This window comes from Phoenix dactylifera, chromosome 11 (assembly GCF_009389715.1).
Source record: "Phoenix dactylifera cultivar Barhee BC4 chromosome 11, palm_55x_up_171113_PBpolish2nd_filt_p, whole genome shotgun sequence".
Lineage (NCBI taxonomy): Eukaryota > Viridiplantae > Streptophyta > Magnoliopsida > Arecales > Arecaceae > Phoenix > Phoenix dactylifera.
In genome coordinates, this window is record NC_052402.1 from 19033855 (window position 1) to 19146023 (window position 112169).

At 39.4% G+C, this 112169-nt stretch overlaps 3 protein-coding genes across 12 annotated transcripts in view; 1 reads left to right on the plus strand and 2 right to left on the minus strand.

Annotated features, from left to right (window-relative positions):
* Positions 1–2468, minus strand: part of LOC103721945 (protein TPX2-like) — a 6561-nt gene extending 4093 nt beyond the window's left edge. For 3 of the 6 annotated variants that reach the window (XM_039131837.1, XM_017846376.3, XM_039131833.1), the window contains exons 1-10: positions 2055–2468; positions 1620–1702; positions 1441–1508; positions 1221–1308; positions 1075–1127; positions 936–977; positions 718–836; positions 363–609; positions 176–278; positions 1–81 (exon numbers count right to left, since the gene is read on the minus strand). The exon at positions 1–81 is cut by the window's left edge and continues 36 nt beyond it. In XM_039131837.1, coding sequence (XP_038987765.1) covers positions 1–81; positions 176–278; positions 363–609; positions 718–836; positions 936–977; positions 1075–1127; positions 1221–1308; positions 1441–1508; positions 1620–1702; positions 2055–2226 — 1056 coding nt within the window. In that variant the 5' untranslated portion in view covers positions 2227–2468. The remainder of the gene's footprint in view (positions 82–175; positions 279–362; positions 610–717; positions 837–935; positions 978–1074; positions 1128–1220; positions 1309–1440; positions 1509–1619; positions 1703–2054) is intronic. The other 3 variants (XM_039131834.1, XM_039131836.1, XM_039131835.1) reach the window with 3 other exon arrangements.
* A 24981-nt stretch (positions 2469–27449) lies between these two features.
* LOC103721936 (ribosomal protein L11 methyltransferase) lies at positions 27450–55206 on the plus strand. 2 transcript variants are annotated; one of them, XM_039131838.1, is made up of 7 exons: positions 27450–27810; positions 28852–28935; positions 29882–30022; positions 36007–36072; positions 48229–48396; positions 53892–54296; positions 54748–55206. In XM_039131838.1, the coding sequence occupies exons 1-7, from the start codon at positions 27502–27504 to the stop codon at positions 54847–54849; spliced, it is 1275 nt and encodes a 424-aa protein (XP_038987766.1). In that variant the 5' UTR covers positions 27450–27501; the 3' UTR covers positions 54850–55206. The 2 variants fall into 2 exon arrangements, with proteins under 2 accessions (XP_038987766.1, XP_038987767.1); XM_039131839.1 differs by having other exon boundaries at positions 27453–27810; positions 53892–54221.
* Positions 55207–68013: 12807 nt separating this feature from the next.
* On the minus strand, positions 68014–109633 carry LOC103721937 (serine/threonine-protein kinase 3/4). 4 transcript variants are annotated; one of them, XM_008812326.4, is made up of 20 exons: positions 109107–109633; positions 101333–101389; positions 85530–85557; positions 85321–85443; positions 82975–83086; positions 82771–82808; positions 82603–82656; positions 78868–78936; positions 78660–78776; positions 78450–78518; positions 74745–74824; positions 74384–74593; positions 74052–74280; positions 73859–73951; positions 73589–73756; positions 73353–73480; positions 73103–73241; positions 68672–68796; positions 68411–68572; positions 68014–68313 (listed from the first exon to the last, which is right to left on the minus strand). In XM_008812326.4, exons 1-20 carry the CDS (start codon positions 109202–109204, stop codon positions 68274–68276), a joined length of 2139 nt encoding a protein of 712 aa, XP_008810548.2. In that variant the 5' UTR covers positions 109205–109633; the 3' UTR covers positions 68014–68273. The 4 variants fall into 4 exon arrangements, with proteins under 4 accessions (XP_008810548.2, XP_008810547.2, XP_026666161.2 ...); XM_008812325.4 differs by having other exon boundaries at positions 73103–73232; positions 74034–74280; XM_026810360.2 differs by having other exon boundaries at positions 68411–68551; positions 74034–74280.
* Between the last annotated feature and the right edge of the window lie 2536 nt (positions 109634–112169).

The window sequence follows — 112169 nt, forward strand, 5'->3', positions numbered from 1 at the left end:
ACCAGATGAAAATATGTCAGTGCCACCTGTTAAACCTGGTCTTGATTTGTGGGGCAACACTCTGGTTTTGACATTGAGTATCTGAGGATAATAGTGTCGGAGCAAATTTTTCATCAACAGTAAAATTAAAAACCAAAAGTTCCAAAGTTGAATAGAAAAGGTGGTCTCAAATAACCTGTCTACATCTTTCATCATCCAGCTTTTGCCTCTTTATGGCTTGATTTTCTTGAGCAATATCAGTAGCCATGGCATTCTTCATGTTAACACTACCAGGACACCTACTCAAAAAAAAAAAGGAAGCCAAGTTATAGAGCCTCAACCAAAATTCTTTTGTATGATATGTGTACTAACTAAACACTCACTTTGTTACACTCCTTGGTTTGGTGCATTTTGAAGACTTGGTTTTAGGCTTTCCAGCAGATGGCTTTTTAACCAGACTTGCTATATTTTCAGTTGTCAAATTCTTTGTGCTGGTGGGTGCTCCTCCCTTCACAGAAACCCTCTGTACTTTGGGAGTGCAAGCTTCTATAGTTACTTGGTTCTTTACCCTAGCCGGTGCTATTATTTTCATGGGAACCTTCTGTGATTTTGGTGCAGAATCTTCAATAGCTGCATCCAAAATTAAGGACAAAAGAATAATTAGTATGACAATAACACAAGCATATGTGGAGAAAGAGGGGGAAACAAAAGATTGATTAAAAGTATAGTTATTTCAACCTCCAACTCTGGCCCCATTTGATGAAGGAGGAACATGGAGCTCAAAAGAAGGGATGTCTTCCTTGCTCAAATTTTCCACAGGAGCTAAGGAGTCACTACGATTATCACCAACAGGTAAACTGTAACCAATAAATAAAATAATCAAATTACGTGAGACTGGTTTGGGATTTGGAGTTGGAACCTACTAATTAGATTGGAAAACCCAAAGAAATAAAAACCTTTTCTCTTGTTGAGGGAGACTGCTATCTTCAGAAGGTAAACTGTAACCAATAAATAAAATAGTCAAATTACGTCAGACTGGTTTGGGATTTGGAGTTGAAACCTAGTAATTAGATTGGAAAACCTAGTAATAAGAACCTTTTCTCTTGTTGAGGGAGACTGCTATCTTCAGAAGGCTTAACCTCAGAAAACTGAAAACCATGATAGTCATTAGAATTCGAAACAAGAGAGTAAATAATCCTAGTTACAAAATTAACCGCTTTAAAAACAAACTTCCAACTTACAAACTCAAAGGAGTTCTTCTTCCCATTCTTTTCTTCTTGTTGTTGCCTTGATTTAACTTCTGGAGCAATATCTCGCTCCTGCTCATGTCTGGACGGTTGAAAAGAAGAGCAATTGCAGTTTAAGATAGAAACATATCAATAGAAACAGAGAGAGAAAGAGAGAGCTTGTCTATTAACATGGAATAACGACACCCTAAAGACTAAGGATAAACTAGCCCACCTGATTGTGTTATCTGCTGGTAACATTGGATCTTCTCTTTGATTACTAACTTCGGCTGGTTCTTGTTCCTACCATCAAGTAAAACAAGGAACATGATTCTGAGTAGCATCTTAAATAAAAAATTCGACTTAATTCACTTAATTAAGAAGAGGGAAAATGATGGACTAGATCAAAATCACCTTCTGGACTTCATCAACATTTCCAAAGTTGCAGAGCGTCGCGATTTTAATGGATCTTCCCTCTTTGATTTTTGGCATGAAGGCTAAACCAATACAAAGAAACATAACTAAAACATAGATTCCAATTCAAAGCAGAAACTAGAAAAACAAGACGACAAGAATCTGAAGAATGGCTTCCCTCTTCCTGAATCTAAAATAAACATAACCTGTTAAACAAAAGAAATCTGAATGCCCCCTCAAGATATCATACCATAAAGAAGACACCTTCCTCACTGATCAAAACCACAAAGCCCTAAAACCACCATGTCCCCGATCAAGAATTGGGGATTCTTCCCGAAGGAATGGGGGGTGTTGGGAATAATAAAGATCCTCTTTTTCTCACCATTAGAGACACAAACCAAAGAAAAAAGAGGAGAAATTAGCCAAGAAACGTACGAGATGGGGCGTAGCTGATGGAGGTCTCAAACCATCGCTCGGCCCTTCGGATCTCCTCCTCCGTCTCCTCGTTTATAAAATCAAAGAACCGTGGGGCACAGAACTCATAGGCCTCGTCTATCTGGATGACATCTGCGCCGTCTCCTGCTCCTCCGTTCGGATAGCTTGCCATGGGATATTTCCTTCTTTCTCCTATATCCCAGTGGAACAAGAAGGGGCTTGTAGGGTGGTTAACGTGAGAAGATTTAGTTAGGGTTTTGGTCCAGAGTGCGGAAGAGGAATCGAAGCGCTTTCTCGGTTTTCTTTCGTGGGTGCTGGTATTTCGAAGGTGGACCGCAGATAGATAACGTTATAATTCCCAACGGTCGGGAAATTTTGAAATTGTGGGAGGAGGCCATGGTATGAAGAGGGCTGCAGGGGAGATCGAAGGGTGGAAGGAGCGGTTAACGGCTATATTCGTGTGGGGCCCGTTTCCATTTTCTCTCGCGCACGTGCCAGCGGCATCCAACTCCCATCCGTTTTGCTCTTCGGCTAGAACCAATCAGATGACGCTTGATGCTGGGAACGGATTTAGCTTTGGATCTCGTAGCACCTATCAACATTGATATGATCACATTTTAGATGTGTGTTAAATCATAATAGATATAAACGAACCACTTAAATGGTTGAATCATATTAGTAGAAGGTTTGTTGAATTAAGTGGAGCTTTCTAATCTGACTTAATATCGGAGTGTGGGGGTTATGTTTGAGCACCTTACTCTAAAACGTCGAGGCATTGTCTTTGCAATCAATCAAATATGTTAGTTCATAAATATGTTCACTTTCACACACTCGCTAGGGGTGCAAATAGGTTGGGTCGGTCGGGTTATGAGTAACTCTGACCCAATTTGGTTTCTTGTTCGGATCCTAATTTTGGACCCAGACCCGATCCGAACCGTGGGGTCCGTCGGGTCCATCACTACAATTTTTGACCCAATGGGTCATTTAGGTCGGGTCGAGTCCATGTATAACCCGGACCCAACCAAAAAAATTCGGATCCGGATCAGATTCGGTTCAGGTCAACCTCTCAATGGCTTCAGAACTTATGTTTGTACCTCCACAGGCTGTAGCTCGCAGATCCAAAGAATTTTACAAATTTGGGTCGAATCGGGTCGGGTCAAGTCGTATGATTGAAAACCTAAAATTATCTAAATTTCAAATGGGTCAGGTTAGGTCGGACTTCAGTGAATCCAGACCCGACCCAAAAAAATAAAATGGATCAAATTTTAAGACCCGATCCCACATATCCTCCAAAATGGGTCGAGTCGAGTCTAAGCGGATCGGATTGGGTCGAGTCAGGTCACGCATCAACCCAACCCATTTGCAGCCCTAGCACTAGCTTGCAGTTAAGCATCAGAAGCCTGTGCATCTTGCTGTGTAAGTGCAAATACTCTTCCTTGAGTCTTTGGCCCCTGGCTTCCTTCCAGTGCCTGAGTAGATCTATTCTCGTTTCTTTGTGGGCAGTCTGCAATTTTATGACCTATCTTACCACATCTAAAACAGGCACCGGTGTTCCAATGGCAATCCTTGTCAGCATGAGCCTTACCACATCTAGAACATTCATTGATATGCACCTGCTTAGTGTTGTCACTCGTTGATTTCTTGTTTGAACTTTCGGCATTTTCATTGCTCTGCCCCTGAAATTCATTTGATCTGTTCCTCTTCTTTTGATTTTTTTTTCCTTTCCAACCGTTCATCATTAACTTCCCTTTCAATTATTAAAGCTTTATTTACCACAGCTGCATAGGTAGTCAATTCATAAGGTACCACTTGTTTTCTAATTTCAGTCTTTAGTCCCATCTCAAATTTATGCGTTCGATCTAGTTCATCTTCGACTAACTTTGGAACAAATTTGGCTAGCTCGGTAAATTTAGCTTCATATTCTGCAACAGTCATATTTCTTTGCTTTAGATGAATAAACTCCTGCTCTTTCTGTGTCCTTACACTCCGAGGAAAATACTTATCATAAAATGCTCCTCGAAATTTTGCCCAAGTGAGTGGCTCCCTATCCTGCTCATATTTATGTTCCAACATCCGCCACCAGTTGAATGCCTCACCTTGCATCATGTATGATGCAAACAAAATTTTTTCATCATCCTGGCATCTCAAGACAGCAAATGCTTTTTCCATCTCTGTAAGCCAATTGTCTGCTTCCAACGGTTCTGTAGTCCCCTTGAAAGCTGGAGGAGCCAGCCTCTTAAATTCAGCTATATTGCTACGTTGTTCACACTGTTCCCCTCGTCCTTGCTGTGGCTGTGTCTGGGGCAACTGCACTTGTTGTTGGAGCAACTGCTGTTGTACCTGCTGTTGCATCTGCATAAGGCCCACTATGGTCTGCATAACCTGGCCTAGGCCCGGCTCTTGTTGTCCTGTCTGAGTATCACTGGCAGGATTGACGACTCTCTCCTGCTGAGGGGTGTTACCAACTTGTTGGGGTGTGCTGTCATTTTGCGGGTTGGGTACCTTATTAGTAGCTCTGCGAGTAGTCTTTCTCGTCCGATGTGGAGGCATCCTGATCTATGTCTATCAGATAGCAGCATACAAATAATAAGCTTACCAGTTCATTACAAGTACATAGAATGGTTGTTACAATCATCATAAACTAACGTCCCAATGTCCCTAGTGTCTACCCACCTACACTCATGTCATGTCAGATTTTCTTATCTTAGAATTTATCCAATTATGCTCTGATACCATAAAAGTTGTGATCTCGGGCCGGGGGTCCGCGCCAACCGCCGCACACCCGTAGGAAACTCTCCCCACGAGCATGCAAGACATCTTAACCAAACATCTCAGTTATATAGATAAAATAATTCAGCTGAAATAAATGCAATCTTAATCCATTGACTAACACAAATTATATAGTCTCACAGTTCTAAATACGCAGCGGAACAATAAATATAAAACATCAATTTAGATAAAGCCTAATCTAGGATAACTTGTGCTTCAGTTCTTCTAGTCGCTCTCCCATTTTAAATCCCTGATAGGTTAGTTCTCGGAATCTGTAAAACAACAAGAAATTGTATAATGAGCTAGACAGCCCAGTAAGTAATAAACACCTTAACTAGTCAATTCATATAATAATATAAAATATAAATACAAATTATGATGAATCAACATAATAACATAATCAATTTTTTTTCAAGCACAAATTCATTAAAATTCATATTTTTTTAAATATCTATATACATAATCATAAATCTGATTCGAAACAAATCATATTCATCTCATCAGCCTTTAGCTATGACCACACTTATACCCTGTGGCTAGGCCAGAAACAGAACCGCACTTATACCCTGCGGAGTGGGCCAGAATACCGCACTTATACCCTGCGGAGTGGGCCAGAATACCGCACTTATACCCTGTGGTGGGGCCAGAATTGCCAATGCATAACCCCTTATTGGCAAGGTCCAGAATATAGCCAGGCTGAGAGTTCTAAATCTGATGCACATCAAGATTCTTTTGTAACATAATAGATATATCATAATCCGATCTAAATATGCATATACGATGCAAAAACAGTAATGTAACAATAGTCCGAAAAAAATAATATTCTATTTCACATATCCATTTTTCATTCAAAGCATCATCTCGTAAAATTCATAAATCCCATATAAATTCATTAACAATTTATTCGATGCAAAAATAATATTATATAAATGAAGAGTCTAGAGAAGGCAGTTCATTACTTATATCGAACGCGATCCACAACAAATCCAATTAATCTCACAAATCCCTCGCAGAACCTAATATACAAAAATCATATTTTTCTTTTTAAAATTCTTCACAATATATATAAAACTTAAATTTTAACATTCTCCCAGGGCCGACCCTGCAGAAGTGTCTAGCCCCCCCCGGGTTCGGGTTCGGATTCGGGTTCATACCCGTAAACCATCCTCTCCCTTTATTTATTTATTTATTTATTTTTTCTTTTTCTTGCTTTTCTTTTCTTTTCTTTTCTTTTCTTTTCCTTCCCTTCCCTTTTTTTTTTCTTTTTTTTTTCTTTTCTTCTCTTCTCCAGAACCTTCTCCCGACTTCTTTCTTCCTTCCCCTCTTTCTTTCTTCTTTCTTTTTTTTTCTTCCTCCTCCTCCTCTTCTCCCGACTTCTTCTCCTCCCCCCCTTTCTTTCTTCTTCTTTCTTCTCCCGCAAAGGGAGGTCGGCGAGCTCGAGAGACGTCAAGACGAGGCCGGCGGCGCCCGCGGCGGCCGGCTCTCTCCTTCCCACGGAGGAGGTATGCGCACGGGAGAAGAGGAAAAGCCCGCAGCAGTCGGCCTTCTCCTTCTTCCCTCTCTTCTCCTTTCTTTCTTTCTTTCTTTCTCTCTTTCTCCTTCCACTATTCCTTCTTTGTTTTCACTGAACAGAGAAGAGGAACAAGGGAAGGTGGTGCTCTCCGGTCCTCAAGGTGGCCGCCACTGAGGGCCGGCGACGCCTGTGGCCGAAGGCATGCCGACTGCCACAGGTGCCTCCCCCTCCTTTTTCTTCTCTCTTCTTCTTCTTCTTCTTCTTCTTCTTTTATCAAATGGTATAACAAAGCGGTGAAGCTAGAATACTTACCTCAGCCCCGGCGAAGATCCGACGGCTCCCTTCCGGCGGCAAATAGAGGAAGAAGATCACCCGAAAAAGAAATCCGGCTCCGACGGCTCCCTCCCTCTCTCTCTCCCTCTCTCTCCCTCTTGGGCGGCTGCACGAGGAAGAAGAGAGGACTCGGGTGGCCTCAAAGAGAAGGAGAAGAAGCCCTAAAAACAGGGCTTCCTCCTTCTTCGGGATGGATCCTTCCCTCCCGGTGCCTCACGTGCAACGCACGTGAGGCCGAAACCTGGGACTGGGCCGGTCAAATGGACCGGGCCCAGTTTCGGGGTCTCACATCCTTCCTCCCTTAAAAGAAATTTCGTCCACGAAATTTTCGTATATGCAATTCAAGAGTAGAAAATACTTCTTTCAAATCAAGTCATAACACTCTTCAAATCAAAGTCGTCTTGTCTGACCAATGTCAAATAATTCCATCCACCACACTTCCTCTACAAGTTTAAACCTCAACATACCCATGTCAAGTCTAGATTTTTTTTTCTAGAATTACTTGCTTATTGGTACATTCATTATTATGTCTTAATCCATGTGAACACTTTCGAAATTTAAAAGTTTATATTCTTCTTTTGACAACTAATCGAAAATGTTTTGTAACTATTTAATCTTTTCTAGCAGTATAATGAGTTATCTAACAAAGAGCAGTGGGTATGGTTAGACAATAAATAGAACTAAATATTGGGACTAGATTAATACCTGTCGTCAACACATCAGAAGCCTGTGCATCTTGCTGTGTAAGTGCAAATACTCTTCCTTGAGTCTTTGGCCCCTGGATTCCTTCCATTGCCTGAGTAGATCTATTCTCGTTTCTTTGTGGGCAGTCTGCAATTTTATGACCTATCTTACCACATCTAAAACAGGCACCGGTGTTCCAATGGCAATCCTTGTCAGCATGAGCCTTACCACATCTAGAACATTCATTGATATGCACCTGCTTAGTGTTGTCACTCGTTGATTTCTTGTTTGAACTTTCGGCGTTTTCATTGCTCTACCCCTGAAATTCATTTGATCTGTTCCTCTTCTTTTGATTTTTTTCTCTTTCCAACCGTTCATCATTAACTTCCCTTTCAATTATTAAAGCTTTATTTACCACAGCTGCATAGGTAGTCAATTCATAAGGCCCACTGTGGTCTGCATAACCTGGCCTAGGCCCGGCTCTTGTTGTCCTGTCTGAGTATCACTGGCAGGATTGACGACTCTCTCCTGCTGAGGGGTGTTACCAACTTGTTGGGGTGTGCTGTCATTTTGCGGGTTGGGTACCTTATTAGTAGCTCTGCGAGTAGTCTTTCTCGTCCGACGTGGAGGCATCCTGATCTATGTCTATCAGATAGCAGCATACAAATAATAAGCTTACCAGTTCATTACAAGTATATAGAATGGTTGTTACAATCATCATAAACTAACGTCCCAATGTTCCTAGTGTCTACCCACCTACACTCATGTCATGTCAGATTTTCTTATCTTAGAATTTATCCAATTATGCTCTGATACCATAAAAGTTGTCACGCCCCCGGCCCGAGATCGCGGGCCAGAGGTCCGCGCCAACCGCCGCACACCCGTAGGAAACTCTCCCCACGAGCATGCAAGGCATCTTAACCAAACATCTCAGTTATATAGATAAAATAATTCAGCTGAAATAAATGCAATCTTATTCCATTGACTGACACAAATTATATAGTCTCACAGTTCTAAATACGCAGCGGAACAATGAATATAAAACATCAATTTAGATAAAGCCTAATCTTGGATAACTTGTGCTTCAGTTCATCTAGTCGCTCTCCCATTTTAAATCCTCGATAGGTTAGTTCTCGAAATATGTAAAACAACAAGAAATTGTATAATGAGCTAGACAGCCCAGTAAGTAATAAACACCTTAACTAGTCAATTCATATAATAACATAAAATATAAATACAAATTACGATGAATCAACATAATAACATAATCAATTTCTTTTCAAGCACAAATTCATTAAAGTTCAAATTTTTTCAAATATCTATATACATAATCATAAATCTGATTCGAAACAAATCATATTCATCTCATCAGCCTTTAGCTACGACCACACTTATACCCTGTGGCTAGGCCAGAAACAAAACCGCACTTATACCCTGCGGAGTGGGCCAGAATACCGCACTTATACCCTGCGGAGTGGGCCAGAATACCACACTTATACCCTGTGGTGGGGCCAGAATTGCCAATGCATAACCCCTTATTGGCAGGGTCCAGAACATAGCCAGGCTGAGAGTTCTAAATCTGATACACATCAAGATTCTTTTGTAACATAATAGATATATCATAATCCGATCTAAATATGCATATACGATGCAAAAACAGTAATGTAACAATAGTCCGAAAAAAATAATATTCTAATTCACATATCCATTTTTCATTCAAAGTATCATCTCGTAAAATTCATAAATCCCATATAAATTCATTAACAATTTATTCGATGCAAAAATAATATTATATAAATGAAGAGTCTAGAGAAGGCAGTTCATTACTTACATCAAACGCGATCCACAACAAATCCAATTAATCTCACAAATCCCTCGCAGAACCTAATATCCAAAAATCATATTTTTCTTTTTAAAATTCATCACAATATATATAAAACTTAAATTTTAACATTCTCCCAGGGCCGACCCTGCAGAAGTGTCTAGCCCCCCCGGGTTTGGGTTCGGATTCGGGTTCATACCCGTAAACCATCCTCTCCCTTTATTTATTTATTTATTTTTTTCTTTTCTTTTTCTTGCTTTTCTTTTCTTTTCTTTTCTTTTCTTTTCTTTTCTTTTCTTTCCCTTTTTTTTTCTTTTCTTCTCTTCTCCAGAACCTTCTCCCGACTTCTTTCTTCCTTCCCCTCTTTCTTTCTTCTTTCTTTTTTTTTTCTTCCTCCTCCTCCTCCTCTTCTCCCGACTTCTTCTCCTCCCCCCTTTCTTTCTTCTTCTTTCTTCTCCCGCAAAGGGAGGTCGGCGAGCTCGAGAGACGTCAAGACGAGGCCGGCGGCGCCCGCGGCGGCCGGCTCTCTCCTTCCCACGGAGGAGGTATGCGCACGGGAGAAGAGGAAAAGCCCGCAGCAGTTGGCCTTCTCCTTCTTCCCTCTCTTCTCCTTTCTTTCTTTCTTTCTTTCTCTCTTTCTCCTTCCACTATTCCTTCTCTGTTTTCACTGAACAGAGAAGAGGAACAAGGGAAGGTGGTGCTCTCCGGTCCTCAAGGTGGCTGCCACAGAGGGCCGGCGACGCCTGTGGCCGAAGGCATGCCGACTGCCACAGGTGCCTCCCCCTCCTTTTTCTTCTTTCTTCTTCTTCTTCTTCTTCTTTTATCAAATGGTATAACAAAGCGGTGAAGCTAGAATCCTTACCTCAGCCCCGGCGAAGATCCGACGGCTCCCTTCCGGCGGCAAACAGAGGAAGAAGATCGCCCGAAAAAGAAATCCGGCTCCGACGGCTCCCTCCCTCTCTCTCTCCCTCTCTCTCCCTCTTGGGCGGCTGCACGAGGAAGAAGAGAGGACTCGGGTGGCCTCAAAGAGAAGGAGAAGAAGCCCTAAAAACAGGGCTTCCTCCTTCTTCGGGATGGATCCTTCCATCCCGGTGCCTCACGTGCAACGCACGTGAGGCCGAAACCTGGGACTGGGCCAGTCAAATGGATCGGGCCCAGTTCCGGGGTCTCACATCCTTCCTCCCTTAAAAGAAATTTCGTCCACGAAGTTTTCGTATATGCAATTCAAGGGTAGAAAATACTTCTTTCAAATCAAGTCATAACACTCTTCAATCAAAGTCGTCTTGTCTGACCAATGTCAAATAATTCCATCCACCACACTTCCTCTGCAAGTTTAAACCTCAACATACCCATGTCAAGTCTAGATTTTTTTTTCCCTAGAATTACTTGCTTATTGGTACATTCATTATTATGTCTTAATCCATGTGAACACTTTCGAAATTTAAAAGTTTATATTCTTCTTTTGACAACGAATCAAAAATGTTTTGTAACTATTTAATCTTTTCTAGCAGTATAATGAGTTATCTAACAAAGAGCAGTGGGTATGGTTAGACAATAAATAGAAATAAATATTGGGACTAGATTAATACCTGTCGTCAACACATCAGAAGCCTGTGCATCTTGCTGTGTAAGTGCAAATACTCTTCCTTGAGTCTTTGGCCCCTGGCTTCCTTCCATTGCCTGAGTAGATCTATTCTCGTTTCTTTGTGGGCAGTCTGCAATTTTATGACCTATCTTACCACATCTAAAACAGGCACCGGTGTTCCAATGGCAATCCTTGTCAGCATGAGCCTTACCACATCTAGAACATTCATTGATATGCACCTGCTTAGTGTTGTCACTCGTTGATTTCTTGTTTGAACTTTCGGCGTTTTCATTGCTCTGCCCCTGAAATTCATTTGATCTGTTCCTCTTCTTTTGATTTTTTCCCTTTCCAACCGTTCATCATTAACTTCCCTTTCAATTATTAAAGCTTTATTTACCACAGCTGCATAGGTAGTCAATTCATAAGGTACCACTTGTTTTCTAATTTCAGTCTTTAGTCCCATTTCAAATTTATGCGTTCGATCTAGTTCATCTTCGACTAACTTTGGAACAAATTTGGCTAGCTCGATAAATTTAGCTTCATATTCTGCAATAGTCATATTTCTTTGCTTTAGATGAATAAACTCCTGCTCTTTCTGTGTCCTTACACTCCGAGGAAAATACTTATCATAAAATGCTCCTCGAAATTTTGCCCAAGTGAGTGGCTCCCTATCCTGCTCATATTTATTTTCCAACATCCGCCACCAGTTGAATGCCTCACCTTGCATCATGTATGATGCAAACAAAATTTTTTCATCATCCTGGCATCTCAAGACAGCAAATGCTTTTTCCATCTCTGTAAGCCAATTGTCTGCTTCCAACGGTTCTGTAGTCCCCTTGAAAGCTGGAGGAGCCAGCCTCTTAAATTCAGCTATATTGCTACGTTGTTCACACTGTTCCCCTCGTCCTTGCTGTGGCTGTGTCTGGGGCAACTGCGCTTGTTGTTGGAGCAACTGCTGTTGTACCTGCTGTTGCATCTGCATAAGGCCCACTATGGTCTGCATAACCTGGCCTAGGCCTGGCTCTTGTTGTCCTGTCTGAGTATCACTGGCAGGATTGATGACTCTCTCCTGCTGAGGGGTGTTACCAACTTGTTGGGGTGTGCTGTCATTTTGCGGGTTGGGTACCTTATTAGTAGCTCTGCGAGTAGTCTTTCTCGTTCGACGTGGAGGCATCCTGATCTATGTCTATCAGATAGCAGCATACAAATAATAACCTTACTAGTTTATTACAAGTACATAGAATGGTTGTTACAATCATCATAAACTAACGTCCCAATGTCCCTAGTGTCTACCCACCTACACTCATGTCATGTCAGATTTTCTTATCTTAGAATTTATCCAATTATGCTCTGATACCATAAAAGTTGTCACGCCCCCGGCCCGAGATCGCGGGCCGGGGGTCCGCGCCAACCGCCGCACACCCGTAGGAAACTCTCCCCACGAGCATGCAAGGCATCTTAACCAAACATCTCAGTTATATAGATAAAATAATTCAGCTGAAATAAATGCAATCTTATTCCATTGACTGATACAAATTATATAGTCTCACAGTTCTAAATACGCAGCGGAACAATAAATATAAAACATCAATTTAGATAAAGCCTAATCTAGGATAACTTGTGCTTCAGTTCTTCTAGTCGCTCTCCCATTTTAAATCCCCGATAGGTTAGTTCTCGAAATCTGTAAAACAACAAGAAATTGTATAATGAGCTAGACAGCCCAGTAAGTAATAAACACCTTAACTAGTCAATTCATATAATAACATAAAATATAAATATAAATTATGATGAATCAACATAATAACATAATCAATTTCTTTTCAAGCACAAATTCATTAAAGTTCATATTTTTTCAAATATCTATATACATAATCATAAATCTAATTCGAAACAAATCATATTCATCTCATCAGCCTTTAGCTACGACTACACTTATACCCTGTGGCTAGGCCAGAAACAGAACCGCACTTATACCCTGCGGAGTGGGCCAGAATACCACACTTATACCCTGTGGTGGGGCCAGAATTGCCAATCCATAACCCCTTATTGGCAGGGTCCAGAACATAGCCAGGCTGAGAGTTCTAAATCTAATACACATCAAGATTCTTTTGTAACATAATAGATATATCATAATCCGATCTAAATATGCATATACGATGCAAAAACAGTAATGTAACAATAGTCTGAAAAAAATAATATTCTAATTCACATATCCATTTTTCATTCAAAGCATCATCTCGTAAAATTCATAAATCCCATATAAATTCATTAACAATTTATTCGATGCAAAAATAATATTATATAAATGAAGAGTCTAGAGAAGGCAGTTCATTACTTATATCGAACGCGATCCACAACAAATCCAATTAATCTCACAAATCCCTCGCAGAACCTAATATACAAAAATCATATTTTTCTTTTTAAAATTCTTCACAATATATATAAAACTTAAATTTTAACATTCTCCCAGGGCCGACCCTGCAGAAGTGTCTAGCCCCCCCGGGTTCGGGTTCGGATTCGGGTTCATACCCGTAAACCATCCTCTCCCTTTATTTATTTATTTATTTTTTTTTCTTTTTCTTGCTTTTCTTTTCTTTTCTTTTCTTTTCTTTTCCTTCCCTTCCCTTTTTTTTTTCTTTTTTTTTTCTTTTCTTCTCTTCTCCAGAACCTTCTCCCGACTTCTTTCTTCCTTCCCCTCTTTCTTTCTTCTTTCTTTTTTTTTTCTTCCTCCTCCTCCTCTTCTCCCGACTTCTTCTCCTCCCCCCCTTTCTTTCTTCTTCTTTCTTCTCCCGCAAAGGGAGGTCGGCGAGCTCGAGAGACGTCAAGACGAGGCCGGCGGCGCCCGCGGCGGCCGGCTCTCTCCTTCCCACGGAGGAGGTATGCGCACGGGAGAAGAGGAAAAGCCCGCAGCAGTCGGCCTTCTCCTTCTTCCCTCTCTTCTCCTTTCTTTCTTTCTTTCTTTCTCTCTTTCTCCTTCCACTATTCCTTCTTTGTTTTCACTGAACAGAGAAGAGGAACAAGGGAAGGTGGTGCTCTCCGGTCCTCAAGGTGGCCGCCACTGAGGGCCGGCGACGCCTGTGGCCGAAGGCATGCCGACTGCCACAGGTGCCTCCCCCTCCTTTTTCTTCTCTCTTCTTCTTCTTCTTCTTCTTCTTTTATCAAATGGTATAACAAAGCGGTGAAGCTAGAATACTTACCTCAGCCCCGGCGAAGATCCGACGGCTCCCTTCCGGCGGCAAATAGAGGAAGAAGATCACCCGAAAAAGAAATCCGGCTCCGACGGCTCCCTCCCTCTCTCTCTCCCTCTCTCTCCCTCTTGGGCGGCTGCACGAGGAAGAAGAGAGGACTCGGGTGGCCTCAAAGAGAAGGAGAAGAAGCCCTAAAAACAGGGCTTCCTCCTTCTTCGGGATGGATCCTTCCCTCCCGGTGCCTCACGTGCAACGCACGTGAGGCCGAAACCTGGGACTGGGCCGGTCAAATGGACCGGGCCCAGTTTCGGGGTCTCACATCCTTCCTCCCTTAAAAGAAATTTCGTCCACGAAATTTTCGTATATGCAATTCAAGAGTAGAAAATACTTCTTTCAAATCAAGTCATAACACTCTTCAAATCAAAGTCGTCTTGTCTGACCAATGTCAAATAATTCCATCCACCACACTTCCTCTGCAAGTTTAAACCTCAACTTACCCATGTCAAGTCTAGATTTTTTTTTTCTAGAATTACTTGCTTATTGGTACATTCATTATTATGTCTTAATCCATGTGAACACTTTCGAAATTTAAAAGTTTATATTCTTCTTTTGACAACTAATCAAAAATGTTTTGTAACTATTTAATCTTTTCTAGCAGTATAATGAGTTATCTAACAAAGAGCAGTGGGTATGGTTAGACAATAAATAGAAATAAATATTGGGACTAGATTAATACCTGTCGTCAACACATCAGAAGCCTGTGCATCTTGCTGTGTAAGTGCAAATACTCTTCCTTGAGTCTTTAGCCCCTGGCTTCCTTCCATTGCCTGAGTAGATCTATTCTCGTTTCTTTGTGGGCAGTCTGCAATTTTATGACCTATCTTACCACATCTAAAACAGGCATCGGTGTTCCAATGGCAATCCTTGTCAGCATGAGCCTTACCACATCTAGAACATTCATTGATATGCACCTGCTTAGTGTTGTCACTCGTTGATTTCTTGTTTGAACTTTCGGCGTTTTCATTGCTCTACCCCTGAAATTCATTTGATCCGTTCCTCTTCTTTTGATTTTTTTCTCTTTCCAACCGTTCATCATTAACTTCCCTTTCAATTATTAAAGCTTTATTTACCACAGCTGCATAGGTAGTCAATTCATAAGGTACCACTTGTTTTCTAATTTTAGTCTTTAGTCCCATCTCAAATTTATGCGTTCGATCTAGTTCATCTTCGACTAACTTTGGAACAAATTTGGCTAGCTCGGTAAATTTAGCTTCATATTCTGCAACAGTCATATTTCTTTGCTAGATGAATAAACTCCTGCTCTTTCTGTGTCCTTACACTCCGAGGAAAATACTTATCATAAAATGCTTCTCGAAATTTTGCCCAAGTGAGTGGCTCCCTATCCTGCTCATATTTATGTTCCAACATCCGCCACCAGTTGAATGCCTCACCTTGCATCATGTATGATGCAAACAAAATTTTTTCATCATCCTGGCATCTCAAGACAGCAAATGCTTTTTCCATCTCTGTAAGCCAATTGTCTGCTTCCAACGGTTCTGTAGTCCCCTTGAAAGCTGGAGGAGCCAGCCTCTTAAATTCAGCTATATTGCTACGTTGTTCACACTGTTCCCCTCGTCCTTGCTGTGGCTGTGTCTGGGGCAACTGCGCTTGTTGTTGGAGCAACTGCTGTTGTACCTGCTGTTGCATCTGCATAAGGCCCACTATGGTCTGCATAACCTGACCTAGGCCCGGCTCTTGTTGTCCTATCTGAGTATCACTGGCAGGATTGACGACTCTCTCCTGCTGAGGGGTGTTACCAACTTGTTGGGGTGTGCTGTCATTTTGCGGGTTGGGTACCTTATTAGTAGCTCTGCGAGTAGTCTTTCTCGTCCGACATGGAGGCATCCTGATCTATGTCTATCAGATAGCAGCATACAAATAATAAGCTTACCAGTTCATTACAAGTACATAGAATGGTTGTTACAATCATCATAAACTAACGTCCCAATGTCCCTAGTGTCTACCCACCTACACTCATGTCATGTCAGATTTTCTTATCTTAGAATTTATCCAATTATGCTCTGATACCATAAAAGTTGTCACGCCCCCGGCCCGAGATCGCGGGCCGGGGGTCCGCGCCAACTGCCGCACACCCGTAGGAAACTCTCCCCACGAGCATGCAAGGCATCTTAACCAAACATCTCAGTTATATAGATAAAATAATTCAGTTGAAATAAATGCAATCTTATTCCATTGACTGACACAAATTATATAGTCTCACAGTTCTAAATACGCAGCGGAACAATAAATATAAAACATCAATTTAGATAAAGCCTAATCTAGGATAACTTGTGCTTCAGTTCTTCTAGTCGCTCTCCCATTTTAAATCCCCGATAGGTTAGTTCTCGAAATCTATAAAACAACAAGAAATTGTATAATGAGCTAGACAGCCCAGTAAGTAATAAACACCTTAACTAGTCAATTCATATAATAACATAAAATATAAATACAAATTACGATGAATCAACATAATAACATAATCAATTTCTTTTCAAGCACAAATTCATTAAAGTTCATATTTTTTCAAATATCTATATACATAATCATAAATCTGATTCGAAACAAATCATATTCATCTCATCAGCCTTTAGCTACGACCACACTTATACCCTGTGGCTAGGCCAGAAACAGAACCGCACTTATACCCTGCGGAGTGGGCCAGAATACCGCACTTATACCCTGCGGAGTGGGCCAGAATACCACACTTATACCCTGTGGTGGGGCCAGAATTGCCAATGCATAACCCCTTATTGGCAGGGTCCAGAACATAGCCAGGCTGAGAGTTCTAAATCTGATACACATCAAGATTCTTTTGTAACATAATAGATATATCATAATCCGATCTAAATATGCATATACGATGCAAAAACAGTAATGTAACAATAGTCCGAAAAAAATAATATTCTAATTCACATATCCATTTTTCATTCAAAGCATCATCTCGTAAAATTCATAAATCCCATATAAATTCATTAACAATTTATTCGATGCACAAATAATATTATATAAATGAAGAGTCTAGAGAAGGCAGTTCATTACTTACATCGAATGCGATCCACAACAAATCCAATTAATCTCACAAATCCCTCGCAGAACCTAATATCCAAAAATCATATTTTTTTTTTAAAATTCATCACAATATATATAAAACTTAAATTTTAACATTCTCCCAGGGCCGACCCTGCAGAAGTGTATAGCCCCCCCGGGTTCGGGTTCGGATTCGGGTTCATACCCGTAAACCATCCTCTCCCTTTATTTATTTATTTATTTTTTTCTTTTCTTTTTCTTGCTTTTCTTTTCTTTTCTTTTCTTTTCTTTTCTTTTCCTTCCCTTCCCTTTTTTTTTCTTTTTTTTTTCTTTTCTTCTCTTCTCCAGAACCTTCTCCCGACTTCTTTCTTCCTTCCCCTCTTTCTTTTTTTTTCTTCCTCCTCCTCCTCCTCTTCTCCCGACTTCTTCTCCTCCCCCCTTTCTTTCTTCTTCTTTCTTCTCCCGCAAAGGGAGGTCGGCGAGCTCGAGAGACGTCAAGACGAGGCCGGCGGCGCCCGCGGCGGCCGGCTCTCTCCTTCCCATGGAGGAGGTATGCGCACGGGAGAAGAGGAAAAGCCCACAGCAGTCGGCCTTCTCCTTCTTCCCTCTCTTGTCCTTTCTTTCTTTCTTTCTTTCTCTCTTTCTCCTTCCACTATTCCTTCTCTGTTTTCACTGAACACAGAAGAGGAACAAGGGAAGGTGGTGCTCTCCGGTCCTCAAGGTGGCCGCCACTGAGGGCCGGCGACGCCTATGGACGAAGGCATGCCGACTGCCACAGGTGCCTCCCCCTCCTTTTCCTTCTCTCTTCTTCTTCTTCTTCTTCTTCTTCTTCTTCTTCTTCTTCTTCTTCTTTTATCAAATGGTATAACAAAGCGGTGAAGCTAGAATCCTTACCTCAGCCCCGGCGAAGATCCGGCGGCTCCCTTCCGGCGGCAAACAGAGGAAGTAGGTCACCCGAAAAAGAAATCCGGCTCCGACGGTTCCCTCCCTCTCTCTCTCCCTCTCTCTCCCTCTTGGGCGGCTGCATGAGGAAGAAGAGAGGACTCGGGTGGCCTCAAAGAGAAGGAGAAGAAGCCCTAAAAACAGGGCTTCCTCCTTCTTCGGGATGGATCCTTCCATCTCGGTGCGCACGTGAGGCCGAAACCTGGGACTGGGCCGGTCAAATGGACCGGGCCCAGTTCCGGGGTCTCATACTATCGATTATGATATTTATTTAAGCAAAGGCTCATCCTCTTCTCTTTATGCCTATTTCGATGCTAATTGGGCCGGTGATCCTGATAATCGATATTCTGTAAGTGGCTTCAATATTTTTTTTGGCCCTAATCTCATATCCTAGAGTACTAAAAAGCAATGCATTGTGTTATGTTTAAGTATCAAATCTGAATACAAAGGGCTTGCCAAATACTACTGCTGAATATATTTGGATTCAATCTTTATTATAGGAATTGAGTATCTCACTTTCTCGAGCTCCTATACTTTAGTGTAATAATTTATCTACTATTTATCTCACTGCTAATCCCATGTTTCATGCTTGGGTCAAGCATATTGAAATTGATTTTTATTTTGTTCGAGAGTGAGTGGCTTGTCATTAAATTCATGTCCAACTCATCTCCTCCAATAACCAACTCGTTGATATATTTACCAAAGGACTTGCCCCCCAATACTTTTAATAATTACGTTCCAAGCTTTCGATGGTACCCACCTTAGCTTACAGGGAGATATTAGTAGTATTTTCGTCTCAGCCCCATATTAGGCTGCATATCAAGGATTCATGATTTTAGAAATTTTGAATTTTAAATTTTGAATAACATAAATTTAGGATTAATCTTAGAGATCCAGTTGTTATTTCTTTCGATCTTTGTAGCATCCTAGTTATAATTTCTTATACATTCGCAAGTATAAATATATATAATGACTACCTCATCAGAGTAGGTAGAAAACTTTTCTACAATATTTTTATTTCCCACGTGTTCTTCCTTCCCAGAGTCTTAAATGGTGTAGTCTTTGCAAACGACTACTGTCCAAGACAACTATGGATGATCAAAAAGTCTTCTTCTTTGCTCATGTAACGAAAATCACTACAATAGAAAAAAAGGTAGCTAGTTCTTGTGACCCTTAATCCTTCATTCCTTACATTTATAGATGGGGGCTTAGGATATCAAGTTAATTATGAAAATAAACTCATGTCAAAAAAGCTCCATGATGAGGTAGAGACATTTGGAGCAGGGAAGATTATTAAATTTGTTGGATCAAAGATTACCAATGGCATCATTAGTTGTGGGCTTTCATTGGCCCCAACAACGGAATGAGCCCCATAACGGTTTTGTCTCATGCTTACGCTCCTCTTGCTATTGAAGTTTTCATCGAAAGAAAAGGATATATGGACATTAACATGAAAATAAAACTTGCTAATAAGTATATAAATTTCTTTACTATATTTTTTCCTGTTAATCACTAACATCAACAAAAAATTCAATATTTTCTTTGGCAAAAAAAAAACATTGGATAATATTAGGTATCATCTACCAATTGGATATGAGTTAGGTCATGATGTCAACATAGGTATGTTAGCATAATAACCATAACTACAATATATGTACTCCAATAAATATTTTTTTTTGATTTCACATAATTGTTATATCGATCTAAAATAATGTGTCCAAAGGCAAGCAACCTTTCATCATCTTTAGGGAGAGTCTGGTATGTGGTGATCATCCTAAGATTAAGAATGATGTGGATGGAGGTGATGAAATTATTGTATTTGGTTACACTATAGTGATGCTATGTGGCAATAATCGTAAATCACCTCCACATCTCAAATCACCGCCCAACGAAGCGATAGGATATCTATCCTTGAGGTTAAAAATCCAAGATCCCCCCAAGGTAGTAAACTTGGACTGAAATTTGAGAATAAAAATACTCCTCAGTTCATTAAAAAAATAGTCTATCAATATACTATTAATATATTATATCAATATTATATATAATAATATTATAATAATATTATATATTATATTTATGATTTATATTATAGTATAGTATATTATTAACCATGTTATTGTCATATTATTATTGAATGATAATTTTAAATTATAGTAGAAATATATTATTGTACTTTATATTTATAAAATGAAATTATTTAATATATTGCTTCTGTTTGCCTTATTTCCCTAATCAAAATAAATATTAGCATTAAAAAGTAGTATATTATAATTATATATAAAAATATTAATTCTATAATAACAACTAGTATATTTTTTTATAGATTAATAATTTGTAGAACTAATAAATATATTTTATGGAATATATAGTGGCAATTTTTAGTATTGTATAGTCAATGATCTTGGATTTCTATTAAATACCAAATAGGTTACTCGTGGACACCTGAAAATCTTTAATCACTAGAGCATAGCATAACAGTAGTCTTAGATTATCATAGATCATATTACCTTGGGAAAAGTTCACCAGTGATCTAAGAACATCTTGGTGATCCTATTTAGGTCACCAAATACCACCCTATAGTAGACAAGCTTGTCATGCAAAACAGATAGAGATGGTCTAAAGTTTCCTTCTAGGTCAGGCAAAGTTAACCTTTGTGTAACAATATCATAGGTCCAATCAAGCCGAGTTAGATATTCCAACATTAAAAGGGGAAAACATTCCTTTGAATGAGAGAAAATAACACGTGTTTATTTGGCTCTTTTTTCCCTATATTTTGTCTTTTTCTTCATCAAAGAGGTCCAATGAAAACAGTCAATGCCATCTACCAAAAATTAAGAAGAAGAAGAAGAAGAAGAAATTGTCGCTGCCACAAGTAACAAGAAATCTATGGTTTAGTGAGAGGCTTGTACATAATTTTCACAACATATTTCATATAAAGTCATCAACAAAATCTGCTGACTCTACCTATGTAAATACAATTTCAGATCCATTTTGTGGTCAATATATACAAATTTGAAGTTTGAATTTCAATAATTATATAAATAGTATGAGACAATCCCTAAATTTTGTTTCACATATTCTATATGGTAACCACAGAACTATTCTAGGTTGGCTTAAATATGATTAATAATTAGTAAGACACGAATTCTCAATTTTATTTCACTTGGTTTATATTGAACGTAGAAAGGTTTAAGGTGTATTTGGTTGAGAAAATTTTTTTAAAGGAATAAGCGAACAAATTTGGGTATCGGTAGAAGGATGAGATTGATTCCATGAGATAGAGGTTTATGCACGTTTAGTTGGAGGGATTAGTGCAAAGAAAAGCTTTTTTGATGATAATCATCATGATGAAATTGCCATTCCATGTTTTTGTATAGTTAGAGAGGGAATAGGGGCAAAAAATAATTGGACCAAAAGATTTTTTTTTTTATTTTGTGGAATAAATCTATTAAACCAAAATAACATAATGGAATTATATTGTTTGACGCCCACTTATACCTCCATATGTATAAACGTATTCTCGCCCCTCTTTTTTAGGTATGATAAGATGTCCCCAAGTCTAGAGATATCCCCTCCTATTCCACAACTAAATACATCCTAAAACTATGTTTGATTTGCACAAAAAGGAAAACTCTAAATAAGTTATTTTTCTCTCTAGGTTTATACTATTTCTATATAAATAAATCCATATGGAAACTTCAAATAAACCAGAATAAATAAATAACATAATTGCAAATACTCTTTAGTTGGATAACATAAAATAAATAAATAATTGTTAGAGCTATTTCTGATCTAATCGAGGAGAAGAAAGAATTCTTTCAACATGTTTAACTCAAAGATCTCAAAAAATTTTTAAAAAAAGATAAAAAGATTGGTAAAGTAAGGTTTAGGTCCTTTTTTTCTTTCATTGATTCTCCAAAAAAAAGAAGAGATACATAGTCTTTATTTATGATAATGAGGTCCGCCCTTGCACGATTCGGGTATCATTCCTCTCCTACTTCGAATAGAATTAGTTTTCCAAAAATAAACATGATAAGTAAAAATAAACACAAGAAAGCTAAAATCCTACAAGAGATAGATCTAGCTTCCTACATCAACTTTGTCTTCTACTGCTCTATCTAATTATTTTTTGATTGGAAGGTAGGTCCAGTCAAAGTCTTTTTCAAAATAGAAATTTTTGGTTTGATCAACCCATCTTGAGGTTCAAATGGTAAAATTTCAACGCATTTTAAATCTCTCAGAGGTTGGCGCTATATCATAGATTTCAAAAAATTATCTGATTTGATAAAAAATAGTTCTTTCCAATCGAGGTCATATAACCAAATTATGGCCTCTAGAAGTTTAGCATATAATTCAGTTTTTTGATACGGTGGATCTTCCTCCTGGATCCTATCAAGCCCTACTCGTAGTAGACAAGGTGATCCACATCGGGTATGATGAACCTTCTAGATTAAGGCTCTTTCTATTTAGGGGATTGAGCTCTTGTTAAATAGAACTGAAGATGGAAAAATGCTTTCTTCCTTACCTTATGATTGAACCACTTAGCTTTGCTTGAAGATGGTTTCCAGCATTACTCTTCTTTTCATCGACAATGATGATGCTGACTCCTCGATCTCAATCTCAATCAATCAGTCAATAGAACGAAGAAGCGAAGGCTTGACTTCTCATGAGTGGTATTGACTTATCATATCAATACGAACTTATTGCGGGCATTAACAAGTTGCTTCATCTGGGCTATGGTTGCAAGGTCCACCTTTTCTTGTGTTTTGGAAGCGTTGGTCATGAACTCCTTCCCATCCTTTACGAGTGGATACTTTGTTTGCTGCCTATAAAAGACAGCATCTCGATCTCATAGGTACAGGCTCCCAAAGATGATATGGCATACATCTAAAGGAACTACTTTGCGTGTCATTATCGTTGATGTACCTCTCTGTTATCATGAACTTAAACGTGCACCGTTCGGTGATTTTCAGCTTGACATCTTTCTAAATCCACCCAAGAGGGGAGGGACGCAGATGAGGCTTTGTCTGCGACCCTAGCTTCTAAATCAGATTTTAGATATGAAGTTTTTCTGGATTCTAGGATCTATAGTAGCCCTAATAATGCTCTTTTTCATCTAAATTTCAAGCAGAAAAGTTTCTTTCACATGTATGGGTTAGCCTTAGTTTCCATCTCAGGTTTTCTCCCTATCAGACTCAATTTTGGATCAACTTCTCAACCTCTATTATATTGAGGATCGTCTTTCCTTTCTCCTTAGGATCCTCATCCTTCAACTTTTTTCTTGGATGTAACTCAGTATGAAGTTTTCAACATTTTTTTTTGATGTGCCCCCTAATGTTATAATGGTCGCAATAATTTTTTTTGAGTTGTTTTGGTTTGCTTCTTGCTTCGCTCTCCCTTCTTGCATAGTTTTCCATTGCCTTTCTTGAATTTATCACCCTTCTTGACTTTTCTAGCCGATTCTTCTCCTTGATCTCCACGGCCTTTATGCTGACTTTACTAATATCTTCAACTTTGAAGAGTTCTAGCTCCTTCCGGATGTTTTTATGGAGACCTCCAATATACTTTATGAAGACTGCATGATCGTTGATGGAGATCTCGAGTGAGATAGCTTGCTTGTGGAGCTCGGTAATGTAGTCCTGGACTGATTGATCATACTTTTGCCGCATGTGCTGGTACTTGATCCACTGATCTTTTTTATGGCCAATTGAGTAGAATCATTTCTTAATTAGGCCCTTAAATTTGCTCAACGTCAGGCTAGAGGCATTTTTATCCCTCATATATGAATTCTACTAAGTAAGAGTATGCTGAAAAGCTTGAGGTAGGTGAAAACTACCTTCTAAACAACATAGTACAATAGATAGTGAAATAGATCTCAAACTAGTTTAGTTAGTTATCAAACTTCTCCGTATTGATAGCTCTATCGATCATATATAAGGATCTCCATTTAAGCTTCAACTTTGAAAGATTGAAGAGGAGAATTTTGAGTACGCATAGGTTGCTCATCCTACTCACGAGATGGTAGATCTTTATCTCTAGACGTGAGAGATAGTTTTGTTATAGGAGTTGCTGGTGCTTGTGCTAAAGGCATTAGCAATCAAGATATGACCTCAGTGGGTTAAATGATCTTCTTTTCTAGTTGTGTGAGAGATTCCTTCATCTCATTGTCCATCGACGTAAAACTAACAACCATACTCACCTTTGTTCTTTGATATACTTGGAGCACCGATAGACCTTCACTCGAATCAAGGAGAAGAAAAAATTTCTTAGCTCAGTCAACTCGAATCTCTCAAAAAAAATATATAAAAAAAAACTTAGTGAAAGTAGCGTTTAGATCATCTTTTCTTTCATTGACTCCTAAAAGAAAATGAGATATATAGCTTCTATTTATAATAGTAAGGTCTGTTGTTGTACAATTTGGATCCGATTTCTCTCCTAATTCGACTATGATTAGCTTTCCAAAAATAGCCATGACTAATAAAATAAAAACAAAAAGCTAAAATCTTAAAAAGGATAGGTCTTAACTTTTATATCAACTTTGTCTTTTATTGTTCTGCATAATTTTTTTTCAGATTGAAAGATATGCCACATCAAAATCTTTTTCGAAAAAAAATTAGTTTGACCGACCTATTTTGGAGCCCAAATGACGACATTTTGATCCATTTTAACGCCCTAGAAGATTGATACAATATCATAGATCTTAAAAAGTTATTTGATCTAAAAAAAAGTTCATCTCAATTAGGTGTTGTATGACTAAGTTATAGACTTCAAAAATTTAGCACACTATACAACTTTCCGATGTGGTGGATTTTGCTTTTAGACCCTGTACGGCCCTACTTATAGTGGCCAAAACAATCCATATTGAGTCTGGTGATCCTCTTAGATCAATCTAAAAAGTTAAATAAAAGTATTGGATCATCCTTGGAGAAATAGATTTATACGAGTTAACATTGTTATGGTATCCCTTAAACAAAATAATGTTATGCTGGTTAGAGTTGAATAAAATTTTGATGTTTGGCTGAGTAAAACACTTATTTAGTCTATGTTTGGTAAATGGAATAAGTTTTGGCGGGATATCCCTTACATTATAGAATGCATAAGCTATTCTACGGGATAAATTTCCTTTTAGCATTGGACAGATTGGTGTGGAGAATAAATGAGTGCAATTGGCTTTCGCAATGATTTGGATATTATCATGATAACTAAATTACCTCTTACTTTTTGGTGTATTTAAAAGTAGATAAGGGCAAAACAATAATAAAAGGGAATAAGCATCTCTTATTCCGTAGGATAATTCTATCCTACCGAGAAGGCGGAATAGAATTATCTTTTACCTCTGTTCTTTTCAATATTTTTTGGGGGTGCTTGGCAAGATACCCCTCCACCTGAGAGAATATTCTCTCTGCTAAATGCAATCATGGGTTTTTTTACGTGAATCAAGCGCACAGCTTAAAAGAGGCAGAATTATTGGTTGGACTAAGTCCGACACGTCATCTATAGACCACGCCAACCAGATCCCACTCGTGCTCCGTTTGTTCCATTCACTCGGTTCATTCCGTTCACTCCGAGGGATGCGCTCCTGTTAAGCAGCTAAAGAGAAAGGAACGGAGTTCGCCTCTCCTGTCGTATTGAGAGATAAAAAACCCCTTAGCGTTGCTGGTCTCCGCTCGAGCTTTCCCTAGTGCCACCGGTCTCTAGCTCCTCGTGTCCATCCGGAGCGCTCGGGCGGGGAGACCCGGAGAGGAGCACGATGGCGCACAAATAATACGAATAATGTCACAGCACACAGAGCCCGAGGATGGAGAATTTTTGGCGCACAAACTTCTACTTCTAATAGTTAGTAGGACAGCAAAGCTCGGAACGAGAATCTTTCAGTCCATGGTTCAAAAAAATTCTTCTCCTTAGGAAACGCTGTGTCATTTACAACCCCGGCATACTTCGGATGCTGGAAGGCCTGCTGACCCGAAGTGATTTAAAAAATTCTTCTTTCTCCATTTATGGTTCGCGGGAAGTATTTTTCCTCCTAGGAATATGATTCCTGGAAATCAGATTCTAGGAAGAGGATACCTAGGAAAGTACTTTTGGCATGTTTGGTTAATCATGAGAAAGTGACAAATTTCCAAAGTGCTTATGTTTGGTTGACCATCCACTTTCCTAGGAAAGTTATGTATAATTCCTACTATGCCCTTAATAAAAATTAGGTCTTTAATGCTTCTTTAATGCTAAAGGGTCTTTTTGGAAAAAAAATAAAAAAGGAGTGATTCCCACCTCATGGGAAAGTAACTTTCCCATGTTTCTCATGGGAAAGACTTTTCCATGAAATGTGGGAATCATATTCCCATGGGAATACAACTTTCCCATCTCTCTCCTTTGAAAATTCCAACCAAACAAGAGGCATTTCATTACTTTCCCATTGACCACACTTTCTCCCCTCCTTTTCTTGCGAACCAAACGAGCCCTTAGATTGCGTCAAATTCCGTGTTTATGCAAAAGTATAATTTTAGGCAAAACATATCAAAGATAATTGCTACTACGTTCGGACTCTATTATTTTTTGACAAATAAGTCAGGAGCTATTGACGTTTTTTCAGAATTATTCGTTGACCTCGTTCATAAAGCTATTCATTCGACCGCAGATATTTCTATAATAGTTCTAACAGAAAAATAAATAATCAATTTTAAAAAAAACTTATTGTCTGCCTCCTTCTCTCCTATGTCCTTGGGGCTGTCGTTTAGGGCTCATTTGGTTCGCGGAAAGCATTTTCCTTTCTAGGAATATGATTCGTGGGAAATAAATTCCTACGAAGATGATGCTTAGGAAAGTACTTTTGGCATGTTTGGTTGACCAAGAAAAAGTGACAAATTTTCAAAGTGCTTATATTTGGTTGGCAATCCACTTTCCTGAAAAAGTTATGTATAATTCCTATTATGCCCTTAATAAAAATTAGGTCTTGAATGCTTCTTTAATGCTGAAGGATTTTTTTGGGAAAAAATAAAAATGGAGTGATTTCCGTCTCATGGGAAAGTAACTTTTCCATGTTTCTCATGGAAAAGATTTTTCCATGAAATGTGGGAATTATATTTCTATGGGAATATAACTTTTTCATTTATCTTCTTTGAAAACTCTAACTAAATGCGAGGCATTTCATTACTTTTCACTTTTCTCCCTTTTTTTTGCAGGAACCAAACGAGCCCTTAGGGATAAAGGAGAAATGCAAGCCGGAGAAGGGCTCCTATTTGCCGACAGCACGGGCTCGGGTGGTCCTCCCGCCCCCCTCGGTGCAAAGGTTTCTCGCTAGAGACAAAAGGAGAAAGGAAAAGTCAAAGTCTATATATCTGTTGGGATCTGGTTGGCATGGTCTACGGATGACGTGTTGGATCTGGTCTAATTAATAACTTTTTTTCTAAAAGAACGATAAATGAAAAGAAATGCAAATATTGATCCCCAGTCCGCGACCGACCATTTTTCTCGTATATGTAACCAGGAATAACCTGCCGTCCAACGTTCTAACCAAGCCGCACAGGATGCTGCTGTGCCGCCTCCGTCTCCTCAAACGCTCCCTCTCCCTCCAAATCCCTCGCCCTGCTATGCCTCTCGCCATGACTACCAGTTTTACCTCTGTCAAAAATCTTTCGTCTCTCTTCCCTCCACCCCCACCAAGAAGCTTTTCCAAAGGAAGCAGGCTCTCTCCCCTCCACCGCCACCCGAAGAGGCGGAGGGAGGAGCGCTTCTTCTGCGCTCGGACCATGGAAACGGACGACCCCACCAGTTCCGATGCCTCCCTCTTCTCCCCCTACCTATCCGCCCGCATCCGCTGCAACAAACGCGACGCTGTGAGCAGAATCTTCTTCCCTTCTTGCTCTAATAGCTCTCATGTTGGGTGGATCCAGTCCAGCCCTTTTGTAGTCGCATTAGTTGGTTGCTAAAGTTTTAACGATTTGTTTCCAGTAGGAGGATTTAATAAACTTAAAGCCAAGAAATTACTTTCTATCACTATCTTGAGGCGGAATACGAACCAATGTCATCCATTGCGGAAGTGACAAGGTTCCAGTCATGGTTTATTGTCTTTTCAGCTTTATTAGCTGTTTCCTAGAATAGATTCTAGTGAAGATCTTCGGCCCGAAGAATCTATCTTAGTTTTTACTCTGTTGAGTTGCCCTAATACTAAATCTTGGATAAGAAAAGAAGCAAAATACCTTTGATGATAGGATTCGTTAGCCTCCAATGGTCAGGTAGTAGCTTTCTTTAGTGATGTTAGTGAAAGGGGCCGCTTTGTTAGGGTTCATGATTCTTAATGCACAGCAGGTTTGGCGCCATGTGACTCACATTGTACATATGATCTTTAATATTTTGGCACTGAATGTTCTTGTAAAATCCATGAAGACATTGGCATCAGCACATGTTTTGACTATACTACATATGAGATGCTCGTAAAATATGATTCTAAATAACCCATAGTGAACACATGTGGAAAACTGCATTCCCACCTAGGTGAAATTGTCAAAATGAATTAGTGATTGTTTACCTTAACGTCCTTAAATGATATAATATTTTGGTTCCTTTTTTTTAGCATGTGACTTTTCAAAACATTATGAGTTCATCAGCGTGCATCTTGCACTATTTTCACCAATATTAGGTAGCTGCATACATTCCATTTACATACTCTATTTATGGAGTTTCACTTGTCTATTCGGTTTGTTAATTTTTCAGTGATGCCAAATAGTTATATTTCTTCCTTTATCAGAAAAATCATTGTCATTTATTTATGACTTGCACATTTTTATATGAAATTTAAAGAACAATATGAATATATAATGATTCATTTTCTCTTCAATATCATATCATGTATTGACTGATACTATCTCATGGTGTAGGATACACTTTCTGAAGCTCTTCTGTGCTTTGGTGCTAGTTCTGCTAGTATCGATGAATTAAGCAATTGTGAAGATTTTGATGAAGTGAGCTTTTGAAACTCCCCCCTCCACCCCCCCCCCCCCTCTCTCTCTCTCTCTCTCTCTCTCTCTCTCTCTCTCTGATTTGATATTATAATATCACTACTTGCATTGTTTTGACTTTTCAGCATTTTCATATTTAGCATGCAATGAGCTGATGTATTTTTCATTCTTTAATGACTATATCTGTGAAGTTAGTTGGCCTTGAACCTCCAATTTACTTAGGGAATGAACATTAGAGTTAATAATGGAGGTCAACAATTTGGGTGGAGGGTCAAGAGCACCGGCCCAAGTTTTAACTTTACTGGTACCGTAGTGAAACAGGGCCAATGGAAGCAATGTTATCATATGTAATGACAAAGATAGTGTCCAACTCCATGTTTGGGGGGTTATGCTATTGAACTAATTAAAAAAAGAAATGAAGGTCGACCATGTTGACGAAAGATGAACTAAGCTGGGCTGGTTATATACCAAAGCAAGGCCCTCTTACAGGTTATTGTGGAGTCTACACACCTTGATGCAGCATGATATGGGCCTGGTTTGCTCAATACCTGTGCACACTAGCCCCTATCGTACTGGCTTATGGCCAGTACAGCACATTCTCTGGTATGTGGCCAGTATGCACGAAATTTCAATTTTTCATCTAATTCAAGTAAGAGAATTTGTTTTTATTGTGCATTATGGATAACTAATCCACTTTCAGATCTAGTTAAAAAAAAGCCATACACTTGTTTCTTTATCTGATTTTAAATCAGATATGTGAGCCATACCTGAACACAGTTTGTGAACACAGGTGAAATCAATGTTATATTGAATCAGATTGGATATCCCCAGATTCATTTACATCCCCAGTTGTTTGTACACTTCTATATTTTCACAATGCTATCTTGTGAAGTTTCTGAGTTGGTATTCATTTTCTTAGATTTATTTTATATGTATAATTTGTCTGCAGATCTGGATTACATCCATATTTCCAGTTGGCCAGGATGTGGATGCATGTGTCTCGGGTGCTGCAGGTTCCATTGGTTTAAACTATGAACCAAATTATGAGATCTCAGCAGGTGAGCAACGAGACTGGGTTACGAATGTCCAGGTTAATATCTCCATCTTGGAATTTAATTTCCTTTTCACTCAATTATTATTTATTCCTGTCTTTCTTTTTCACAATAGACAATTCTATTTTATCTGGTGATAGTGACTTTGAACATTAGATTATTATATGAGTAACTAGTGAGTAATAAGTACATGTTTTATCTGTTGGCAGTCATATGCTTTTATTCTTATCTAGATTCTTATATCTCAAGAAGGGTGTTGTTCTTGTGTATTGGGTGTATTGGTTCAATATATTCTATTTTCTGGTTTAACATATCAGATTTTGTTTTACGATCAACGTAATAATTTATTTAATATATTGCTATTAGAAAATATTATGAATTTGATTATATATAAAATTATTGTTTCTTTGCCTTAGTGAATCTGAAATAATGATTTTGATGTTATATTGCTGCTGCATGAAACAGAAGTTATGACTTAGTGCAATCTGATTTAGCTATGCCTCTCTTTTAGGTTGATATTGTGCAAAGCAGGTTTTCTCTTTTCCATATTGTATTTGACTCATGTAGCCCATTACTTGGGGAGGTCTCCCCATGCCCCTCAATTGTGTAGTCCACACTAAACTATATGCTGACCTTCTGACAGAAATAAGGGGAATGCCCATCCACAACTTATACTATATGGGCTCTACACATATTTTCTTCTCGCCAGGTTATCTGTTTGTTCTCTTTTCCTTAAAACAAACAACTGGCATGATGGATTGAAAGACTTCATATCCCCTCCATAAGAGACTGAATCAAATCTCAATGCCCAAATCAAAGCTTCATGCTTCTACATGTGATAGGATTTCAGACTTTGACATTTTTTTTTCCAAGTAGTATAGAGAAATTTAATGCTTTCAACATCTTTGAAGACCTTCATCTTGTCAGTTTCATATATATTTTGCTTTGTTTTTCAGCTGACATCAATCTCAGATGTATTATTTAAACACCAAAAATATCTCGTGTAATAAGATTACGTTTCTTTGAAGTTCACTAAGATTAGGTCTATTCGTTTGTCACATACCTGTTTGATTTTATGCCTGATCATAATTTGAGAGCTATACTATTTAAGTTTCGGCAACCTATGCAATCTATCATTTTAATAAACGTGTTTCTTTTCGCAGAAATAATTATTACAAGGCCTATATGATTGGTACGTACTGGCTGGTTGAGGAGGGATTTCCTTTACCTATTTTGAAGGATTGTAAAGAAAACCCCAAAAGATGAAAACAAGATAAAATACTCTGATTACTTCGAGGGAACCAGAACCTCCAATGAAAACACCAAAGTGCTGGAAAAAGATAAGCGTCCTTGTTGTTATTCTCTTCCCTTTCAAATAGGCCACAATACAACTGAAGTTCCCAACAAAATAGGAATAATCTTAACAGCTAGTTGACTAATTCAACTCAACTACAAATCAGAAAATAGTTAACATGAATATCTAGAAATCAGAAAGATTTAAACAGGAAATAACAGAAATTATTTAGAGTCCTAATGACTAGGAATTCTTGAATGTAACAGCTCCTCCCTCCTTAAATTTCGCCCTTGTCCTCAAGGGTAATGTTTGGAAATTGTTTTTTGATGAAATCCCGATCTTCCCAGGTTGCATCAGCAGGAGATAAACCTTTCCAATGAATCAGAACTTCATGCTTCTTGTTTGAGACTCGTCGATCAAGAACTGCTTGCGGTTTTGGAATAATCTTTTCTTCCTCCATGTTTACCAAAGGTAATTGAGATTGCATAGAAACTTTTTCTCCAATTTTCTTCTTGAGAAGAGAGACATGGAATACTGGGTGGATATGTGAACCTGCTGGCAAATCCAGTTTATAAGCCACTGCTCCTATTCTTTGTAAAATCTTAAATGGCCCATAATACTTAGCAGACAACTTGAAGTTCCTTCTCATGGATACAGAGAGCTGCCTATATGGTTGTAATTTCAAATACACCATATCTCCAACTGAAAATTCTTTTTCTCTATGTTTAGAGTCATAGATTTGCTTCATTCTAGATTGTGCCTTTTTTATTTTCTCTCTAAGTTCCTTGATGACGACATCTCTGTCTTTCAACTCTTTATCTACAGCTGAAACCTTGGCTGTTCTTGGAACATAACTTAAAAGAGAGGGAGAGGGTCGTCCATAAACCACTTCAAAAGGTGTTCTGCCAATTGTTGAGTGCCAACTTGTATTATAACAGAACTCTGCCCAGGTTAACCACTTGGTCCAATTCTTAGGCTGAGAACTCGTAAAACATCTCAAGTACATCTCCAATGTGCGATTAACCACCTCACTTTGGCCATCTGTTTGGGGGTGGTAGGAAGAGCTGAAGTTGAAAGATGTACCATTTAGTTGGAATAACTCTTTCCAAAATGCACTTGTGAAAGCTGGATCCCTGTCACACACAATTGAACAAGGCATTCCATGTAAACGGAAAATGTGATCAAAGAAAATTCGAGCTATCCCAACAGCAGTGTATGGATGAACAATAGGGATGAAGTGAGCATATTTTGATAATCTGTCAACAACAACCAATATGGTAGATTTACCATTAGAGAGAGGCAAACCATCAATAAAATCCATAGCTATATCTTCCCATACTTGGTTTGGTACTGGAAGGGGCTGTAGGAGGCCGGCTGGTGCGAGATGCTCCACCTTGTGTTGCTGACACACATCACAACTTTTAATGAACTCCCTGATGCTCTTCCTCATTCCTTTCCAATAGAAGTTGGACCGAATTCGATGAAGAGTTTTAATGAACCCCTCATGTGTACTTCCATGGAATTGCCCAACTATGTCTGCAATAAGATAAGAGTCCTCTGCAAGATAAATTTTTCCTTTGAAAAATAAGATTCCATCTTGGAACCTCCAAGTTCCCATAGCTTCACCTTCCTTAACAAGTTGCACGAGCTTCTTGAGAGCAGGATTTGATTGGGTTTCTTCTTTGATTGCCTCAATCCAATTGGGTAATGGCTGAGAAATTGCATGCAAGTCCCCACAATTACTTTCTTTTTCTTCTCTCCTTGATAAAGCATCAGCAGCAATATTTTCCTTTCCTCTCTTGTACTCAATAATAAAATCATAACCCATTAACTTGTAGAGCCACCTTTGTTGAGCCTCTGTTGTAATCCTTTGCCCCCATAAATGCTTTAGACTTTGGTGATCAGTCCGCACAATAAATTGTCTACCCAGTAAATATGGTCTCCACTTTTGTACTGCCAAAATAAGGGCCAAGATTTCCTTCTCATATGTTGACAAAAAGAGATGCCTCCCTTGAAGTGCGTGGCTATAAAAAGCTATAGGCCGATCTTGCATCAAAATTGCACCAACTCCAGATCCAGAAGCGTCGCACTCTACAATAAATTTTTTTGAAAAATCTGGTAGAGCTAAAACCGGTGCTCGGACCATTGCTGCCTTGAGTTTTTCAAATGCCTCCTCTGCTTGTGGACTCCACTTGAAAGAATCCTTCTTCAACATCTTCGTCAGGGGACTGGCAATCTTTCCATAATTTTGAATGAATTTACGGTAATAGCCAGTTAACCCAAGGAACCCACGTAGAGCTTTAGGAGATTGGGGTTTTGGCCAAGTCAACATTACTTCAATTTTGTATGGATCCACACCCACCCCTGCACTTGAAATTACATGGCCTAGGTACTTCACTTCCCTTTGGCCAAACTGACATTTTTCTAGCTTCACATACAACTGATTAGACTTTAAAATGGAAAATACAATCTCTAAATGCCTCAAATGTTCATCCCATGATTTGCTATAAATTAAAATATCATCAAAGAAAACTAAAATAAAATTTCTCAAATAATCTTTGAATACCTCATTCATGAGAGCCTGAAAGGAGGAAGGTGCATTGGTGAGGCCAAAAGGCATCACCAAAAATTCATAATGGCCTTGATGAGTCCGGAAAGCAGTTTTCTCTATATCATCTGGATGTACTCGTATTTGATGATAACCAGAACGTAGATCCAATTTGAAGAAGTACTGTGCACCATATAATTCATCTAAAAGCTCATCAATCACCGGAATTGGATATTCATCTCTAATTGTTATTCGATTCAAGGCTCTGTAGTCTACACACATTCGCCACGAACCGTCTTGTTTTTTCACTAAGATGATTGGAGAAGAATAAGGACTGTTCCTTGGCCGAATAAATCCAGTAGAAAGCATGTCAGCTACCAACTTCTCTATCTCAGCTTTCTGATAATGAGGATATCGATATGGTTTGACTGAAACAGGCCCTTGACCAACTTGTAGAGGGATCCTATGATCTTGTGCTCTCCTGGGAGGAAGACCCTTTGGTTTTGATAGTACTTCCTTATATTTATCCAAGAGTTGCTGCACGTTAGTGGGAAGTAGAAGTTGAAAGTATTGTGCCTGTGGGCCCCTCATGGCATATAGTTGCAACAGGACTCCTTCTTTTCTTTTTCTAGCTACACGTTCCAATTGGAAGTTGTTGACCACCTTATTTTCTGGGATTGACAAGCCATGTAAGACCACTTCTTTCCCTCCCATATCAAATTTCATCTGCAACTTAGAGAAATCCCACACAATGGGTCCCAGTGTGCTCAACCACTGAGCCCCTAAAACAACATCATAGCCTTCAAGTGGTAATAAATAGAAATCAATGAATATTGTAACTCCTTGTAATTTTATCGGGACATGAGCACATTTACCTGGACTAGCTATCCTTTCTCCAGAAGCTACCATTACTGCAAGTTGGCCGCTGGAATTAGGCTGCAAACCCACTGCCTTTGCAACCCTTTCACTCACAAAATTATGAGTGCTTCCTGAATCCACAAGCATAATAACTGCCCTATGTCTGAGGCTGCCTTTAACTCGCATTGTCTCATGTGCCCGTGTTCCAGCAATGGCATGCAAGGAAATTTCTGGTGTTTCAACTGGGTGCTCATCACAGCTATCAGTTTCCATTTCTACATCTTCATCACTATCTTCCAAACATGCTTGAATCAGGAACAACTTCTTGCAGCGATGCCCGGGGCCAAACTTTTCATTGCATCTGAAACAAAGCCCTTTTCTCCTTCGCTCATTTAACTCTTCAGTAGTCATCTTCTTCATGGGAATTGAGGATGAAGGTGCCGCAACTATATTGCGACAAAGAGAACCACCCTTCGAAACAAGTGAAGTGGCCTTTCGGCGGGAGAGATCTCTTGCTTCATATAAACGAGCCAACCCAATGGCTGGAGACAAGGTGGTGGGTCTGTTAGCCTGCACATCAGTGCGAATCGCATCACATAGGCCACTAACAAAGCAGCTCACCTGTCTATTTTGTGGCATAGGCCCAGCTTTAGCAAGCAACTTCTCAAAGCTAGTTTGATATTCTGCTATCGTACCAATTTGCCTTAATTTAGTGAGCTCTCCAAAGAAATCAAAGAACTGATTAGGACCATACCTAGAATGAAGTCCCTCTTTGAACTGTTCCCAAGTGATAACCCCTCATCTCTTTGATATTCTGATACCACTTTGGTACGTACTGGCTGGTTGAGGAGGGATTTCCTTTACCTATTTTGAAGGATTGTAAAGAAAACCCCAAAAGATGAAAACAAGATAAAATACTCTGATTACTTCGAGGGAACCAGAACCTCCAATGAAAACACCAAAGTGCTGGGAAAAGATAAGCGTCCTTGTTGTTATTCTCTTCCCTTTCAAATAGGCCACAATACAACTGAAGTTCCCAACAAAATAGGAATAATCTTAACAGCTAGTTGACTAATTCAACTCAACTACAAATCAGAAAATAGTTAACATGAATATCTAGAAATCAGAAAGATTTAAACAGGAAATAACAGAAATTATTTAGAGTCCTAATGACTTGGAATTCTTGAATGTAACAATGATCTTATTGAATTCTAATCCTACTTAATGAGGCGATTCTTGTTGGTTATAGTTTTTGCTTTCTTGATTGATTTTAGTCTTAAAGCTTTGAATTAACTTATCATCTACTGTTATATGTCTCACAGGAAGTTTTTCATCCTACTGAAATTACTGATGGTCTTTGGATTGTCCCAAGATGGAGAAATCCCCTGGTATGACTTGATGCAAACCATTCTCTTGGTGTTATTTAATGCTAGAATTGTTCCCTATTGTGTGGATTGGGAGTAATCCTGGAATTCGTATAATTTGCATGTCGCATCCAACTGAACTATGGCTTAGTCTGAAAACCAGCAGTAGACCATTATGCAAACATACTGAAAAGAAAAGATAATGTTGATTCTATCTGTTATAATAAAGATTGGTCCACTTTTCATGGCCTCACCCTCCAATAATATTTGCTTTACAGTTATGAATTCTACAATCAAAATTTATTAATCAGTTTTCAATAGGTTGTGTGCTTTGTTATGTTGATAATTTATAATCTATATTTCTAGCCGTTTAACACTTCTTGTTTAAGTTAGTGATCATGAAATAATTGTTGGTGTATGCTTCCCCATACTCGCACCTGAGTCAACTCCTACATTCTCTCTTGCTTCCAGCAACTAACATGTCCAACCTTGACTAGTACCTGACCTGACATCAGATCAGGACTATTGTACTTGTCCGTGTATTGATTCCCATTACCTAGCAAGGCCCAACGTTATTGATCCATAACATACCATAATCTGCACAATGGTCCAATGCTTACCCAACCTACTTGACCTAGACCAAGGTGATCCATTCCTACCCAATCTACGGTAAATTACTATATGACAAAGGAGGAAAAATCTTTCTGGAATAGGGGGAAAATGATATCTCTATTATGATTAAAAGAGGCTACTCATTTCTAAGAACTTTATCCAATGTTATAACCAACCTATGACCAAGGACCGGTAGGCGTACCAATCGGCCATCGGACCGGTTCGGTACCGGTTCGAATTGGTACCCAACCGGTACCATTGGTTCGGCCTCTAAAAGCCAAAAAAATTTTACCTCGCCGGTACGAGAGCCGGTACGGACCGGTTTGAACCGGTACGGGCCGGTTTCTACCGGCCGGTACAGCATACTATGCCTATGACTTTGATAAAACTCTTACTATCATGACTTGATTTAGACCAAAGCTTTGACATGCGTCTAACCCATTTCTAGAACAAAATATCTGACATAAACAATGAACTTGACTAGGACCGAAATCCCCTCCCAAATCCAACCTAATTTAAGGTCAAGCTTGGTTTGGGTTTTGGATTGGGTCAATTTTTGCCACCCTAGAACTAGGGTTTTACTCGACCTATTTAGAGTCGGTGATGGGGACGGGTCTTCATTTTAAAGCCCGCAGCAGATCTGGGGCGGGTGCGGTTAATGGCGATACCCATCTTGAACCCGACCTATATATATATACCTTCACCAATTGGACCTTCTCCACCATTCGCTTCAAATCCAGATTATATTCTATACATTATTGACTCATAGAGTTTATTTTTCTTTGTATTTTTTTAGGTTCACCTACACCACCATAAGGTAGCAAAATTCAAACTATCCTTAATGATTATGATAATAATGTGGAAAAAAAATTGTGATTGATTGTGAGAAAGATTAGTCATGTGAAAGGCTACATGATACATGCTTAGTTGTTCATTTTTTTCAGTTGGTTGCTTTTCTTACTTTAAAAGATATTGGACTTCTTAAAGAACAATATAATAGTTTTTTGTTTTCATTATTGTTAAAAATTTGGTTTAGTATATTCTATGTCTTCAACTCTTATTTTATATTTATTTAATTTGTCTACAAAAATAAATAAAATTTTGTAGCTTTACCCTCATCGATCCGTTCCAACTAGCTCCGTCTAACTCGACCCATCCTACCCTGCTCCGAGGCGACTATGGGGATAGTATGGGTAAGTGGTTCTCAATAGCAGGGCAGGTATGGGTAATGGCCTTCCTGATGCCCGTGGCCATTCCTACCTAGAAATAATAGCATGTTATAGAAACAATAGTATTTTCGTATAAAAAATATTATCTACCATAAGCATGGTCTGCCGTACCGGCCCTTACCGGCATCGGTATGGGCCGGTACGTACCGATCCGGCCTGAAACCGATACCAGATCAGCATGGAATCCGATACCGATAGCTTATCATTGGAGAATTAGTATGGAACCGGTATGGAATCGGTACGGGACCGGTATGGGATCGGTACGTACCGGTCCAAGCTGCTACCGGTATGCCGACTGGTACCGGTACGGCGGACCTTGACCATAAGTTTGTTAGGCTATCATTAAGCTATCATTATTATCTTGTTTGAATATAATTTTTGATTTGTAGGAGTTGCGTCTCTAAGAACTCTAGGTTGCTAACTTAATTAGGAAATATTGGATGAATTTTGTTCTTAGTATTACACAATTTGTCCATTTTCTAGACCAATGAAGCAGCAAACTAATTTTTTCCCATGTATAGGTCTTGTGGGTTAAAGCAATATGATCCACTAAAGTTTGCAAGCATTTTATAAATGGCCCTTAACCTAATGGCAACATGCCATATTCTTGGTTTTCCACTAATTGAACATGAAATAAATGTCTTATTTTCATGATTATCCTTATGTGAAAAATGATACCTTATCATTAGTTAAATGAAATATCCTTTAGACATATTTTTAATGCTATATGGTTGAAACGTGAATAGGAAACAACAACTTCTTCCTAAACCAATTTTGCATTTAAATCAATGTCAACGATCATGAGAATGTTTTATTCATGGGTCATGTGAGATCCAACAATGTTAAAAATTTCTCATCTCTTAGCTTGATTTCATCCTCTAAAGCCAAATTGATACCAGCTATTATTATGGTTTTGGAATTTAGTGATCGACTTGAACACTACCGACATAATGGTCCTATAGACACTCTCTTTGAATAAAATTATCTATGCTATATTCCTTACGATAAATAATAAAAGTTTAATATAATTATAAACAAACATTATAATTGAGATTTTAAATACTGGAACCGGATAATGTACTTTTTTTCTATTAGAATGGTATGGTATCGATATGGTTTTGTTGCTGATGTACATATCGAAACAAAACAAAAAATATTGGTACGAACCTATACGGTCGATATGGTATGTCCAAAGTTCATTGAATCGATACCATGACTTGTACCGATCGGCTTCTAGTACTGTATGGTACTAGTTCGGCATCATAACGACGCATGGAATTGGTTGGCATACCAATCATTTAACCAATATGTTGTTTTCTTTATTTTTTTTCCAATTTTTTTATTTTCTCATCTTTTTGTTTCCACCTATGATTTTGATGATTTTAGTTATTGAATTTGTAATTTGGATGTTGTTTTGATGTTTCTTGATCATGAAATGGAATTGAAGAAGAACAATTAAAGTATTTATAAGTGAATATACATATAATAGAACAAATGAAGTCGATTTTATGTATTTAAAGTACAAAATATATACCAACATCTAAAATTTTGTGGAGTGTCGATGTCCCTCATAGACGTCAGGATTGCAATCGTGATATAGGCCTAGGATAGTGCTCCAAGATTCCAAAAGGACTACTGCATATTCCTGCATCCTATAATGCACGCCGGCTGGATAGCTTCCTTGACATTGATCCTCTGATTGATATTGGACTAGATATTCAAAGATTGCTGCAGTAAAATCGAAGTCATAAGCTGTTTGAGGTTGTAGATGATAGTATCCACTCGAATATAATACTTTAGAGCAAGGTTCGCCGTCTCGATATTGGACCCCGTATGCCACACTAGCACAGTGTCGGTAAGGTATGATATGGGATTTTTTTGACGTATCGAATATCGGTACACCACCTATACCGGGTTCCGGCATCGAACTGGTATGGTACAGGGTGGTACGCCATCCGTACTGGGTACAGATACCAAATCGGTACGGTACGTTCTGTACTGTTTGGTTCAGGCCGGTACGGTATATCATGCTTTAGAGGAAGGATATCCATGTATCCATATTGTAGCCTAGTTATGTGGAACAGGATCTAGTGTATGGCTCAAATCCAGATACGTCTAAGGATCCTACTCCATATGTGAGATCATTTGCAATAGCAGTATCATTTCCCGAAAGACCTTGAGAGGTTCGTTTCCTATATGCAATGGTATCCTCATGGTCGTGCACCGTGGTCCCTATCATGTATGGCATAAGTGAACTAGGACTCACTGGTGAACTGAAGACCACTTTGGGGCCATGGGTCAAACTATGGCGTCATATCAACCACTACCTCTCTAGTTACCAGTTGCATCATTACTCGAACTGTCATCATCATTGGTATCGTGAGATGATCTGAGCAATCGGTTATCTGAATGCTCATTGTTCTCCGAATATGACTGAACAAACTCCTCGACTCTCTCAAATGGATCTACAACTGCCTTTTCTTTTCTTTTCTTTTTTTATTGGCCTGAGTAGTTGCTTATTTTACCTCTCTGCTTGGATCTGTTGGGATTGATTGTACCCTCTACCCCTAGTAGACCGGATTCTGTGGTGGTCTTTTCTCAACATCTCTCAATTAAATCTGCGGGAGGATATCTTGGATAGGGAGTCCTCCTACGATTGGCTTTCCCTTGACCTCTGTAGCTACTCGGTTGGGTGTGAGCATGATATGTCTCGTTCTGCCCATTGTTCTACATCCATCCCAGCCTCCTTGACTACAAACTCGAGCAATCGAGGAGGCGATCCCGGCTCATCTTGCTCTGGGTGCAGCCGGTGGCTCTCAAGCCAACCTGTTATCGAATCCTCTTCATCATACACAAAGTCCTTATTAAGTGGATTATTGGACTTCAGCTCCACTTCCTCTTCAATGCACTTCAATCTCAGACTTAGACTATAATGGACGTATACAAGATCATTCAAGCACTTCTGCATGAGATTGTTCCTCCATTTGCTGTGGATGAGGGCAAAAGGTAAACTAGCTATGCTCGTAGCTATTGGAGGAGAGACTGTCTGCAGGAGGATCCAGATCACTAGCCACTTAAGGTTCATGAATGACTGGCTGAAGTGGAACCACTATTCAGCTGCAAATGTATTCAAAAAAATTACATATAAGACACTTGTAATTATAAAACATCCAAGAACTAGTTATAGTTGTTGTCTCAAAATACCTGGATTCATGCTTCAATTGCTTACCATAGCTAGCCTGGTGCCAAATCTATGGGAGCCCTCTCTAAACATTTTTGTCTGTGGAAAAATACATGGAATATGATATCAATTTGACATTGTCAATGATTTACCATAGCTATCCTAAAGATTGTAAAGTTGACAGAAGGATCTACACCCCAATCGGCTCTCTACATGGAGGCGATGGCAGATCGATAGTATATGTTGTCTACCGTATTTACAAGAATATGGCTGAAGTAGAGCCAAGATGCAATAGCTCACCGCATGTCCTTTTTCCTATCCTTGACCAACATGGTGTTAATCCTCTGCTGCTTGAAATTTTTGCTAGGAAAGACATATGGATCTATATCATGAATGATGGCCCTTGTTGGTATCTCTCTAGACTTCTTCCCTTTCTTGCTACCAAAAGCTCCTAACATAGAGAGTAAGGTTCACCAAACTAGCACTGGAGGGGGTACCAGCGAGCAATCGATTCAACACAATATGGATCGTACTATGCCGTTCTAGGGCGCACCAACATAGGGAGAGCCAAAGAGGGAGAGAGAGGAAAAGAGAGAGGGAGAGGGAGGGAGGGATCCTCGAGGTCTCTCTCCCTCTTCTCCCTTTTTTGGGGGATCCTCGAGGTCTTTCGACCTCTCTTTCTCCCTCTTTTTCCCCCCCTCCCTCTCTTTTTTCCTCTCTCCTCTCTTTCCCCTTCCCTCTCTTGTAGGGCTTCCATTTCGAACCAAGGGAATGAATTGTGCTGGTCCGTTTTGGTACGCCCCAAACGGGTCTGTTTGGTATGGCTCAACAAATCTTGTAGAGATTATGTGATCGAGAATCTTTCTGACTGAGGAGGTCCTCTTGTATCCTAGTATGCTTGGTAGACCTAGAACCAGAGCCTATTTGTAAGGGCCCAAACTGAACCTTGTGCATGATAGTCTTCTCCCTCTATCATTAGTCATTCAGGCTCTCCCAGATTGTAGCCTGAGTATATACCTCGTTGTAATCCAGAACATACACTTCATAGCCATCCAATACCCTGGAGTGGTATGACAATGGCTATGCTGCCCATCTTTTTGACCTTTGCCCTGTTCGTAATAGTTGTTTGCTTGGTTGTTTTAAAATCAACAAGGTGCTTTTCAGCAGGGAGACACGTTGGGTAACCACGGGCCGGATGTTGCTTCAATCTTATCACTCCTCTCTTGAATTGTCGCCCAACTTGCACGTCTAGTGGTGTTGGCCCGAGAGCATGACCCGATGATCCCAACCTATATCTTGCTCTGGCTCCTTCCAATCCAGTCCTACAAGCTTATCGAACACATTTCAAATATTTTTACATCAATTGATAATTACCTAACTAATTATTTAAAAAATAGTAAATTATATTGTAATTTAAAAAGTCACCAAATTAGCCCAATAAATACTTCTACATTAGCTATATATTACAAATTTTTAATAATTTTTAGACTTCATTAAATATTTTAAATTAATTTTTATATAATAAATTGATGTTTAATTAAAATATCTAGAAAATTTATTTTAATTCATAATAATGTAGAACTCTACATAAAATTCTACATATATTTTTATGTCAATTAATTGTTATTTAATTAATTATTTAAAAATAGTGAATTTTTACTGTAATGCAAAATTCAGTTTTCTACTTCAAAAAATACTTCATCATAAATTTTTAAATTATTTATTAAAAAAATAATATTTTTATATAAAATATTTAGAAAATTAATTTCATACAGATGTGTGTAGTTAGGGATGCTACATATATTTTTCCAACTAATCAATATGTATGAAAGACCACTTATTTTTCAAATTTATTTAAATTTGGGTCTAGGTCTCTACACATATCATTATGCTCAAAATTAAATAAATTGGTACCAAATTTTGATACAAAATGTTTTTTGATCATTATTTTACTCTTTTATTATTTTTTAATCTGAAAATATATTTTTTAATTAAAAAATTATAGACTTAATGGAATATTATAATTTTGGCTATATTAGCTCCTGGGATTTTGGGTCGTTTTACTCTCTCTCAAACAGTAGACTTTTCAACCATTTTTGCTCGTGCTAGTGCCCCCAGAAATTCATGAATTTTTTGCAATATGAGATTGAATGCCATAACTCTGATTTGTATTTTACTTTTTATTGGTGCTACAACCTATTGGGAGATCCTCTTACATTCTCCATTTTATGCTGATTTTTGGATTCAAAAAGAAAAATAAATCTTGAGAAGATGGAAGGGGAGAAGGCCATTACCTGTTGTCGACGTAGATTTTGGCTGAAATTTGTACAATGTGGCCCCTTTTTTCGATTTTCTTGTAGTTCGAAAAAATAGAGGAAGAAAGATTGAGAAGGCGCGGGAGGCTTTCTCAGCCTCCTCAATTGTTAAAAGTGGAATAGGGCTGAACAATCCTAAACCGAAATAAACCAGTTGGTTCACCTTGGTTTAGGGTTAAACTACTTGATTTGTTCTGAGCCAAGGCCATACGTCGTCTCGGTTTAGGGATGGTATAGTTCGGTACATCCCAAACCAAGTGGTTCAAAGCAGTACACTAGACTTTGGAACCATCAGTAATGGGCAAGTATGTAGCAATAGAGAATATTTCAATGTCCCAACACTTGTACCCGTGCCAATTTCACGTCAGAATGGTACTATACTGACCAGGGTATGCCGTACCAGTCGGTACGGACCGGTACGAACCGGTTCAAGCAGGGACCGGTACCGGATCAGCGTGGGATCCGGTACCAGAAGCTTTTTATTGAAAAACCGGCCGATACAACTGCCGTAGTGGTATGGGACCAGTACGGACCGATACGGAACCGGTATGTACTGGTCCGGGCCGCCACTGGTATACCGACCGGTACCGGTACGACGGACCTTGATACTGACAATCCCATTCTGCCTTTTTTTTGAATCCATGAATGTAATACAATTATAAATTATTGTAAAGTTATACAATATATAACGAAAAGTTAAGAAAAAAAAAGGACAAATTTGATCGGTAATTCAATTTGGAGAATGGTTTAAAACAGATATCCTCTATAAGAACATATATTATTCTACTTTATTTTGTACAAAAGGTGTATTCCGTCAGCCTAATTTAAGTACTGGCATTTTGCTCTTTTATTTGTAACCTTTCCCCTGCATGCCATTTTGAGGAAGGGATATATTATCACCTTAAAGTGACCATACCTACATTCATACAAATGTGCCATTTTGATGATGGGATATATGATCACCTTAAAATGACCATACATACATACATACATATATAAACACATTCATGCGTACATATAATCTGAAGTAGTAGTAAAAACTGATAATATGTAGTAGTAAAAGCTGGATCGTATCATATGAAATCTGCTTTTCATTATTGGGTCCTTGAATGGTTGAGTTTCAACATATTCCAGGGCCCAGGCTTTGTGTAACCTCTTCTCATTGTTTTAAAAGGTGGATGCTACAGCCGCCATAGGGGCTTCGGTCTGAAAATGCTAAGCTAATTATCATTACGGTTCTATATGGTGCTGGGGTATGAAGTGGCCGATATGTCGGGAGAAAACCTGCTATAGCGGCCGCTATGCTACAAATTCAAAGTATGTCATTTATTCCATAGCGAGCAGACTAGTTTCTATAATAGGACCAGTCCAGCAATCAGCTGGTCCAGCAGCTTGTTTAACCCTAATCTAATAGAGAGTGAGATAGAAGAGGAGAAAGAGAAGTGAATTATGTTGTATGATTATGGACATTTTTCTTCTACGGTTGATATTATGTGATTGCGGACACTTTTATTTTGTGGTTGATGCTATGTAATTATGGACTTTTTTATCATGTAAGTGAGTTTACTGTGTTTGGTAGATAATGATATTTCTCAGTATATTGTGGGCCTTTACATTCTATGGATGTTGACATGATATTAATGTTCTATAGCTTTTTGTTTTTTGCATAAAATTATATAATGTATTGATTTTTGATACTTAGTAAGACAAATATTTATATATTTTAGCAACCCATTTTGAGTACTTAGTGCCCACTATAGCGCCTGCTCTCTACATGCCTACTACTCCGCTTTTCAATACGCTGCCTCCTCTTTACCTACACAGAGGCTTGATTTCGTGCTGACCATTTTGGCATGGTAGCATTCGCAAGTTAATTGTAACAACAGTGTATGTATGGAAGCATGTGGCACAATCGTCTTAGGACAAGAGCTGTAAGAGTGCAAAGCACAATGTCTGTTAAAATGATGTCTCTATTAACATACAAAATAGCAACTCAGATCAAAGAGAGGAAAGGTGTCTCATGAGCAAGCTTCAGGAATGATGTCTTCCTCTTACATAGAAAACCATTAATTAGGTCCCCCTCCAAAATAGAGCTTCCTATACATGTCACTCTTGACAAGGTTGTCAAGGTGGCCGGGCAGTCCCTAGTTGGTAGGGAACTTAACCGCCTAGGCAGACCACCTAGTGACATAGGCAGTCCATCTTTAAAATGTGCACACAGATATATAAAAAGTGTAAAAGTTTTATAATTAATCTCATTTCTTTCAAAATCATACATATAAATAACCAAATACACAATCATAACGTAATAGGTTTAAAGATTAAACAAAACCATGGTGTGATTCTGTAACATACTAATTGACAAAGTCAAACATAAGAATGTTAAGTCATAACAAAAGCAAAATGTTAAAAGTTAAATCTGAAAATATAAATAGACACTGTCTATTGTATAACAGAATCAAAAGATCATGAGTCGTAATTAAAATCCAATATTTGTATTCCCAAGAAGAAAAACTTACATCAGGGAGGAAAACAGAGTGGTGAGAAGAAATAGAAAATAGGTGAAAATAGGGATGAAAAGGAGAAAGAAAAAGGAAAAAAATGTGAACCAAAAGGACCTTTAGAAAAGGAGTAACATGAGAAGAGAGGGGGAATAAAAATGAAAGTAATAAGCATTAAAAAGCATGGTATGCTGAACCGGCCTGTACCGTTCGGTTCAGCACGTACCTTACCGGTACTGGGCCAACCGGTACGGTTCAGCCGTGGAAAACGGTTTCCGATGTGTACTGGTTCGCACCGGGGCAGCGCGATCGCACGCGGGAGGAAGAGGAAGAGGAAAAAAGAGGAAGAAAGAGGAGGAAAAAGAAGAGAAAGAGGAGAAGAAGAAGAAGAAGAGAACACAACGTACCGGTACCGGGCCTTGTGCAGGGAAATGCCCTTCCTTGCCCGCAGGAGAAGGGGGGAAGAGAGGAGAAGAGAGGAGAGAGGAGAAGAAAGGAGGAGAGAGGAGAAGATTCGGGAAGAAGAGAAGGAAAAGAAAAAGAAAAAGAAAAGAAGAAAAGAAAAAAAAGGAATGCAGTAGCATGCGTCTCGTGCGGGGAAACACATCCTATGTGGCCGGCCTCGCCTATGGAATCATGGGAAAATGCGTGAAAAATCGTCCTGCGCGCATGGGGCAGCGCGCCCGTGCGAGCTGGGAACCATGCGGGTGCGTTCCCGCGGCGGACCGGGTTAATACTAGTTTGGTACGGCCTGAACCGGTACCGACTTGGTCTGGGTCGCCACTGGTATGCTGACCGGTACCGGTTCGGTGTACCTTGTTAAAATGTTTTAACAAATTTTGGGGAGCCGCTTGTTAGTTGAACGACTATTGACAGCTTGCTCAAAGGTTGTTGGTGGTAGAACAACTAATGAAGGGCCCTATGAGAGTTGGTGGTGCATACGCAAATGGTAGGCAACAAATGGCTTTGCCCTGGTGTCAATAGATGAGGGAGGAACTGGGCTGGAATAAATGAGGGAAGGAATGAGCATATTTAAAACATCTCATAAGTTATGTTTTTTTCACTTATAATTTACTTAAATTTATTTCCATTGTAATAGTGCCCTTAAAGTGAAGCATGAAAAAACGAAACAGAAAAAAAGAATATATATATATATATATATATATATATATATATATATATATATATCCTCTAATACAGGTGCCCCTACTTGGCAATTGCCGAGGCAATCTAGGTTCTCCGAGCGCCTAGGCGGACTACCTGGGCACCTTGGCAACACTCTTTGACAACACTTGTCACAATGGATTTTCTAAGTCTTTATACATCTAAACTATGCTAGAAAGAAGATCAGCACTTTTTTTGGGAGTGAGAGCAATTCTAGGCAGATTGCCTAGGAAACTAGGCAGTGCTTTTGACAACACTGGTCACCATGGAGTTTATAAATCTTTATACATCCAAAAATATATTAAGGGAAAAAAAAAAGATCCTGACTTTTTTGGGAAAGATAGCAATACAAAACCTAAAGACAGTTTTTTTTTTAAGGTAGGCTTGTGTATACATGGAAAGTTGCCATATATCTTTGACAGTTCTCATGCATGAAGGACATGCAATTTCTTTTTCCAACTTCTATTTCAGTTGCTCTATTTCCTGGATACATTTTCAAGGAAAGCATTCCCATCTTGTACCATTAAATGTCTCTACTTCTCAAAGGCTTTGAGATGTGCTGTGCGGCATCAGCAGTTCAAATATGTGTTGGCTTGATTGGCCTCACTATTAACATATATAGTCTCTAACAAATTTCTAATTCTGTCATAGTATTTTGCTCAATGCTGGATAACTCTATGCAGCTCTAGATTAGGTATTTAATTATTTATGATATTCAGTAACATTTTTATAGTTAACCTGGATTATGAATGGCTGTGCTGCATGACTTTTACAGGTCAACTATTCGAGCTAATTTCATATTAGTTGTTTCAGTTTTGTGATGTTGTTTTGTAGAAATAGCTGAATGTTTAAGATTTTGCAGTCCTGGCATGTCATACACATTTGGGGAGGTCACATTGACTGTTGATGCAGTCTGGATATTGTTTCCTTGGTACATCAATCATTATAGTGCTGGGCTTTTTCTGAGCTTTTAGTTTGGAGAGTGTCTCACTTCTTTTCCTGCATCACGTAATGCCTACTTTTTGTTGCACCGTTATCCTATTACGATTTTAGACATACCAGGTCAGTTTAGCTGATTTAGATCCTGATGATGAATGAGGATTTAAGGATATAAATCTGAAACTTTGAGATTCATGAATTAAAAAATTTGACTAAAGGTTCTGTATGACACCTACCAGGATTTACAAGCAACAAATATAATCCTCGATCCAGGTCTGGCTTTTGGGACAGGCGAGCACCCAACAACTAAGTTGTGTTTATTATTGCTGCGTAGGCTGATAAAAGGAGGAGAACACTTCTTGGACTATGGAACGGGTTCTGGAGTACTAGGAATTGCAGCAGTGAAGGTTTTGTTTTCAGTATCTCTATATTTTGCAAGTGGAGGTTTTATTCACTAATCTTGCTTACTCTTGTTTGATTTATATTTCTTATAAAACAAGCATTTGTTTTTCAGTGGATTGTCTCCTTTCATTTTGTAACTGGTGGGCTTGCTGGTCCACCTGTTGGCAATGTATGTGTTGTGCCATGCGATGCTAGCAAATGTGTTAGATTGCACCCAAAAAAAGGTTATAAAGAATCATTAAAATTAAAATATTTAAAAAAGGTTAATAGGTGTTGACCCATCTCGGGGGCTAGTATTTGGCTAGCCTGGCACTTGAAACATGCTATGAATGTCATTATTAATTTAAGAATATGGCTTACTGCATGCTATCCCCTAAAGAGGTTTACTGAAAATGTCTTTCTTTTGAATCTGGATAAATACTTTGATAGACTTGTTTGATGTTTATGCATGGTTTAACTTTGCTTATACATGGGTGCATTGGCATTGTATCTGTTATTTCCTTTATGCTGAAGATACTATCTTGTGAAATTGACAAATCAATACCCTGCACCTAGATAAGTTGATAATGTGGTACAGATAAACGTTGAGATGGATGTATTGTAGAGGGGAGGATAGGGTACGGAATCAATACATTAAAGGAATTATAGGAGTTGCTCCACTGAGGAGTGAGGAGATTGAGCTATTGGGCATGTGCAATGTGGCTGAAGAGAACCTCAAAGGTGAGGAGGAGAGCTGCTCTTGTTTTACCAGAGGGTCAAGCATGGCGCAAAAGACCCAGCTAACATGTAAGGTTCATAGTACTAGTGAATATCGCCCCATATCAGGCATCATACCATGCTGATGCTGAATCGATACATGATATAGGAGATGTTCCAAGTGTTAGTACATCAAACTGACTCCTGTATTAAGCATACTGACATTGAACCAATATGGTAACAGTATGAAATCTAGTACCAAGATAGCAAAGGTAAGTGACATGTATGAAGTTCAAACTTTTATCTTGAAAAGCTTCATTTTTTGTTTTCCCAAACTCTATAAATTCAAAAGAAGAGATGCTATGTGAGGATACTGGAGGTTTTAAGAGCCTTTTGTGATAAAGACTAGAAATAAACATGCAAGCATTTTTATCATGGGAACCAAAATGGTAGTACCACATGCTTTCCGTGAAAAGATGATGAATAATTTTAGACTTCAAACTAAAGTATATTTAACGCTGTTTTTGTTTTGGTAATTTTTTTTCTTTAGTGTTCAAGAAGAGATACATCTTGCTCGAGGTGGCAACATATATTGGGAGACCCTTGGCCATGAAGATATCACTATAGCAGTAGCCAGTAGGTGTTCTTTTACTTTTTTGTGTCGAATTGGGTCTTTTTAAGCCTATGAAACTTGGGGTAGAAGTTGGTGAATAAGGAAAAGGAGGATGGAGGGTTGTAGATTTGATGCTGCGAATATTGTTTTGATAGTGGGTGGTGATGAAAGCGGAAAAGGTGCTGGTACTCCCAATAAAGCAGTCCAATCTTGAGTTGGTGGATGTGAAGATGCTGCTAAGGAGAAGGGGGATAAGGTATTTGGAGGCCAGTGGTTGGTGGTGAGATGGAGAAATCCACTATAAGACAAATCTAAAGGGGTTGGACAACAATTTCCCAAAGTTGAAGGATTCTAATCAGAGTGGCCATTGGCTTCGTGGAATGGATAAAGATTGTTCGAGAGCACCCTCATCAAGTTTCAATGCATGCTTGTTCTTCTACTTCGTGCGCTGAAAGTAGATGATGTGCTATTAGAAGGGAAAGCTTTGGAACAAGGATGGTTGTACCGATACTAGGACCCATACCGGTTGCCTGACGGTATGGTACCGTGCCGTTCCACAGCATATTGACAAGATGGAACTAGAGGAGGGGGAGAGGGAGAAGAAGAGAGAAGAAAACAGGGAGAGAGGACAAAAGAGAGAGGAAGAGGGAGGAAGGGAGGGAGGGAGAGGGAAGGGGAGTCCGAGAGAGGCGGAGGGAGGACCAAAAGCCCTCGCTCCCCTGTTTCGAAACTTGCCAACTTCATTTGAAAACACTAAAATAAAAAAAGGCCCTAGGCCCCTATTTCATTCGAAACAGGGGAGCCAAGGGCTTCAGGCCCTCCCTCTGCCTCTCTCGGCCTCCCCCTCCCTTCCTCTCTCTCTTCCTCTCTCTCCTTCTCCCTCTCGCCCTCCCTTGCCGGATTTCTTGAACCGAGGGGAGGAACCGTCCTGGTCTACCCCCCGTACAGTTTGGTACGCCCTTAATCGGGCAGTTTGGGATGGTACTGCGTTCATTTCTTTGCAAAATCAGAAAGAACATCTTACATTTATCCACAATGACTTGTAACAATCCAAGGATACTCTACATGGTAGATAACAGTGAGAATATGTTTTCACAAGAACATGAGAAAATTCTTTCTTATTTCGAGTGTCGATCGTGTGCTAAATGGTAAAGGGTAAGGGTCAAATCTAGTTCAAATCAATGGTGATTTCGCTTCCCATTTTTTGGTTTCTTCAAGGAACATGGTGGATATTTGTAATCTGGTGGTTGAGGACGATGATAGAATAAAAAAATTTGCATGACTAAGTAGTTTATGAGATTGGATAAAAGTTTTCTTGCAAATCTTGGTAATTCAATAGAAGGCAACATGGAGGAGGCTCCTTTATCACGTTTTGTTCCACCAAATTTTTGCTATCAATAACTAAGAAAGACAATAGTTGATCAGATTTGGGGCTAAATTATGAAAGCTAGGCTAGAAAATCAAGAAAATTAGAATTCTTCTTCATCTTAGGCTTGTTGAATTGTTTGGAGTTGGTTTTAGTAGACTGAATCAAATATCTGTTGTTTAAGCAACTAGGATTAGTCATCCATGCTCCTTGCACTCCCAATAAATAAATAGTATGAATGCTTGGTAAAGAATGATTCATTGAGCCAAACCTAAATAGTTGGAACAAAACTTGATGGTTATGGTTCATGATACTTCTATATGAAGGGATTAAAACCTTAGTTTCCAAATTTGGAGTAGGTGCGGGAACAGGTGCAAGGAAGCAAGTATTTTATAAACATTTTAAGTGAGGAAGCGCTTAGAAAGCACATATAGGTTTGGGATTCTAGGAAGATTCCAAAGAAGATGCGCTACCCTAGGTAGAAGCTACTAAGATTAAAACATATCAATCTCTTTCTAGCTACACATTTGTGATAATAAAAGACCAAGCATGATGAATTGGAGAGAAGATTCATCATCAATTTTTAATTCATAGAGAGGATGTTGTAAATTTCTTTTTAATTTGACAGGCTTAATGCTTTTTTTAATCAAGACAAAGCATTATCTTTAAAAATGTGCATGCATCAGTAATGGTGTGGAGGACTGAACATTTCCATGGAGTTGTACCAATACAGAGCAGAACACTACTACTTGTACCAGCTTCGCTGCCAAGAAGTAAACCAAGATAAGGAAAACAACATGAAATAACATACTTACTTCCTATTCATAAGCTACAAGCAAGGTAGATAACTGTGGGGGGTTCAAATTGACGATCAAGATGTGGTGAGTGGTTACTGGAGCAAGGCAAATTGCTGGCAAGTTGGATGATGCAAGCTCACAAGAATGGTATCAGGATTAGTGAAACGATAGTTGGTCCTTGAGAGTTGAGATATCCCTGAGATCCATGAGAATATATAACTCTAGCAAATCAGAGGTCACATTTGGGAAACCAATAAAGCAAGAGGTTTCTAGTGGCAATATGAGCCAGCAATGGGCATTGAATTGTGACCTAGGTATTAGCAAGGTAGCCTCCTGCACGTTGATCCTAACATGTAGGTCAATGTTAGAAGCCACAAAAAGTGGTTCACGAATTGGCCAGACTTTGGTGATAATTAGGAAAAAAACCATGGCAAAAGTTGGAAGATAGCAGGTCCTGAGTTAAGCTCCCAATCACTGAAAAAGTTTTAAGCCATGCAGCAAAAAAGGGATTGAATTTGGGGTATGGAAATTAAGTCCAAAGAAGGTCAATTAGAGCTTACAGAGGGAATATATGGTTTCAAGAGGTTTTTCCTGTCCATGATAAGTGCCTCTTGTTTAACAGTAAAATCAGCCATAATGGCTTGGAGCTTAAACATGTCTCAAATCGGATATAGGAAAGGGAAAGCTTCAGAGATGCCTAACCATGCTACGAGTACTTGAATGTTGATCCAGAATTATCATGTCAAAAACAGGTCTCCTGGAAAAAAATAGCACACACTGCAAGAAAAGGAACCTGAAAAGCCTTGAGAACAGCTGGGGGATTGTGGGGAAGGTCTAGATAGACCTTTTGTGGTAGTAGAAGTTGGTGAATTGAGGTCAAGAAAGGACAACCAAATATAGTCGCCTGCTTAATTATTCACTGCAGGAAAAAGAATTGAATTAATTTTTTATCGTAATTATTCAATGATTTAACTACATTTTTTGAACCAGAACAGCATGAGCCTTAAAACCCTTGTGTTTATTACATTCTGGCATTTTTTTTTTGTTTTTTGGTGGCTAAAAGAGATTAAGTGATGTTGTTCTAAAAAAAATCCACCTTAACTTGCTGGCAAGGGCACCCTATGTTTATAACATTCTGGTAAAATGAATTGAATTAACTTTTTATAGTAATTATTCAATGATTTAACTACATTTTTTGAACCAGAACAGCATGAGCCTTAAGACCCTTGTGTTTATAACATTCTGCCATTTTTAAAAAAAATTTTGGTGGCTAAAAGAGATCAAGTCACCTTGTCAGGTTCCAATCTAATGGGGAATTCTTAATGTTTATCTATTTTTTTTATCATACATGTTTTTTTACAAGGGTTCCAGTTGTATCTTTCGCGCAAAAGAATGATTCGCCTTCTTTGAGATCTGTTCAAGCTGATGGAAGAAAGAGGTTGGAGTGTTTTGAGATCTGTGCAACACGCGATCCAACCATTGATGTCACGAAAGAAGATCAATTATTCTTTCGCACGAAAGATGCAACCCATACCCCTTTTGCAAAGTTCTAAGATTTAAATGCAAGTTCTAATACCATAAAACTAGAGGAGCATGCCTTGGGGGAAAAAAACATTATCCAAAAGGGCATAAATTTAGCTGTCTATAACTTATATGGGCTTAAACGAAAGGTAAACATACAAATGCACATGCACAGACTTGCATGGATGAATGAATGCAATGAATGCATCATTGATAGCATACTTTGTTTATGTACTTAGCATGGCCTCCATGCTACTTAGCTCTAACAATAATAGTAAAGTGCACATTATAGTTGTAACTTTTTTGACATCTGTATTCACATTGTCACTGCAATACCAAATTTGAAACAAGTCTCAGTACTTCTATATGCAAGCACCTCCACTGATCTAGCTTTTTCTTACTGTCTCAGCAACTTTTCTCCTGATATTGCAAGGTTTTGCATTCGTACCAGCTAGCATTTTTTATCTTAGGTGCAATATCAGCTAAAAACTATGGTTTTAAATGCAGATGGGAGCTACCTTATCTGTTGGCATAGATATAGACCCCCAGGCAGTGGCTTCTGCTCGTCAAAATATTGCCTTGAATAATATAGATTCCAAAAGAATGTTGGTCTACTTGGTTCGTAGCAAGGCCAGCTCGCTATACTCCAATTCTCGAACCCAGGAGAATCCAGAAGAGAAAGCCTTGTATGACCATGAATTGGGAGCTGCAAAGGAAAAATTTGACATTGTCATAGCAAACATACTTCTGAATCCTTTAATGGAACTGGCAGAAGATATTGTTGCTTACGGGAAACCTGATGCAATAATTGGTCTCTCAGGAGTTCTATCTGAGCAGGTTTCCCCGTTAAATCACCTCGCGGCAAAAACTTTGTTATCTATATTCTCATACATCCTCTATTTGCTTGTGCCGGTAATGTTTGTAGATGTACGAATGGCGTTTTATAGTGTCCATGTGTTTGTTCATTCTTTCATGGCAGATCTGAATTATCTTGAACTTGCGTCCTCATGCAGTCCCGCTGTAATTGTGATCTAGCTTGAGATTTAGCTTTTGCCTTATCTTGTATATTTGCATGGTTCAGTAGTTTAAAATGATCAGCATAATCTTGGAGACCAACGAGAGAAATTTGCCAAGAATCTAACTGACATCGATGAACAAGAAGCTTATCTCACATGACAATAGAATGCTCTAAAATTATCTAGTAATTTCCTTCTTGCTGTCAACAAGACATGCCACTTCTCATTCATTTCCAGTCCCTTCTTGTTCTTGAAAATGGAGAAGACATTTGTCCTGGCAGTTGCTATATTATGCTTTCACATGCCTTCAGAAATAAATATCTTATTTCTCTTGTATCCTGATGCAGGTACAGCAAATCAAAGAGATCTACTCCTTGTACCTAGATAATATATCAGTATCCGAGATGGAAGGCTGGACCTGTCTCTATGGCACCAAAAGAAAAATGTGATGCTTTGACCATGCTCAAAAGTCAAAACAAATTGGCATTTTAACCAAGCAGCCAAATGTGGAACGTTATCCACAGAATATTGCATTTCCTGTTTCTACAGATTTTACAAGATGAAAGTTGAAAGATTCTTGAGTTCTGTATTGCTGTGTATTTAATTATAGTTACCAGGATTTCACTGTTGTACAACATAAATTATACGGCATCATGGTGGTTATTTTGATCAAAGTGGTCCATGAGAAGCAAAAGGTGAACACTGTAGACTCCACAATTCTTCCATTTTCAAGCATTGGTTCTCATCAAATATTTGGAGAACAGTATTCCACTGTGATGGCTGGCAATATGTTTCTTGCTTGGCTATGCTTCGTGCATTTTCATGCGGACCTTGACTAGTTGGATGCTGCTGAGATATTGCTGTTTTTGTTTGCTTAAGTGATTATTACTAGAGTTTCCTTCAAAGAGCAATTCTTGCTTTCAACCCTTGATGCAATCACATATTTAGGAACCCAAGCGGTACTGCCCTGCTGCTCTTTTTCCATGGATTGAATTCATAGAGCATAACTCGGTCATCCAAGGCCATGATCCACTTTCCCCCCCTTATAAGTGTAACCAGATATGTGTACGCTAAAAATCAAGAGATTTTAACAGTTTTTGAAAATGGATTAGGTGCTTGAAATTTTGTTTTAAACATTTATTATATTGTAGATCATGGTGAATGGTATGGATCATTTATTTAGATAACTCATAACGTCTAAACCACAGTCATCTAATTTATTTGTAACCTATGAACACTAAAGCTTTCCATACTTTCCATATAGGGATCTCTTGCTTCCCATCTTGTTAATCATTCAGCAAAATAGTGTATAATATTTTTTTTAATGTTTTTATGAAACAATAGATGAGATTTCTGTATTTTTTGATTTCATAAGTAATGAACATGAATCAGAACTATTGAGGATGGTTTTTAATAATTACATCACGATTGTTGGTTTATAACATTCTTTATCGCAATATGATGACTGATTGGGGGGCAAAATGGATCGTCCAGCCTATAGCTAAAAGGCCGTCCAGTTTCGGCCCAGTAAATGCCAACACCAACTGTTTGAATCCTTACTTCGGCGTAGAATCAGCTCGACCTCGGACTTCGCCAAAAGCTCCATCGGCCTCGGATATTCGCCGACTCCTCCGACCAAGTTCGGGGCACCTCCAATACTCGCCGACCTGCCCCGAGCTTGCTCAGGCACCTACTTCAATAGCACGCCCCGACCCTCTAGCTCAGAGCGCTCTACCGAGCACACCTCAGAACCCGGAAAGCCGAGTTACCCTTAGCACCCGTCTAGTCGACCTCGCCAAACGCACAATTCAACCTCTCAACAAGCTCGGCCTCGCCAACAACTGCATCCATGTGCATGCCTACGCCCTCCTACGTGGCCGTACGTTACAACACCATCGTGCCACGCCTCCATAGCCGGCCCTCAACAATCAAAAGACGACACCATGACTACTCCAACCATACTCTGCTGCGACTGTCAACACCTTACCGTTCTCAAGAACGAACAGCTCCACATGCCACCAACCAGCCTAAGTTGCGCGCCATTCGGCTCAGAGCCACGCCCCTTTATGATGAGGGCTGACTGTGCCTTTGCCACTGGGCCTCCCAACCGGAACTATAAATAGCCCGGTTAGGTAACTTCTAAGGGACTTTTGGCTGGACCAAATTTACCCCACTGTAACTTGATCGTCGGAGGGCCCTCACCGGAAACACCGATGAGGCTTTATGCAGGTCCGTCGCTATTGCGCAGGAGGTGGCCTCCATCTTCTTCTTCGAATAACCAGCAGCTCCCTTGACTCCTCCGGCGTGGTTACCCTCGGGCCAAATTTGAACCGCAACATTTCTGGTGCTAGAGGAAGGGACTGAGCCGTGACCACGAGGATAATGAGCCAGGGAGCCCCAAACGTGTCGAGTAGCCGGGAATCAGCGCCCGACTGCTCTCTCCAAAGTCCACCCCCTACACCTATGTGCTGGTAGACCAAACTTCTCAAATCCAGCCGGAACAGTTTTATTTGCTCGCCCAATAAGTCCAAACTCTGATTGTGGTTATTCAAACTCTTCATCCGGCCGGAGCTTCATCAATCGTTGAACTCGACAGGAAAGTCGAGGAAGCGGGGTGACAAATTCAGATGCTTTGGGATCAGGTTGCGGAACTCCGCGAGGAGCGCTATCGATCAAAGAGCAGGTCCCCTCGAAGGTTCGGAAGACATGTCTCCCACCGAAGTTTTGAGGAGTACACTCCTCTCACGTCCTTCCGGACCGAGATCCTTACAGAAATTGAGGGTTGCAGCTACCTCCAATCTCCTCCGAAGATGCGACCATCCAAGTCACGGAAGCGTTTGGGCAAATACTGCCGCTTTCATAGGGATCACGGTCATGACATAGAGGATTATTACCAGCTCCGTGATAAGATCGAAGTGATCATCAGCTAAGGCCTCCTGAGCCGGTTCGTCGATGGATCGACCGACAGAGTGGAGCTCGATGGACAGACTTCGGGACCATCTGACTGGCCCGACGATGGATGCCTCGGCGTGGGTATTATCAACGTCCCATCTACGCGTCTTATGCGTTAGCACCACCTTGGCCCCAAGGGGCCGAGAAGAGGCCACATTCATCGACCCAGGGCTGGCGACCCAAGATGTAAATTACTCCTGCAAGAAAGGACCTTAGCCCCCTTCAGGTCCGGGCTTTCTTCCTCCAGACTATGTAATTTAATGAAGTTATCCTCCGGAATTTTTCCAAGGCATCTCTGAAGTGCCCTAGTGGGCTCGGTGCACTCTGGATGCCCTGGTGACACGAGTTATATGCCGATAAATCTATAAAGTCGCCCCTGGAGCTCATCTCGGGGCGCCCTGCAAGACTTAGCGAGAGCCCGAGGGTCTCGCAACTGCAGCTTCTATCTATAAAGTTGCCCCTGGAGCTCACCTCGGGGTGCCCTGCAGGACTTAGCGAGAGCCCGAAGGCCTGGCAACTACAGGTTCTATCTATAAAGTCGCCCCTGGAGCTCGCCTCGGGGTGCCCTGCAGGACTTAGCGAGAGCTTGAGGGCCTCGCAACTGCAGGTTCTATCTATAAAGTTACCCCTGGAGCTCGCCTCGGGGTGCCCTGCACGACTTAGCGAGAGCCTGAGGGCCTCGCAACTGCAAGTTCTATCTATAAAGTCGCCCCTGAAGCTCACCTCGGGGCGCTCTGTAGGACTTAGCGAGAGCCTGATGGCCTCGCAACTGCAAGTTCTATCTATAAAGTTGCCCTTGGAGCTCGCCTCGGGGTGCCCTACAAGATTTAGTAAGAGCCCGAGAGCCTCGCAACTGCAGGTTCTATCTAAAGTCGCCCCTGAAGCTCGCCTCGGGGCGCCCTGCAGGACTTAGCGAGAGCTCGAGGGCCTCATAACTGCAGGTTCTATCTATAAAGTCGCCCCTAGAGCTCACCTCGGGGCGCCCTGCCGGACTTAGCGAGAGCCCGAGGGCCTCGCAATTGCAGGTTCTATCTATAAAGTCGTCCCTGGAGTTCGCCTCAGAGCACCCTGCAGGATTTAGCGAGAGCCCAAGGGCCTCGCAACTAGAGATTCCATCTATAAAGTCATCCCTCGAGCTCGACTCGGAATGCCTTGCAACGTCAACGGAGAGCCGAGGAAGAACACCCCCGTCCGCAGGATTCAACAAGTACGCCCCTGATCTGAGTGGGAAGCATTCACAAAGTCATCCCTCGAGTTCGGCTCGGGATGTCCTGCGACGTCAGCGGGGAGCCGAGGAAGAGCACCCCCATCCGCAGGATTCTACTAGTACGCCACTATCTGAGTGGGGGGCATCTACAAAATCATCTCTCGAGCTCGGCTCGGGATGCCCTGCGGCGTCAACGGGGAGCCGAGGAAGAGCACCCATGTCCGCAGGATTCTACAAGTACGCTCCTGATCTGAGTAAGGGGGCAACTATAGGGTTCATTTAAATCTTGGGTAGATGCTTATCCCCGAACTCATTATTATTCCCGAGCTGGCGTTATCCCACGGGCAAATTTCTAATTTCGAGTTGGCATTATCCCTCGAGAGGATTTCTACTCTCGGGTAGATACTTATCCCCGAGCTTATTATTATTCCCGAGCTGGCATTGTCCCTCGGGCAGATTTCTATTCTCGAGTTGGCATTAGCCCTCGAGCGGATTTTACTCTCGGGTAGATGCTTATCCCCGAGCTCATTATTATTCCCGAGCTGACGTTGTCCCTCGGGCGGATTTCTAATCTCGAGTTGGCATTAGCCCTCGAAGGATTTCTACTCTCAGGTAGATGCTTATCCCCGAGCTTATTATTATTTTCGAGCTGGTGTTGTCCCTCGGGTGGATTTCTAATCTCAAGTTGGCATTAGCCTTCGAGCGAATTTCTACTCTCGGATATATGCTTATCCCCGAGTTTATTATTATTCCCGAGCTGGCGTTGTCCATCGGACGGATTTCTAATCTCGAGTTGGCATTAGCCCTCGAGCAAATTTCTACTCTCTGGTAGATGCTTATCCCCGAGCTATTATTATGTCCGACTTGGCGTTGTCCCTTGGGCGGGTTTCTAACCTCGAGTTGGCATTAGCCCTCGAGCGGATTTTTACCCTCGGGTAGGTGCTTATCCTCGAGCTCATCTGTGTTCCCGAGTCGGCGTTGGCCCTCGAGCGGGCTTCTTTTCTTATGCTAATCTGCAGTCAGTTTCTTCCTCCTCCGATTTCGCCCTCCTGGGCAGGCATTAAAGCGGCCCGCACTACTAGATAAAGAGCTACGAGCTCACCCTATATGAGGTGTATCTTCGAATCGGAGGTATATACCAAGCCTGAAGACTTTTGCAAATGCCAAATGCGGCTCCTGCTATATGAGATAGGTACGATCCTAAGTTACGCAGTTCGGATCTCGATATCCGAGCATGAAGCGGGATGAGCTCAAATACTTGATCTAAGACAAAACATATTGAAAAAAAAATGAACTTAATTGATAATGAAGCCCGAAGGCCAAATACAAGGGTGCCTGACCTTGAGGTCGAGTTAGCTACAAAGGGCCCAAACGGCCAACTTCACCCAAAAAAAAAAAAAAATCAATCGACGTGGACGACTTCCATATTGGCTTCAGTTGCGGCCTCCATCCCAGTTGCAAAAGAGAATTGCCGTCTCCGCTAGCCTATCCGAGGACGACACTATGACTACTCCAGCCATACCCTGCTGCGACTGTCAATACCTTACCGTTCTCAAGAACGGACAGCACCACACGCCACCAACCAGCCTAAGTTGTGCACCATTCGGCTCAGAGCCATGCTCCCTCATGATGAGGGCTGACAGTGCCTCTGCCACCTGGGCCTCTCTACTGAGACTATAAATAGCCCGGTCAGGTAACTTCTAAGGGACTTTTGGCTGGACTAAATTTATCCTACTCTAACTTGATCGTCGGAGGGCCCTCACCGGAAACACCGTGAGGCTTTGTGCAGGTCCACGGCAGTCACGTAGGAGGTGACCCCCGTCTTCTTCTTCCAACAACCAACGGCTCCCTCGACTCCTCTGGTGTGGTTACCCTCAGGCCAAATTTGAACCACAACAATGACGATAGCAATTTTTCATTTAAAATTATTATTTTATTAAAAAATGTTGTGTAATTAGTAATTTTATGTACGTATGGATAAATGGATGGATAGATGGATGCATGCATGTATGAATGTATATAAGGTCAAGTTCAAGTTACAATTGGTGTAACTTTTTATAGTTGCACTTTATTTTGAATTGAATGATGGCGCTCTTGCATCTATGATCCGAGTCAATAGATGTGATCTATTATCTCTATACTACTTACATATCAAAAATGTAGAAATCTTCAACCTATACATCAAGTGGCTAATTTTTTTTTCATGTTACTTAAACCGTTCAATTTTTGACCACTTGATGTATAAGTTAAAGATCATTATCATATATTTTTGGCGTGTAATCAGTTTAGAGGTAGTAAATCACATCCAACAATGTGGATCATCGACAAAAGAATTGTCCAATTCAAAAAAAGGTGGAACTCTATAAAAGTTATACCATGTATAACTTGAACCAATTTTTAACCACTTGATACATGGCTAAGGAACACCAAATCATATGATCTTGGGTATGTAACTAGTTTAGAGGCTACTTCTATGACTTGGGATCATCGATGTTGAACCCCTATCATCTAATTCGAAAAAGGTGTAACTCTATAAAGATTACACCGGGTACAACTTGAAGGCAATATAGTCATACATACAGAGAGAAAGAGAATTGAATTTGGCTAGACCCTAGTAGATCTCTACTCAATTCTAGTTGTCTACATTACATAATTAGAGTTCTATATTGATGATTTAAGGTGTTAGATGTCATCTACTATCTCTAAATTGATATACCAAAAATTATATAATTTGATCTCTAACTTATGCATGAAGTAATCAAAAATATATAATTTCATGTTATTTGGATTGTTCAATTTTTTAACATGATGTATAAACTATAAATCTTCAAACCATATAATTTTTGAAATATAAGTAGTTTAGAAGCAGTAAATTACATTCAATAGCTCAAATTAATAATATAAGACTTCTATCACCCAATATAGAGCTGATTAAATCTAAGTGCAAAACTATTCATGATTAGAATTGGATGAATTTTGGAACATTTGACCGATGTGCCAAATAATGGGATAACATTACAGCAATTTGAAATGTGCGAGAATATTTGCAATTTCATGCAAAATACTAGACATATTTTTTTTTAGCCTTTATTTAAATTTTTAATAATTGTGTCTATAAAATACTAGATACAATTTTGGCCTGATCTCAAACGTTTTAGTTGGGTCCAGGTCATTTTCGACCCTGACTCTATTAGACCTCGCGTGACCTAAGTGACATGTTTGGTCCAAATCCTTTTTATTAGAAGTGCAAATAGGCCGGATCAGACCGAATCTTGAGTAACCCCGACCGATTGATCCAATAAAAATTCGGATCGGGTCCACAGCAAACCTAATGGGTCATTTGGTCGAGTTGGATCCCTGTATAACTCGGTCCAATCCAAAAAAAAAAAAAAAAAATGGAGAGCTGGTGAAGCAGGTGGCCGGAGGGAAGACCAACGTCTGGTCTGCGTTTCTTTCTCCCACTCCCCTCCCCATAATCAGACACTCAGCAGAAGTTATTTAGGCCCTGTTTGGGGGAGCTGTTGGCAGTAGAGCTGTTGGAAGTAGAGCTGTCTGAAGTAGAGCTGTTATAAAAAGCTGTTTGCTGTTTGGTAACTACATTCGTAAAGTGCTGTGGTACTTTGTTTTGTGTTTGGTAAACAAACTAGGAAAGTACTTTTGTATGACAAAATTACCATAAAGGACATTGCATAGTATTATACAACAGAATATAATAAAATATAACATATATTAATACATAAATATACGATATAGTATAATATTTTTGTAATATAAAATAATATTATTATAATATAGCATAATAGTAATATAATTATTAGAGTAAATTAATATTTGGTAATATAACATAATATTAAATTATTTAACATAACATATTAATGTATTATGATATAATGTAATATATATTATATTTATAGTATAATACAATAATAAAGACATAAAATATTATAATTATTAGTATAAATTAATTTCTCATAATATAATATAATATTAAATTATTTAAATAACATATTAATGTATTATAATGTAATGTAATATAATATAATATTTATAGTATAATACAATAATAAAGGTATAAAATATTATAATTATTAGTGTAAATAATTAATAATGTTGAAATATATTTATTTATTATCTTATTTATTCATTCATTCATTTATATAAATATTTATTTATTTATTTATTTTATTTTTTAAATTTTCTTTTCTTTTCTTTTTCCTTTTCTTTTCCTTTTCTTTTTTTTCTTCTCTTCTTCTCCTTCCTCGGGAGGGGGCCGGGTCGTGGCCGGCGGCGGCCACGGCGGGCCCCCTGGGAAGTGCTCTCCCGCGAGGCCGACAGCGCCGGGCCGGGCCGTGGCGGACGCGAGAGGAGGGCGGGTCGTGACCACCGGCGGCCGCAGGAAGGGGGAGAGGGAGGGGGTGCGACGGCGGGGCCTCGCAGACGCGGGAGGGGGGCCGTGGGACCTCCTTCTTCTTCGGAACCGTCCCTTTCCGTGACGGGGACATCATCGCCGGCGGCGGCCGCGGGAAGGGGAAGACCACCTGTCTTTCTCTTCTTCGGCACCTCCCCACCATGGGGGCGGGGGAGAGGGAGGGGGTGCGACGGCGGGGCCTCGCAGACGCGGGAGGGGGGCCGTGGGACCTCCTTCTTCTTCGGCACCGTCCCTTTCCGTGACGGGGATATCATCGCCGGCGGCGGCCGCGGGAAGGGGAAGACCACCTGTCTTCCTCTTCTTCGGCACCTCCCCACCATGGGGGCGGGGGAGAGGGAGGGGGTGCGACGACGGGACAGAGGGAGAGGGTGCGGCGGCGGGGGAGAGGGAATGGGGTTGGGTGGGAGAGGAAGAGACCGTGAGAATGTGAGAGAGAGGTTTTTGGGAGGAAATTTTTTTTTTAAATGGGGGTATTTTGGTCAAAAATACAGCTTTCCGAAAAAGCTAAAAACAGCATTTTCGGAAAGCTCCAAATTGGAGCTTCCCCCCAAAAGCTGTTTTCAGCTTCCCGCAAAAGCTGAAACAGCTTTTCAGAAAATTTACCAAACACCATTTTTTAGCTAAAAGTACTTTTGGAGAGCCAGAAAGTGCTTTTTGGCCCTCCAAAAGCTCCCCCAAGCAGGGCCTTAGGCCCTGTTTGGGGGAGCTGTTGGCAGTAGAGCTGTTGGAAGTAGAGCTGTCTGAAGTAGAGCTGTTATAAAAAGCTGTTTGCTGTTTGGTAACTACATTCGTAAAGTGCTGTGGTACTTTGTTTTGTGTTTGGTAAACAAACTAGGAAAGTACTTTTGTATGACAAAATTACCATAAAGGACATTGCATAGTATTGTACAACAGAATATAATAAAACATAACATATATTAATACATAAATATACGATATAGTATAATATTTTTGTAATATAAAATAATATTATTATAATATAGCATAATAGTAATATAATTATTAGAATAAATTAATATTTAGTAATATAACATAATATTAAATTATTTAACATAACATATTAATGTATTATAATATAATGTAATATATATTATATTTATAGTATAATACAATAATAAAGACATAAAATATTATAATTATTAGTATAAATTAATTTCTCATAATATAATATAATATTAAATTATTTAAAATAACATATTAATGTATTATAATGTAATATAATATAATATAATATTTATAGTATAATACAATAATAAAGGTATAAAATATTATAATTATTAGTGTAAATAATTAATAATGTTGAAATATATTTATTTATTATCTTATTTATTCATTCATTCATTTATATAAATATTTATTTATTTATTTATTTTATTTTTTAAATTTTCTTTTCTTTTTTTTCTTTTTCCTTTTCTTTTCCTTTTCTTTTTTTTTCTTCTCTTCTTCTCCTTCCTTCCTCTCCCCCGTTCTCCTTTCTTCTCCTCCCGCGCGGCCGGCGGCGCCGGAAGGGGGCCAGGCCGCCGCGGCCGCGGGAGGGGGCCGAGCCGGGGCCGACGGCGGCCGCGGGAGGGGGCCGGGTCGTGGCCGGCGGCGGCCACGGCGGGCCCCCTGGGAAGTGCTCTCCCGCGAGGCCGACAGCGCCGGGCCGGGCCGTGGCGGACGCGAGAGGGGGTCGGGTCGTGACCACCGGCGGCCGCAGGAAGGGGGAGAGGGAGGGGGTGCGACGGCGGGGCCTCGCAGACGCGGGAGGGGGGCCGTGGGACCTCCTTCTTCTTCGGAACCGTCCCTTTCCGTGACGGGGACATCATCGCCGGCGGCGGCCGCGGGAAGGGGAAGACCACCTGTCTTCCTCTTCTTCGGCACCTCCCCACCATGGGGGCGGGGGAGAGGGAGGGGGTGCGACAGCGGGGCCTCGCAGACGCGGGAGGGGGGCCGTGGGACCTCCTTCTTCTTCGGCACCGTCCCTTTCTGTGACGGGGATATCATCGCCGGCGGCGGCCGCGGGAAGGGGAAGACCACCTGTCTTCCTCTTCTTCGGCACCTCCCCACCATGGGGGCGGGGGAGAGGGAGGGGGTGCGACGGCGGGGCAGAGGGAGAGGGTGCGGCGGCGGGGGAGAGGGAATGGGGTTGGGTGGGAGAGGAAGAGACCGTGAGAATGTGAGAGAGAGGTTTTTGGGAGGAAATTTTTTTTTTAAATGGGGGTATTTTGGTCAAAAATACAGCGTTCCGAAAAAGCTGAAAACAGTATTTTCGAAAAGCTCCAAATTGGAGCTTCCCCCCAAAAGCTGTTTTCAGCTTCCCGCAAAAGCTGAAACAGCTTTTCAGAAAATTTACCAAACACCATTTTTTAGCTAAAAGTACTTTTGGAGAGCCAGAAAGTGCTTTTTGACCCTCCAAAAGCTCCCCCGAAACAGGGCCTTATTCTGGACGATGGTGTATGTGGGGTTGTCGAAGCTTTGCCAAATGGCGGAGCCGCCGCCGTTCTTGATAATGAGGTTGCCGGTCTCGCTGAGGGAAGCGGCTGTGACACCCTTGCCGGAGGTGTTGGACTGCCAGACGACGGAGCCGGAGCCGTTAGTTAGGCGGAGGTCGCCATCGGAGCGGAGCTGGAGTGAGGAGGCGGGGGCGCCGACGGCGGTCCAAACGTGGATGGCAGCGGACTAGGTGATGGCCGCAAGGAAGAGGGGGGTTCTCGGGGTCGGAGACGAAGCCAAAGGAGAAGGTCCTGTTCTCGGAGGTCCAGGAGGAGGAGTTGGAGGGGGGTGAGAGTGGAGCCCTGGGGGATGTCGGCAGCGCCGGCGAGGGGGAGGCGGCGGAGGAAGAGCAAAGAGGAGGGCAAGAGCAGGACGAGGGCAGGAGGGAAGGAGGATAAAAACCCCATTTCTCTCGGTCTCGGCTTCTCTTCTCGCTAGGTGGAGAGTTGGGTTAGAAATAGAGAAGAGGCTTTTCTCTCTCTCTCGCCATAATCCTGCTCATCCGCAGCTGCCAGATCTACGGCACACAGTCACGTTTAAGTAAAACCTAACGCTGGTATCGGTGGATTGGATGCTACGGATGGACGTGGTTTCAGTTGCTGCCAAAACGTGGAGCAGGCAATGGACCGGTCGAAGGCATGCAGTCTTGTCCGTCCGTAGCCCGGAGCCTTAGCCATCATCATCATCATAAGCATCTGGAAAGAAGAAAGGTGGAATCGGGCTACCGAGGGTGCGGGGCTGCTACAATGCGATCCCCTGAAAAACCTAGTGACGCGACCGCTCGATGTAAAGGCACGGAGAAAGGAAAGGCACAAGGAGAAACTCCGAGAGGGACATGATGCAGGGACAAGATTTTTTACTTGTGAACGTGTCGAGTCTCCATTGGCTGCATGGAGAATGGGGTCCAGGAGGATAGAAGCCCATGATCGTTCTTGGCTCCAATATCCTTGAAGGCAAAGGAAAGGAATCCATCTGCAGGGAGTGGCCTTGGGAAGGAGAGGGAGGGATCCACGGCATCTAACGGGGACGGTGACACCACAAAATCAGCGCATTTATTACGTTTGTGTAATAAACAGTAACTATGAATACTAGCATTTATTATCTTAGGGGTTGAAACCCGCACGAAATGAGAAGTTATTAGTTACAATAATATTTAATACTTTGCAAACGGGTCGCTCGGATCGGGCCTGAATTTATAAAATGGATCCAATTTTACAATCCGATCCAACCCCGCGGATCCTCCAATTCGGATTCGGATCGGATCTAACCAGATCAAATCAAATCGGGTCACGAATCAACCTGACTCATTTGCAGCCTTATTTTCCATAAGGCCAACCCAATCAGCTAATAGGTTCGAGCTCAAAATTATGGCTCGAATAGGAAATCAGGTTGCATTGAAGTCAAGCATGTCCCAAGGCCTGGCTCGTTTGTTGCCTAAAGCATTAGCATACCCAACAAGTAAAAAGTTTATGCTATTCATTAATGAAAAAGGAAATAAAAAATAAAAAGAAATTAATAACCTACTCTCTTATGGTAGGTTATCAATCTCCCCATTTCTTATTGGATAAAAAATATCCTTGTTTTTTATAACTCTTAAGGGTATTTTATGTCTTTTTACAATCCCACATTAACTCACCCTGTCAACCTTCCAATTAATACTCTCTCCCTTTCTCTCTCTTCTGGTGTGTATGTATACGTATATGTATTTATGTATATACGTATGTGTATATATATACGTATGTGTATATATACACGTATGTGTGTATATATACGTATGTGTATATATACACGTATGTGTGTATATATATATATATATACACGTATGTGTGTGTATATATATATATATATATATATATATATATATATATGAGAGAGAGAGAAAGAGAGAGTATTAATTGGGAAGTTAAGAGAGTAAGTTAATACGGAATTGTAAAAAGATATAAAATATCCTTAAGAATTATAAAAAGTAAAAGTATTTTTTATCCAATAAAAAAAGAGTACATTGATAACCTACTATAACATAGAATAGATTATCAATCCCTAAAATAAAATAGGAACCGGCCTTAGCCTCACGAAGTCAGCCTTAGTCCCATATATCACCAAGCAACAGTTGTCAAACTCAATTTCGTAAATAAATCATATCAAAAATCTCCACAGCCTCCCACTGCTTAAAATATTTCCCTCGGTAAAAGAAATATCAAATTTCTTCTTTGATTTTCAACTTGCCTCACAACAGTTGCCTGCAATACTCACCGGCCACATTATTTACTTGTAATAGGGCAATTCTACCATTGTTGGCCCTTGTCTCTTCTGATGCCTATTATTCTTAATTGTCAGTATCTTCATTTTTATTTTCTAGAACCTCCTCTCTATTTTCCATATTATTCTAAACACTTGCATAAATTTTCATTTCCAAAACTTGAATCCTTCACCTCATCAAATTCCTCTTTAAACAGATTTGGAAACTAGTAGTTTTACTCAAGCAGCAACCAAACAAAATCTCTGATGAATAATAATCGCAACTTGAACAAAATAGTGGACAGGAGAAGGTTAAAACTACAAGCAGATGATTCAATTTTCATTGCTAGTTTCTTTAAACAGACAAGAAATTGCAAAAGATGAATTTTAGAAATACAATAACACAGATGAAAATGACAGAAATGATCAGGTACCAACAAGGCTGCTTGAAAGCAGAAATGTATAAAAAATAAAACAGAATTTTTCTTTTCAATTTATATGTACACTGTCAAAATTAATTATACATGTAAACCACAAATTGAACATAGATATTATCAGCATTTATGGTCCCTTCAAACTGAGTTAAGATCCTGAGAAACTTGGCTCTGCCATCTGCACCAGTAGATTCGTTTATTTAGCTTTCGCTTCATGCCAAACTCGAAAGAACTTGACAGGAGAAATGAATAGAAGTAAATTTAAGCACACCGACCTACTGAGAAGGAACCTGGCTAGTGGGCTTAGGCTCGGAGCCTCCAGTGATTGTGCATTCGGTTGTTTCTTGCCATCTGCCGGGTCGTTGGGTGCTCCCATTTTCTTTGTGAAAATGCTGGCTGCCAAATCATTAAGTCCCCTAAAGGAAGATTCCTTTGAGCTACAGAAGAGAATGCCCATCTTTCATATAGCTACAGAAGTATAATGCAGAAGGAAGTGGAAATTAAAAACATGAGAAAGAAGAGGCAAAAATTAGGACCTTCCCAGTTGTTGCAGCAAGTTGGTGACAAGAACTTCACAAGAGCCAGGTATCTGATACTCCAGATCCATCAGTGATTCAAGCACAGCATGGACAGTTGACCCTTCTGACTTATCACCAGTAGCCTGTAAGATAAAGGAGATTAAGCTAAACAACCTATATGCATTTAGATTCAGAATTATAGCCAAAGGACAGTAAAAAATGTTGCAACTTTAATTTTTCAGTTGTCCATTCTCAACAGCATAGATTTAATATACAAGACAGGGTGGCGTGTTCCATTCTCTTCACCACAGGATAGTGGTGCCCTATCTACATGTGGATTTGCATGTACTTCCCCATGGCTCGAAATAGTCAAGTAGTTACTCAATTGCTGCTAAAAACTGAAGACAGATAGGTGTGTATTTGACAAGAAAAATTGTAAAGAGTGTTGACATAGTTTACTGATGGAACAAATGATTGCAAAGAAAATGAACAGTAGCAGGTAGAGAATTGATATGGCAATCTAAGATTATTAATAGAAATGATGCAGTGATGTTATAGTCAAGATGGTATGTAATACAATGACAATTGCAACACATTCTATCTTATAGCACCACCGCTTCCAGACTACAGATGATTGACGACAGTGTAACATCTCTTAGGACCTACGCAGCTAAGCTCACAAGTGGATGAATTAAACATCCTTCAGAGGAGGTATATTTTGGTCATGAATTACTCTTCACCTTGAAGTAACATGACCCAAATATAAAGGCAATAAACACTAATGTTTGCTTCCCCTTATAATCGAACATTAAAGCTTTATAAGGTTGTTGGTGGTGTCCAACATCTGCTTTACATCTATCCAAAAAAATTTAATTCTCATAAGATCTTCTAAACTGTCGCTCAAAAGGTCAGATAATGTATGTACTTTGGACCTTTTGAGATAATTATAGATTCTGGAAGGCAATTCTGAAACATATGGCCAGTTCTGATGGAAGTGACTAATATGTAAATTTGTTAAGGCCAACTTAGAAGGCGTCAAAGAAATTAAGACCTACTTTGGGAATTAAGAGCCCAATGGTCTGGCTTTGAATGGAGAGACATAGTAAAAAGGCATTGAATGGCCTGGCTTTGAATGGAGGGGTGGAGAGACATAGTAAAAAGGCAATTATGCTTGATCATTGTAATCCACGATAGGGGTGCAATCGAGCCGAGCCGAGCCAAGTCCAGTAACTAAAGGCTCGAGCTCGACTCGATTCAAAATACTCGGACTCGAAATTCGACTCAAGATCGATCAAGCCTTATATCCCAGCTCGAACTCGACCCGATAAAAAAAAAAAGCCAATAATCAAGGTCGACTTGACTCGAAAATCAACCGAGCCATACTCGAGCTCAAGTTTGAGCTCAGATTCAAGCCTTGTTCATAATCAAAAAATATGGTTAAAATATAACACTATATTTTGAATATTAAATTAATAATATATATTATAAATAAAAAAATATTATTAAAAATATATTCGACTAGGCTCATGAGCCTTTGAGCCTAGTGTTTTGCTACTCAAGCTCGACCCAAAAAATTGTTCTAGCTACTCAAGCTCGGTAATAGTTGAATCGAGTCAAGCTTAGATCTGAGCCGAGCTTAAACAGTTCATTTAAGCTCGTGAGCTGCTCGGCTCATTTACACCGCTAATCCTTGAAGTCCAAGGACAATGAGGTCTAGGCACAAATATAGCATCGAGGAGCAAGTAGACAAGAAGACTTGGAGGATTCGGTTACAATTTAGAAGGGCTATATCTAGTTAATGCATGGGAAAATATGAATGTGCAATTGTTGTTGAGCATCAAGAAGTAGATTCTTTCTAGTTAATAATCGGCAACAAAATTGGAAATAGCTTTATCAATCCAAGGTTTGTAATACCGAAACCGGCACCCATGCCGGTAGACCAATGGTATGGTACAATACGCCCCCATGCCATGCCGTTCTGGCGTGAACTGACAGAAAAACCGGCAAGGGAGGAGGAGAAGAGAGGGAGGGAGAGGGAGAGGGAGAGGGAGAGGGAGGGAGGGAGAGCATCAAAATTTTCTATTGTTTTTTTCCGGTTCTGCCTTCCTTGATCCTATCCATGAACAATAAAGTAGGATGGACATATGACCATCAAAATTTTCTGTTGTTTTTTGACTCGCTCTCAACTTACATCACATGGACTCTAGTACAAGTGTCAGGTGGCGTATGTGTGTTTTAAGTCTTAGATCCTTCTAATCTTTAACACCATTTTTGGTCTAGAAATAGTTCTACAAAGTTACAAGGAAGGATAAAACGGAATGGATCTGTTCTTCCTTTTCATTCAAATAGTTTTATCTGAGTTAGGTAGAATAAGTGCGTAAAAAAAAAATGGGAAACTCACATATTGCTCATCCACCTGTGTCCTTTATTTCAGAGCAAAAATAGCTATTTCATGGAAAAAAGTGGAATAGAGGTTTATTCCAATTCATTCCGTGTTATCCACAAACCTTAGAAGTTTCTTATTTTCAATTGGTACCCACGTACCACAACCCCACCCCATTTATATATCATGTCAGTATAGGTAACAGTGAGTAAGGCAAAGAGACCAATAAAAATATGAGGGAAAATTAAAGACTCCAAGCAGGAAGTATGGCTCTCAACTATACATTAACCCTCAAGACTGGTGTTGAATATCTGGCCAAGGAATTTCTAACAAGACAAGCTTGCCATAAACTTAGAAGTCCAGTTGCTGGATTTGGCTATCTATCATCTTAGTAGCAGTGTGAGCTCATCCAACACAAGACCTGACAGGCAAGTATACTTCCCCAACCCTAAAGGCCCAACTGGCTCAATTAGAAAATTGGTTCCTCGAGTGAAAAACGAGGTATTTGTTAGGGTTGACTTTGTACAAGTCACCTAGCTTTGAGCTTCTTTCGAGTATATGCGAACCATTAGGCCTCAACAAGAAAGTTTAGTGGAGAAGTGCGTCAAATGGGGTCAAGTAGAGAAATTATTAAGCCGCTACTATTAAAATTCTCGTGAACCTTGCTACATAGTCACTATGGCTTATGGACAAGGTGTTTTTTGGTGCCACCAAGGTAACGGTCAGCAAGGTAAGTGGGTCTCCAACTCAAAAAAAAGGTTCCCGTATGCCTGTAAAGCCAAGGTAAGTTTTTCCCCCTTTTGCAGTAGGGTTGGGGGATGTGGAATTTGGGCATTTACTCTGTTGGGAAGCTAGAAATGCACTTTGGAGCATTGAAGTATGGTTATCAATGAGAAGCAACTCCTGGAAGGACCACGACTCTCCACTAGAACACTAGAAGCTCTTTTCCACCCCAGTTTTGTACTTATCGGGCCGTTCTTCAAGTCAATGGAAATTTCCTTATATAACTTTCTTGCATAAAAAAAACATCACCCACTATACCAATTCGTTTTTTTTTTTAAAAAAAAAAGAGGCTACTTGTAAGATATCAGCTAAATGAACCTTGTGTACACAATTCCAGAGTTCTCATGTAATCTTGTTCACCTATCTAGAGCATCTTCATATCCCTTTCTCCATTTTTCCTTCTACATTTTCCAAAGTCGGACTCTAATGGAAAATTATTAGAAGCCCTCTCATACAACAATTGTTTAAAGGCTGCTGTTGCTTTTCTCCTTGCTCAATCATGTCTTCACTCATTGAGTTCTAAATCCACCATCTAAAATGTTTTATGCTATAGAAAAATAGTCGAAAAGATATTATATTTAGAGTAGACTAAGCACCTAATGCAAGTTACATGTAGACATGACGGTCAATATAAAATTAAGAGTGTATTCCAACAGCATCACAAAAGTACTATGAATCTATCATTTAATCAAAATACAAACACATAAGTTCTCTAGCATGTTTCCAAGTGATAGAAACTAGCTTGTCTTTTGGAACAACATTATGACAAGGAAAAATTTCCCAAAATAAATAGTTGAGTGAAAATATTGCACATAATTTCCCATTTTATGATGGAAGATAAATTGTCTCTTCGTAATATATCAAAACTCAAGGGTCGAGGTATCAAATACCAACGGCATGATGGCCTGGATCTAGCACAGTACATCTAGAATTAGCATGTACATGTTGTGCCATACTAGTGCTTGGCATGCACTAGCACAGCTACATGCCAGTTCCAGTGCTGCTTGCTGGTAAGGTACCCCATCATGATATGTACCATGCTGTGACATGTTTGCTGATTGGCACTTTAACTCTATTCATATAACATGATATTTACAAGTTTTGATGCAACAATTATATATTCAGTTCTAACAAGTTGGAATCAGTATTTTGCTTAGATTCTAGTTGCCCCAGAAATTTATCAGACTTCTAATCAAGGTTTTCTACAAGCATGACTGTAGAATCATAATGATTAAAATAAAGTTATAGAACATAAAATGTATATATTAGCTTGTTACTCTGACCTCTTTCAGTGAAGGAATGATCAACAATGACAATGCAGGAGAAGCTGCTACTGCAGAAGCCCGGGCACTGGCTTGCACATCACTTGATTGACGTGATTTATTATGCAGTTTTTGTACATCAACATTCTCACTAGGATCTCTAAGAAAAACACATTATCACCAGAGATAAAAATCAACAGATAAATTGAACATTCTGTTGAATGATTAAAAGTAATTTAGCCATTAATTTGCAACACAATCAGTAATGTACCTAGAGGATTCAGAGTAACTTGACCGTTCTGCCATCTTAGTTTCAAGTGCATCCTTGCTGTGTTTGCTCAATAAGGGTCTTTCCCGAGCATTTCCTCTTCTTAGCCCCCCTTGCAATACAGCTTTTGCCTGAAATTAATCCAAGGGATGATCTCATGTATGAAGCAATAGCTAGCAATGAAATGACATTTATATGCATGGTATGAGTGATGGCGGTATACGTGTAACTGCAATCACCTCTGCAAGGTTTGCTGCACTATCTTCACGTGAAACACTTGATGCTTTTTCTTGGATTCCAAACCTAGACTGCGAAGCTTGAGGAGTCTCAGATTCGTCATGTCGGTCATGAAGAACAACAGTGCCACTGGTAGACATATCTTCAAATGAAGAGTATTTGCCTGTGGGCTAGTAAGAAAGGGAAAAAAGATTGAGATCATATGCAATCTCGATCACAAAGACAGACACATACTCCATAAAGCACCATCAATTCACAATAAAGACTTTCACCTTGGTACTTTGACTGCTTGATGCTGCATACATCTGACTTTCTCTTGAAGAACGTATAACAACAGTTCCCGATCCACTTATTGATAGGTGACCCTGGATATTAAGCACAACAATAGTTAATATTAGCTCATTATGCCAAAGTCCAAAGCTTAATTTTCATGGATAGGAAATCTACATCTTCTAAAGAACTTTCCAGTCTTTTAGAATCCTGTTCACTTTCGGCTTCTTTCCGCAATATGGTTCCAGAATTTGCTTCATCAAATGTGTTTCCCAATGCAGGCATCCAAGGATTTTCTCTATCTGCTGTCTTTCTTGTCACATTAGGATGATATGAAACATCAGATCTTTTTTCTCTCGCCATAGCAACTTGTGGTGGCTTTACAACACTGCGGACAGTCCCTGTACCCTGTGATCCATCCATGCTAACATACCAACTAGCATTTCTTAGGGCCTTCCATGACTAGAGTGAAATAGGAGCAAGTAAAAAGAAGAGAAGGAAATTAAGTAAATTATAAAAAATAATACCTCGAATGAGCATTTTCATCTCTTGCATCCTTCTTCACTTTCATGGTGCCCGTTCCTTCATCTCTTGCATCCCTGACAACTCTGATGGTACCAGTTCCTTCATCTCTCATATCCCTGACCACTCTGACAGTGCTTGTTGCATCCTCATAAACTTGTTGACCATTTCTCTGGGTGTCCATGCCATCCTTTAGATTAAGCTTTGGGCGCTCTCTATCAGCAAAGCAGCATGAAAAGATAATAGGTGCAAAACAAGTAGATAAAGTATGTAGACAATGCCAAGTAAAATCAGTTACCGTTTTAAGACAAAATAGTGGCAAGTAGCTATAAGGAGATGGTTATAGAAAATAAGACTAGTGTGAACCTTATTCTCTCCAATAGCCTTGGACTTTTTCTAGCATTTCTGATAAAACGATGCTTGAGAAGCTCCTTGGCACTAGGTCTCTGAAGTTAAGATGTTTAAGACCATATTTAGGCATGCAATATTGATTAAATAAATAAAAAATTTAAAAGCGGCCATACATTTCTCTAGCCTGTATGTATAGAGATAAAATTTGGTATAATTACAAAGTTGAAGCACTACACTTGGACTGGAGAAATTTAAAGTCCCTACCTGAGTCAAGATTTATCACAATCTCTTTTTGAGCGAACAAGATTTATCATAATCAAAAGGCTAAAGAGCAAATATAAAAGCAACAAAAACACTCTGTAATTCTTGCACAGAATCAGCCCAGAAAAATCAAGTTATGAGAAGCAACCACAGAGAGAAATTGGGTAACTAGGCGGTTGTAATAAACAGATAGGACGAAAGAGTGTCTTCATGACACATAATTAAGATTGATAGCTCATACTTTCCAATGAGTCTGATTTCCATTTTATAGAGGGCACAGATGAAGGCCTTTTTCTGAGGGGAGTAGGGGGAGGGATTGAAAAAATAGTATTAGTTAAATGCAAGGGATAACAATGGTATACTTGCAGTATTATTAAGAATTCCCTTCAACAAGTCAACAACAGCCAACAGGATTGAGGAAAATAATCACCAAGAGCTTTATTTGAGTTCTCCAAATAAGATGGTTGTGGCTTCACTAAATAAGTAAACAACCATGAAGGAACACCAACTATGAGATTAACAAGCTTCAGCTTCCCAAGGTGGAAAGATCAAGTTGATGCAATTAACAATAAGAATTAGATTATTCATGCCAAATCTCATTGTTACTGACAGATCAGGAGGTCCTTCTTAAGTTCTGTGAGTTCAAAATGTCAGCATCCACTTGAGGCTACCAAAAAATGGCAGCACTTGTGCATCTGCAGGACTGCAAATAATCCTACGGAAGCCAGCATTATATGCACATTTCCATTTATCAACATTCAGTTTGAATCATCCTGCAGTTGGTTCGTTCCACCTCTAGCTTTCAAGGTACTTAATTTTGGTTTCAAGATTTCTTCTAGACATAGTTCTGCATCTTGTATTTTGCTGATAGCATGTATACCCATATCAAGACTTAAGATTTTCGGAGAATATTACCTTTAACAATTTTGCTTTTCTTTTTCATATACTCCGAGCAAACTAAGATTGTAAAATTGTACTAATCCAGTTGCTTCAATGGACCTAGTTTTGAATAATCAGACTATCCTATGAAATTCATCCTTTGATGAAGGCCCCAGCTCTAAAAGTGCACCTTCCACAATATCCGATGAATAAATTTCACAATCATCTAAAGAAGCGCAGCACAAAACACATACAGAGGCTTCTTACATATGAACTCTTTGGCTCGTCAATGTTTTAGAATCCCAACCAACATAGCTTCCCACAAATTCTAGACCTGAGGTGGAAGCATTGTAGATATATACTACAAAAGCAGGGGCAACAAGGCATATATCAAAATCACAATATCAAGAAAGTAGAGTTTACTTTCCTTCAAAAAATGTAAAGTTTACAAAGAAACAATTCTTCTAACAAATCAGGGTTTTATATATATGAGTTGTTGTCTATGAAATTTCAATGGTCGTACAAAGCTCTGATACTAAACATTATAGAAATATATGCAAAAAGTATTTTGCTGGTGAGGTGCGACATGATGGTATGGATTGGCACCTAAAACCTTTCTATGTTGCATTTATTGTCATAGTAGCAGTTGCAATCTGCATTTGTTGTTTCCCTCCCTCTCAGGAAAGCAATCTCTTTCAATTCTTTATCATATGCTTGAGTAGGAATGGGCCAACAATGTATGTCAAGCTTAACATCCCCTTGCCAAGATGTGTGGCCTGGACTATATACATGGAGGAATTAACATGAGATATGTCAAGATGACAACCAGATTAGTTTAATAAATGATCGACTTAAGAGGGGATTTGAACCTACGACCTCCAACAACCTCAGCTCTCATACCTTGTTAATTAACTACTTGATCCCAAAAGCTTAAGCTGTTAAAGAATGAGTTAACAATGTACATCAAGTTTAACGAGATGCAACTTCCAACCTTTCCAGAGGTTGAATATATGCAACTTTACCTCAAAAATTTTTCCGAACTGGCCATTTTTCCTGGACTCTTAGTTAATCAACATACTTCTAATTTTTTAATAAAAAAAAGGAAAATTGCTTCACTCCTGCCTGTTTTGAGGGTGGCACCTGTTAAACTGCACCTTAACAAAGGATTGCACTTTAAAAGGCCGTGCCTTTGACCTCAACAAACTTACAATGGCAATTAAGACTAGTTTTTTAAAAAAAAATGTTTTAACAAAAGAAATAATGATGATAATTTATCTTAATTTTTACTATATCAAACAGTCACTCCAGTATGGAGCACACTAGTGTGCATTGCAAATTCTTTCTTTTTTAAAAACTAAATCAGATGACATTAGCTCAATGGAACTTGTATCTTCTATCATTCCAAATGCTGCTCTCACTGCAAGTGATTTATCTATATTAGCAAACTTATATGTTTTGTTTATCTTTGAATTGGCAAAGTATCTATCTTTTCATTTATACCCTTACATTTGATTTGCCAATTTACATTTATTTCCTCATTTAGCATTGCTCTTGCATCATCAGCATCCAAACAATTCTGATTAAAAAATTGCATTAAATGCTCCAACTACTAGTTTATTCCCTCACATAAAGTTTCTTGCAAGGTTTGCCAACCCGGTGCCAAGGCTCGTACAGACCGACAACCAATTTGATATGGAACGGGTTCATATCGTGCCATTCTAGGATGTACCAAAACAAGGATAGAGGGGTAGAGGGACAAGGAGAGAGAGGAAGTGACCCATACCGTACCATCCCGAGGCGCACCAAAACAGGGGAGAGGGGAAAGAAAGGAGAGAGAGGAAGAGAGAGAGAGGGAGGGGGTACCAGCTACAACGCGGTGAAGACAGGAGGAAGAGGGGAATCGAGCGAGGAGGCGGCCTGCTTGATGCAGCCTTGGGGGAAGTAGCCGGCAAAGGATCCAACTATATAGAGCTTGGTGGTGGGGCAAGCATACCAGATCAAGGGATCGACCGTTAGCAACTCGGTGGAAACATTGGTCGCCATTAGATTTAGGGTTTCTATAGTTCAAGACCTTGGCAATAAGAGATCAAGGGTTAGGATTTTGATCGCTCTATCTCTATCTCCTCTCTCTTGCTCTCGCTTGCTTCGATCGCCAACTTTCTTGAGTTCTTGGTCGAAGAGAGAGAGGGAGGGAAGGAGAGAGCCTCGAAGGCTCTCAAATCATCAAACCGCAGGGAGGGAATATTATTATAACTGAACCGAAACAAGGTACTGAACCATTCCAACTGGGTATGAACTAAATGGTTTCGGCGATCGCTGGTTAATTCCCTCACATAGCTTCTAGCTACTGGTTTCAAAGAATCCTCAAGCAATTAACTGACTGATAATATGAACTAAATGAGTATTGGCTATTAAAACAAACATGTAGCTACTAATATTATTTGTTAAGTCCTTAACTAGAACAACTGATTTTCTGCAACAAAAAAAAAAAAATCCTTCTCTAGTAAGCATTTAAGTTCATTATGTAACCTTCGAAAATAGAGAGAAGATAATGATTAAGTAATAAGAAGAAAAGATTACCTCAGCAGGAGTTTTCTTTAAACATAATGATACAAATTCCTTCATTGACCTAGAAAAGTGCTCATCAAGCTGCATCAAATCAACAAAATACTAATGTTTCTAAATGGAAATACCATTAACTTTCCAATTAGTAGAAAAATGTCAATATGGTTTAACTTCATAGGCCATAGCTAACAAAATTTGGAAATTATAGATATAGTCCGAGTAAACCTGGGGGGGATTTTCACGTGGTATCATGAAAAGAACTCTCATGGGATGGATATCCGCTAAAGGAGGTTCACCTTTTGCCATTTCTATAGCAGTTATACCTAAAGACCATATATCTGCCTGCATCAGAAATAAGATTTGTCTAAGAAAGAAAATCATCAGAAGTCTGAAAATAAATATAATGACAAACTATAAGATTTTTGTCAGGTACCTTTTCATTGTATCCATCTGAATTCTGAATTACCTCAGGGGCCATCCAAAATGGGGTTCCAACAAATGTCTGAGTAGGCTTCAACTTATAAGTATGAGATGCAAGGATAGTAGAAGTTGTTAAGCTAATAAACTCTTACCACTCAATATAGAATATAGATGCACCATTACATGATCAAGTCATGAAAATGCATCACAAAAAATCAAACAAACAGATCTTAATATACAAAAAAAGCAACCAGCACAATCTCCTTCGTCCAAAAATGAGAGTGCCCTTTCTTTTTAGGAAGATGTACATAGTACAATTAGAGAACGACTAGTTAATAAAGGCATGCCTAGAAGAAGACTAAATTTGAAGCCCTATGCTAAACTTTGAGTAAGAAGAAGAAAAAGAAACTCAAGCACCCCTCTTCCCCAACCGAGATAGAATCAAGAACAACTAAAAGGATAGTTTATAGCCTAGCAGGTCAGGAAAAGACAACCCAGGCAAATACGAATCCTTAGAGCAGGAACCTATTTAACCCTCATTCCAAAGCTACAGCAGTGAGCCTGTCCAACCATTATTGCAAAGTTACACTTGTGAACCTTTCTTCCTCAAGACCATTAATAAAAAAGTGGCCCTCAAATTTGATTATCCTTGTATAACTCCTGAATAACCGCATACTATTTCATAGCCTTATCTTTATATATTGTAGCATTTTTACAACTCCAATATTAGGATATAATGGCATTACTGCATCCTTTTTAAGATAAGTGTGATAACTCTTCAAAGTTCAAACGCTTTAACAGGTTTGAGATTTATTCCAAGAGAATGCTGCAATGCTGCAAATCAGCTAGCCAAATTTAGCAGAATCCACAAGTTAGCTAGAGACCGGTAACAAGGTCCCAAGAACAAATTTACCATTTAGTTTAGTATCATGATAATCAGTTGTAGCTCCTTTTATTATTGTATATGTTTAGTTTAACGATCTGGTGAGATGATGCATGCCCTTCCAAACTTGCTTAAATGATAAGGACCTAGGTTCAACATTTCAGGATTTTGACACTAGCTTTGGAGATGCAATATTGCGAGATATGGATGTTTATTCAAGATATCCAGTCTGAGATTGCATAATTCTGACCTCTTCATTGTCTTTGCAGAGTGAATGAATACAGCACAAACCTTTTAATTGTGTTTGTTCATGATGTGTCCATTTCTGGAATGTTCTAGAACCTCATTTATCGGTACAAAACAAGTATATCCATATTTCTTCCTTCTTGCATGGCCTTTCATTTTCAATAAAAAGTTAAACCATAAAATACTTATTTCTTACACCTCAAGGCTTATGCCTTGCCTGAACTGAAGTCTAATCACCTAACCCTAAGCCTTTGGAAAACCCTTAACAACGCTTCCAGTGATTTAGAAAGTTGGAGTCAGTCAGCTTGAAGGCCTGCCTCAACCATTGCTCATTTGTGAGGATAACTAAATATTTCATGTTGTTTCTACGGAAAAATAGCATTTAAAGAATCCAAAATTTTAAATTATTTTCATGTGCTCTAGGATTTTTCAAATGCACCAATGGGCATTTGCCAGTTATAATGCCTTTAGAATAGTTCTAAGAGAGGTTCTCTTTAAGTATAGTAATATTTGAAGTTCTTGAAATCCTCTTTAAATTCTTTATCATAAACTGCTAAAACCAAATTTATATAATAGATCCAAATTTTTTATATATTGTGTTTTTCAAAAAGAAGCTTCGTGCAGATAACAAGCAAATCTTTTACCAAATAAGGAAATGTAAGTCAATAAGTTCAAAAGGACGATATAAAGATGAGACGGAAGACCTACTATACCAAGCAAGACAGGTTCAAGTTCAACCATTCAAGTTTACACTTTATGGCCGATTTTACATAATAATATAGAAAAAGGCCTCCAAGATCATAAGAAAATAAATGAATATAGTAAACCTTGCTTGGAAGAGATGTAAGATTTCTAGGAACCATCAAGTGATCTCGTAATGGCCACTATGTATATTGACATGGAAAAGAAGATACGCATGTATGCTTGTATATATACCAATAAGGAACCCTGAGCATGCATCCAAATGTGCGTGCATGTACACACGCACATATGTAGAAACTATGCGTGGACTTAAATTGGGACCAATAAGGTAGTTTTTCTTACCCATTAACTGGCTTTCTAGACTTTATGGCAGACCTCTCTCTTGCCTAATGTTGGCTTGACAAAAATCCAGCACTAATTCATCAAGGGTTGGTGTCAGATTGACAACCGATCAGAAAATTTTGCTTAAATTTTTCCGTGGAGTATTCTCAACTTAGAGTAGTGCTCAAAGCTAACCAAATTTTGGTGGGGAAAAGGCTTGAATGATGATGAACACTGATGATAGTTATATATGAGCATTAACATAGTATGCAAAACTTGTACATGTGCATTCATGCATAGAGAGAAAAAGGTGAGAGGGAATATCATCTGCACATATTGGGAAATTTTAGCTAAATCTTGACATATTAATGGGGTAGATAGGAAACAGTCGATTTCTTTGAGGCTACGGTTACTTCTCCTATAGTGAGGTTTCATCACTCCATGCATAAAATGAGGTTACTTCTCAAATGACTAACGAAAGGTGCCAAGGAAGGCATCTCAAAATAATGATCAAGATATATCTACACACTCCTCATGCCCCAGTAGAACGATTCTTTTGGACTTAATTCCAAGCAACAGTATGTTGGACCCTTTGAGGTAGTATTTTGTGTTGCACTCCAAAGTCCAAGAATGTCTTCCTAAGTACTGGTCAGTAATAGTTCTAACTTCTAATTCTATAACCCATTGCTAACTTTAAATCTATGTTCATTACAAATTTTATTTTCCATCTTGCAGATATCTTTCAGTATGAGGAATGAAATTTCTTCTTAGATGCCCTATATCTCTACTCATCAAACTCCTTGCCGTGTTTTTCCTTGATAATGACTTGCACAAACCATATCTTTCAAAATCACTTGGCAAGAGAGTGTAGCTTGTAATTTTTGGCATTGTTAACCAAGGTATGCCATCTCAGTGCCAAGCCCCGTACTAGTGCCATCCTGTTACTATGTCAGCACACCTAGTACAAAGACTGGGTCAACATACCGAGTGTCGATACACTCCCTATACCGCATACTAGTACCAAGCCGGTACGGTACGGTATGCTCCATACCATCCAATTCAATATGGTATGGCATACCTTGTTTTTAACACGACCTTTCATGGAGAAGTGTATCACCAAATGGAATTCTAATTTTATGCACTTAAACCAGTGGAAATTTCATTAAATACGTCCCACTTTGCCACCAGAAAATAACAGATACTAATCATACAAGGACTTCACTGCCCATGACCAAAACCTTCCAAGGTTAAATCTTTGATCCTGGTGAAATTTTATACTCAAGAACCATTCTTTTGACATGTGTCTTAGTGTCTTTGGTGTCCAATCATACTTTATGCAAGCTAGCATTTGCCTTCTTAGCCGCTAGTAGTGTATCTTATGTCGTAAGCATTTTAAGGCATTTCATACGATAGCACACTCTCAAACATGTTTTGCTGCGAAAATATGCCTATATGATATTGCATTAGTCAAATGGTTTCTTTTTCTGTTTCTGATTTTAAAGTTATTGATATTGTATGGTTTCTATCATATTGTTCTTATTTTTGATTAGAACTATGTAGGCTTCGTAGGAGAAAAATATGTAACAAAAAGATGACCTTTCTTCTTGATATTGTTTTCGTCAGTTGTGCAGAAACACCAAAGTCCGCAACCTACAACAAAAAGGCAGCATAAAGAAGTAAATGCAACAGTTGACTGTAGAGTTTTACAGTGCTTCCTGTCTTTCATATAGATCAAGTACTCTTTAGGCAGTATAATTTTCGAACCTTGACCTCTCCATTTTCAGTAAGCAGAATGTTTGCCGCTGCAAAAGATCAGATAACAGATTGTGTTGGTATTTGTTATATTACTTGGATACAGACAAGACGAGATGGTCAGCATAAAAATCCAAAAGGCAAGTATTATATGTTTCAAACAATCTTGAAAATGGACTAATAAGCAACAAATAGGGACATAAAGCAAGTATAGACCTTTTATATCTCTATGAATTTTTCCTTCATTGTGAAGATAGTCAAGTGCATGCAGTAAGTCCCGTAGAATGCACGCGATAGACATTTCATCCAGCGGAGGACCAGTTTGAAGCTACAGGAGCAAAGACAGCATTATATATAAATTACTATATTATTAGAAGAAAAAAACGCCCTATTCAGATTTTCTTTTTTAACAACTTGCTCATGTAGAGCAGCAGTTAGAGAGAGATTAACAGCTTTTCTTTTGCTAGTAGAGAAAATAACATCATATTATTCTGGCTTCAACCACTAATAAATAACCTTTACTATGAATTAAAACTACACTTTCAGAAACAAATTAGGACCTCAGTAGCATATATACATCTATCACTCTCAAAAACTTTCTCTGGTTAAGTTCCATCACAGATCTCACCTAGAACTCCCTTAGAGGCTCAAGCAAATTGGAGGTGAAATCTATAGGTAATGATCTTTCATATAGCTAGAAGAATTTTTGACATGTATTTAAGAAAAAAAAAACTGGAAAAAATGCCAGTAGTCTGTAGAGAGATTCATTGGAACAGATTAAGCTAATCAAACTTGAAAAAATTCCACCATCACTAGTGTATCGTAGGAACCATCTTTTATTTAGTAAACTGAAAGCAGGTACAGTAAGAAATTTAAGAAGAAATCCTGTTAAACAAGCATGACAATAATCAGCACAAAACCAGTAGAGTAAGTGCAATGCAAAAATATGATGGTCAGGAATGATGCGAGATGATAATCCACATCCCACTACAGGTATTTACCAAATATGACCCACATTGACTGTCAGGCAGATCCTCCCCACTGTGGTCCACATGTACTCAAGATCTTAAAACCACTTTAGGCCCTTGAACAAGGATCTGGTTTACAGTGTCGATTCCGCAACCAAGAAAGAGATGATATATTAATAATGTAATCTTCAGCGGAAAGTTTGGAAAAAACAACTTCCCACAACTCCAATGGAGCAATTAGACAAAGAATTTCTCAAGTTTGTATAATTCATCAACCACCCATAGAGGTAGTTTTTCCTCCTTCCAGGGACCTGCAAAAACTTCCTTTTTCTAGTAGAAAATAAACTTCCTTCAAGATCATCGCATGGCATAGCGATATTCATGCTTCACCAGGTACCAACCTTAGATGAATGTTCACCCTGTAGAACACCACCTAAAGTGGAATTCATATTCCCATGAAAAATCATAGATTATTTTCCATGTAGATTGCCTCAATAACCTTGATGACAAAGCATTAAAGGGGGCACCATATGATTAAGACAAAGTGTATGAGAAAGCCTCCATGTGGAGTTTATAGAAAGCAATACTGAAGAAGCGCTAAGTTGGAAAAAAAAATTGTTCTATGATTTATTAACAAAGGGCATTGGATGAGAATGTGACCTATAGTCCGTGCACCAGGGTCGGCAGAACCGTTCCGAACCAGGCAGCTCGGGTCGAACCAAGCCATCTCGGTGGCGGACTGGGACGGTTCCAGCAACGAAATGAAACCCGTCGCCGAAGGGGGAGGAGGAGAAAGAAAGAGAGAAAAAGAGAGAGTGAGCGGAGAGGGAGGGAGAGGAAGAGGAAGGAAGAGAGAGGTCGGCGGAAGGCCGGCGAGCCGCGCAGAGGAGGGCCCCTTTTTAATTTGGCGATTTTTAAGTAAAGTCGGCAAGCAATTTGCCGACTTCACTTAAAAATCGCAGAAATATAAAAAGGGTCAAACCTCTATTTCGAACGAAACAGAAAACCCAACCGCGGAGCCCTCCTCCGCCTGCTCCGCCCGGGTCACCAACTTCTGTCGACCCTCCGCCGACCTCTGCCACCTCCTTCTCTCTCCCTCCCTCTCTCTCCCTCTCTTTTCCTCTCTCCTGTTCACCCCCTCTCCCGCTTCCTTTACTGTGTCAATACGAGGCCGGCACGGAATAGTAGGGGGCGTACCTTTCCATGCCGCGGGGCAACCAGTCTGGGCCCTAGTTCCGGCACAGTAGACCCTACCCTACACTACATTCCCAAAAGAGTACACTAGCTTATAAGATCCAAACTTTGATTTGTTGATAGTCATTGCACTAAGAAATCCAACTTTCACTAGATCAAAAGAATAACAAGAAGACAGGGTTTCTCTAAATAGAAATCGGTCTTAAAAATAGGCAGTCATCGTAAATACTTGATAGTTTTATTTCTTTATTATTCTATAAGTACAATAAAATACCGTAATTTATTCTCAAATAAAGAAATAAGATAAAAATAAAAATAATATAACAAGCTGAACCAAGAACTGTGCAAAAATTCGATGAGTGAACAAATACCAAAAAGCAGAAGAAAAATATAAACCTACTAGGTCAGCAACGGAACCCCCAGCCATGTATTCCATTTCTATCCAGAGTTTGGTTTGATGCAGATAGGAGCCATAGTAGTCAGTAATATATGGAGACCGACATTGGGACAATACTGAAATTTCCTGCAAGGAGACAAAAGAATTATCAAAGTAAAATTCTGGTGATTTATAGTGGAGTTCATAGCAATGTTGTTATTTCCAAAACTAACCTTTTGAATATCTTCAATGTCATCCTCGCTACGGTAGATAATAATAAAAAAAACAAGCATGTATTAGTATATCGAAAAAAATCACATAAGAAAAAGATAGGTAGTATTGATTATTAAGTACTACTCAAGTTTTACATCAAACTACAGTGCATAAAATGCAATAGCAACTTATACGAAATATAAAGTATACAAGCTTCGTTGATGACTAATACCATACTCTATTCATCTCTTGTGAGGACCGAGCCTCTGGACTGGCCGAGAATGAGCCACAGTCCCGTGGATTGGCTTTGTTGAACCATATAGCCGATTACGACTAGTGAGCCGGGTGGCACCATCGTAAAGGGAGAAAAGACCACAGATTCTCCAGCTGGAAAAGAGGGATCGGTGCAAAATGTCTGCATGATATAAGGATTCGCCGTACCGGTACCGGACCTCGCATCGATGCCACAGTAGCATAGTGTTGGTACCAAGATCCGGCGTACTGGTACCGGTCGGTGTACCGGTGGCAGCCCGGACCGGTCCCGTACCGGTTCTTCAACAATAAACTACCGGTACCAGATTTCACGCTGATTCGGTACCGGTCTCAAGCCGGACCGGTACGGCAGACCATGGTTGGTACGATACGGTACCGAATTTTTTTGGCATACTGAGGGTCGGTACGCCACCCGTACTGGTACAGTACGGCACATCATGCCTGATATAGAGTGGATGAGTTTAGAACGATTGTCGAAGGCTTTGTCCTCCTTATGCATGTGTAAAACTATCCAAAACCATGGAGGCATGCGCGAGATCACTGGAAACCACGTCTCTTATTTTTTCCCTCCTTCCTCAGTTCATGACCACCATAGCTATTTCTAGACTTGATTCTCTCCCTACTATAGTACTACTGCTTTCCTCGCCAGCTTCTGCCCATCAATCGTCTGGAGGTCATCTCTCCCACTCCCCTATTTTCTCCTTCTTTCCCTCCCTGTTCCACCACCATGTCCCATCTCCTCTACTCCACATGCATCTCTCTCTTAGGTCCTCTTTAGCTTTCCTCGCTGCCACACTGAGTCAAATTCACCGACGGGCACTGCTTGCAATGCCAAAGCCTCAACCCCTATTCAGCTCCCCATTTTCTCTTCCTTCATCTAACTTGCCATCGTTGTCATAGATCCCTTCACTTTTTCTTCTTCGATCACCTCACTATCCCCTCCTTACTGAGATGGATCTTGCCAATAATTGTTTGACTGATCCCAGACCAATCCCAATCTCTTTTCTCCCTCCTCTGCTTTTGTCGCCCAAACACAAGCTTGCCGCATCGGCACTATCTCTGCTTGCTACCAGCCCTCCGAGCATTGTCACCAATGTATGCCGAACTTCTGCACCCTCGCCAAACCCCTACTTGACTGATGCATAGCCAGGCATGGTCCGCCATACTGCTCCGAACTGCTTGGTTTGGGTTATACCAAACCAATTGGGAACTAGGATAGTTCGCCATGTCGGCTCAATAAATAAGCCGAACTAGCTCTAATCGATTAACCCCCCCACCCTCCAACTTGGTTCAATTACCCCCTGCTCGGTTCAAGTAAACCCCTTCCCTGGCTTGCTAAAAAGCCTCTCCCACCCCATTCGGTTCACGATGTTTCAAGACACCTTCACCGCATGTGATAGTAGTAAACCCCCCCATGATGCTCACGACCCTTGGAGCATGCCCTATCAAAGCTTGACGCTCACCCTCAACCCCTCCCTTGGTGTCACCTATAAGTAGCCTCCCCCCTCCCTCTCTCTCTTGTTGGGAATTGTATCCTAAATGTCAATCGTCAGCATATTGATGATTGAATTTTGTAAATGAATTGACAAATTATAAAGTATTATTTGGCATTATTCATCATTTCATCTTCAAATGAACTCTTATATGATGAAGTCCTTAGGACTTATGTTATGATAAAGGAGGATTTATCTTTGAGTCCTTAAACTTGTTCGCGACCAAATGATATGTTGTTACTAGGACGACAACATTATCAAGATTAGGTCGTTGTGTGACATATACGTTGGTTGTCCTCTTAACCAAGGAGTGTGGAGACACTGGTATGCCATACAGGTGAAGTGTAGGAGTACATTTCACTGAACGTGACCAATTCCGGAATGCTCTACTGTTGAGAGATGTTCCGAGTGGATATGGGTATAAGTTTGGCCCTCTGACCTGAGACCGCAACCTGTGACTAGCAAGCAACTCACTGTACTTTGGTACCGGACTACCTGAATTTCTAATTCAGTGACGGAAGGTCACTGGGTGCAGTCAAGTACTTGCGTAGTCAGTTATGCGTTAAGATGGAATTGACCCCTCCTGGAAACAGGAAATAATGTCTTGTGATTAATTTAGCAAAACCTTGGCCAGGGTAATCCCAGTGAGAAGTCACGGGATATCTAAAGTTAATCACATAATGGATGTACTAATTATAGGGTTGACAGTGAGCTCTAAGTCATCCTGGCATTAGTAGTCAAAGGGATTGAATTATACAGTAACCATAGTCCAGGATTCCAGAATATTTGCTTCGCATATATTCGGCCTATCCGGACGTCGGGTACCATTGCTAGATGGTCACATCGATTAGTATAGGAAGACATTCCTATACTACCGGCTTAGGTTCGAACCTATGAGGTCACACGCATAGAAGTTTTTAGGTTGATCAAATGGTTGATTGATGATTAAGAATCATTCAGGGGTAATTTGGTCAATTCGATTGACAAATTATCCTAAGCAAAAGTTGCATTAAAATAATTATTGAATTATTGGAGGATTAATTAGCAATTAGATTGCTAATGAACTCAATTTGATTGAGTAATTGGGCTTAGGTTGAGCCAAATTGAATAGGATTCAATTTGGGCTGCACCAGGGTTTGACCTAATTGGATTGGGTTCAACCCAAGTAGATTGAGCTTGACCCAATTGATGGGACTTGACCCAATTGGATTGGGCTTGATCCAAATCAATTAGAAGACCTTATTTGATGAGGATTATGAGTCCAAATAATCAGAATTGGATAAGGAGAAGAATCCCTAAATTTTAGGAACCCATCCTTATCTTCTTGGAGAAGAATGACACGTTAATGTATCCCCAATATATTCTACGCCTATCCTCTTTATTTTTGGCCAAAAATTGGTGTGAGAAGAGAGGACGCGTGGGGCTATATTTCCTATAAAAATGGCGCCTTAAATCTTTCTAGAAAGATTTAGATGAATTTCCTAATTTGTAGGGATTGCATGGCGCATGAAATAGGGTGGTCTGCGGCTGAACTTTGGATGCATGAATTCCTATCTTTTAGGGATCCAAAATGCACGAAATTTGGATATGTTTATCTCCTCTTAGCTGGCAAACCACCAGAATTTTTTGGGGATTTTATCAGCCAAATTAGTTGGCTAAATTAGGTGTGATACGTGGAGGGGTCTTTTGGCTATAAAAGACCCCCATGCCTTGGGTTCAAAATATACCATATTTAGAGGTTTCAAAAAATTCTGAAAAAATTCCCTGAGGGCCTCCATCCCTTCTTCTCCTTCTTCCTCACGTCCATCCTCCATATCCTTGAAGAACAATTAAAGGTTGAGTGTTTAGAAGGAGACAGCTTCAGCCATTGCAACGTTCCTGCGCGAGCTAGCACTCCCGCGGAAGACGATCTACCTAGAGCTTCGCGTGTACTTCTCGTAGAGGCCATTCGTGTGCGTGGCTGCGAAGTCAAAGATCAGATCCACAAGTTTCTTCCATCATAAAAGGTATTAATTCTATATTAATCTTTTTATTCTGGAGTCAGGGTCTAGGTCTGATTCCCCGAGGTTTTACCCTCCTTTGGGGCTCCTCACGGAGTTATCTCCAGAATCCATTCGATGGATATTCGGAGATTAATCGGAATAGAGTTCTTAAGTTTCAGATCTGATAGTTAATCATGCATGAAAGTTTTAGCATAATTGTTTAAATGATTCCGGCATAATCCTATGTGTTCTTAAGGTGCTGATTTCTAGATTTGATCTTGTAAGCATGCATGAATTAAATTGTTTGATTCGATTTTTCCGCTGCATTTTTGAAACTTAAAAAGAACTACGTATGGCTTGATCCCCCTTATGAAGGGGTACGTAGGCAACCCGATCAGGTTCAGCCATGATTTTTTAAAAAAAATGATGAAAAAATTCAGCATGCTAAACACCGAAGAACCTAGGATCCACTTTCAGTGGTATCAGAGCCAGGTTTCGTGTTTAAACTTTTATGTTTTAATTTTTGCAATTAAATCTGAAATTATGAGCATGCTTAGATTAGATCTAAGGTATTTTTTATGATTGATTTAATTGCTGATTATGCATGATTAACTAGATCTGAAATTTTGGATGCATATGATGCATATTTGTGTTAAGATTTGTAACATAAATAAATCTGAAATCATAATATTGTTTAGATTAGATCTAAATAAAGTTTATGATTCATATAATCTCTGATTTTAATGAACAAATCAGATCTGAAAATAAAAGTGAAAAAACAAATACATAAGATGTATGTTGTTTGAATTAATTCATGTTGTTATGTATATGTGATGCATGAACATTAAACATAATGACTTAAATATGAATTAAATCTGATTACATGTGATTAATTACAAAAACTCAGATCTGAAAATATGTTTTAAGAACTGAAAGATTGTAATTAATATGTAATTAAAAAGAAATATGCAATGATCAAAACTTTCATAAGTCTAAACTTAATTGAGAATTAAGTGTTATGAAATAGAATTGTAACTCAATTAATTGACATTGCATAATTCTTTGGGCATATGGGTTAGCTTGAATTAAGTTCCTAGGATTGGGTTAGACCTAAGGTTAGAATCATACATGGACAAATAGAATTAATTGATCAAATCTAATTAAGTAGTAACTAGATTAGGTCAAGAAAATTCTAGGTCAATTTACAATAGTTGTAGATGGATTAAGTCCATGTCTTTGATTAGACCAAGATGGAACTTGATTTAGGCTCAGAGGTGTAGCCTGAGTCATTTGAGTAATCAAATCGAAATTGATTAACCAGTCGGTGTCTAAGGTAAATTTGGCAGTTTTGACCGGTGGTTTTTAATTGGGAGCTACTCGCACTGATTCGTCTTTGTCGAGTTAATGGCATATCCCTTCCACCGATCTCACTTACCTGGCCGACATGGTCAATCACATTTTGATTGGATCACTTAATGATTCGAGTTAGCCCATGCCTATAAGAAAAATCAGTTTGACTGATTTAGGTGCCTCCTTAACCGGTTTGAGTCTAATCTGATTTGGTGAAGTCAGTGGGAGAAATTAGACTAACCGGATCTTCTCATTTATCCTAATTATGAAATCCTCTAAAATTATTAGGTCCTTAAAATGAAATGGTTATGGGGATAACTAGGTCATAGCCTCTCATTAAGTTGGGTGATAATGGATCCAATGTTTTGATAATTATTGGAGGCGTGACACGCCTGGTACTTATCAAGCATTGAAATATTCAATATATGATGAGTTAAGTGTACCTTCAATAGGCGGTCAGGTGAGCCGAGCCACACTCGGGCTTGGTCGTCTATTAGTTGATTAGACTTAACCCTATCATTTAATGGTTGGACCTGACTAGGGTATTCGGTGGAGGCGCCACACGCCTGCCGAAGAACCTAGGGCAAAATCATCACTAAAAGTTGCTTGGTGAAGCAATTGGCTAAGAACCTACCAATAGGTGCATATGGGTTAGCCGAGCCACACTCGGGCCTATATGCGATCTATTGGGTTCTAGTGCTCACTAAAGAATTAAGAGTAATTTTTCGAATTGAAGGTAGAGGCTACCAATTTGTATAAAATAGTGAGAGTACTTTTAGACTGAAGTCCAAGTCTATTGAGTTTAGTCAATTCATATACTAATAGCCAAATTTTCTTTTTATGCAGAAATGGCCACTAATTTGTCACTTCGCTCATTGTTGGACAATGACAAGTTGACTGGTCCAAATTTTAATAATTGGCATAGGAAACTGAAAATAGTGCTAGAGCATGAAAGGATCCTTTATGTGATAATGGATCCAGCACCTAAGCAGCCCGCTGCTAATGCATCAAGATCGGTCAGAGACACTTATCAGAAGTGGCTTAGTGATCGGATCACTGTTCGATGCATCATGTTGGCAGCAATGAGTGATGAGTTTAGTAGGCGTTTTGAGAATACGCAGCCGGAAGATATCATTCAAGTGTTGAATGAATCATTCGGTGTTCCTGACAACGTTGAGAGGCACAAAACTAGTTGTGCCATCTTCAGCGCCCGAATGAAAGATTGGACTTCGGTAACTGATCATGTACTGTACATGATTGAGTTGATCGAGCGTCTAAGCTCTCTTGGCTTTCCCCTTCATGATCAATTGGGGAAGGATGCCATACTAAACTTATTGCCTGGATCATACCGTCCTTTTCTCACTCATTTTCGTATGACGAAACCTATAGTGAATTATCACCAATTGTTGGGGTTACTACAGACGTTTGAGAATGATCACCAACTTCTTAAGAAAACGGTGAACTTTGTGGGAGGTTCATCCAAGGGTCGCCCCTTTAAGAAAGGGAAAAAGAAAAATAAAATTCAAAAGAAACAAGTGCACCATGCTCAGCCTAGTCAGAAAAAGAATAAAAAGGCTGATCAGAGCAAGGAGTGCTTCTTCTGCAAGAAGCAAGGACATTGGAAGAGGAACTGTCCTCTTTATATTACATCCCTCGATCCGAACCGGCTTAAGAAAAGTGGGCAATCAGTTGCCAATCAAGGTACTTATATGATAACACCTTGCAATTTTTCTATTTGTGATAATTCGACCTGGGTATTGGATACCGGTAGTCCTTTTAATATTTGCAATTCGTTGCAGGGGCTACAAGTCAGTGAGAGGTTTGAAGAAGGAGAAAGGTTCCTGAATGTTGGAGATGGAAGATCAGTTCCAGTTCTAGCTTTAGGAATTCTTAAACTTGAATTCAGCTCTCATGTAAATGTCCTTAGTGATTGTCACTATTGTCCAAGTTTTTTTATGGATGTCATTTCTGTAGGCCTTTTGGCCAAAAATGGTTATGAAATATCAATAAAAAAGGATTATTGCAATATCATTTGGAATGATGCTGCTGTAATGAATGAAACTCTGAGTAATGGCATTTACATTTTGTCACAGCCTGTTCATGTAATGTACAAGTCCAATAAGCGCCCTAGAATAGATAATGTCACGGATGTCTACCTTTGGCATCATAGGCTAGGACATATTAACAAGAACAGGATGAACAGGTTAAGTAAAGAGGAAATCCTCGATGTTAATGATTGTGAATCATTGACAACCTGTGAATCATGCCTTCTTGGTAAAATGACCAAATCACCTATTACCGGAAAAGGTGAACGAGCCAGTGACTTATTGACCCTTGTACATTCTGATGTATGTGGGCCAATGAGCACAAATGCTAGAGGTGGGTATTCATATTTCATTACGTTTACAGATGACCTTTCGAGGTATGGTTATGTCTATTTAATGAGACAAATCTGAAGCATTTGAAATGTTCAAATTATATCGTAATGAAGTAGAAAAACAAACTGGAAAGAGTATTAAAATTCTTCGATCAGATCGAGGAGGTGAATACCTCACCAGTGAGTTTTTGACATATCTAGGAGAAAATGGAATTCTCTCTCAATGGACTCCTCCTAGTACACCACAGTATAACGGTGTATCAGAAAGGAGAAATCGAACTCTGTTAGACATGGTTCGATCCATGATGGGGTTTGCTAGTTTGCCCATATCCTTTTGGGGATATGCACTTGAGTCAGCCTGCTACATTCTAAATAAGGTTCCAAGTAAGTCTGTAAATAAAACACCACATAAGATGTGGATTGGACATAAGCCAATGCTTTCTCACCTTAGGGTTTGGGGGTGTCCGGCGTACGTCAAACGTTTGAAAACAGATAAACTTGAACCCAAGTCTGACAAATGTTTCTTTGTCGGTTACCCTAAAGAGACTAAAGGATATTATTTCTACTTTGCTAAAGAACAAAAGTTGTTCGTAAGCAATAGAGCTGTATTCTTAGAGAAGGAATTCCTTGGAGAAGGAAGTAGAAGCTCTAATGTTGAGCTTAGGAAAGTTCAACATGCAGAAGACCCGACACCATCCACTGAACCAATTGAGTCGGATTTGATTAGATCAGATCCAGAACCCATCTTAGATGCACTGTTAAGACGATCAGGTAAAGTACCACGTCAGCCGGACAGATACTACGGTTTCTTGATCCGGGACGGGGATCCTGTCGAACTTGATGAAAACGATGAGGATCCGATCACATATATGGATGCAATGCAGAGGTATGACTCTGATAAATGGCTTGGAGCCATGCAATCCGAAATGGAATCCATGAAGGTCAATGATGTATGGACATTAGTTGACCCACCCGAAGGGATTAAATCCATAGGGTGTAAGTGGATATTCAAAAGGAAACGGGGCGCAGACGGAAAGGTAGAGACCTATAAAGCCCGTCTGGTTGCCAAGGGATATCGTCAACGTTATAGTATTGACTATGACGAGACATTTTCTCCTGTGACAATGCTTAAGTCCATTCGGATTGTGCTTGCGATAGCAGCACATTTAGACTATGAAATCTGGCAAATGGATGTAAAGACCGCATTTCTAAATGGAGATTTAGAAGAGGAGGTATATATGATACAACCTGAAGGTTTTACATCTACAGATGAGTCTAAGGTGTGCAAGCTACAAAGATCCATTTATGGATTAAAGCAAGCTTCACGGAGTTGGAATATACGTTTTGATAAGGTAATCAAAACATATGGCTTCATTAAGAATGAAGAGGAACCTTACATTTATAAATGGGCAAATGGTTCAGTTATTATATTCCTTATTTTGTATGTGGATGACATTCTTTTAATCGGGAATGACATTCCTGCATTACAAGGAATAAAGGTATGGCTATCATCTCAATTTGCCATGAAGGATTTGGGAGAAGCATCTTTCATCCTAGGGATGAAGATCTATAGAGATAGATCTAGAAGATTGCTTAGATTATCCCAATCCACATACATTGATACTATACTGAAAAGGTTCAGTATGATTAATTCTAAGAAAGGCTATCTTACAATGGGCCATGGAATTAACCTCTCTAAAAGGGATTGTCCGACAACCTCTCAAGAAAGAGAGAGTATGGATAGAATTCCATATGCTTCGGCAGTGGGATCTATAATATATGCCATGACATGTACTAGACCAGACGTGGCATACTCACTAGGAGTAGTGAGCAGATACCAGTCTGATCCAGGTAGCAACCACTGGAAGGTTGTAAAAACCATCCTTAAGTATTTGAGAAATACTAAAGATCAGTGGCTTGTCTACGGTGATTCTGACTTAAAACTTAAGGGATATACCGATTCAAGTTTTCAGTCAGATCAAGATGATAGCAAGAGCATGTCGGGATATATCTTCACTCTTAAGGATGGGGCCATCTGCTGGAAGAGTTCCAAGCAGCATACAGTGGCAGATTCTACATGTGAAGCAGAATACATCGCAGCATCTGATGCAGCCAAGGAAGCCGTATGGTTGCGCAAGTTCATCACCGAGCTGGGAGTGGCACCTTCCATTGATGGTCCAGTTCCTATATTTTGTGATAACACTGGAGCCATAGCTCAGGCAAAGAAACCTAAAGCACATCAGCGGACCAAGCATATTCTGCGATGCTATCACCTGGTTCGAGAGATTATAGAACGAGGTGATATTGATCTTCAGAAGATTGACACAAAAGAAAATCTGGCTGACCCATTTACCAAAGTCCTCGGCATCAAAGAGTTCAACGAACACAAGTCGAAGATGGGTATTAGATACTGTGCCGATTGGCTTTAGGCTAAGTGGGAGTTGTTGGAAATTGTATCCTAAATGTCAATCGTCAGCATATTGATGATTGAATTTTGTAAATGAATTGACAAATTAATAAAGTATTATTTGGCATTATTCATCATTTCATCTTCAAATGAACTCTTATATGATGAAGTCCTTAGGACTTATGTTATGATAAAGGAGGATTTATCTTTGAGTCCTTAAACTTGTTCGCGACCAAATGATATGTTGTTACTAGGACGACAACATTATCAAGATTAGGTCGTTGTGTGACATATACGTTGGTTGTCCTCTTAACCAAGGAGTGTGGAGACACTGGTATGCCATACAGGTGAAGTGTAGGAGTACATTTCACTGAATGTGACCAATTCCGGAATGCTCTACTGTTGAGAGATGTTCCGAGTGGATATGGGTATAAGTTTGGCCCTCTGACCTGAGACCGCAACCTGTGACTAGCAAGCAACTCACTGTACTTTGGTACCGGACTACCTGAATTTCTAATTCAGTGACGGAAGGTCACTGGGTGCAGTCAAGTACTTGCGTAGTCAGTTATGAGTTAAGATGGAATTGACCCCTCCTGGAAACAGGAAATAATGTCTTGTGATTAATTTAGCAAAACCTTGGCCAGGGTAATCCCAGTGAGGAGTCACGGGATATCTAAAGTTAATCACATAATGGATGTACTAATTATAGGGTTGACAGTGAGCTCTAAGCCATCCTGGCATTAGGAGTCAAAGGGATTGAATTATACAGTAACCATAGTCCAGGGTTCTAGAATATTTGCTTCGCATATATTCGGCCTATCCGGACGTCGGGTACCATTGCTAGATGGTCACATCAATTAGTATAGGAAGACATTCCTATACTACCGGCTTAGGTTCGAACCTATGAGGTCACACGCATAGAAGTTTTTAGGTTGATCAAATGGCTGATTGATGATTAAGAATCATTCAGGGGTAATTTGGTCAATTCGATTGACAAATTATCCTAAGCAAAAGTTGCATTAAAATAATTATTGAATTATTGGAGGATTAATTAGCAATTAGATTGCTAATGAACTCAATTTGATCGAGTAATTGGGCTTAGGTTGAGCCAAATTGAATAGGATTCAATTTGGGCTGCACCAGGGTTTGACCTAATTGGATTGGGTTCAACCTAAGTAGATTGAGCTTGACCCAATTGATGGGACTTGACCCAATTGGATTGGGCTTGATCCAAATCAATTAGAAGACCTTATTTGATGAGGATTATGGGTCCAAATAATCAGAATTGGATAAGGAGAAGAATCCCTAAATTTTAGGAACCCATCCTTATCTTCTTGGAGAAGAATGACACCTTAATATATCCCCAATATATTCTACGCCTATCCTCTTTATTTTTGGCCAAAAATTGGTGTGAGAAGAGAGGAGGCGTGGGGCTATATTTCCTATAAAAATGGCGCCTTAAATCTTTCTAGAAAGATTTAGATGAATTTCCTAATTTGTAGGGATTGCATGGCGCATGAAATAGGGTGGTCTGCGGCTGAACTTTGGATGCATGAATTCCTATCTTTTAGGGATCCAAAATGCACGAAATTTGGATATGTTTATCTCCTCTTAGCTGGCAAACCACCAGAATTTTTTGGGGATTTTATCAGCCAAATTAGTTGGCTAAATTAGGTGTGATACGTGGGGGGGTCTTTTGGCTATAAAAGACCCCCATGCCTTGGGTTCAAAATATACCATATTTAGAGGTTTCAAAAAATTCTGAAAAAATTTCCTGAGGGCCTCCATCCCTTCTTCTCCTTCTTCCTCACGTCCATCCTCCATATCCTTGAAGAACAATTAAAGGTTGAGTGTTTAGAAGGAGACAGCTTCAGCCATTGCAACGTTCCTGCGCGAGCTAGCACTCCCGCGGAAGACGATCTACCTAGAGCTTCGCGTGTACTTCTCGTAGAGGCCATTCGTGTGCGTGGCTGCGAAGTCAAAGATCCGATCCACAAGTTTCTTCCATCATAAAAGGTATTAATTCTATATTAATCTTTTTATTCTGGAGTCAGGGTCTAGGTCTGATTCTCCGAGGTTTTACCCTCCTTTGGGGCTCCTCACGGAGTTATCTCCAGAATCCATTCGATGGATATTCGGAGATTAATCGGAATAGAATTCTTAAGTTTCAGATCTGATAGTTAATCATGCATGAAAGTTTTAGCATAATTGTTTAAACGATTCCGGCATAATCCTATGTGTTCTTAAGGTGCTGATTTCTAGATTTGATCTTGTAAGCATGCATGAATTAAATTGTTTGATTCGATTTTTCCGCTGCGTTTTTGAAACTTAAAAAGAACTACGTATGGCTTGATCCCCCTTATGAAGGGGTACGTAGGCAACCCAATCAGGTTCAGCCATGGTTTTTTAAAAAAAATGATGAAAAAATTTAGCATGCTAAACACCGAAGAACCTAGGATCCACTTTCATCTCTCGGTCCTAACACTATGACCTAGGGTTCCATTCCCTTGACGACGATGAGGGCTTTCGAGCCCACTCTCGGCCTCTCCCCCTCCCTCTTCCTCTTCTTCCCTCTGACTATTTTTCTCTCTATTTCTCCATCCCCCCTCTCTCTGACTCTCCCTGTGTCGATACGCTCTGAACCTATATGGTACAAATCCGTACCGTGCCGAACTGGCCACCGACCAGTACCTCCTCTGGTACCAATTCGGCAAACCTTGCCTTCAAGCCTCTGACATCTCTCTTTATTAACTCGGCCTATGGTCTCTCTTCCCCCATCTCTCCATTGAAAAAAATTGATATTTAAAAATTGATACAAATGCCAAGACCCCTTTCTCTCTTTCACTCTCTCTCCTTGATATTGAAAAAAAAAAAAAAGATTTTCTATGTCTATGCAATCGCCTATCCTACCAACCTCCATCGCATCCTTTGCCTAGGCCTTGCTAGATCCTACCATTAGCAGCCCTTGCCATGCTCCCTTTGCCCGGATTGGGCCCTTACCCCTTGATCCAATCAATGGTCATGGATCTGGTTGGTTTTCGGCCGCCGGGCACAACCACCCAACTAGACTTACCTCTCATCTTCTTCCTCATTTTTGTCCCACTGTTGTCCTTCATCCACTCTTTATTCTCCTCTAATTATTGGTCTTGATTTTACATAGGGGCTCAATCATCTAGACAACAAGAAGATTAGCATAGGGATCTTTTACACTCTAATCCTTTAATTGAGGTAAAACCCTAACCTTCTTAATGAATAGCTTAAAATTGGGGATAGAAAGGATTCCTAGGTGATGAATTGGGCTTAGCAATGTGGGCATATATCTAGAAGAATCCTATATTGTGGAGTCTTGAGAATGCCTCGCAGCCTCGTGGGATCTTTCTTCTGCCCAAAAAATAAGTGTAACTATGTTTGGAGCCTTGATAAAGGAACTTGATAATCTAGATCTGTAAGTGGCTCCATCACCCTAGTGTATTTATGTTAATTTTTAGAAAAATTATTTTTGAAACTTGTATCTTAATCAACATGTTTACTCCTTAGTATAAAGTCCTTGGTATTTTGAAATAATAGCAGCTCTTGAAAATTTTACCTTATACAGTTAATAATAAAATGTGTGAAAATAAATATTATTATGCTTGGCTTACCCTGCATAAGAATTTTATTTTTAAAAAAATATAAGTCAAGGATGTACTTTTTTCGGCATAACATGATTATATTATTGATTTTGCATGATGGAAATGTGTACTGAGATGCCAAACTATGTTTAAAAAATGCATGGACATTTGAATTAAATGTTTACTCTCTAGTTTGACAATGATTCGGACCTAGCCAACAGGGTTGATCATTGGTCACACGTGTTCGAATACTAGTTTCTTTTGGGCCTATCCAATCAAGAATAGTCACTAGCATGTTTATGTGATTCAAATATAGTTCTTTTTGAGCCTAGCCAATCCAGGCTGATCACTAGCATACATTGATCATTGGCATATTATGTTTTCAGAAGCTAGTCTCTCTCTGACCTTGTCACAAGGATAATCGTGATTGCAGTTGCTAAGACTGAGAGAGGGCAAAAATTGTGATTTACTTTTGGTGATATTTTACAAAAAGGGTGTTCTCCATGAAACATATTTAAACTATTTTTTTACTGGCATTTTGAAAGGTAAAATTTTAAATTTTTTATCATCTGCATGTCGGTTGTGGATTTCCTTCCTGAAAATTTGCCAAATTAGTATCTCTTCCAATTGTAATGATATCCAGTAATTATCTAAGCACTTTTTATTTATACCTATGTACTTGATCCAACTAGAGGTATGGAGGCAACTTACTAAGCTATTAGCTCACTCATCTTTTTCTTTTCTTTTTACCATATGCCCAAGAGTAGCTCGAGTGGGGTTGTGGTCTAGGCACTGAAAGATAAGGCTTTAGCTGGTTTACTCACATTTGAATAAATTTGTACAGAACATATCGTGTAATTTGGAGGCAATGTCTCTTGTAACTAAACTTGATTTATGAAATCAATAATACTAGAATTTTCTAGATGCTCTATCTTCCACCATGCCTGCTCCAACGCATATTTGTTTCTAAATTGAGAAATTCAAGCAGGCCTTGAATGTCCTATGAGCCAAACCCTATGGGATTTGCGGTCGTTTGTCACATGCCCGGCTCATGTAGGTGGGTTAGGGCATGACATCTCTACTACAAAATATGGATAACAAGTTAGATTCCTTTATACCAAAGAAGACATGACTATATCTTCTTTCTATCAATGTCCCACAGCCTCTAGCAGTTTTTTCTTTGTATTGTACAAACTCAAGGTTTGATCCACCATGAGCTTGAAAGGGAATGGTAACTCATGTATACATTTCATATGATATACAACAATTAATCAAGATATCGTTGGTATATAATTTCATTAATCAGAAAAAAGGATTCGTTAAGGCATAGTTGAGTCGAGTTAAGTTAATCAGAAACAAGGATGATAGTATTGCATATCATGACATGTTAGTCCTCTGGCTAGTGTGGTAACACAATCATGCACTACGTGCTGATTCATAGAACAAACTGGCAAAAATTTATATGCAATCCCACAAAAAGTTTTGCAATAGATATCTATCATATTAATATACTGGCATATATTAATTTCATTAATTTCTGAATATCTATCATATTAATTACTTTATACCAGTGTTTAACTTTAAATTCAGCATTCTGGAGCAACCTAGATCTTTGTGCTAGTTGTTGTTCAACAAGTGAATTGAGTAAATTATACTACAAAATAATATTACACATTTACATTTAAACATCAACCACATGGGTAAGCTTAAGTTCAAGATAAAGAATATGACAAGACACATTACTATGTTTACTCATTCATAAATTATAACATGGGGTGTTTTACATATATAGTTGATGCTCTAGAAAGCTCATGCCCTCATGGTAGGGTGGAAAGCATATATAGTATTTCACTCCTTGAATTCTATCTTTAATTTGATGTGGAGCAACAATTCTGTGTTATGCATCCAATCCACAGATCAGGCCTTCCAATCTTCAAGAAAAGTAAGACAAGAACATAGGGAAGGCATCAAACCACATACTGGTAGCAAACAAGCTTGTATCGCTACATATCAGCCTTCAATATACATAGCAAATTGACACATACTGGTACAGACCGATACATAGCATTATGGGTCAGCATCAGTATATAAACATAAGCTGTACACATTTCTACCAAGCACAAAACTTGCCATAATGACCATTTTAGAAATTCAAATCTAAACACTTCTGGTTCTTTACTAATCCAATATCTTTCAATATCAAGATAGCAGAAAAAGTCGATAAAAGGAAGCCATATTTCCATGTTAAAGGTTGTAATAATAAGTGCAATATTTTTATGAAGTCATAAATTAAGAGAGTAACAATATAGATCTCTAAACTAGGAACTCACGCTTCTTCTAGATCAATCACTTTAATAGCAACCTCTTTGTTTAGCTCCTTGTCGAACCTGTAAAGCAAGAATTTCGTTAGAGAACATTGCAGATTCTATCATGAGCCAGGCATGCATTCTTGTTTAAGGAACTTGAGTTTTAAAAGCATTTGAGGATTGAAATGCATTCCAAAAGTAGTAGAAGAAATTGAATTATTGGATGGAACTTCAGTAAGATTTAAGCACAGTATCTAGTGTAGACTATTAGTAGTGTATAAAAAAATGTTTAAAACTACAATATTTTTTAATGAATACTCATCTTATCATTTTTAGCTAAATAATTTGCCTACTGATTGAAAGGGACAAATCCTCCTGTTTTAAAAGGAATCCTTTCCTTCTAAAAGAAGGTTGGTCCATACTCTCCACTCCCGATGTCGAACCCTTAAAAAAAGAAAAATTACAGTTTGACCCCCTCAAATTTACACGATTCTCAGACACACCCCTCATCTTTAAAAATTTTCAAAGACCCCCTTCAAGTTCCTAAATTATTCCAAAGTGGTCAGCATGGTATGCTCAACCGGTCCGTACCGGCCGGTTCAGCACGTACCGTATCAGTCCGGGCCCTGATCGATACGGTTCAGCCATAGAAACCAGTACGGTTCAGCCGTGGAAACCGGTGCAGGGCCCACAGATGCCGAACCTAGCCGGAGCCAGGGAAAAAGGAGAGAGTGAGCGGGGGAGGGAGGGAGGAGAGGCCTCCGCCGCATCTTTGAAAATTAAAGGAGGTCTTTGAAAATTTTTAAAGATGAGAGTGTGTTTGAGAATCGTGCAAACTTGAGAGGGTCGAACTGTAATTTTTCAAAATAAACAAGGGTCAGATTCCTATTGCATCCTTACTTTTGAAAAAAAAAAGCATCAAAGGAACATCAAGTTGGTTCTCTTCAGGCCTACTTGGCATCGCTTTTATTCTTGTTTTCTACTTTAAAAATAAAAATACAAAAATCCAGGCAAAAAAATGTTTGGCACCAAGGTCTGTAATCTTGATATCAAGTACCATACTAGTACATTAACGGTTCAGTACGGTATGGTCAGTACGATACAGTATACACTCCTTTCCGAAATAGCTTTCTACTCATTTTTCTTACTTTTTATCTTGGTATGCCTCGATATGAGTCAATACACACCTCGATATGCCTCGGTACGCCACGGTATAGGATCTGTACTAACATGAACTTGAGTTTCCTGCCGGTTTCAACCCGCTACGGCACGTACCATACCGAACAATACAAAAAGGTACGGGAGACCATGTTCAACACTATTGTTTCTATTTTCTATTTTCAAAAATTATTTTTGTTGTTTGTCGAAAAATAAACTCAACTCAACTATGCCTTCATCCCAAACTAGTTGGAGTCGGCTATATAAATCATTTTCCTCCATTGCGCTCTATTTAGAGCAAACTCTTTCTAATTACTTCATCCTATATGATTTTCGGACTACTTCTACCTTTCTTTTCTTCTACATATATCAAATCACTCCTTCATATCAGTGCATCTTTAGGCCTATGTTACACATGTCCAAACCATCTAAGTCATCTTTCTCTCAAATTTTTCTTAATTTGTGCTACCCAAAAATCATTGTGTTGGAACCAGAGCCCGTATCGGTCAAACGGCGGCACAATTCGGTACGCCCCCATGTTGGGCCCGTATCGACATAGTAGACAGGGCAAGCAAGAGGGAGAAGAGAGGAAAAGAGAAGGAGAGGGAGAGAGAGAGAGGGAGAGATGGTGAAGGCCGACGGAGTGCAACCCGAGAGGGCAGGAGAGAGAAAGAACGTGAGAAAGGAAGAGAGAGGGAGAGGAAGAGGGAGAGAGATGAAGGCTTTCGAAAGCCTACAGAGGGCCGAGAAATGGCACAGAGAGGCGGACGAGGGGCTCCGCCCTTCGGACCCCTATTTTGTTCGAAACAGAAATCCGTCATGGCCCCTTTTTTATTTTGCAAATTTTAAGTGAAGTCGGCAACCTTCTTTCTAACTTTGCTTAATATTTTCAAAATAACATTTTCAAAATAAAAAAGGCATCTTTTTTTATTTTAGAAACATTAAGTGAAGTTGGCAAGAGGGTTGCCAACTTCACTTAAAATTTTCAAAATAAAAAAATAGCCCCGATGAACCCCTGTTTCAAATGAAATAGGGGTCCGAAGGGCGAAGCCCCTCCTCCGGCCCTTCACACCACTCCCTAGCCCTCTCATGGCCCACTGGCAGCCTCCATCTCTCTCACTCCCTTTCCCGTTCCCTCCCTTCCCCTCTCTTTTCCTCTTTTCTTTCTTCCTCTCCCTCTCTTTCGCCGGCTTCTTGTTTTGAATGTCGAAACTATCTCAGTCCACCGCCAGCACGGCTCGGTACGCCCCAAACCGGACGGTTTGAAATGATTCCGCATTTCTTGGTGCTACCTCTACCTTTTTACAAAGGACTTCATTTCTTATTCTATCTTTTCAAATATTGCCATGCATCCATCTCAACATTACTCATTTCAGCTACACTCATCTTGTGCATATGTTGTTTTCTAACTAAACATTCTGTAACATAAAGCATAGAAGGTCGTATAGCTATCTTATACAATTTATCCTTCAACCTAATATGTGTCATACGATCACATAATATCCCAGTAATGCTTTTCCATCTTAACCATCCTACTTTAATACTATGATAGCATCCTCTCCAATCTTCCCTTCCTTTATGAACAATCAGTCCTAAACATTGAAAATGATCGCTATTCAGAACTTCATGATCCTCAATTTTTACTCCACCTTCATCTTTATTGCTATTTTACTAAACTACACTCTATGTACTTTGTCTTGTTCCTACCTAATCTAAAACCTTTACATTCCAATGTACTCCTCCAATATTCTAACTAACGATTAACTATAACTTTAAGTTCATTCACTAGGACTATATCATTCACAAATAGCATGCACAAAAAATATTGTCCTAAATATGCTTAGAAAGCTCATCCATAACTAGTGCAAAAAGATAATAACTTATAATAAATCCTTGATATAAACCTATTGTGATTGAAAATTCACTAATATTACAATAGTAATCCTCATACTAGTAATCGCTCCATTGTATATATCCTTAATCACATTAATATAACTAATAGAAACTCTTTTCTTTTCTAATGCCCACTATAAGACTTCTCTAGAGACTCTATGATATGCTTTCTCTAAATCAATAAAACTATATGAAGATCTTGTCCCCTTTCTCTATATTTCTTCATTAACCTTAAAAGGAGAAAAATAACTTCCCTGATCGACCTTCCTGACAAATAATCAAATTGGTTCACATATATTTTTATATCATATCTTAATCCTTTCTCAATCACCCTCTTCCAAAGTTTCATAGTATGACTCATGAGTTCAACACCACGATAGTTAAAACAATTTTGAATATCACTTTTATTATTATAAATCGGTCCAATAATGCTTTTCTTCCATTCATCAAGCATCTTCTTAGTCTTTAAGATCTTATTAAACAAATTAATTAACCAAGTTACCTCCACAACAACTAAACACTTCCAAATCTCGATAGGAATTCTATCAGGTCCAAATGTTTTTCCTATTTTCATCATTTCATAGCCTTCTTTACCTTAAATATTTTAATTCCATGCATATACTTGGCATTTCTATCCTCAATGAAACTAGTAAGGCAACCTAAATCCATTACATGACTTTCATTGAATAACTTACTAAAATAACTCCCACTTCTTTCTTTGATCTCATCCTTCTTGACCAAAACATTTTAATTGCATCTTTGATACATTTAACCCTGAGTCAAGTCTCCAGTTTTCTTTGTCCTAGTCTCGCAAGCTTATAGATATCTTTCTCTTCATCCTTAGCAAGGAGCACTGTGGCGGTACCGAGGCCTGTACCGGTCAGCCAGCGGCATGGTCTATATGCCTCCGTACTGTTCCATGTTGGTCCTGTATCGACACAGCAGAGAGGGCGGCGGAGAGGGAGAACGAGAGAGAGAAAGAGAGAGGGGGAAGGAGGGAGAGAGACGGAGAGGGAAGAGGGGAGGGAGAGACATGGTGAAGGTTGGCAGAGGCTAGTGGATCACAGCACGACACAGTAGAAAGGGCGGGGGAGAGGGAGAACAGAAAAGAGAAAAAGAGAGGAAGGAGGAGGGAGGGGGAGGGAGAGGGAGAGGGAAGAAGGGAGGAAGAGAGATGGTGAAGACTAGCGGAGACTAACAAAGGCCGACGGAGCACAACCCGACACGGTAGAGAGGGCGGGGGAGAGGAAGAATGTGAGAGAGAGCAAGAGAGAGGGAGAGAGGGAGTAAAAGAGAGAGGAAGAGAGATGGAGGCCGCCAAAGGCTGTTGGAGGCCTGTAGGGGTTCGGAGGGCGAAGCCCCTCAACCCCTCCGCGCCACTCCCCGGCCCTCAACGGCCATCCGACAGCCTCCATCTCTCTTCCTCCCTCTCCCTCTTTTTCTCTCTTTCCTTCTCCCTCTCACATTCATCAATTTCTCGTTTTGAATGCTGGAACCATCCCGATACGCCACCGACACAACTTAGTACGCCCGAACCGACAGTGTCGGTTCGAGACAATTCTGCATTTCTTGATCCTTAGTTTCTAACTTAGCTCTTCATATGCTTTCAATCTAGCCTCTCGTATCACCTTCTTAATTTCCTTTTTAGACATCTTATAACTTTCATACACTTCTATATTTAGATAGTCCTCTTTAGAGTATCTCTTTTAGCCTTAACCGCTAACTGAACTTTCTCATTCCACACCAGGTTCTCTTACTGGATGGCCATTTTTCTTTTCATTCTTTTAATATCTCTATAGCCACTTTCTTAGTACTATTAACCATCTCTTCCAACATAGTATTATTTTTCCCATCTATATCCTATTTTCTTTCCTTCAACATTCTATCCTTAAAAAACGTCTATTTCTCTCCTTACAAATTCCACCACCTAGTTGTCATATTCTTAGTTCATTAATCCTCATCTTCCATTTCCTAATATACACATCCAAAACTACCAATCTACGTTGGCTAGTTAAACTCTCACCCGATATAACTTTATAATCTTTAGGCAAAACTTGATCATCTTTCTAGTAAGAAAGAAACCTATTTGATTAGCATTATGCATTTTTTAAAGTTAAAAAGTGAGATTCCTTCTTTTTAAAGTAAATGTCAGCTAATACTAGGTTAGATATCATTGCAAACTCCAAAATGGCATTTCCTTGTTTCTATTTCCAAAACTATAGCCTTATGTACCCTTTCAAAACCTACACTATATTTCCTTTGGCCCATTAAAATCTCCTCCATAAATATCCTTCCTCTACTAGGAATCTCTTAAATTAGACCATCCATGTTCTCCTAAAAGCTTTGCTTGGTAGCATTACCCAATGCTACTTGAGGAGTATAAGCACTAATAATATTAGTATGCTCCTCTTCTAGCATTGATTTTATCAAGATTATTTTATCTCCTACTATATAAATATCTACAGTCTTAACTTTTAGACTCTAATCTTTGATAATTTCTACTATATTTTTATTCCTACCTTTCCCGGTATACCAAAGCTCATAATCCATCTTACCAACTTTCTTTGCTTCTTTTCCTATCTCTTAGTCTCTTACAGGCAAGCTATGTTAATTCTCCTCCTAGCTATCAATTTCTATCAATGACCTTCAATGTGCTAAATATATCCTACTTTTCCAGACTAACTTCTTCACCCAGAATGTCTATTAAAGTGTGAAAACTTATTATAGAAAAATACGAAAGAAATCTATGTTTTCAATATTTTCAAAAATAAAAAATTCATATATTTTACTACCACCAAAATATTGCCACCACCATCACTACCATCGTCTTTGCCACCTTCGCCATCGCCTCCACCGTCATGGCATGCCACCATCACTGGCATTGTCGCCTATGCCACAATGCTACCACTATCACAACCTCCACCAAATCCACCACCATCACCACTCTCGTCGTCTCCACTAAACCACCATCAACATTGTCCCCACCTTCGCCACATCACAGCCGCCACCTTCACCACACTACCACAACCTTTGCCACCAAGATCGTCGCTGCTGCCGCCTCTACCACCATTACTATCGTTGTCCTCGCCACACCACTAAAGATGAAAGTGGGTCGAATAATATCCATCCAAATCCATTTTCGTATATAAATTTATCTGGATATAAATAAAAATTTAAGCATCCGACTAATATCCGTATTCGTATCCATATCCGTCAAAAAAAAAATGGATATGGATAGACAACTACCTGATCCATATCCAAATATCCAATTCTCTATAATCCTATTAAATTTTATATAGCACTCATTAACTTTTAAGAAAAAAATGATCCTATTAATATACTATTAACTTGACTTACCATCCACTTAATAATATCTTTAATTTTATGGTCGTAAAGTTAATTATTTGAATTATATCCATATTTATATCCATATTTATATCCATGCTTCCGATATCTGATTTGTATCCATATCCGTTTAAAACAAATATGGATATAAATTTTTTGCATCCAACTAACATCCGTATCCATATTTGTATTCATCAAACAAAACAAATATTGATATGGATAAACTAATATCTGATCCGTATCCGATTGGATTTCAGCCCTACACACCACCGCGCAATCCTGCCACTAACAGCATCACCATTGCCGCCGCCGCCACCATACTTATATATTTTTAAAAAAAAATAACTATATCAAACATATTTATGGGTCTAAAAATTTATAAAAAATGGAGAAAAAAATTTGTTTCCTATTTCTGAAAAAAATAAAAGTGATGTCAGACAACATCTTTATTTTCCAATCATGTGTTGTATGCATAAAAGAAGTCGACCATTCATTGGATGGCTCTAAATGTATGAGGCGCCTTGGGAATTGTGTTAGCTAGACACTAGTCCAGCTTGAAGAATCGGTGTCGAATATGTATTGGCAAGTTGGCCACAGATCAAACAGAAAGATATTTATCGGATCTTTCATGATAGTTTTTAAAGATCGGCGAAGAGTTTGACTCTTTCAATAATGAGTTTGACCATGTTCATGCTAGAATTAAGCTTATAAACTTTCTACAAAATGTCAAGGATATGGGTGTAAAATAAGTTTATGAAATGTCATAGTTTATAATATCCTTAAGCTAACTTAGAAATTTGGATCAGAAATGCGTACATTTAAAGATCTTAATAAGTGATATGTTTATTTTTCTTTTTTTTTTAATTTCCTTACGGGGACCCATTATTCCCTTCGTTTTCTCTCTTCGCCAATCAGATGATTGGATAAATATCTGAAGCTGGTTCTTGCATCCATGCCCATGCAACACTGCTTAGGAAAGGAAAAGCAAGACTGCAAAACCTCGTCAAACACAGAGAGCAACTGATGAGACAAAAATTGATGAATTCAAATAATCAATGAAGCACCGTAAGCTGCCAATCAAAATTTTCCTAACTCGAATGCAGCACCATCCCAAAACCTCAATTTAACATCAATAGACACCAAGTTACCATCTTTACATTCCCAGAATAAGGCCCATCATTTCCTAATTGGTTTTCTTTTGAGTAATTACTAATGGTACATTAACCGCGAACAAACCCAATTCCCACCCAACATCTACATACCACTATTCTGTTTGGGTTCCTCAAAATCCCCAGAATCCATATATTTCCAGAAAATCCAATGTTTGGAAGCAGCACGATAAAAGGTAAGCTACCACGAAGAATAAGAAGAAAGAACGATTACACTGAAACTGAGAGATTACCCTTTGAAGACGTCACCGAACGATCCTCTCCCGATGAGTTCCAGATTGCTGAATCGGGCTTCAATGGCCGCAACCATTGCTGCCTCCGAATCGGACATGTTGGAAACCAGAAGATCCCCCAAGAATAAATATGGCCTCTCTCGCTGCTCGAAGACCCAAATTTACGGCACCGCGAGCCCACCAAGTCCCATCCAGCGATTGCCCGAAAGCCTCGCTACCGGAGTCGAACGAGAAAGCGACGGCGACGTCGCTTCGACTCGAAGGGAAGGGTTGCGATCCGGGATCTCGATAGAGATCAAGAAAAGGCACTTGATTCCAGCTCTTGGTGGATAGCGGGAGGCGACCAAGAGGAGAAGGGGGTGGAGGGGCGCAGATGGGGGATGGAAGTGGATCGGCAGCGAAATGGGCGAGGGTTCCACGGGAGAAGCCCTGCGGCCGTCGCTCTCGTCCGGAAGGCGACAATGCTGCCTGTCCGGCTGTCTCGCTCTTCTCTTCCTTTTTTTTCGGCCTTCGCCGAAATGAATAATGGATCGATGGGGAGGTGAGGATGTTATCGTGTCAAAAGCCAGAAGGCTCGGACTACGTTGACTCGGAGGCGAATGAGGTGAAGTGGGTTAAGCCGGAGTCTTGGTTGAGCATGACTCAAATACGAGTTGAGTTTGGCCTGGTTTTTGGCACCAGTGCATCGAGTTGAGTGAGGTCAAGTCTCATTTTTTGATGGACCTAAGTGTTTGCAAGGTTTTAATTTGAGCAATGCTACACCGGCATACGACTTTGCATTTCTAATTGTGAAGTCACTAAGTAGGAAATACGACTTTTCCCGTTATGCAGATGAAAATTTGCCTGTTTGTTTGTTTGTGACTCTTTATGATTCCAATTTCATTGCTCGAACTTGATTTGCTAAGTTTATGTTAACAATATCAGTCAAACAATTAAGCACAACAATTAAAATTTTAGGGTTAAATTCAAAAGAGGTGAGTTATTCTGAAAAATGCTTTAAAGTATAAGAGCAAAGTCCATATTAGACCTAAGTAAGCTCCACCAATTTACATGCTGGATGCATGTTTTGCATATGAGTTATTCAAGTGGAAAGAGCATTAGAAGTCATCATGACTTCACGGACCATTAGCAATAATATTCTTGTTTCCAAAAAATTATATTTTGCCCTTCACCAATGAATATTCAAAATTTTTCTCCAAATTGCATTTACATGTGCAATTCAAATATCAGAGCATTGTTCTACAGTTTATTCATAGACTATTAACAACTAGTCTAAGAAAGTATAAACATTTTTGGATACCAATTTTTTATGCTTTTTATTCATTCATTTTTACCTTCCCATGCTCATTTTCTAAGAAAATAAGCATACAAATATTTATCTTACACTTTGTGATTTATTTTTTTTTGTTTTTGGTTATCCAAATTCTTTAAGAATTTTTAGTGAACATTTCTACTGAATTTTCCAAATATTTGTAAATTTATTTCTTCTTAATCGAACACTAGATTTGTGACCATGATATTAACCATACTTTAACTGGAGTAGCTGTAATAAATATATTTCTAGATTTAACTTATCCACCTTTCTACCCTTCTTAGTCATTTGTTAAAGCATATGAGGGTGGAGACCAATAGAGCTGCAAATTGGGTGGCCTCGTATGTGACAAATTACTCTTAAAGAGTTCTCTGAATTGGTGAGAGGAAGCTGTCTAAAGCGCTCCGAGATTTGTTACTTTTTAATTTCTTTGGATGTATTCCCACTAGAAATGTGAGTCATCCATCGTAGCAAAAATAAAAAACACATATGAGGGTGTATTTTCTAAGAAGAAGAGTATGCTTTGAAACGAAGAGAAAGAATGCAAGAGATGGCCTCACATAAAAACATCAGCCTCTTTTTGGCATACAGAACACCCAACGACATTAAGCATCAGAATCATATGGAGATTGTAAAAGAGATGGTTGAACCTTCAAAATATGTTACTACAACCCTCAAACAAAAAATATGCATTTTGGCAGGGATGTGATGGTATTCATGGTTCAAGTGGATGAGCATCCACGTCTTGGTATCCATCCGCTAGAATCCTTTTTCTATTTCTTAAGTAATCAAGTACATCAGCTCAACAAATATATGCCTTCGAACATAGCAACCCAAGGCCTTTTAATGAATTCCTTATTGCTTCCTTCTTCTACACCTCTTCGCGTGGAAGGAAACAAGGAAAAGGGAAAGAACTTGCCTCTTGTTTGAGTTGCTAAAGTGGAGAAGGTCTCAGGATGTATCTTTCATGCGAAAGAATGATTCACCTTCTTTCGTGACGTCAACTATTGCATCACGCACTAGCAATTTTGAGATTTGTACAGGTGAGGAAGAAAAAAGTTAAAATGACAGCTATGCAATACACGATCCAATGGTTGAAGTCACGAAAGCCAATCAATCATTCTTTCACGTGAAAGATACGATCCAAACCTAGTCGAGAAACTGGTCGATAACAACAATTCATGTTTGTCTTATGATTTTCTTTAACTTGTGCATTTTGGTGTGTTTCCTACGCCACCTCCTATGCTTCTCTTTGAAGAGCAATCTAAAAGACCCGTCCAGGAGAAGTTATCATTCTATCCCTTCTCTAAGGTAGTGTTACCTTAATGTTGCTCAATAATGCCCGGCAAATGATAGTTATAATGAAGCCCAGAAGAAAAGGGAAGCCATCACATAACAATACATGTTCATTTGACTTGTAGAAGAGCGCAAGAATTAATAACTATGATCCCCTCATCATACTCGCTATAAAATTGCAAGGGCGAACAGAGCAGATCTTCTAAAGGAGAACAGAATAGAATTTTTATATCAAAGAACATAGACATGGAATCTAACTTATGTAATTTATCTAGTCCTTTGTTTCTCATATATGTGCCTTGCTAGAATGAACCATCTCATGCTCAACATCCCCACCTTCACTAAGCAGAAACACAGCCCCAGAAATAATAATTAAGCAAACAAAATTCCAGGCTCTCTGAAATCAAGTATGGTTAATCATTATTATTTATATAACAACTGTTGGGGAAAAAAAT

Coding starts and splice junctions, on each gene's coding strand:
- LOC103721936 (XM_039131838.1), top strand. CDS start 27,502: ATGCTGCTGTGCCGCCTCCGTCTCCTCAAACGCTCCCTCTCCCTCCAA. Junction 27,811..28,851: donor GCTGCAACAAACGCGACGCT/GTGAGCAGAATC, acceptor CTCATGGTGTAG/GATACACTTTCTGAAGCTCT. Junction 30,023..36,006: donor ACTGGGTTACGAATGTCCAG/GTTAATATCTCC, acceptor TATGTCTCACAG/GAAGTTTTTCATCCTACTGA.
- LOC103721937 (XM_008812324.4), bottom strand. CDS start 109,204: ATGTCCGATTCGGAGGCAGCAATGGTTGCGGCCATTGAAGCCCGATTC. Junction 83,087..85,320: donor GGGGTTCCGTTGCTGACCTA/GTAGGTTTATAT, acceptor TTGCTCCTGTAG/CTTCAAACTGGTCCTCCGCT. Junction 78,777..78,867: donor CAGATGGATACAATGAAAAG/GTACCTGACAAA, acceptor TTTCTGATGCAG/GCAGATATATGGTCTTTAGG.